At 37.4% G+C, this 144179-nt stretch overlaps 5 protein-coding genes and 1 non-coding gene across 6 annotated transcripts; 3 read left to right on the top strand and 3 right to left on the bottom strand.

Annotated features, from left to right (window-relative positions):
• The first annotated feature begins 37852 nt into the window (after positions 1-37852).
• LOC133815525 (uncharacterized) lies at positions 37853-38461 on the top strand. The gene has a single exon (XM_062248357.1). It carries the CDS (start codon positions 37853-37855, stop codon positions 38459-38461), a length of 609 nt encoding a protein of 202 aa, XP_062104341.1.
• Positions 38462-50783: 12322 nt separating this feature from the next.
• LOC133820694 (small nucleolar RNA R71) lies at positions 50784-50890 on the bottom strand. The gene has a single exon (XR_009887096.1). It is a non-coding gene; the product is annotated as a small nucleolar RNA R71 (small nucleolar RNA).
• A 15287-nt stretch (positions 50891-66177) lies between these two features.
• Positions 66178-70359, top strand: LOC133815524 (zinc finger BED domain-containing protein RICESLEEPER 2-like). The gene is made up of 2 exons (XM_062248356.1): positions 66178-68278; positions 70103-70359. Exons 1-2 carry the CDS (start codon positions 66178-66180, stop codon positions 70357-70359), a joined length of 2358 nt encoding a protein of 785 aa, XP_062104340.1.
• A 2488-nt stretch (positions 70360-72847) lies between these two features.
• Positions 72848-73604, top strand: LOC133819482 (late embryogenesis abundant protein Lea5-like). The gene is made up of 2 exons (XM_062252747.1): positions 72848-73092; positions 73192-73604. Exons 1-2 carry the CDS (start codon positions 73016-73018, stop codon positions 73433-73435), a joined length of 321 nt encoding a protein of 106 aa, XP_062108731.1. The 5' UTR covers positions 72848-73015; the 3' UTR covers positions 73436-73604.
• A 6432-nt stretch (positions 73605-80036) lies between these two features.
• Positions 80037-133594, bottom strand: LOC133815523 (uncharacterized). Its single transcript, XM_062248355.1, has 3 exons — positions 133443-133594; positions 80484-81786; positions 80037-80354 (listed from the first exon to the last, which is right to left on the bottom strand). The coding sequence occupies exons 1-3, from the start codon at positions 133592-133594 to the stop codon at positions 80037-80039; spliced, it is 1773 nt and encodes a 590-aa protein (XP_062104339.1).
• Positions 133595-134272: 678 nt separating this feature from the next.
• Positions 134273-136498, bottom strand: LOC133819481 (uncharacterized). Its single transcript, XM_062252746.1, has one exon. It carries the CDS (start codon positions 136105-136107, stop codon positions 134623-134625), a length of 1485 nt encoding a protein of 494 aa, XP_062108730.1. The 5' UTR covers positions 136108-136498; the 3' UTR covers positions 134273-134622.
• Between the last annotated feature and the right edge of the window lie 7681 nt (positions 136499-144179).

The raw sequence follows: 144179 nt of genomic DNA, 5'->3' as shown, positions 1-144179 counted from the left end.
AAAATCCACCATTTTTAACATCCCAACCTTGCTCAAAACCACCCCAAACCATCCTAATTCCAAAACCCATTGATCACAAAACTTCTAACATGATTCTAGCAACATAATCCAGCAAAAACCTAGCTTAGAAACTCATTAAAATCCCATTTCAATTTCTGAAACCCAGAAGCTTAAGAACATAAAAACCAGCCATGAAACACCAGAATTCAACCATTAGATCATAAATTTAAGCTTACCTCCACTGCAGAACCACTTCTCTAAGCAAATTCTGAGCTAACTCCCAAGCTTTCTGCCTTAATTCAACCTTGAAATTAAGAACCTAAGAACCCTTAGATTTCAGCACAAACTCCTCATAATCAATTGATCAAAATGAAATTCAGTGCTTACCTTAGTTTCTAGTTAATTCCCTAGCTTCCACTGAGTTAATCCTCCAATTCCTCAGCTCAAACCTCTGAATTCCCAGCCAAAACCCCTTAGTTTTCAGTGATTTCCTTGGGAGAGAAGAAGAGAGGAGGAGAGAGAAAGGAAAGGGTTGGTTCCTTGAGTTTGCACTGTTTTTCTAAGTTTTGTCTATCTATCCTCAAGCAATTAAACCAATCCCGAGGCTCGAGGTATCAGAAATGTCTTCGAGGGAAAAATGGTAAAATTCCCCAATATTCCCACCTAAACTTCCTAACCTCAAATATATCTCCAATTATTTATTTCCATGACCTGATAATCCAAATAATCATCTAGTACCCGAAATACCCCCCTGACTTGCCCCAAGTCAAATATTAGGCCCCGTTGTGACTTTCCTGCTAACTAGCTCCCTAGGATCGCCTCAAGTCGCATGCTGCAGATTTACCCACATAATAATGTGGTTCTCAAAACTATAACATATAATCATACAAGCATGCTTATCATAAAATCATGCATTAAACTAATAAATTCATGCACAAACCAATTATGCCCTCCCGACACACTAATCAAGGCCCTTAAGCCAAATGAGTGATTTTGGGTTGTTACAACTATCCCCTCCTACTGAGAATTTCATCCTCGAAATTTACCTGAATAGCTCCGGATATTGATCCCGCATCACTGTCTCTAGTTCCTAGGTCGCTTCCTCGACCTTGCTATTCCTCCACAACACTTTATCTAACAGAATCATCTTATTCCGTAGAACTTTATCCTTCTGATCTAAAATCTGAACCGGTCGCTCCTCATAGGAAAAATCTGCCTGCAATTCAGTACATGCGTTGTATCTGAAACATACTTCCGCAACATAGAAACATGAAATACATCATGAACTCCTGACAATGACGGTGGCAAGGCCAACCTATAAGCCACCTGTCCAATCCTTTCTAGAATCTCGAAAGGTCCAACAAACCGAGGGCTCAACTTGCCCTTTACTCCAAATATCCTTACCCCTCGCAGAGGTGAAAGTCGCAGAAACACGTGGTCCCCAACCTAGAATTCCACATCCCTACACTTGGGATCAGTGTAACTTTTCTGTCTACTCCGTGAAGCAAGCATTTTGGCTTGAATCTTTTCAATAACTTCACTTGTCTTCTGAACCATGTCTGGCCCCAAATATTTTCTCTCACCCATCTCATCCCAATGAATGGGCGACCTACACTTCCTTCCATATAGCATCTCATAAGGAGCCACTCCAATCGTGGACTGATAACTGTTGTTATACGAAAATTCGATCAACGGGAGATACTTACTCCAAGATCCCTCGAAATCAATCACACATGCCCTAAGCATATCCTCCAACACTTGAATCGTTCTCTCAGACTGTCCATCAGTCTGAGGATGAAAGGCTGTGCTAAACTTCAACTGAGTCCCCATAGCTCTCTGCAGAGCTCCCCAGAACTTGGAGGTAAAGATAGGGTCTTGATCAGATACAATAGACCTAGGAACCCCATGGAGATGAACTATCTCCCTCACATACAACTCTGCATACTGTTCCACTGTGTAAGTTGATTTCACTGGCAGAAAATGAGCTGACTTGGTGTATCTGTCCACTATTACCCACATCTAGTCACAAAGTCCCACAGTCTTGGGTAGACCTCCCACAAAATCCATCGTAATGTCTTCCCACTTCCACTCAGGAATACCCAAAGGCTGAAGCAACCCTGCTGGTCGCTGATGCTCAGCTTTCACCTGTTGACATGTCAAACATCTGGCCACATACTCTACCACATCCTTCTTCATCCCGGGGCACCAGTATAATGTCCGTAGATCCTGATACATCTTCGTGGTACCCGGATGAAGCGAGTATGGCGTAGTGTGAGACTCATCTAGTGTCTCTCATCTGATCTCTTCATCTGCCGGAACACAAATCCGCCCCTGATATCGAAGCATACTAGCCTCAGAAACAAAATAATCCTTAGCTACCCCCACTAAGACATTCTATCGTACTCCTGTAGCTGTGCGTTTACCAATTGACCCTCCTTGATTCTCTTTAACAAGGTCCACTGCAAGGTAATATTGGCTAACCAGCCTACCACCAACTCTATCCTCACCCTGGTCATCTTATCGGCTAACTCTCTGGAGATCTGAACAGAACTAAATAACTGGCCCGAGCCCCTCTGGCTCAATGCATCTGCCACAACATTGGCTTTCCCTGGGTGGTAAAGAATGTCACAATCATAATCCTTAACCAACTCCAACCAATGCCTTTGCCTCATGTTCAGATCCTTCTGGGTGAAGAAATACTTCAAACTCTTATGGTCAGTGTATATCTCGCACTTCTCCCCATACAGATAATGCCGCCAAACCTTCAGTGCAAATACCACTGTTGCCAGCTCCAAATCATGGGTAGGATACTGCTGTTCATACTCCTTCAGCTGTCGCGATGCATAAGCTATAACCTTCTCATTCTGCATCAACACACAGCCCAAACCCATCCTCGATGCATCATAGTATACTACAAACTTTCCTTCTTCCGAAGGAAGACTCAGAACAGGTGCAGTAACAAGTCGTTGCTTCAATTCCTAGAAACTGTGCTTGCACTTCTTTGACCAAACAAACTTCTGATTCTTTCGTGTCAAATCTGTCATCGGTGAAGCAATCTTCAAGAATCCTTCTACGAACCGCTTGTAATAACCTGCTAACCTGAGGAAACTCCGCACCTCTGAGGCATTCCCCTGTCTTCACTGCTGGGCAGTCCTTCTTGAGATGCCCCACAGTTCCACACACAAAGCAAGCCTTGGCCCGACATTCGCCATGATGGCGTCTTCTACACCTCGGGCACTCCGGATAGGTTCGCCACGCCTCGCTGCCACCCTGATGGCCACCCTGACCACCCTGACCCCTCCTATTAGGACCAGCAGCGGTCGAAGTGTCAGGGGTCTTTCTCTTAAAATCACTGGGGCCTCCGCCCCTACTTGATCTAGAATAAGGAGGCACCACTCTACGACCCTCGTGCCTCACTGCACTTTCCTTCTAAATCTTGTTCTCCGCTTCCTCCGCGGTAAGAGCTTTCTCAACGGCCTGAGCATAAGTTATTCCCCCGGGTACCATTGTGATTCTAACATCCCAGGCTATCATATCATTAAGCCCTCGAATAAACCTGTCTTGCCTAGCTTCATCTATAGGCACAAGGTCTAGTGCAAATTTCACGAGTCTGTCAAACTTCAGGGCATACTCAGTAACTGTCATGTTGCCCTACACCAAACCCACAAACTCATTAAATTTTGCTGCCCAGATGGCAACATTGTAGTATTTCTGGCTGAACAAGTCTTTAAATCCTTCCCAACTCAAAGCAGTGACGTCCCTGGTCTGTGAGGCCACTTCCCACTAGATGCGGGCGTCCTCTCTTAACATATATGTGGCACAGGCCACTCTGTCATGTCCCTCTATCCTCATAAAATCCAGAATAACAGTAATCATAGTCAACCATTGCTCGGCCTTCAGTGGATCAGGTCTCCCTTAAAGATTGGGGGCTGCTGCTTTCTGAACCGCTCATATAACGGCTCCCACCTGTTCCCAACCTCTCCTGGCTGTACAACTGGTACCACTGCAGGTGGTACAATAAGGGAAACACTCCTTGATGTAGCCTGCTGTAACACCCTGGTTACCCCAGAACAGTTACGGTGAACGGTGAACCATAAATTTAACTTGCTACCCAAGTTCTTTGGTTAAAAATGTGCTTCTAGGTATTATTAACAGACTAAGGTGGAAAACCAATAAAAAAGAAAGGATATATTTTATTTAATACATAAAACTGTTCATGGGCCCATAAAAAACATTTACAAGTTATTTACAACTCAAAATGGTCATTACTGTTTCAAATTTACAACCCGCCGACCTAAGCGGCAAAAATAGGGTAAACCCCCTAGTTCCTCTGAGAACTCCTTGGCCGTGGTGGTCAAGCGGCCGCATATGTACACAACACCACCTAAGCTCTCCACTCAAGGCTGGGTGAGCTTTTCTTTCCCTTTACCTGCACCACATAGCACCCATGAGCCAAAGCCCAGCAAGAAAACACAATACAGCAAAAATGTAATAGCAAATGATGATCATAATAATCATACAGAACTTATAGCTCTGAAAAGATGGGTGAATATCACTTGAGGTTCTGGTAAACCATACTGAGTGACTAACAAGCAAGTCACTTGCTCAAACAAATAAGAGACTGATGGTTAAGTCTCTAACTTAACAGATGAGTGACTGATGGGTAAGTCACTAGCTTAACAGATGAGAGACTGATGGGTAAGTCTCACGGGCTCAACACTCACAGCCATGTGACTAAATAGTCACTGTGGCTCTAAGTGACTAGCCTTTGGCTAGACAAGCGCTTATAGTATTCATCGAACTTGAGGTCGGTCCGGCATTAATGCTCTTTTGAGTCATTCAATGCAGATGTCGATTAGAACTAATCTTTATTGGCTTACGTTGAACACGCTAAGGCCGTTCCTGACTTATGAGTTAGCACTGTGTGACCAGTGCACAGTACCACTGTCGAACTTGACTAATGAGTCACAGCTTCACAGTTGATACCGACACCTTTGCCAATTCTGACTAATTAGTCAGTACCATGCACAAGTGAGCAAGATTTGCTAAGCATTCAATAATAAATCTATGTACACATTTACACATTCAACATGCCTCATGAACAACCATGCATGTCACATATGGGGTGCAGTTCTTTTACCTCTGGTTCGAGCGAAAAATAAAACAAGAACGACTCCTGTGAACGATCGACCTTTTGATTCCTTAGCAGTTACCTAATCACAACCAATTATAACCTCCATTAATGAAAATCAACAATGAAAGGGTCTTAACCTAAACCCCACTCTCGGGACCTCGAAACATGCCCACACGGTGAGTAGATTCGATCCCGGGTCTTAAGGATTGAAACCCCGAGCCAAAAACCCTTAAAAACACACAAAACAGGATTATGGAGGAACAAAGTAGTGCTACAACGCTTCTCAATAGTGCCCCAGCTCACTCAGAACCCCAAACCGCCCAACAAAACACTGGGTAGCTCTACAATGCCCTCTGGTGGGCGCTGTAGCGCTACACCCAACCAGGTTCTTCCTTGAAACCTCTTCCTTCGACTCCTTTAATTACAACTTGATTCCAATGCTTCCAAACCTCATTTTTGGTGCCAAATGAACCCAAAAACCATCCTCACATACCCTAAGCATCACAACCACAAGAACCCTAGCCAAAACTCCCAACAAAACCAATCATCCAACCTAGAAATCTCAACTGAAAACCAAAACTAAAACAGAGAAAAACAGGGATTTTAATGGCTAGAAACTTACCTCAAGCTTAGATTATGATGCTCTTCAATGGTGGAACACACTCCCAAGCTCTCAAGACTTACTTCCCAAGCTTGAATCCTCAAGTTAGGCTCAAAAATCTAAAGAAAACAGGTACGAGAGAAGCTCTTAAAGTTGCTCTGTTTTCTCTTCTTTCTACAGCCTTTAATGGCTTTAATCTATCCTAGGGGTGAAAAGACCAAAATACCCCTAGGCCAAATAAGGATTTCTAAAGGCTCCCAAGGGCAAAATTGACATTTTCCACCTATTCCGTTAATCATAATTAACACTCTCCAATTCCCGCTATTCTCAATATTCTCAAACACCAATAATTCATATCCCGTTACCCTTTAATTCGCGGCAGCGCTCTAATCATTAAAATCACCCCGAGACTCACCCTGAGCCCCGAACTTAAACCTGAGCCCCGAACTTAAACCTGTTATGACTAAACCGCTAATTAATATTCAAACATTGTCTCATGCCGAATACCTCGAAAAAATCCACATTATAATGTGGTCTCAACAATAGGTCACCGACATGCATACAAATATAAAATTACGCCCTCAATGGGCCAAATTTCCAAAACACCCTTGTAATGAAATGTGGACCCTCATGCATGCATTTAACATCATATTATAATATAATTCACATAAACATGCATATTATCAGTTAATGGCATAATTAAACAGTTATGGCCCTCCCAGCCTACTAATCCATCCATTAAACTGCATTAGGGATTTTGGGGCATTACACCTGCTGTCGCAGTAGACGAATCTGTTCATCTTGGCTCTGTAATCGCGCTTGCATATCTGCCATAAGTTGCTGCCATTTCTTAGGGACTGGCGGAGGAATCTGGCCCTGGTCATCACCTCCGGTCCCAGACCTAGTGCCGGCTAGTCGCGTAGATTTTCTTGGACGCATTGCTATCCAAGTCAATCTGTAATCAACGACTCGGTAATCAGACCATGATGACAGGGTAAAAGCTTCTCCAAAATCCACAAAAGGAACATAACCAATCACAAACAATCAAGATATAAGCATTTATTCACATGCACCAGAATTGCTAATAAGCATGCCCCAACATTTCCACACAACAACTAAGATATAAATACCCATCCATACAAAATATATAGTTAATCATTCAAATATTCATTTACATGCATGGCAATGCTAATAAGCATGCCTCCATATCTTCACACAGTAGTCAAGGGCCAGGCCCTATCAGTATCTCATGCTTCCTATTAATTCAATAAATAACAACATTCATAAGTCATTTCAAGCATGCAAGCATATAAACACAAATGCACATTACCAAACCCTGAATCGAGCTTGTCTCTAGCAACGAATGTACATGTCCAGCCGATCTTCAGGAACCCTTAAACCTAGGATGCTCTGATACCAAGTTATAATGCCCTGGATAGCCAAGACCGTTACACTGTGTATTTATAAAGGCCCAGGACTTGCTAATCAAGTCAACTAGTTAAAAACGTGTTTGCTAAAGTCATTAATGCGCTAGGGTTAAAAGGTTTTGGTCTCAAAAGATACTTTTCATATAATTAAACATTTTATACATGGGATCCCAAAAAAGACAGCATTTAAAAGTCTGTTTACAAAATTTCTAGTGTACAGACAACCACTAGCCATTCTAAAGGCAAAACAGATGTTTATGGTTCTCCTATCCCTGTCTCCCCTCAACCGTGGCGGCTGAGCAGCTGTTCATGTACATTCTGCTCCCAGAGCTCTCCAAATCAGTGCTGGTCAAGCTTGCCCTTGCCTTTACCTGCACCACGAAGCACCCGTGAGCCAAGGCCTAGCAAGAAAGTGCAATATCATAACACAAGTACTGATAATAATCATAAACTCTTTAAGCATGTTTAAGCACTTAATAATCCCTAATAAACATATAACTCATTGATATAAGCATGAATTCACAAACTAACACTTAGCCATTCAGCACATTGTATTCAACAATCAACCACAACAACCAGATTACACAATAAATAGGGTCGACACCCTTAGGTCGCACCCTCTGTTTACCCCACTGACTTCGACTCGCTTAAACCGAGCTCAGTGTATAATAAGCTGTCCTCAGCTACCAGTGGCCGAGCCGCGCCGCGCCCTGTGCGCCAATGTAAACTTTGGCACTCTTAGGCCATTTGTCTACTATTTACATGGCATAATACCATCCTCTATAAGGCATAAAAAAACAGGGAACCCTTAGTCCCATTATGAATTCACAGCCGGGTGCAGTTTTCTTACCTTTCATTTCCAAATGCTTCGATTACGAGAAATACCCCTTGAGCACGATCCGTCTCCCGAGCACTAGCTTTTACCTAGTCACAACCAAGATAAGGGATTCCATTAATATTCGAATAAAGGTTTCTGGGTGAAGTTCTAGCTTCCGGGACATTGAATTCCACCAAGCACGGTGGTGGAATTGATCCCAACCACCCTAGGTTAGGTTCCCGCGCTTAAAAACCTTCAAATAACAAAAAATACCCTTAAGGGCCGCGACCCTAAAATCCTGCACCGCGTCCCCCCCCTAAAACAGAGGCTAGGCCTCTCTGATCACAGACACGCACCACGGCCCTGCCCTGTGGCACCGCGGCGCTTCCCTACCACATATCCTCCTTGGCTCTTCCTTAATCCGCAGGGCCGCGGCACTCTAGAACAGAGCCGCGGCCCAGCCCCTCGTGCCCAGAAAATCTACCATTTTTAACATCCCAACCTTGCTCAAAACAACCCCAAACCATCCTAATTCCAAAACCCATTGATCACAAAATATCTAACATGATTCTAGCAACATAATCCAGCAAAAACCTAGCTTAGAAACTCATTAAAATCCCATTTTAATTTCTGAAACCCAGAAGCTTAAGAACATAAAAATCAGCCATGAAACACCATAATTCAACCATTAGATCATAAATTCAAGCTTACCTCCACTGCAGAACCACTTCTTTAAGCAAATTCTGAGCTAACTCCCAAGCTTTCTGCCTTAATTCAACCTTGAAATTAAGAACCTAAGAACCCTTAGATTTCAGCCCAAAAACCTCATAATCAACTGATCAAAATGAAATTCAGTGCTTACCTTAGTTTCTAGTTTGATTCCCTAGCTTCCACTGAGTTAATCCTCCAATTACTCAGCTCAAACCTCTGAATTCCCAGCCAAAACCCCTTAGTTTTCAGTGATTTCCTTGGGAGAGAAGAAGAGAGGAGGAGAGAGAAAGGAAATGGTTGGTTCCTTGAGTTTCCACTATTTTTCTAAGTTTTATCTATCTATCCTCAAGCAATTAAACCAATCCCGAGGCTCGGGGTACCGGAAATGAACAATCCGAATTTGCTAATAGGGCTTAGGGCCTTGATTAGCGTGCCTGGAGGGCATTAAATGATTTAATATGTTAATATGTGAATTTATGTGAATATGTGATAAAGATGCATGTTTAGCTGAATTAAATATGCATGTGGGCCCCGTTTGGACGTTAGGGGTATGTTTGAGATTTTAGCCCGTTGAGGGCGTAAATGTGATAAATACGATATGCATGTGATATATTTCTGTGTAGCACGACCCGAGACAGTCCTGGGGAGCGGTTAGCCAAAAAGTCACAACGGGGTTGAGAATCTGACTCAGGGCGAGTCGAGGGTTATCTTGGGTGTTAGATGTATTATGGGGTTATCGGGTTATGGAAATAAATATTTGGAGATATATTTGAGGATAGAATGTCTAGAAGGGAATATTGAGGAAATTTACCATTTTGCCCTCGGGGACGTTTCCGGTACCCCGAACTTTGAGGTAACCCTATAGATTTAAGTTAAATAAAACAAAATAAAGGAACTGTTGGGAAACTTGGAGAAACCAACCTTAGACTCTATCATACTCTCTCTTTACTCTCAAAGCTGCACTAAGGGGAAATCTCGAGGAAGGGAGATAGGAAATTCAGAGTTTCAAGTTGGGGCTTTGGAGAATTGTAGCTTGGAATCTAGAGGATTGGCTCAGAAGTATAATCTAGCAAAGGTAAGTTCCTAATATGTTGAAATATGTCAATTTATCAGCTAGTTTTAAGGTTTAATATCTGAGTTTGCATGTTAGCTAAGTTTGAAATTTGTTCTTGAATGCTTGGCTGAGTTTGGGGCTAGAATTTGTTGGGTTTTGATGATAATACTGTGCTAGAACCTTTGTGGTGATAATCTGGAATTGCTAGTTTAGTTTTGGGTGAATTAGTTTAAAGAAAATGCAGGAAAAGGATGGAGATTTATGGGTTTAGAGGTGAGGGCCGCGGCCCTTGTGCGTGCGCGGCCATGGGAGGCCATGGTGTTGGATGCGCGCCGCGACGCTTGGCCAAGTGCGCCACGGCCCGTGCGTGCTTTAGGGGGGTGCTAGCCTTTGTTTTGAGGCTTGCCGTGATGCTTGTGTGTAGTGCCGCGACTCTTAGTGCCGGTTTGTGTTTTTAAGTGTGTTTAGGCTTGGGAACTCAAAGGTTAAGGCTCGGGATGGATTTTATCACCCGGATTGATAGAATTCAAGGTTCCGGAGATTAGAGATATGGCTCAAAGTTATTTAGTGGATTAGAACTTGATGGATGAATATTGTTAATGTGTTGTGACTAGGGTTTCGACAAGGCTCAAGTTAGAGGACTGTGCTCGGGATATCGGTGCTCGGAAAACTCGGGACGCAGGTAAGAAAACCCCTGTTCTCATAGAGCTTGTATGCAAGGCTGAGCCCAATATGTCTGAATTGCAGGGCATATCCCTTTGGTTGAATTTGTTAGTGTTCAGTATTTGTTTGTTATGCTATGAATGCTATTGTGTAAATGTTCGGCAAGAGCTGGGAACGGCGTAGGCTGAGGTCGGCAGGGGTCAGGAACGGAAAAGGGTCGGGAATGACGTTGGGCAAGTTGAGTGCAAGGCTGAGTATGGCAAGGGGCTAGGATCAGCATTGAGCACGTGGGGTGAGAGTTTCCATGGCGAGACCCTAAAGGATACCTAGGATATCCTCACTGTGTGGACTGCGAACCCAGGGCCTGGTAAAGCGTCTGGGACGGCTTGGCCGTATGTGTTTAGCCTATTGATGGCCTGTTCATATGCTATGTGTTTGTTTTGCATATGTTATCTGTTTGTGGGTTTTCTTGCCGGGCTTCGACTCACGGGTGCTCTATGGTGCAGGTAAGGGCAAGGAGAAAGCCAACCAACCATGAGTGTAGCAAGCATGAAGTGATGTGTACATTTTTGGCCTGCCTGGCTGCAATAGCCAGTGGATCTTGGGAGATGATTGTAATAAAACCTAGATTTTGTCGTTTAGCCGACTTGGTTGTACTTACGTGCTGTAAATATTTCTAAATAGTATTTTGGGATCCCAAGTGTTAAACTTTTATGATTTTCAATGAAATAGAGTTATATTTAAGGTTTCTACTTTGCTTATGATTTAATTACACTTTTGCTTTAAAAGCCTCGATTAGCAAGTGATTGCACGATTTTAAACTCACTTAATAACGACTCTAAGGTAGTAGGGCGTTACAGGAAACGTCCCCGAGGGCAAAATGGTAAAATTCCCCAATATTCCCGCCTAAACTTCCTAACCTCAAATATATCTCCAATTATTTATTTCCATGACCTGATAACCCAAATAATCATCTAGTACCCGAAATACCCCATTGACTTTCCCCAAGTCAAATATTAGGCCCCGTTGTGACTTTCCTGCTAACTAACTCCCTAGGATCGCCTCAAGTCGCATGCTGCAGATTTACCCACATAATAATGTGGTTGTCACAAATATAACATATAATCATACAAGCATGCTTATCATAAAATCATGCATTAAACTAATAAATTCACGCACAAACCAATTATGCCCTCCCGGCACCCTAATCAAGGCCCTTAAGCCAAATTAGTGATTTTGGGCCGTTATAGTCACACTCTCGGGCTCCGCACCCTAATCAGATGGGTGACTAATGAGTCACACTCTTGGTAGATGACTAATAAGTCTATCTCTGGATAGATGACTAATAAGTTTATCTCTAGGGATCTTCTCCCTGAATAGATGACTATTAAGTCTATCTCTGGGGCTCTGCACCCTAAGCCATGTGATGTTTCAGTCACCTGAGCTTTTTTTGTCCATGGCTCTACGTAACTAGCCTTTAGACTAAACAAGCGCTTTTAGTTTTCTTCGACCTTGGGGTCGGTCAAGCATTTCATGCTCATATTGATTAGTTCTAATCATTTCGGCCTGTGTTAAACACATTAATGTCGTTCTTAACTCTTAAGCCAATACCATACGACCAACGCTCAGTATCACCGCTGAACTTGACTGATAAGTCACAACTTCACGATCAATACTAAACACCATTGTCGTTCCCTGACTAATAAGTCAGTGCCATACACAGATAAGCAAAACTGCTATGCATTTACTATGCAATCAATGTCCATATATAGAGCACTCAACATGCCTCATCAATAACTATGCATATGACATACTGGGTGCAGTTTTCTTACCTCTAGTTCAAGCGTGAAATAATAAAAGAACGACCTTTAAGAACGATCGGTCCTTAAGTTCCTTAGCGGTCACCTAGTCATAACCAAATATGAAATCCCATCAATAAAAATAAATAATAAATGGTTCATGGTCTAAACCCCGCTCCTGGGGCCTCGAATCATACTAAAATGGTTAGTAGATTCAATCCTGAGCCTTAGGAAATGAAAACCCGTGCTTAAAACCCTTAAAAACCCCTCCTGGCACAAAAGAAAGGGGCGGGCCGCGACTTGACCTAGTGGGTCGTGGCGTGCCCCCAAGATAGAGAGCCTCTGTCTGGGGTACCAGGGGCGGGCCGCGACTTGACCTAGTGGGCCGCGGCGCACCTGCTAGAGAGAGCCCAGGGGAGGCTCTGGCTTGGGTCTAGGTCGAGTCTTGCATGAACTCAGTTACGACTTGACCTAGCGAACCCAGCTCCCCTGCCCATTTCTCAATTCAAAACAACTCAAACCTTCATCAATTAAATCCCAAAATCACACCCCAAGCATCAACACAATATATACACTAATTTAACAAAAAATCCTAAGCTTTAAACCACCCAAAACAACAACACATATCCAAATCCATGACCAAAACCTCAAACTAAAGAACTAACCTTAAAACATACCAAAACCAGAAACTATGGCTGGAATCTTACCTTAAACACAGGTTTGAATCCCCTTCAATGGCTGATCACTAGCCTAAACCCTCAAGCTTTAATTCCCTAGCTTGAATCCTCAATCTTGCTTCAAAATTCCAACCAAGAGGAAGAAGAAGAAATGATCGTGGAAGAGGAAGAGAGCTACTCTATTTTGGCTGCCTAAACCTTCTACAACTAGCCATCTAAGTCTATCCCCTGGTCAAAAGACCAAAACGCCCCTAGGGTCAATTAATTATTTTCAAGGCTAGCAAGGGTAAAACTGTCATTTCCCACTAATCCCGTTAATTATAATTAACGTCCTTCAATTCCCGTTATTCCCAATATTCTCAAATAATAATTAAATCAGAAGATATTATTGGTTAATTTCTGTATATTATTCTAATACAGAAAACATGTATATATTGAGTACAAATATCCCTATAAAAGAGGGAAAAAATAATTACAATAAATAAGAGAATAAACCTATTAACTACTCTCCTAATATTACAGAATAATATACCATATAATAAATAAAATATCAACTATACAGCTTCACAAGAATTATTCCCAAATATAGAAAATATTTTCCTACACTCCCCCTCAAGCTGGTTGAAAAATGTTCTCCATGGCCAGCTTGCTAGTTAGAAAATCAAACTGTCTTTTACACAATCCTTTTGTAAAGATATCTACCACTTGTTCTTCAGTAGGGATATAGGACATGCTCACTTGGCACTTCTCAATCTTTTCCTTGATAAAGTGCTTGTCAACTTCAACATGCTTAGTACGATCGTGAAGCACTGGATTATGAGCAATGGCAATTGCTGACTTATTGTCACAGTACAACTTCATAGGAGATGCCTGTGATGATTTTAATTCTTCAAGTAATCTTTTTATCCATATAACTTCACACATGCCATGAGCAACAACCCTATATTCAACTTCTGCACTACTTCTAGCCACCACATTCTGTTTCTTACTACGCCAAGTAACTAAATTACCACCAACGAAAGAACAATAGAGGCAGATCTCCTATCTACTATACTGCTAGCCCAATCAGCATCTGTATAGACTTCAATTTCCAAATGCCCTCGAGATTTGAACAAGAGGCCTTTTCCAGGTGTTCCCTTTAGATACCTTAGAATTCTGTAAACTGCATCAAAGTTCTTAGAACCTGGTGAATGCATGAACTGACTTACCATACTTACAAAAAAGGCTATGTCTGGCCGTGTATGTGATAGATAAATCAGCCTACCAACTAGTCTTTGATAAAGCTCACGATCCTTCATATTCTTCAAGTCTACATGCTGTAATTTAACATTAGGTTCACTTGGTGTTTCAGTAGGCTTACAACCCATCATTCTTGTCTCATTGAGTAGATCAAGCACATACTTACGTTGACTTACAAATATACCTTCTTTGGATCTTGCAAATTCCATTCCAAGAAAGTATTTCAAAGTGCCCAAATCTTTGATTTCGAATTCTTCACCAAGTCTTCCTTTCATATTTTTCAGTTAAATAGAATCATCCCTAGTTAGCACAATCTCATCCACATACACAATTAGAATCGCTGCTTTACCCTCTTCTGAATGTTTGTAGAACATTGTGTGATCTGCTTGACTTTGAGTGTACCCATAACGCTTTAACACCGTACCAAATTGCTCAAACCAGGCTCTAGGGGACTGTTTGAGTCTGTATAAAGACTTTTTTAACTTGCAAACTTTTTCTGCTCCAAAGTGGCCTTCGAAACCTGGAGGAAGATTCATAAACACTTCTTCTTCTAGATCTCCATTAAGAAAATAATTTTTTTTATGTCTAATTGGTGTAAGGGCCAATTAGAATTAACTGCTAGAGACAACAACACACGAATAGAGTTAATTTTAGCAACATGAGCAAAAGTTTCTTGGTAATCTATTCCATAGGTTTGAGTGTATCCCTTAGCCACAAGTCGAGCTTTGTACCTCTCAACACTTCCATCAGCTTTGTTTTTTATTGTGAATACCCATTTACATCCTAGGGTTTTTTTTCCTTAGGTAACTCCACAATTTCCCAAGTACCATTATTTTTTAGAGCATTCATTTCCTCAAACACTGCTAGCCTCCAATTCGGTTCATCCAGAGCTTCCTGAACATTCCTAGGCACAACCAGTTTTGAAAGTTTAATGGTAAAGACTTTATAGGGTTCAGATAAGTGATTATAGGATATATATTTAGCCATGGTGTAACGCCCTGGTTACCCCAAGACCGTTACGGTGAACATTGAACCATGAATTTAACTCGCTACCTGAGTTCTTTGGTTAAAAACGTGCTTCTAGGTGTTATTAACAGATTAAGGTGAAAAACCAATCAAAAGGGAATGATATATTTTATTTAAAACATAAAACTGTTCATGGGCCCATAAAAATGTTTACAAGTTGTTTACAATGCAAAATGGTCACTACTGTGTAAAATTTACAACCCGCTGATCTAAGCGGCGAAAATAGGGTAAACCCTCTAGTACCCCTGAGAACTCCTTGGCCGTGGTGGTCAAGCGGCCGCATATGTACACAACACCACCTAAGCTCTCCACTCAAGGTTGGGTGAGCTTTTCTTTCCCTTTACCTCCACCACATAGCACCCATGAGCCAAAGCCCAGCAAGAAAACACAATAATGCAAGCATATAATATCAAATGATGATCATGATAATCATACAGAGCTTATAGCTCTGAACAGATGAGTGAATATAACTTTGTGGTTACATTAACCATGAAAGAGCTTATAGCTCTTAATCAGATGAGTGATTTAACACTTGAGGTTCTGGTAAACCATAATGAGTGACTGACAAGCAAGCCATTACCTTAAACAAATGAGTGACTGATGGGTAAGTTACTAGCTTTAACAGATGAGTGACTGATGGGTAAGTCACTAGCTTTAACAGATGAGTGACTGATGGGTAAGTCACTACGGGGCTCGACACCCACAGCCATGTGACTAAATAGTCACTGTGGCTCTAAGTAACTAGCCTTTGGCTAGACAAGCACTTAAAGTATTCATCGAACTTGAGGTCGGTCCGACATTAACACTCTTCTGAGTCATTTAATGCAGATGTCGATTAGATCTAATCTTTGTTGGCTTGCGTTGAACATGCTAAGGTCGTTCCTGACTTATGAGTCAGCACTGTGTGACCAGTGCCCAATACCACTGTCGAACTTGACTAATGAGTCACAGCTTCACAGTTGATACTGACACCTTTGCCAATTCTGACTATTCAGTCAGTGCCATACATAAGTGAGCAAGATTTGCTAAGCATTCAATATTCAATCTATGTCCACATTTAAACATTCAACATGCCTCATTAATAACCATGCATGTTACATATGGGGTGCAATTTTCTTACCTCTGATTCAAGCGAGAATTAGTATAAGAACGACCCTTGAGAACGATCAACCTTTAAGTTCCTTAGCGGTCACCTAGTCAAAACCAAATATGGGATTCCATCAATAAAATGAATAATAAAGGTTCTCGAACCAAGACTTAGCCTCCAGGACATTGAATCCCACTAATCCGGGTAGTAGGAACGATCCCGAGGCCTAAGATTGAGTTCCCATGATCAAAACACCCATTTGGCCTCAAAAACCCTCATGAGCTGCGGCCCCAAAATCTTGAGCCGCGGCCCCCAGCCAAACCAGGAGCTAGCGCCGCGACACCCCTTACCTAGTGCCACGGCCCCCATCACGCACAACCTCCACCTCCTTTAGCATCGAGCTTGGGTCGCGGCGCCCAAGAACAGGGCCGCGGCCCCCACCTGGGAACCAACCATAACTCAGTTTTTCCACATTCTAAACCTTCCAAAAACATACCTAAACATCTCCAAATCCAAAAATCAAAGTTCCCAAACATCCCAATGATCCAAAATCATAAATCCCAAGGCTCAAACGAATCAAAAACTCATCGATACACAAAATCCAAATCAAAGCTTAGAAACTCTAAAACTCAAAACTTAAAGCTTGAATTACCTTTAATTGGGTGGTTTCTCGTTAAATCCTTCGGTCAAGAAGCTTCTAATTTTTCCTAGGATCTCTATGCCTCCTCGCTTGATTCCGACTCCTAGAACTCAAGATTTCTTCGAAATTTCCACGAATGGTCACAAAGGTTAACGGGAGAGAGAGAAAAAGTGTTTTTAACGTACGGTTCTTTCTGTCAGACTACTTCAGGCATAAGTAACCTCAAATAAAACCTAATGCTCAGGGTCCCAAAAACACCCCTGGGGACAAAACAGTCAAATCTCCCACAATTTCCTCTTGATCTCAATAAGTCCCAATATATCATCAAATAAACATTCTCATTATCCAATATCCCAATAATTGACCCCGTTATGACAAAACCGCTAATTTGCAACATAAGACCATCTCATGCCGAATAGCTCGAATATATCCCCATAATAACGGGATCTCATCCATAAATCACAATATGCACCAAAATACACAAATATGCCATCAACGGGCCAAATTACCAAAATGCCCTCATAATCAAATGTGGAACGAAATGCATGCATTTAACATCATATTATAATATAATTCACATAAACATGCATATAATCATTTAATGGCATAATTAAAAAATTATGGCCCTCCTGGCCTACTAATCCAGCCATTAAACCGCATTAGGGATTTTAGGGCATTACAACTATCCCTTCCTTACAGAAATTTCATCCTCGAAATTTACCTGAACAGCTCGGGATACTAACTCTGCATATCTGGCTCCCAGGTCACTTCCTCGACCTTGCTGTTCCTCCACAATAACTTAACCAAATGTATCGTCTTATTCCTGACGACCTTGTCCATTGTGTCAAGTATCTGGACTGGCTGCTCCTCAAAGGAGAGATCTGCCTCAAGCTCCAGATCTTCATAGCTCAAAATATGAGTCACATCATATACATATCTCCGAAGAGCTAAAACGTGAAACACGTTATGCATGGCTGACAATGCCGGTGGCAAGGCCAACCTGTAAGCCACCTGACCAATCCTTTCTAGGATCTCAAATGGACCTACGAACCTAGGGCTCAACTTACCTTTCTTCCCAAACCTTCTCACCCCTTTCCATGGCGAGACTCTAAGGAAGACATAGTCTCCCACTTAGAACTCTACGTTCCTGCGCTTGACATCTGCATAAGTTTTTTGCCTACTTTGAGAAGCGAGCATCCGAGCTCTAATCTTCTCAATGGCCTCACTGGTCCTCTGAACTGCCTCAGGACCCAAGTATCTCCTTTCACCTGTCTCATCCCAATGAATGGGAGATCTGCACTTCCTACCATACAACATCTCATAAGGTGCAACTCCAATGGTAGACTGATAACTGTTGTTGTAGAAAAACTCTATCAAAGGTAGATACTTACTCCAAGATCTACCAAAGTCCAGCACACATGCCCGCAGCATGTCTTCTAATATCTGGATCGTCCTCTCAGATTTTCCATTTGTATGAGGATGATAAGCAGTACTGAACTTCAACTGTGTTCCCATGGCCTTCTGTAAACTTCCCCAGAACTTGGAAGTAAAAGTAGGGTCACGATCTGACACGATCGACCTCGACGCTCCATGAAGGCGCACGATCTCTCTCACATAGAGATCTGCATACTGATCAACTGTATATGTAGTCCTTACTGGCAAGAAGTGAGCTGACTTGGTATAGCGATCCACTATAACCCAAATAGAATCATGTTGACCAACAGTCCTGGGTAACCCCACCACGAAATCCATCGTGATGTCCTCCCATTTCCACTCAGGGATATCCAAAGGTTGCAATAACCCTGTCGGCCTCTGATGCTCAGCCTTGACCTGTTGACATGTCAAGCACTTAGCCACATATTCCACTACATCCCTCTTCATCCCCGGCCACCAATACAAAGATCTCACATCCTGATACATCTTCGTGGTGCTTGAATGCAAAGAGTAAGGTGTAGTATGAGATTCATCCAAAATCTCTCACCTCAAAGCAGTGCCTAACGGAACACATATCCGCCCCTTGTACTGCAGTAAGCCTAATTCAGACACTGTATAATCTCTGGATGCTCTAGCAAAGACATCCTCTCTGATCTTGATTAGCTGTGGATCACTCAATTGACCCTCCTTGATCCTTTCCAATAGTGTAGACTATAGTGTAATATTGGCCAACTGGCCCACAAGCAACTCTATACCAACTCTGGTCATATCATCAGCTAACTCTCTGGCTATCAGCCTCACACCATAAATCTGCCTCGGACCTTTCCAACTTAAAGCATCAGCTAACACGTTGGCCTTTCTTGGATGATACAAAATCTCACAATCATAATCTTTTACTAACTCCAGCCAACACCTTTGTCTCATATTCAAATATTTTTGCGTGAAGAAGTATTTTAGGCTCTTGTGGTCTGTATAGATCTCACACTTCTCCCCATAAAGATAATGCCTCCATATCTTTAAAGAAAGACCACAACCGCCAACTCCAAATCATGAGTGGGATATCTCTTTTCATACTCCTTCAACTGACGTGAAGCATAAGCAATTACCTTCTCTGACTTCATCATAACACAGCCCAAACCTTGATGAGAAGCATCGCAATAAATCACAAACTTCTCTTGGTCTGTTGGAAGACTCAGAATTGGACCTATAATCAATATCTGCTTCAGTTCTTGGAAGCTGTTCTAACACTTGTCTGACCACACAAATTTATGATTCTTGCATGTCAGCTCAATTAATGCAGTAGCAATCTTTGAGAACCCTTCCATGAGATGCCTATAATAACCTGCCAATCCAAGGAAACTTCTAACCACAGAGGCATTCTTTGGCCTTGGCCAATCTCTGACTGCTTCAATCTTCGCTGGATCTACCTTAATCCCCTCCTTACTGACAATGTGCCCAAGAAAGGATACCTGAGATAACCAGAACTCACTTTTCTTGAACTTTGCAAACAATCCGTGTTCTATCAGTCGCTGTAGAACCAACCTCAGATGTTGCTCATGCTTTGACTTAGTATGGGAATATACCAGGATATCATCGATGAAGACGATCACAAACTGATCCAGATAATCCTTGAACACTCTGTTCATCAGATCCATAAAAGCAGCAGGGGAATTAGTCAACCCAAAAGACATAACTAAGAACTCATAATGCCCATACGTGGTACGAAAAGCAGTCTTTGGTATATCTCCCTCCTTGACCCTCAACTGATGATAACCAGAATGAAGGTCAATCTTCGAGAATACCGTCTTACCTTGCAACTGATCAAACATATCATCTATCCTTGGCAAAGGATACTTATTCTTGATTGTTAGCTTATTCAGTTCTCTATAATACAAAAGGATCCTCACCTTTAGGCTCAAAGGTGACCATATTTCTTCTGCAATCAATGGTTGCCCCATAGTTTACCAACCAATCCATACCCAATATCATGTCGAAGTCAGCATAACCAACTCTATCAAATCCACTGACAATTCTCTGCCCTCCACTGTCACTAGCAAAGATCTGACCTATCTCCTGGATACCACTAATTCCCTAGTGGGTAACAAGGTTCCAAACCCCACAGCATAAAAATCACAGGGTCTACACAGTTTATCAATAATACTACTAGCAACAACAGAATGTGTAGCAGCAGAATCAATCAAAACATTATAAGGGGTTCCAAGACTAAGAATCTGACCTGTAACAACTAAGGGAGAAGCCTTAGCTTCTGCTTGTGTCAATGCGAACACTCGAGCTGGGGCCGAGTTGTCCGTTTTCCTGGGTTCTTCCTTTCTTGCCTTAGGGAAATCCTTCTTAAAATGACCTACTGCTCCAAAAAAATAGCAGGCCTTTGCCCTACACTCTCCCAAATGACGCCTCTTACATCTAGGGCATTCAGGACGAGTCTTCCAGACTTCACTACCACCTTGATGACCCATTGAAATACCACGGGGCCGCTTATGAGGACCTGGAATTGGGAAGGTGTCAGAACCCTTCCTCTTCTGATCACTGGGGCCTCTACCCCTACTTGAATCCACAAAAGGAGAAGTTGTTCTCCTAAATTCCTTTCTGGCTGCACTATCTCGCCAGATCTTGTTTTCTGCACTCTCAGTTGTGAGTGCCTTCTCAACCACATGTGCATAGGTAGTAACCCCTACCACAATGGTAATGCGAACATCACGGGCTAATCTAGGCTGTAGCCCCTGGAGAAATCTCTCCCTCCTGGTCCCATCAGTGGGCACCAGCTCCATGGCAAACTTTGCCTAACGATCAAACTTTAGGGCGTACTCAATCTCTGACAAACCTTCCTGATGTAACCTAATAAATTCCTCAGCTTTTGCTGCCCTTATGGCATCATTGTAATATTTCTCGTTAAATAGAGTCTGAAACTCTTCCCAACTCAGGGCATTGATGTTTCTGGTCTGGGATATAACTTCCCACCAAATTAGGGCATCCTTCCGAAGCATATAAGTGGTACAGCCACCCTTTCATTACCATTCACCCTCATGAAGTCCAGGATGGTGGTAATCATGCTCATCCACTGCTCAGCTTTGGCAGAATCTGCACTGCCTTAAAAACTTGGAGGTTGCTGCTTCCTGAACCTTTCATAAAGAGGCTCCCATTTATTACCAACCTCAGACAACTGCTCAGCTCCTGGCACCAATGCAGGAGGTGCCTCAGATACACTGACCACTACAGGAGCGTGCTTTTGTCTCATGAGGCAGAGTTCTTCTCCTTGCCTCAACACTGTAGCCTACAGATTGTTAAATAACTGCTGCCAGTTTGCATGAGCTGGTTGTGGAATCTGTCCCTAGTCATTCTCTTAACCCTGATTATTATTATTCTAGCCTTGATCACTCTGGCTAGGTGATGTATCTGTCTGTCCTGGATTCATTCTTATCAACTTATACCTTGCTGAAACAATAGTCAATGCAACCAATCAGGTAGTGATAACTAAACCTCTTACCGCTTTACGGTCCAAGAACAAGCAGATAATTATCATATTCCACAGTCATACAAATATACAAGTAGATACATGATTATATCATTTATCACTTAGCATGTATCACATAATAATTCACAATCAACAATACTAATAAGTATGTTCCAGCTATTTCAGTACTATTTAGCACACGGTTTCTGAAGAAGCAATATTTAGGGCACAGGTATAACATGGTGTCTCATGTAAACAGGTAAAGCATTTATACTATTTTTAAGCAGTTATACATATAACTACATAAATAGTTACCAAAACATGAGTCGAGCTTGTCTTCAGTGGTGAGTGTACATGCCCATCCAGTCTACAGGAACCCTAACCTTGGCACGCTCTGATACCAAGTTGTAACGCCCTGGTTACCCCAAGATCGTTACGGTGAACGTTGAACCATGAATTTAACTCGATACCCGAGTTCTTTGGTTAAAAACGTGCTTCTAGGTGTTATTAACAGGTTAAGGTGAAAAACCAATCAAAAGGGAAGGATATATTTTATAAAAAACCTAAAACTGTTCATGGGCCCATAAAAACGTTTACAAGTTGTTTACAATGCAAAATGGTCACTACTGTGTAAAATTTACAACCCGCTGATCTAAGCGGCAAAAATAGGGTAAACCCCCTAGTTCCCCTGAGAACTCCTTGGCCGTGGTGGTCAAGCGGCCGCATATGTACACAACACCATCTAAGATCTCCACTCAAGGCTGGGTGAGCTTTTCTTTCCCTTTACTTGCACCAAATAGCACCCATGAGCCAAAGCCCAGCAAGAAAACACAATAATAAAAGCATATAATATCAAATGATGATCACGATAATCATACAAAGCTAATAGCTTTGAAAATATGTGTGAATATCACTTTGTGGTTACATTAACCATGAAGGAGCTTATAGCTCTTAATTTGATGAGTGATTTAACACTTGAGGTTTTGGTAAACCATAATGAGTGACTAACAGGCAGGCCACTACCTTAAACAAATGAGTGACTGATGGGTAAGTCACTAGCTTAAACAGATAAGTGACTGATGGGTAAGTCACTACCCTTAACAGATGAGTGACTGATGGGTAAGTCACTACTTTAACAGATAAGTGATTGATGGGTAAGTCACTAGCTTTAACTAGGGGTGTTCGTGGTACGGTTGGTGCAGTTTTTCTTTAATTTTTTGGACCAAACCGCATATGCGGTTTGAACAATTTTCCAAATCGCAACCCGCACTACATAGACCTCAAACCGCACCGCAAAAATGCGGTGCGGTGCGATGCGGTGCGGTGCGGTTTTGGCGATTTATACCTATCGCCAAATAATTTAACAATTAAATATTATAATTAAGAAAGATTTATAATAAATCTCATAACCATAAAGTGTTTAACAAAAGAATTAAATGTACAACAAGCTAATAAACTTTAAGCAAGACAATAAAAATATAACAAACTAATAACAAATAAAAAATGTAATATAAAAGTAAATATTATTTTAATTAAGGAGGAATATCTTTAGATTGAAGTAGAATATGTGTTAGCATCCTATGAAATATTATATTTCTTTCTAGATATTGTGTATATTATATTATACTATATAAATATTTATGCATTAACTTTAAATATAGTAAAATTGAAAAAAAATAATATAAAAAAGTTAATATATATAATGATGTGGTGCGGTGTGGTTTGAACCGCATTTATAAAATTTAAAACCGCAAACCGCACCGTACCGCGCGGTTTGGCAAAAATACAAACCGCAACCGCACTGCGAAGGGTTCTAAACCGCAAATTGCGGTGCAGTGTGGTGCGGTGTGGGCCACTTTATGAACACCCCTAGCTTTAATAGATGAGTGATTGATGGGTAAGTCACTACGGGGCTCGACACCCACAACCATGTGACTAAATAGTCACTGTGGCTCTAAGTAACTAGACATTGGCTAGACAAGCACTTAAAGTATTCATCGAACTTGAGGTCGGTCCGGCATTAACGCTCTTTTGAGTCATTTAATGCAGATGTCGATTAGATCTAATCTTTGTTGGCTTGCGTTAAACATGCTAAGGCCGTTCTTGACTTATGAGTCAGCACTGTGTTACCAGTGCCCAGTACCACTGCCGAACTTGACTAACGAGTCACAGCTTCACAGTTGATATTGGCACCTTTGCCAATTCTGACTATTCAGTCAGTGCCATACATAAGTGAGCAAGATTTTCTAAGCATTCAATATTTAATCTATGTCCACATTTAAACATTCAACATGCCTCATGAATAACCATGCATGTCACATATGGGGTGCAGTTTTCTTACCTCTGATTCAAGCGAGAATTAGTATAAGAACGATCCTTGAGAACGATCAACCTTTAAGTTCCTTAGCTGTCACTTATTCATAACCAAATACGGGATTCCATCAATAAAATGAATAACAAAGGTTCGTAAACCAGGACTTAGCCTCCGGGACATTGAATCCCACTAATCCGGGTAGTAGGAACGATCCCAAGGCCTAAGATTGAGTTCCCATGATCAAAACACCCATTTGGCCTCAAAAAACCTCATGAGTCGCGGCCCCCAGCCAAACCAGGTGCAAGCGCCACAGCGCCCCTTACCTAGTGCCGCGACGCCCAGCACGCACACCCTCCACCCCCTTCAGCATTGAGCTTGGGCTGCGGCGCCCAAGAACAAGGCCGCGACCCCCACCTAGGAACCAGTCATAACTCCATTTTTCCACATTCTAAACCTTCCAAAAACATACCTAAACATCTCCAAATCCAAAAATCAAAGTTCCCAAACATCCCAATGTTCCAAAATCATCAAATCCCGAGGCTTAAACGAATAAAAAACTCATCGATACACAAAATCCAAATCAAAGCTTAGAAACTCTAAAACTTAAAACATAAATCTTGAATTACCTTTGATTGGGTTGTTTCTCGTTAAATCCTTCGATCAAGAAGCTTCTAATCTTTCCTAGGATCGTTATGCCTCGATCCTCGCTTGATTCCGACTCCTAGAACTCAAGATTTCTTCAAAATTTCCACGAATGGTCACAAAGGTTAATGGGAGAGAGAAAAAGTGTTTTTAACGTACGGTTCTTTCTGTCAGACTACTTCAGACTTAAGTAACCTCAAATAAAACCTAATGCTCGGGGTCCAAAATACACCACTGGGGACAAAACAGTCAAAACTACCCAAATTTCCTCCTGATCTCAATAACTCCCAATATATCATCAAATAAACATTCTCATTATCCAATATCCCAATAATTGACCCCGTTATGACAAAACCGTTAATTTGCAACATAAGACCGTCTTATGCCGAATAGCTCGAATATATCCCCATAATAATGGGATCTCATCCATAAATCACAATATGCACCAAAATGCACAAATATGCCCTCAACGGGCCAAATTACCAAACTGTCCTAATAATCAAATGTTGACCCACATGCATGCATTTAACATCATATTATAATATAATTCACACAAACATGCATATAATTATTTAATGGCATAATTAAACAATTATGGCCCTCCCGGCCTACTAATCCAACCATTAAACCGCATTAGGGATTTTGGGGCATTACACATGGGGTGTTTGGTACAAGTATGGGTTCCTTTCCTAAGAGTAATGGTAAGGTTGTCTAATTCAAGATTTTCTAGGGCTGATTCTGGGGTAGGTTTAGGAGCAAATTTTGGGTTTAAATCATGTTGAGATGGCTGAATAATGTGTGGAGATGAGTCAAAAATAGGAATAGAAGAAGAATTATCTGGAATACTTGAAGAACCATCATCCAGGGTGTAACGCCCTACTCCCTTAGAGCCGTTACTAAGTGTGTTTAAAATCGTGCCTCAACTCGCTAATCGAGGTTTGAAATAAAAAACGTGTAACTAAGCCATAATTAAAAAGAAAACATTAGAGAAAATAGATTTCATTGCTAATCATAAAAGTTTACACTTGGGATCCCAAAACAAAGTTTAGAAAATATTTACAACACAAAACTGATCAGAGTCGAATAGACGACAAAACCTAGGTTCCTTTACAAACATCTCCCAAAATCCCCTAGCTATGGCAGCCAGGCTGGTCGGACATGTACACGCCGCCTCACGCCAGCTGTGCTCATGGTTGGTTGATCTTCTCTTTACCCTTACCTGCACCACAGAGCATCTGTGAGCCGAAGCCCAGCAAGAAAACCCAAAACAGATAACATATGCAAAATACAAGTCAAACATATAAACAGGCCACTAATGGCTAAACACATACGGCCTAGCCGCCCAGGCGTTTACCAAGCCCTAGGTTCGCGGACCATGCCAGGAGGATATCCCAGGTATCCTTTTAGGGACTCGCCCTGGAAACTCGCACCCCTCGCGCTCAACGCTGCTCCCGGCCCTTTGCCGTTCTTGGCCTTGCACTCAACGTGCCTGATGCCGTTCCCGGCCCCACACCGTTCCCGGTCTACACCGTTCCCGACTCTTGCCGATCACACATATAATATCAACACAGTATAGCAATAAGCACAGAATTCAAGCATAAACAAATAAAGAGCCATGCTCTACAACTCTAGTATATAGGGCTCGGCCCTGCATGTCATTTCCATTCAATAGATTGGGCTCAGCCCTGCACATAAGCTCTATGGAAACAGGGGTTTTCTTACCTGAGTTCCGAGCTACCTGAGCACCGATGCCCCGAGCACAGTCCGCTAACGTGAGCCTTGCCGAAACCCTAATCACAACACACAACAATATCCGACCATCAAATCCCAACCCAACAAATAACCTCGAACCGTAACCCTAACCTCCGGGATCTTAAATTCTATCACTCCGAGTGATAAAATCCATCCCGAGCCTTCCCCTTAAAGTTCCCAAGTCAAAAATATCATTAAATTCCTCACTGACACTAAGGGCCGCGGCCCCACCCCCTAGAGCCGCGGCTAGCCTCAAAACAGAGGCTAGCTCTCCACTGACCAACACGTGGGCCGCGGCGCGCCCGAATTCCTTCAGCCTCCCACGGCTGTGCGCGCATGCAGGCCGCGGCACACCCCTCCTAGGGCCGCGGCACTAACAACAAACCCAGAATTTCCATCAACTTTTCATCCCTTCTTCAAGCCAATTACCACCAAAACCAAACTAAGATTCCTAGATATTCAACACAATTACTCCAGCACAGAAACAACATCAAAACCTCATCAAAGCATGCTCCAAAACTTAGCTAAAACACCCAAAAGATCAAGCAAACTTAAGTACATGCAAACCTCTAAACCAGCAGAAAATTAAAGACTAGACCTTAGTGTTTAAAGCTTACCTTGCAGAGCTTAATCCTAGGATTATGATCCTCAATCCCAAAGCTTCAAGCCCCCTAGAGTTTCCCAGCCGAACCCCTTCAATTTCCTGAGCAATTCCTTTAAGTTTCTTCAAGTTTTGCCTTAGAGAGAGAGAAAGAGAGAGACAAAAGCTATTTCTCAACTCAAGGAAGATATGAGTCGGTTTCCCTCAGTTTCTGTACAGTTATATTTTATTTATTTGTTTTATATGACTTAAGTCTAAAGGTTACCTCAAGGCTCGGGGTACCAAAACGTCCCCGAGGGAAAAAATGGTAAATTTCCCAAATATTCCCGCCTAAACATTCTATCCTCAAATATATCTCCAAATATTTATTTCTATGTCCCGATAATCCCATAACTCAGCTAATACCAGAATTACCCCTCGACTCGCCCCGAGTCCGAATCTCAACCCCGTTGTGACTCCCTGGCTAACTGCTCCCCAGGACTGTCTCGGATCGTGCTGTACAGACATATCACACATATACAACATGTATTTCATTTATCACATTTAACTCAATTAACTTGCATCATAATCATATATACACATAGATTCACTTATAAGCTTATCTAAACCACTTATTGCCCTCCAGGCACACTAATCAAGGCCCTAAGCCTGATTAGAAAATTCAGGTCGTTACAACTATCCCCTCCTTACAGAAATTCCGTCCTCGAAATTACCTGAACAATTCGAGGTACCGTTCCCTCATCTCTGACTCAAGTTCCCACGCCGCCTCCTCAACTTTGCTGTTCCTCCACAGCACTTTCACTAAGGCGATGGTCTTGTTCCTCAAAACCTTATCTTTTCGGTCAAGAATCTGAACCGGCTTCTCTTTGTAGGATAAATCCTGATCAAGCTCCAAATTCTCAAAACTCAAGACATGCGTTGAATCTGACATATACTTCCGGAGCATAGATATGTGAAATACATCATGAACCCCCGATAAAGCTGGAGGCATCACTAATCTGTAAGCTACCTCACCAACTCGTTCCAGTATCTCGAAGGGGCCAACAAACTTGGGGCTCAACTTACCCCGAACACCAAATTGTTTCACACCCCTCATGGGTGAAACCCTAAGGAACACATGATCACCCACCTGAAACTCCACGCTCCTGCGTCTCAGGTCTGAATAACTTTTCTGTCGACTTTGGGAGGCGAGCATACGTGCTCTAATCTTCTCAACTGCCTCATTGGTCCTTTGAACCATCTCTGGACCCAAATACTTTCTCTCACCTGTCTCATCCCAATGAATAGGTGATCGACACTTTCTTCCATAAAGCATCTCGTACGGAGCCACACCAATAGTCGCTTGATAACTATTGTTGTACGAGAATTCGATTAAGGGAAGATACCTACTCCACGATCCCCCAAAGTCAAGCACACAGGCCCGCAACAGATCCTCCAATATCTGGATCGTCCTCTCAGACTGCCCATCCGTCTGAGGATGATAAGCGGTACTAAACCGTAATCGTGTGCCCATGGCCTTTTGCAAACTCTCCCAGAACTTGGAAGTGAATGTGGGGTCTCTGTTCAATACTATTGACCTCGGAGCCCCATGAAGTAGAACAACTTCCTTTACATACAACTCAGCGTACTGCTCCACAGTATAAGTTGTCCTAACAGGCAAGAAGTGGGTGGATTTAGTATACCTATCCACAATCACCCACACAGAGTCATGCTGTCCCACAGTTCTCGGTAAACCAACCACAAAATCCATAGTAATATCTTCCCACTTCCACCCTGGGATCCCCAAAGGCTGCAACAATCCCGCTGGCCTCTGGTGCTCAGCCTTGACCTGCTGACAAGTTAAACACTTAGCCACATAATCTACCACATCCCTTTTCATACCTGACCACCAATATAAAACTTTCAATTCCTGGTACATCTTCGTCGTACCCGGGTGCAAAGAATAGGGAGTGGTATGCGATTCATCCAAGATCTCTCGCCGGAGATCAGAATCCATCGGAACACAGATCCGACCCTTATACTTCAGTAATCCCGTCTCTGAAATGGAGAAGTCCTTTGTCGCTCCGACTAAAGCACTCTCTCTATTACCACGCAACAGAGAATCCTTCTCCTGCGCCTCCTTGATTCTCTCAAGGAGTGTAGACTGAAGAGTGATGTTGGCTAACTGACCAACCACCAACTCTATACCCGCTCTGGTCATCTCCTCAGCTAACTTACCGGATATCTGCCTCGAGCTAAACAACTGTCCTGGGCCTCTCCGACTCAATGCATCTGCCACAACATTAGCCTTCCCAGGATGATAAAGGATATCACAGTCATAATCCTTAACCAACTCCAGCCACCGCCTCTGGCGTATATTCAAGTCCTTCTGGGTAAAGAAATACTTTAGGCTCTTATGGTCAGTGTAAATCTCACACTTCTCACCATAAAGGTAGTGCCTCCAAATCTTAAGTGCAAACACCACTGCTGCTAATTCTAGGTCATGTGTAGGATACCTCTGCTCATACTCCTTTAACTGCCTTGATGCATAGGCTATCACCTTACGAGCCTGCATCAACACACACCCCAAACCCTGCCTAGACGCATCACAATAAACAACAAACTTTTCTTTCTCTGTCGGCAAGCTAAGTACTGGCGCAGTGATCAATCGCCGCTTAAGTTCCTTAAAACTGTTCTCACATCTGTCCGTCCAAACATACCTGGTCTTATTCTTTGTCAACTCTGTCAATGGCGTAGCTATTCTGGAGAACCCCTCAACAAATCGCCGATAATACCCTGCCAAACCCAGAAAGCTTCTCACCTCAGGAACATTACTCGGTCTAGGCCAATCTCTGACCGCTTCAATCTTACTTGGGTCAACCAGAATCCCCTCCTTACTAACGATATGGCCCAAAAATGTAACTTGTGGCAACCAAAACTCACACTTACTAAACTTAGCATACAACTTATGCTCCCTCAACCGCTGTAGTACCAATCGCAAATGCTGCTCGTGCTCCATCTCTGTCTGAGAGTACACCAAGATATCGTCAATGAACACAATCACAAACTTGTCCAGATAGTCCTTGAAAACCCTATTCATCATGTCCATAAAAGCTGCTGGGGCATTGGTTAATCCAAAGGACATAACCAGGAATTCATAGTGTCCATACCTCGTTCGGAAAGCGGTCTTTGGTATGTCCTCCTCTTTAATCCTTAGCTGATGATAACATGATCGGAGATCTATCTTGGAGAACACTGTTCTACCCTGTAGCTGATCAAACAAATCGTCAATCCTAGGCAATGGATACTTATTCTTGATGGTTAACTTATTCAGTTCTCTGTAATCAATACACATCCTGAGGGACCCATCCTTCTTCTTAACGAACAACACTGGAGCACCCCACGGCGAGAAACTCGGTCTAATGAACCCCAAATCAAGTAACTCCTGTAGCTGAATCTTTAACTCCTTTAACTCCGCTGGAGCCATTCTATAAGGTGTCCTAGATACTGGCTCCGCTCCGGGTATCAATTCTATAACGAAGTCAATCTCCCTTTGAGGTGGCAACCCTGGCAGATCCGTCGGAAACAACTCCGGAAACTCACACACCACCCTTGTCTCACCTGGTCCAACCGGCACCACCCTAGAAGTATCCACAACGCTTGCCAGGAATCCTATGCAACTTTCCCACATCAGGTCCCTAGCCCGTAAGGCTGAAATCATCGGTACACGCGGTCCACTAACTGTCCCCACAAACACAAAGGGTACCTCCCCTTCCGGTTCAAAAGTCATCATCCTGCGCCTGCAGTCTATCATTGCCCCATACTTGGATAGCCAATCCATTCCCAAGATTATGTCAAAATCATCCATCTCCAACTCAATCAAATCAACAAACAATTCCCTACCATCTACCTCCACAGGTAATGCCCTAATCCACTTCCTAGAGACAACCAACTCCCCTGTTGGCAACAAAGTCTGGAATCCTCTAGCATACACACCACTAGGTCTACAAAGCTGATCTATCACCCTAGCAGATACAAACGAATGGGTAGCCCCAGAATCAAACAATGTAGAATACAAAGAACCAGCACTAGAGATCCTCAGTCTGTGTCAAAGTGAACACCCTGGCAGGAGCTAGACTATCACTCTGCTTCTGCTCCTCCTTCTTTACTTGAGGGCAATCCGTCTTCAAATGACTGGCACTTCCACAAACAAAACAGGCCCTGATCCTGCACTCACCCTGGTGTCGACGCCTGCACCGTGGACACATAGGAAAACTCCTCCAACTATCACTGCCACCCTGACGACCGGTGGTAGCACCCCGCACTCTCCTATCAGAACCAGGAGAAGTAAATGAATCTGGAACTCTCCTTTTCTGCTCACTGGGGCCACTGCCCCGACTGGTCCCAACAAAAGGAGGCACTGTCCTCCTGGCATCGCGCCTAACAACGCTGTCCTTCCATATTTGATCCTCAGCCCTTTCAGCAGTAAGGGCCTTATCCACTGCTTGCCCATAAGTGGTAGTCGCTGGATCCAAGGTAATGTTCACATTGCGGGCAATCATAACATTCAACCCCCGCACAAACCTATCCCTCCTAGCCGCATCTGTCGGCACTAGATCTGGCGCAAACTTCGCCAATCTATCAAACTTGATTGCATACTCTGTTACTGTCAATCGATTCTGAGTTAGGTTGACAAACTCATCAACCTTCGCAGCTCGCACTGCCACACTGTAATATTTCTCATTAAAAACACTTTTAAACTCCTCCCATGTCATAACTGCAACATCCCTCTGCTGGCTCACCACATCCCACCAGATGCGAGCATCAGCCCTGAGCATATAGCTTGCACAGTCCACCCTGTCATGTCCTTCGACCCTCATAAAATCCAACACCACAGAGATCAAATTCATCCACTGCTCTGCCAGCAATGGGTCCGAACCACCCTCAAAAGTAGGAGGTTGCTGCTTCCTGAACCTTTCATACAATGGTTCCAACCTATTCTCTAGAGTAGACTGAACAGGCACTGGCACTGCAGCCTGCTGCATTAGCAGCCCAGTAACCTGAGGCGGGGCCTGCTGCCTCATCTGTCGCAGCTCTTCCTCTGTTCTCTGCAGTCTGGCCTCCATTTCGGCCATAATCTGTTGCCAATTCTGTGGGGTAGGCGGAGGGTCCTGACCCTGGTTGTTATCCTCGGCCCTACTGCCGCGGAGTCTAGCTGATTGACGAGGCATCTCAACAAATATGCCTGCAACCATCGATGCCGCTCATTAGGCAAGACAACAACATACAAAACCACCTCCCAGGCACATCAGAAATCCACACAAAGCAGCTCATATAGCATATAACACACAACGGGCCATGCCCTAACATCATGCATATGTTAACTAATTCATCATGCTCTATACAAAACATACATGCATACATGCATTTAAACACGTATTCAAGCATACCAACCAATCTTACCAACCAACCCTGAGTTAAGCCTGTCACTGACTGCGTGTGTACATGTTTGGTCAATCTCCAGAACCAATAACCTTGGCTCGCTCTGATACCAAGTTGTAACGCCCTACTCCCGCCGTTACTAAGTGTGTTTAAAATCTACTCCCTCAGTGGTGACAGGTCAGATCTCTAGTGCTGGTTCTTTGTATTCTGCATTGTTTGATTCTGGGGCTACCCATTCGTTTGTATCTGCTAGGGTGATAGATCAGCTTTGTAGACCTAGTGGTGTGTATGCTAGAGGATTCCAGACTTTGTTGCCAACAGGGGAGTTGGTAGTCTCTAGGAAGTGGATTAGGGCATTACCTGTGGAGGTAGATGGTAGGGAATTGTTTGTTGATTTGATTGAGTTGGAGATGGATGATTTTGACATAATCTTGGGAATGGATTGGCTATCCAAGTATGGGGCAACGATAGACTGCAGGCGCAGGATGGTGACTTTTGAACCGGAAGGGGAGGTACCCTTTGTGTTTGTGGGGACAGTTAGTGGACCGCGTGTACCGATGATTTCAGCCTTACGGGCTAGGGACCTGATGCGGGAAAGTTGCATAGGATTCCTGGCACACTAATCATATATACACATAGATTCACTTATAAGCATATCTAAACCACTTATTGCCCTCCAGGCACACTAATCAAGGCCCTAAGCTTGATTAGCAAATTCAGGTCGTTACACAGGGCTTCCAATTGACCATGCGCATGGATGATTAAAGGACCCCTACTTCTTTCATTGATATTTTTCCTTGAATAAACCACAGGCTCAAGGTTATTACGATTTTTTATTAATCGTAGCATTTCTTTATCTAATAAACCAATTTCAGATTCGTATGAGGGATTAGTTTCCTGAATAGAAATATCAATAATAGTTATAGGTAAAGGTTCTACAGTTTCCCAAAAATATTGTTCCACTAAATTCCCCCCCTGAATTAAATTTTTGGAGAAATAAGGGACATTTTCTAAAAAGGAAACATCCATAGTCATATAAATATGCTTAGTTATAGGATTAAAACATTTATATCCCTTTTTATTAGGAGGATAACCCAAAAAACACATTTCTCAGTTGTAGGATCTAGCTTGGATTGAGACCGTTTAAGAATGTGAACATAAGCAGTACAACAATTTTTTTTTAAAGGTAAATCATAATTAATTCTAGAATCGGGAAAGAAATTTTTGAGACATTCTAATGGGGTAAGATACTGTAAGATTTTTGTGGGCATCCTATTTATTAAATAAGATGCAGTAAGAATAGCATCACCCCATAAATATTTAGGAATTTGCATATAAAATATCATAGCACTAGCGGTTTCTAATAAATGTCTATTTTTTCTTTCAGCCACACCATTTTTTTCAGGTGTATCTGGACAAGTAGATTGATGCAAAATACCTTATTCTTTTAAAAAATTCCCAAGGATTTTATTAAAATATTATGTTCCATTATCAGACCTTAAAATACTGATTTTTGTGTGAAATTGAGTTTCAATCATTTTATAAAAATCTGATAAAAGCTGCTCAACCTCAGATTTTTCACTCATTAAATATACCCAACAAAGACGAGTATGATCGTCTATAAAAGTAACAAACCATTTTTTCCCAGAATTAGTGGTGACCTTAGAAGGTCCCCGAACATCACTATGAAAAAGATAAAAAGATTTGGAAGATTTATAGGATGTTTTAACATAAGACTTACGTTGGCTTTTGGCCAATAAACAACTGTCACACTGAAAAAATAAAGGATTTAACCCTTTAAACAAAGCTGGAAATAAATGTTTTAAATAAGAGAAACTAGGATGACCCAATCTATAATGCCAAACCATTATTTGATCATGAACAGAAAAAGAACTAATGCTACTAAACCCTTGAGCAATTTTATTCTTAGAAATATTATCTTCAAAATACTAGAGACCATTAATCATCCTAGCACTGCCAATCGTCTTCCCCGAACTCCAGTCCTGAAAAAGACAACAAGATTCATGGAATATCATAGAACAATTAGAATCTTTTGATAATTTACTCACAGATAAAAGATTGCAGGTGAGATTAAGAACATGAAGAATAGATTTAAGATCTATCCCCTTAGATAATTTTACTAGACCTTTTCCTGCAATAGGTGAGAAATTACCATCTGCAATCCTAACTTTTTTATCTCCTAAACAAGGTATATAGGAATTAAAGAATTTAGAAGAATTTTTCATATGGTTAGAAGCCCCAGAATCAATTATCCACGGAGCATAAGATGGAAAGAGGCAATGTAAGGCATGTATTTCATTACCTGATTGTGCAATAGAAGCAGTAGGAATAATACCAGATGAGTTCGAATTGGATTTCAGCAATGCATGAAGATGATGGAGTTGCTCCTTAGTGAAAGGATTGGTGTCAGCTTCATTGGCAGCAGGTGTACGACCTGATCTCTCAGCTTTGCTCTTCCAATTTATAGGTTTTCCATGAATCCTCCAACAAGTTTCACGAGTATGGCGAGGCTTGTTACAGAAATGTTTCTGCTGTAACTTCCTCCAACAACCAGTGTCGAGCCTTCAATAGTAGTTTTGGTTGGAACAGAGGTGGAATTGGTGGGATTGACATTGGTGGAGTTTGCTTGGGTGTTGACAGATTCACTGGAGTTTTCAGACATGGTGGGATTGGCTTGGGATGCGATTAGCAGCTAGGGTTTATGCGATTGTGAAGAGATGAGGAAGATAAAGTCGTGTGATTAGGGTTAGGGAAAAGTGTGATTTTGGCTTTGATACCAAGAAGATATTATTGGGTAATTTCTGTATATTATTATAATATAGAAAACATGTATATATTGAGTACAAATATTCCTATAAAAGAGGGGAAAAATAATTACAATAAATAAGAGAATAAACCTATTAACTACTCTCTTAATATTACAGAATAATATACCATATAAAAAATAAAATATCAACTATACAACTTCACAAGAATTATTCCCAAATATAGAAAATATTTTCCTACAAAATCATATCTCATTACCCGTTCATTCCCGGTAATGTACTAAGCATCAAATTACCTCCAGGCTCACCCCGAGCCCGGTAAATTACCCCGTTATGACCAAACTGCCAATTTGCATTCTAAGATCGTCTCATGCTGAATAGCTTGAAAATATTCACATAACAATGTGGTCTCACCCATAAATCACCAACATGCATATAAATATACAGATATGCCCTCAACGGGCCAAATTATGAAAATGCCCTTCAAATAATAAGTGGACTCACATGCATGCAATTATCATCATATAATAATTTACTCTCACATAATCATGCATATAATCACATAATTGCATAATAAATCAATTATGGCCATCCTAGCCCCCTAATCCAGACAATTAACCACATTAGGGAATTTGGGACATTACACGCGTGGTGCGTGGTGGAGGTTGTGGCAGAGAAGAATTTTATTTTTTTGTTTTGGATTTAGGGCATTTCGGGATTGGAGGAAAATGGAATGGAAGAAGAGAGAGGGAAAATGGAGGGCAAGAATTTAGAAGGGTACGGTAAGGTGGTGGAGGCGACGGGTATGGTGGTGGATGGGGAATTTTTTTATTTTTTCGGATTTAGGGATTGGGTGGGCCGACGAGTGTGGTGGTGGAGGGGTACGGTAGGCCGAGGGCTTCGCTGATGTGGGGTCATAGGGTTGGGCCAAGGGCTTCGCCGATGTGGGGGTCGAAGGGTTTCTTGTGCAAAAAAGGCATACAGAAGAAGAAGAAGAAGAAGAAGCATCATTTTCTTATATATCGAGGGGACTTTTAGCGGTGACTCATGTCGCCACTAAACATCATCAGTAATAAGAAAACGACATTGTTTTCATCAAGAATTAAAAACTCGGATTACTACTAGCGGCGACGATCATCGTCACTAATAGTGGCATCGAAAATTTAACCACCCAAGTTCCCCCCAAAAATTTCGAGCCAACATTAGCGGAAACATGTCGCCGCTGATAATAAAAAATTATTTGCTTCAAGTATCAGCGACGACGTATCCTCAAGTAGTGACAGCATTAAAAAAAGTTGTAATCGTGACAATTATCAGTGGCGACAAAGTAAAATCGCCACTAATAAGGACATTTTTAGTGGCGAAAGTGTGTCATCGCTGATATTGTCGCCGCTGAAAGACATATTTCTTGTAGTGTCTGGCATTCATCTAAACGTCCTTATATGCCTTTTGGCTTCACTCTTAATTAGTACCTATATATATATCTATATCTTATAGACTTAAATAAGGTGATCATAAACGACAATATGTGTGTGTCGTTTCAATGTTCTTTTTATGTGTACTCTACTACTTTGCTAAGCGGAATGTATGATCTTCTAGCTAGCTGTAACAGAAAATAAAAAATGGCTGAGTTGTTATTTTAGTTAGTTGGTTAGGTTTGTTTGTTAGTTGGTTGGGTTTGTTTGTTAGTTGTTATTGGGTTGTTTTATTTTGGGCTCTTGTTTTGGACCCTATATTTATATTGCTTTTTCAGTGTAAAAATAAGACACACCTTTCATTTTTCTTTTTGGTAAATGAGATCAATTTTTTTTTATCTTAGGCCCAAGTGTTTTTTTTTATTTTTGGACCGAAAGATCTGTTATGGTATCAGAGTAATACCCCAATTTTTTTTCACATCTTCCTTCTTCAACCTTGTAACCCTAGCTGCCCATTGTAACCCTAACCCCCCTTCTGCCACCAGTCGACACCTACACTACCCAGCTATCCACTTCCACCAGTTACATTTCGGCTCAGAGGCAAGGACCATGATCTCCATTTCTGCAAGTTTTTTTCTTGACCCGTAGCTCTTGTCTTTATCACTGTTTCGACACCTTTCTTCACCTTTTCTGAAGATCCTTAGTCGACATTCCTCTCACCATGGCCAGAACTCCCTCTCAGCACCATACCCCTGAAACTGAAGGGAACTCTGTCAACCATGGAGCTCCAGCCCGTTTAGATGCGCCTCTCTCCGACCATGGCCGCTCTACTTCATCCACTCCACCTCCACGACCACAGCTCTGCCAAACACAGCTCCGCCAGCCACGGCTCCTCCTTTCATAGCTCCACCGATTTCGCCCATATATGAGAATCCCTATTCTCTTTCTCACGCTGACCAACCAGGAGCTGTTTTGGTGTCTAGTATACTCTAAGGCATCAACAATTATAACTCTTGGGTTCGATCTATCACTATTTCTCTTGTTGCCAAGAACAAGATGGGTTTCATTCTTGGTACGATATCCACACCTCCGGTTCATGATCCACACTACAATTCTTGGACCCGCTGAAACTCAATGGTTATGGGTTGGATCATTAACACAGTTTCACCTCCCATAGCTGCCATCATTTTGTATCGTGATTGTGCTTCTGCAATGTGGCAAGATCTTCATGATCAGTACTATCAAAGCAATGGCCCTCAGATTTATCAACTGAAGCAGTCCATTTCAAATACCAAACAAGGGGATCTTGACATTACCACATATTTTACCAAGTTGCAAACTCTCTGTGATGAGTTAACTATGTTTAGGCCACTCACTGATGGTGCCTCTTCAAATAACCAAGAACAAGATTATGTCTTGTATTTTCTAATGGGTTTAAATGAATCCTATGCCCAAATACGCTCCAATATTTTGATGATGGAGCCCCTTCCTCCCATTAACAAAGTGTTTTATCTCATCATCCAAGAGGAAAAACAAAGACCCTTGCCTAACCTTCAGTTACCTATTACTGCCCCTATTCACACAAACAAATCTTTTGGGAAGAAACCTTTACTGTGCACTCACTATGGCCTCCAAAATCACACACGCGATCGTTGCTACAAGCTCCACGGTTTTCCCCCTGGTTGGAAACCAAAACCTTGTGACTCAAATGCTTCATGGACTGCCAATAAACACTACAAGAAAAAATGATTTTAATAACACCGAAAATGTGTTATCAAAACATACCATAACACTTTTTGATGTGTTAAGACCGACTATGTTATCGTACGTCAGGGTACTTTACATAACACTTTATCATTGTTATACAGATGTGTTATTATACTATCAACGATAACACACTTTCTGTGTTATTTTAATATATAGATAAGTGTTTAGTTATGTTATTTATAGTCGATTATATAACACATTTCAATAATTATAAATTTGTGTTATACTACACTTTAGTCTAACACTTTTTTTTGTGTTATACTACACTTTAGTATAACACATTTTTTGTGTTATACTATACTTTAGTATAACACATTTTTTGTGTTATATTACACTTTAGTATAACACATTATTTGTGTTATATAATGAAGTTTGCATAACACAATTATTTGCATAAAAAGTGTTATTGTAATAGATATTATAACACAATTTTCGTATTATTTTAATATTTAGATAAGTTTAAATTCTCATTATATATTTCATTTATATAACACTAATTTATTCTATTATATTTTAATTTTTTTATATAATTAAAATTAGCTTTCTAATATATACTAGCATCACCAAATGAACTTGATTTTCAAATAACAAAAAGTAAAAACATTCAACATTGTATTAACAATCCACAAATTAGTTTAAAACATTCAACACTGCCATCAACAAAAAAATGTTATTTAAGTATTCAAGGAGTCTTAAATATTGAACATAGTGAAAAGTTACTACTTTCAACACAAAGAAATAAACAAAGTTACTACTTTCAAGGAGTCTTAAGTATCCTTTTCTACTTCGCTTGTCACATCTGCAAAATAAACAAAGACATATTTTATTGTTATTATCTAGCATAAAAAATTACTTCAAGAAAAATGCTATGGAAATTATATCCAAGAAAGGACACCACATACAAAAAAATGAATTCACAACTACACCAAAGAAACCAAACACTGACACAACTACAATTTTAGAGCATACGTCAATAATCAAGCACTGACACTTAAACTTATACCCAAAATAAACTATATAATTTTGGTTACTAACCTATTAAGATGGATCCAACTTTTATCCATCTCCAATGAATTTGAATTTGATGTTGTTCTCTTAATAAAATCTTGTTTTTTGTCTGAGTTTAACAACTGTTAGACAAGACAATAACATTATTTGTGGTTGTAATTTCAGGGTCATGACAAGGTCATTAACACACATGCTTTTAAAAGAAAACATGCCTTGGTTGAATTTCAGGTCATCTTAAAAGAGAATTTCAAGTCTCTCCATTCCATGCCTTGGTGGAATTTAATAAAACAAAGTGAATAGGTCATTGTTTCAACTGGGCATGTTTGATCTAGAGTTGGTTTTTACTTTTGACATTGTAAAACTCTATTATATTTACTGAATTTTATGGAATTTGCAGCTTATGCTTTGGATGCAATTTATTTTGCTTAGTACTTAGTGGGCATCACCCCACCGTAGTTTTAGGATTGGACAGATCTTTTGGTTATCTATATGCATATTATGCTTTTCAAGCTGAAACTTGATTTAGAAAAACTGTTATTATGAAAGAAAAATTGTTAGCATTGGTTTATGTTCTATTCACTTATCCCATACATTAAGCTATAGTGTGTATAATACTAGTTATGGAGTTGGGGTTTTTGTTTTTTCTTTCAAGTGAATCTCTACTGATCATGGGAGTGACTAAATGCTTGGGGTACTCTTAGGCACTGGTAGTGATCGAGATTGGTGAGAATTTTGGGAGACCATTATATATATTGTCTAGCCTTCCTTTTTATTTTTTAGTTGCAATTTTATGAACTTCTCTAAAAATTTATGTTGCCTAAAATGAAAGCATGATGGTCCTAGAAGTGTTTGCAAAAGCGAGTTTGAAATAAAGAAAGGAGATTGGAGCTGTCCCAAGTAAGTACCCGCTGCCCATAATGGTTCAGTGAAATTAGATACTTATGGATTATATTTCATAGGATTCGTCCCAGAACTTTTAACATTGAGAATATTATATTAAGTATAATTAAGTTGAAGGATATTACTCTTTCATTAAAATTTTAAAGTAAGTTTTATTTTTATTATTGCAAATTTTCCCTAAAAGTGCCCATTAGTATAGTTTTCTATCTACTCTTCTGACCACACCTATCTTTCTTTCTTGTTGCTTCTTTCCATGTGTCCTCTCCACTTCTTCTCACCATTTTCATAAAAAATAAAAATAATCTATAGATATCTATGAACTAACTCTTTTTTAGTTAGTTATGTTGAGTTAGGGTTGTAATGTTGCATGGTTTACTGAGAAAAGTCAATGATTGGGAGATTCTGGTAGTGAGCACTCTGAGCTTATACGAACATTTTTATGGGTTTGCATTGAAAATGGGAAATTTCAGCATAGTCAAATAACCGAGGGTTAAATCTTCTTTTGTAAATAGTGTACAGGGACTTATCTTTGTGTCTGCTTCCTATTAAATGATTGATAAAGAACTGAACCAAAGTAATAGTTGTTTATTTATTTATTACTTCTGTTTGTGTTCATGTGCTATTTTTGGGGGTTGGGAGTAATAAGGAAGGAAGGAATGTGTCATGATAGTATGTTAAGAAGATATGTGGTTCATTTGGTAGTCAATATGAGTGCATTTTTAGGATTATGCTCTCTTAGTCAATTATCTTATATAGTTTACATAATATTTGCAGATGTGGAGGGGTAATTGGATTCTATGGGCCAGGGTCAAATATTGGACTGCTTTTAAATACAAAAAATTTCAAAGATATATTGTTTTTGGATTTAGTTATGAACTAAAGTTATTGTTTATATATATGAAGAAGATCCATTGTCATCTTTTACTATGGTAATGTTTCTGTTATACTAATCATATCAGCCCCTGTTTCTTCTGGAAAATGAGAATTATACTAAAATGTGCTGCCATTTTTTCTTCTTCTTTCGTATTGTCTATGATAACGACATAGGTAAAATGAGCATGCATTTAAACATCATTTTTAACAAAACAAGTGTCATATATCTCACAATTCAGGGCCAATTTAAGAAGCATACATAGCCATATGTTTGTTAGTGTGACCATTTTCTATTAGTATACATTATAAATTCAATCTATTGTACTCACTTTGTTTGGACCTACTTATAGGCTATATATATCATCAGAATACACCAACTAGCGGATATCATTTGATATTGAACCACAAGGCCAGCATCTTGGTACAGGTGGTCAGGTAGCATCTCAACTTTCATATGGCTAAGTACTTTTAGATTTGGGTTATAATTAATTGAAGAAATTACACTTTTTAATTGTAATTTTATTCCACCATACCATCATATTCTTACCAGTTTTTTTTCCCTCTAGTCTTGGCAGTTTTCCCTCTACTAGCTAATTACTCTCTTGAATAAATAAAAGCATTTCATTTCTTGGTTTTCTTTTAAATTATGGCTTTCTATATTTTGTAATTTAATGATTTGCTTATTTGGCTCAATCTGAATTGTTCCTCAGGATTCCCATACAACTACCTGCAAATTGAAGTTGTAATAGAGAGCTTTCACCAGTTGAATAGAGGTATAATAACTGTGTTTTTTTTTTCTTCTGTTTTTGCCGGGTAAGCACTGACTTGATTTCCATTTCAGAATCTTTTATATTTTCCCTTTGATGAGCATGATATTTGGTCTGGTTAGATTTTCTATTGATTGTGATGCCTCCTGATACGGGTTTTGATGCACATGCATATTGTAATGATCACATATGGTAGTTCTAAAGGCAGTAGTTCTTTCATGTGGTCACTGTGTGTTTCATATTGAGTTTATTCGATTCTTCCTTTTTATTTGTTGATTTTTCTTAAGGAAGAGGGTGTGTATATATATGTGTATCAATTTCAGTATTGTTTAAGAATTAAGATACAGGAAATGAGAAATTGTATGTTTGTTTTTCATTTGTAACAATTTAGAAGCTTAAAAAGATCCTTTTCTTCAGTTAAATTTGATTGATTGATTTTTTAACTCAAAGTTGTGTGTGTATGGCTTAATATTTTTTGAACTGGTGTTTGGTTGTTTGGTTTCTGTTGAATAGAATAATCACGTGGAATGACTATTACTTTGTTCTAAGTGTTCATAGTGTAGTATACTCTTTGAACACTGAAACTAGAAACTAGAAACTAATGGTACAAGGAGTTGAGTGTGAAAATAGAAGATAATAAAAAATAGGAAATGATGGTTTACACAATGCTACTATGTTAGGGAGGAATAATATTTTCTTATGGTGTTTTATAATACCATTAATATTTTTTGAAAATTAGGCTTGTTTTCCTTTCTATTTTTAAAAAGATTTATAAAGCTTATGGTTATTAGATTTTTTTATTTTGGGATAAAGTGAAGTTTAGAGAAATGGGTCATTGGTACCAATAAGAGTCAAAAGGACCTTTAGTTTAAGTAAGGTGCTTAAACCTAACTTTTCACTCAATGTGGTTATATAGTTGTCATTTGTAGCCACGAAGAAGGCCCTCTAAGTTTTTTGCATTATATATTTGTGTCAATAAAGTTAAGATTATCACATTCCACCTCCAAAAGCTCTAATTATGGTCATAGATAAAAGCAGAATGTAAGTTTTGGCATTTTTATATACTTTAGTTTGATCTTGCTCTTAATTTATTTAAATGATTGGTTTGTTGTTGGATGAATAATATTTCATTCTAGTTCAGTTATAATTTAGCAAATTTGAAAAATGATCTCGCTATGTACTATGTTATGAAGAGTTGAACCAAGATCATTAAACAACACTAACCATGACTATCAAAGATAAACATTATTTAAGTAAGCACATTAATATTTTGGATGGCTTTTGTATTTCTTTAATACTATTCATGGTTCTCTGATATTGTTCCAATTGCATATCATGTAGAACTATTGCTAGAACTTGTTCTGTTTGCGTCTATAACATTAGGTACCCATTTTTTCGCATATAGTAGTTATGATTAATTAATTTTTCATACTTTAATGATTCCCTTATTTTTGAGTCTCCTATGCATATAAGCCTTTTTTAGCTTTAATTTATATATGTATAAGGAAAAGAAGAAACAAAAACATTATAAATATTTTCAAATGTGTGACTTGGTACTTTTCTTAGCTGTTTTTTTTTCTACTTAAGTGGTGCTTGTTCTTATTTCAATACTTTTTTGTTGTGTTGTTTGGTCTCCTTAGGCTCGTTAAAAAGAAGACTATAAACTCATTAAATTATGTACTAAGGAGTGTTGGGAGCAATGATTTGTAATTCTTGTTATTCTCTATATATGTGTTAATAGAATTTTGTTACTGTAAATAAAATTCTGTTCCACTTGATTAATTTATTCTATTTTCTAATAAATATTTTATTTGACAAATTCTACAATTGGAAATCAAGAGAAGGTTTGATTATGCTAGTCTAGTGCCTTCATTAATCACTTATTTTCACCAAATTTAATATTTTCCAATTATACATGCTTATGTTTCACCATATTTAACATGTTCTAATTAATAATTATACATGCTGGATTCTTAACATTTCCTTGGCCAAGTAGTCTCTTCGTCATTTCCTTTATGTATATCCTATCTTGATAGAAATATTTTCATATATAATCAACTAACATCATGAAACATTCATATTAGTTACTCTTCTGTTTTTGAAACATTCATATAATTACGTAGCAGCATTGTAGAGTCCAAGAACTTTACTTAGCTAGTTAGATAGTAGTAGCAATAGTAATAGTAGTAGTATTTTTATGACTGTGGATTTTGGTTCAAATCGGGATTTAATTGGACACTCATAGTAACACTTGTAGATTTTCTAAGTTTAACCTATAGTTTAAGAATATTAATTTTAACCTAAGGTTTGATTAATATGACTGATATTGATGGTGATATTTATTGTATTATAAGGTTTAGATAGACCAAATAAGATAGTAACACTTGTCTTGTGTATGTTTAATGATAATTAAGTATTTTTGAGGAATGAGTTTATTAAAATCAATATTTGAATATCCTAGGGTCTGTTAGCAGCTTTGAAATCTTTAGAGGACTTAGTCAAGGCTGTTTACTCAATTCAAATTATGCTGAAAATGTGCAATTTCGTGTTTAAATATTCAGCGTATGCCGATATATCGCAGCTATAGGGGGCGATATATCGCAATACGGGGATACGAAAAAACACGTAATTTCGCACGATCACCTCGACGAGCCTCGGGCATACTGGCCTAGGCGATATATCGCCTACTAGGGGCGATATATCGGCTCCTTTGATGGATTTTTGAATGTTTTTGAAAACGTTCTCATTTTAATCTTTAACCTCTTGATAAGTCCAGCATCTTTCTGACCGAGTCTTCAGCCTCTGCTGAACGATAATTCAAATATTTTTCACTTAAAAAGCCATTATTTTATTCAAGTTAAATGAAGATCTTTTCATTCTTGAACTCTATAAATAGGACCTAGTACACAGCCATTTATTCATTCATCAAGCTAAGTTCAGAGGCTGCAAGCTGCTAGGTTATTTTTGAGTGCTTAAACACATGGGTTGAGGATTATAAGCTTAATCATTATAAGCTTACCAAACACTTGGGAAGTAAGGTTTATAGCACTTTTTGGTTCAAGGTTTAGATCGGTCATAGAAGCATTCAAGGTATTTCAAACTCTAATTCATTTTGGTATTGTTTTCCTTAAGTTCTTATAGTTTTCTACTCAACATCCTAACTTTATTCTTTATTCTTGGTTAGGAAATCTAAGATCTTGAACATAAGGTTCTTGGTAAGTATCTTTCAATGGAATAGTTCTTTCATTATTTTCATCCCTTTTTCTTTAGTATACTCACCCTTTCATTGATGGTTTTTAGGAGTGTCCCAAGGTCCCAAACCTGTTCACATATCCCGGTATATTTGGTAAGGAAAATAGGATAGGATATTATATGTTATGCTATATGTTATCTTATGATTTATGTGTTATGTTAACTTATGATTTATGTGTTATGTTATGTATGTTGTAGACTTGGGCATATGACTTGTATAACTAACAAGCCCCAATAAATTTATGGGCATATGACTTGCTTAGCTAGCAAGCCCCACAAATCTAATGGGCATATGACTTGTTTAGTTTACGAGCCCCAAGTAATAATGGCCATTATAGTATATGTGACATATGTTTATGATATGTTTCAGTATATGTTGTTATGAATTTTATGTATATGATTTATGTGTTAGATTTTCCTTGCTGGGCATTAGGCTCATTTCTTTATGTTTATATGTGCAGGAAAATAGCTTTGGTGGTGGGAAAGGTTCTTGAAAGCTTTGGGGATGTGTATTGAGGCAGGATGGAATCGATGGACTGAGCGTTCGATTTGAGGATGAAGTCTCCTTAATTATGGTTTTCTATGTATTTTTCCGCAATTGGTTGTAATAAGTTTTAATTAAGTTTTCATTATGTCAAAGTTATGTTTTGTTTCAAACAATGGGATCCCAATGTCCTACTTATGAATTTTATATAGTTTTAAAACTTCACTTTATAGTTTTGAATAAAGATATGTTATTTCAAATGTATGTTTTCGTAAGGTTAGTATAGAGATTAGTAATGGTCCAAAGTCTAGATTAGTTGGGTCTTTACAAGCATTTTTTTAATAGGTTTATGTTGCAATATTAAAAATACTTTTCAAGTTTTGGCTGAATTTCATTGTTTTTTTATGATAGACTGCATGTGAGCAACAACCATATTTACATGCAAAATTATTATATCTTAGTTTTCCAGCCCTACAAGTAACTTGGCACTGGTCTATGTTGTGCCTTGACCACCATTTTTTGTTAATTCTGCTGGTTTATTTTCTATCCATTTAATAGTCTCTAGTTCAATAAAAATTTCTCTATTCAAGCCTTTTTAGTAATTATCTTAGTCTTTACCTCTCTCTCTTTCTCTATCTCTCTCTCTATATATATACACACACACTCACTCACACACACATAAACACATGTATATTAGGAATCGTTGGCATGGAAAAAGAGGATTGAGGTGAGATCTTTCCAACCCATATTTTTGTGTTTTTTTATTTATATTATCTTTGAAAAATAACTAACAACATTTGTGCTTGAAATGAATATCAAGAGATTATAGTGTTGTTTTTAATTTAAAAATCAGATTCTAAAATGGTAGCTACTAACTAATTGGGTTTGGATCAAAGACAAGATTTTAGCTTGGGTTATGACAATTTTGTTATGGAAATTAAATCTAATCTATACATATGGAAATAATGAAAACAATATGACTAAATGAAAAATCTAATATATACATATAATGAAAAATCTAATCTATACATATAAAAGCTTACCTAACCATCTATCAATACCAAGTCAAAAAATTCACACAACACACAATAAGTTTTCTTCCTTATATCACCGCAGCAAACAAACAAATTTTTCAGAACCTACTTCTCTAATACACACAAGTTTTCAACCTTCCGTTATCACCGCAACACACAATTTTAATCTCAGAACCTACTTCTCTATGGATGAATATTTAAGATATTCAAACTCCTCTAACATTTTTAAGATATTAATAATAAGAGTTAAAAGAACATAATTTCGTACCTCTTGCAAATTAACTTTGCAACGCTCCTTGCCAATTCAATCCACAACCTAAAGAATATAATCAATACCTAAAAGATTAATACAAAATTAAAATTAAATGATACAAAAGAACCATAAAATTCATGAAATTACTTCTTATCAGTTGAAGGCCAAAATAGTTTATTTGGTAGGGTTAAATCGTTAGAGCTGAACATAAAGATGTGTGTGAAGCCATTCTACATGGTAGTATCTTATCTTCAAAGTGGTTGGTAATTTCTTAAGATCAGATGAATGAAACTAACCATCAAATTCGATTAAGAAATATACATATATATATATACATATACACATGTAAACTAATTAAGTGGCTTTTAATTTCCTATGATCATGTGACAAATTCTATTAATGCTTACAGGTAAACCAAGGGATGTTAGACACATAACTTGAAGCAACACGTCTAAATTTATGTATGCAGAGGGAAAATCTTGTATGCATTTTCTTAAAGTTGACGAGGAAGCCAAGGGAAAATCTTGAAAGTAAGTTTGATTTATCTTTTGTTGTTGGTAATTAATATTTGCTTTACTGCCTGCTGCATATGCAACTTAATTAAAATTTGTCAGTAGATATTAAAACAGCCTTTGAAATCCAAAATTTATCTAATTCAATCTTAAAATTTGGGGATAAAATATATACACACATTTACTTTAAAGGAATTTTAAGTATGACTTAGTAAATTTTGACAAAATGGATAGGAGAGTGTACCTATTTCACACAATACAACAGTAAGTTTTAATCGTTTTCTGAATATATGGGATTAAATGGTACTTTTTCCATAATTGAATTTTTTCTTTCCGGGGATGATTGAGATGTTATTATCCAATAATTTTTTTTCTAGGGGACATTTATACTCTAATAGAAATTACAGAGTATATACTGAGTATACTCTGGCTGAAATTACAGAGAGAAATTGAAAGGATAAAGGCTGAACTGAAAAAAGAATTTGAGATAAAAGATTTGGGTGCTGCAAAACTAATTTTGGGTATAGATTTCTGGTTTATGGTGGAGCTGGAAACGAATATAGGACAGCTGCTATAGAAGGTTTTGTTGACTCATATTTTGCAGGCTGTCTAGAAAATAGAAAATCACTTACAGGTTATGTTTTTGCAGTTTTCGGTACAACTGTTAGCTGGAAAGCCAGTTTGCAAAAGATGGTTGCTTTATCTACTACATAAGCTGAACATATAGCTTTAACAGAAGTTGTCAAGGAAGCTATATGGCTGGAAGGCCTTGCTCTAGAATTGAAGATACAAGACAAAGTTATCACCGTTCACTGTGATAACCAAAGTGCCATTCACTTGTCAAAAAATCAAGTGTATTATGAAAGGACAAAGCATGTGGACATCAAACTACATTTTGTTAGAGAAATAATAGCTCAAGGATCAGTTAAAATTGAAAAGATTTCAACTGATCATAATTCCTCAGATATGATTACTAAGGTGATTCCAAGTAGTAAGTTTTTCCACTGCTTGGATCTGATTCAGCTGAAAGGAAACTAAGCCATTCGAGGCCTTAAGTGCAGCCACTTATCTAAGATTGTTACTGCTCCAAGGTGGAGAATTTGTTAGTTATTTTGGTCCGGTCAGCAATGATGAGTCTAGTTTTCATGATGTTTTGGTGATGTTTTTAGTAGTCTTTTATTTTGTTTTTCCTTGTTTTAGCGCGGGTTTACGCTTTGTTTGGTTGTTTTTGTGAATATCAGGAAGAATTGAGCATGTGGAAGGAAATGCCAAAGAAAGGGAAGAAATAATCGAGTTTTTCATCATATTTTGATCAAGAATGGTTCTCAACACAATTTGGAAGTGTTGGTGAAATTTTGGGATGAAAACTTGAAGAATTGAAGAATTCCTTAAGAGCCACGGCTTGATCAAAGTAGGGCCGCGGCTAGGGGGAGAAACAGAAGCATGGTTTTTGAGGACATCTTCGGGCCGCGGCATGGCTAGATAGAGCCGCGGCATGGATGGGCATTTTGCCCAGAAGACAATGATGCGGGCCGCGGCATGGTTTCAGAGAGCCGCGGCATTGAAAGGATAGTCTGCCCAGAAATTTTGACACGGGCCGCGGCATAGTGTATGTAGAGCCGCGGCCCGCCTCTCTAAAATCTAAAAATCCTAGGTTTTAAAGGACGAAAAAGAAGAGAGAAGGAGGTACGGACGAAGGGAGGAGTTCTGGTGTTGAAGGCTCAAGCTTAGAGTATTTTTACATGTTTTTCTTTTTGATGTTATCTTTAAATTCTGTTGTGATTAGCACTATGACTATGAACTAATTTTCTGTTTAGGATGTTCAATTGAATCACTTGAATTTCTATTATGACCTAATGCAATTTTAATTTCCTCTTCTTCAATCTTCTTCAATTCCTTATAACCTGTTCTTATAGATTGATTATTGATTGGCCATCTTTAGTCATATATATATATATATATATATATGTTTTTAAGTCAAAATCTGAGAAGTGAGATTTAATTATGCTGTGGTTATATTGGACATAATTCTAATTTAGAACGAAAGTATCTGAATTAATTGTGTAGCTGTTATTAAGTTGTGGAATTTAATGCTACCTTTGTGGTTCAATTTACCATAGAAATATAGGAAATTGTCACCTAGGTTGAGTTTATAATTCATAGTATGATTATAGACTGTTGTTTCAACTTGTTAATTGAATTAGGTAAAAATAAGAAGAATTCATACTTTGCGTTAGGGAATAATAGAAAGGATAGTTGATGAGATTGAATATCCTAATTGTTTCTCAGTGATTGAATTACGAGTTTTTACTATTAGTTATTATTCTATTTAATTGTCGATTATTATTTCTGCACTCTATCGATTCTTTTGCTGTATTTTACAAAAATCAAGAAATTTTAATTCATCAAATAGAACAAGAGATTAATTGACTGGTAATTGATAATTCAGTCCTTGAGGACGATACTTGGTTTTACCATTTTATTACAAGTTCGCGACTGTGTGCACTTGCATAGCAAAATTATCGCAACAAGTTTTTGGCGCCGTTGCCGGAGACTGAAAATTATCAATATCAGTTTAATTAATTTTTATTCTAATTTGATTTTAATTTATTTGCTTCTAATCTGTTTAGTTGCTAAATTTTTCTATCTCAGGTGAATTTTGGTATATGCGTGGCAGAAAAGGAAAAGCCACACTTGTTCCTCTGAATCCCGAGATCGAAAAGTCTTGCAATCAAATCAGAAAGACTAAGAGAGAGACCCAGAATTCTGTGAAGATGGCACAGAATGATGGGGATGGCAGGAATGGTTTAAATCCAGGAGTTGTCCAAGGGGTTCAGGCTCAGACCAACGCTGAGAGGAGTCTGAGAGATTATGTGCTACCCACTCTGACGGGAGTACAAAATAGTATACGCCCACCAGCTGTAGAGGCCAACAACTTCGAAATCAAGCCTGCTATTTTACAAATGGTGCAGTCCTCTGTGCAATTCAATGGGTTGCCCTCTGAAGATCCTCACACCCATTTGTCCAACTTCCTAGAATTGTGTGGAACCTTCAAATATAATGGGGTGAGTGATGACGCAATCAAGCTTAGGCTCTTCCCATTTTCTCTAAGGGACAGAGCTAAAAGTTGGCTGAATTCTCTGCAGCCAAACTCCATTGTCACTTGGCAAGATCTGGCTCAGAAATTTTTATCCAAATTTTTCCCTCCGTCAAAGGCTGCTAAATTGAGGGGAGAGATAAATAACTTTTGCCAGAATGACGGAGAGTCACTGTATGAAGCTTGGGAACGGTTTAAGGAACTCCTGAGAAGATGTCCTCATCATGGCATAGAGCAGTGGATGCTAGTACAGAATTTCTACAATGGTTTATGTCCGACAACCAGAACCATTATTGATGCTGCAGCGGGTGGCACTTTTATGAGCAAGAGCGCAGCTGGTGCTTATGAACTGCTGGAGGACATGGCTACAAACAACCATCAGTGGTCTGAGGAAAGATCATCAGGAGTCAGAAAGGTAGCTGGGGTGCATGAGCTAGATGCAATCACTGCCTTAACAGCGCAAGTAGCCTCTTTGACCAAGCAGTTGCAACAGAGTAGTGTGTCTGCTAATGCGGTTCAGATGGCAGTGAGATGTGAAATGTGTGGTGGTGCTCATTCTGTCGATCAGTGCCCTATCTGTATGAATAACACCCCCATGGATCATGCTCAAGTTCAGGCGGTGGGAAATTTTCAGAGGCCACTCAATAATCCATTCTCCAACAACTACAATCCTGGGTGGCGAAATCATCCCAATTTTTCGTGGAAGAATAATCAAGGCCAACAACCTCAGTTTCAGGGTCAATTTCAGAATAACATGCCTCAGCCACCTATGAATCAAGCTTCGTCATCAATGCAGCCTAGGCCTCAACAATCAATGCCTCAACCTGAGAGACCTAATGAACTGCAAGCTGCCCTGTTGACTCTTACTAACACTCAGACTCAATTTATGACTGAGACAAGATCCTCCATTCGAAACCTTGAGACACAGGTTGGGCAGTTGGCAAATATGCTCAATAACAGACCCCAGGGAAACTTGCCAAGTAATACTGAAGTCAACCCCAAGGAGCAAGTTCAAGCAATCACTTTGCGGAGTGGGAAGCAAACAGAGCAGCCTAGACCTCCACAGGCAGTGGTTCAGAAAAAAGAGATGGGTGCACAGTCTGATTCAGAAAGGGTTACTGAAGACCATCAGAAGTCAGAACAGAGTCCCCCAGTTGTCATTGAGCAGCCAGTTAGAGTTCCATACCCTCAGAGGCTTAGAAAGACTACCCTTGATAAACAGTTTTCTAAGTTTCTTGAGGTGTTTAAAAAGCTGCACATAAACATTCCTTTTGCAGAGGCCTTGGAGCAGATGCCCAGTTATGTTAAGTTCATGAAGGAGATTCTGTCAAAGAAAAGGAGAATGGAGGACTATGAGACTGTAGCACTCACTGAAGAGTGCAGCGCTATTTTACAAAGGAAGTTACCCCAAAAGCTGAGAGATCCGGGGAGTTTCACCATACCTTGCACCATTGGCAAGTTTGAATGCAAGCACGCCTTATGTGATCTGGGGGCAAGTATCAATTTGATGCCCTTATCTGTGTTTAAAAGACTTGGTTTGGGGGAGGCAAAACCAACAACTGTCACTTTACAGCTCGCAGACCGATCGTTAACACATCCACGAGGTATTATTGAGGATGTTCTTGTGAAAGTGGATAAGTTCATATTTCCCGCTGACTTTATTGTTCTGGACATGGAGGAGGACACAGATGTTCCTATTATTCTTGGTAGACCATTTTTATCCATAGGCCAAGCTCTTATTGATGTTCAAAAAGGAGAGCTTAAGCTGAGAGTTCAAGGAGATGAGGTGGTCTTTAATGTCTTCAAGTCTATGAAGTATCCGGTGGCTAGTGACAGTTGCTTTAGTGTGGATATGATAGAAAAGGCAGTCTCCAAGAGAAGGATGAGCAGTGATGCCTTAGAGGCAGTATTATTGGTTGATGAGGGCGATGATGATGAGGATGCTGAGATCAGAGAATGTGTAAACTGGATCAACTCTTTCTTACCATATTGGAAAAAGTTCCAAGAATTAGCGGATGCGACTGATAAACCGCTAACCTCCATTCAGCAGCCACCACCGTTGGAATTAAAGGTCCTCCCAGATCACTTGCAATATGCTTATTTGGGAGAGAATGAAACTTTACCGGTCATTGTGTCAGCTGACTTGTCAAAGGTAGAATTGGAGAAACTGTTGAGGGTTCTAAGGGAGCATAAATTGGCCATTGGGTGGACATTGGCAGATATTAGAGGAATAAGCCCAGCGACAGTGATGCATAAAATTTTATTGGAGGAGAATAGCAAGCCATCCATAGAGGCCCAGAGAAGACTCAATCCAGCCATGAAGGATGTAGTATTGGATCAGATTCTTAAATGGTTGGATTTTGGGGTGATCTACCCAATTTCTGATAGTGCATGGGTGAGCCCTGTGCAAGTGGTACCTAAGAAGGGTGGAATGACTGTGGTGAAAAATGAGAACAATGAACTCATTCCAACAAGGACTGTAACGGGGTGGCGGATTTGTATAGACTACCGCAAGCTCAATAAGGCAACAAGGAAGGATCATTTTCCTTTGCCTTTTCTTGATCAGATGCTTGATAGATTGGCAGGCCACAGCTACTACTGTTTCTTGGATGGGTATTCTGGGTATCATCAGATCGCTATTGCACCAGAGGATCAAGAGAAAACAACCTTCACATGTCCTTATGGCACATTTGCTTTCAGGAGAATGCCATTTGGACTATGCAATGCCCCTGCAACATTTCAACGGTGCATGATGGCCATATTTTCAGACATGGTAGACCGGTGTATTGAGATTTTCATGGATGACTTCTCTGTTTTTGGCTCATCATTCGACCTCTGTTTGGGTAATTTAAAGAACGTGCTGCGTCGTTGTGAGATGGCTAATCTGGTGTTGAATTGGGAGAAATGCCATTTTATGGTGAAAGAGGGGATTGTCCTTGGCCATAAAATTTCAAGTGAGGGAATTGAGGTAGATAGAGCGAAAATTTCTACCATTGAAAGGCTGCCTCCACCAGTTTCAGTCAAAGGAGTTAGAAGTTTTCTTGGTCACGCTGGGTTCTATCGAAGATTCATCAAAGATTTCTCAAAGGTGTCTAAGCCTCTCTCGAATCTGCTTATGAATGGAGTTGTCTTTGATTTTAATGACGAATGTTTGAGGGCGTTCAATTTCTTGAAAGAAAAGCTTATTTCTGCTCCAATTGTGATAGCTCCGAGATGGGAATTGCCTTTTGAGTTGATGTGTGATGCCAGTGATTACGCAGTGGGGGCAGTTCTGGGACAGCGGATTGATAAGGTATTCAGGTCTATTTACTATGCTAGTCGGACTCTAAATGATGCTCAGCTTAATTATGCCACTACAGAAAAAGAGTTGCTAGCTATTGTGTTTGCTTGCGATAAATTCAGACCATATCTGATTGGTAACAAGGTGATTGTCTACACTGATCACTCTGCCATTAAATACCTGATGTCAAAGAAAGATGCCAAGCCCCGCTTGATTAGATGGATTCTGTTGCTTCAAGAATTTGACATGGAGATTCGTGACAAGAAGGGCAGCGAGAATGTGGTAGCTGATCATCTCTCTAGACTTGAGGTGGAGGAGACTGAAAATAAGAAAGCAGTGCAAATCAATGATCATTTTCCTGATGAGCAGTTGTTTGGGGTAAGTGAGACTTTAGCTGTCCCTTGGTTTGCAGACATAGTGAACTTTTTGGTTGCAAAAATTGTGCCTTCTGAAATGTCAAAGCAGCAATTAAAGAAATTCTTTTCTGAGGTGAAACACTACTATTGGGAGGAACCTATTCTCTATAGGCACTGTGTTGATCAGATTATCAGAAGGTGCGTTCCTGAAGAAGAGATGCAGTCCATTCTTAATCACTGTCATACTCAACAATGCGGAGGGCATTTTGGAGCATCAAGAACGGCGGCTAAGGTATTACAAAGCGGTTTCTATTGGCCTTCATTATTCAAGGATGCCAATGTGTTTGTCAAGGCCTGTGATAGATGTCAGAGAACTGGCAATATCTCGAGGAGAAACGAAATGCCTCTACAAGGGATTCTTGAGGTGGAAATGTTTGACGTATGGGGCATCGATTTCATGGGGCCTTTTCCACCGTCTTACAACAATGAATATATTCTATTGGCAGTGGATTATGTATCCAAATGGGTGGAGGCTGCAGCAACTAGAGCCAATGATGGTAAAACTGTGCTTAATTTTCTGCATAAACATATTTTTACTAGATTTGGCACTCCCCGAGCTCTGATTAGCGATGAAGGGAAACACTTTGTGAATAAGCAATTGGATGCACTGCTGGCTCGTTATGGAGTTTATCACCGAAAAGCTTTGCCTTATCATCCTCAATCAAATGGGCAAGCTGAAGTTTCGAACAGAGAAATCAAGAGCATCCTTGAGAAGACCGTTGACAGTTCGAGGAAGAATTGGTCGAAAAAGTTAGATGATGCGATTTGGGCGTACAGAACTGCATTCAAAACACCAATAGGCATGTCTCCTTATAGGTTGGTGTTTGGTAAAGCGTGTCATCTACCAGTCGAATTGGAGCATAGGGCATTTTGGGCTATGAAAAAGTTAAATTATGATTGGAGTGCCGCTAGTGAAAGAAGACTGTTGCAACTGAATGAACTTGACGAGTTCATAAATGAGGCTTATGAGAATGCTAAGATTTATAAAGAAAGAACAAAGGCATGGCATGACAAGAACTTAATCAGAAGGGAGTTCCAACCAGGGCAGCAGGTACTTCTGTTCAATTCAAGACTTCGACTGTTTCCTGGCAAATTGAAGTCAAGATGGTCCGGACCATTCACTGTAGTTCAAGTTTTTCCTTATGGTTCTGTAGAAGTTCGGGGCAACTCAGGTGATTCATTTAAAGTCAATGGTCAGAGATTGAAACCCTACTTGGGTGGTAGTTTTGATCAAGCGAAGTCTATCCTCCTTCTGAAGCCTCTCTGAAGAGGGTTCCGCGTCCGGCTAAATGACGTTAACGACAGCGCTTGTAGGAGGCACCCTATATTTTACTTGTTATTTTTTTTACTTTTGTATTTGTAAACGATGGATATTTGGTTTATTTTTGGACTTTTAGAATCGTGAAAAACGTGAAAAATGAAAAAAAATTTAAAAAATCAAAAAAATCAAAAAATTAAAAATTCCTTAAGGGCCGCGGCATAGCCCTATGATGCCGCGGCATTGGGGGGTTCCAGAGGCTCACGGATTTGGCAGAAAAGGGGCGGGCCGCGGCATAGATGAGGAGGGTCGCGGCATTGATCCCAAGTTTTCCCAGAATCACAAGGCGGGCCGCGGCATATGTCTGAGAGGGCCGCGGCATTCCAATGTGGAAATTTGATGCGGGCCGCGGCATAGTCAAGGTAATGCCGCGGCCCTAGTCCGAAAATTGGGATAAAAAGCCCTAAATCAGCCATTATCCCATTCATTCATTCTCACAATCTTACTCACACTCAAAACTTCTTTTCTCTCTAATTTTGTTTGAGACTTCCATCAGTCAAGGAGACCACAAGAAGGATTTTTGTGCCATTCAAGTAAGTGTATCTTCTCTAATCTAATACTTTTGATTAGAGATTAGATTGCATTGTGGTGTTGTGGATTGTTCTTTGTTGTTCTTGTGAGAAGATTAAGGGTTTTGTCAATTTTTTATTGTGGGAATTATTGTTAAAGGCTATTGATTGTGGGCATTATTGTTTGAGGCTATTGATTGTGGGAATTAGTGTTTGGGGTGTTGATTGTGGTAATTAGTAAGTTTGGGGGGGAGTGACACCAAAAAGGAAAGTATACTCAAGTTCTTGAGAGCATATTTGGGGGTTTAGTTGGTTCTTTTTGAAAGATATTATGGGTCCTAAGCGAAATCCCCCTAGAGGTACCTCCTCCAAGAAAGCATCCTCATCACGCACTCAACCACCACCAACACCACCTGCCCCAGCTGAGTATGACACGAATATTTTTGTGAGTAAGGATGCTGCCGAGTTGTTTAAAAAGATTTATAAACGATCGGTGGTAAGGGAAAGGGGGTTTGACTTTGATGAGGCCCCTGCTGTACAGCACCCTGGTTATGAACTTATAAAAGCTGAAATAGTGCGTCGAAGATGGAATTTGTTTTGTGACTCGAACCATGTGGATTCAGCCAACTGCTCTATTATATATGAATTTTTCGCCAATTTCTCCTATCAAGATGCAGAGCAGAATAATTTTGTTAGAGGCAAATTGGTGCCTACATCAGCCTATGCATTCAACCAATTACTGGGTCTTCCCTCTTTTTCTGCACAAGAGGATGAATACTGGCAGTTGGCCCATTTCGAGGAGCCAGACTATGATGCGGTGGCTGAGGTCTTAAGTATGGAAGGGGCACGTTTCAGTTATCATAATGGGAGGCCCAAAGAGTTGTTCAGGTGGCAGCTAAACCCAGTGGCGAAGGAGTGGTTTTATTTTGTGTGTGCACGTTTACTGCCGACGTCTCACCTGTCTTCTGTTGATCGAGAGCGTTGTTTGTTAGTGTACGCTATCATGACTCAAAAGAAGGTCGATGTGGGCCGCATTCTTCGATATAGCATACGCAACATCAGTCGATTCAACACTACCGCTGGTGTCGCCCATGGTACCTTCCTTTCGACTTTATGTAGCACTTATGAGGTACCAACCTTTTCCAGCGATCTAGTCCGGAGGCCAATGGGGGCCATCAATCAGACCTTGTTTACGGCCTTCCCTCCAGCCTGTCTTACGCAGCCTGACTCTACTCAGCCAAATAAGCGCAGCCGGGCTGATGAAACAGGGGGCACTGATCGCGCTGAGGAGGAGGAAGTAGAAGAAGCGGGTCCCAGCAACCCACATGAAAATTTGGCAATTGGAGGACCGATTGACGAGCACACGCAGAGTACGCATGCTCGATTGGATTACATTATTCAACAAAATCAATATTTAATCCAATCGCAACAGGCGCAAAATCAGCACTATAATGACTTTATGGTGCAACAAAATGAATATGGGCGGTCTCACATTGAGGAGTTGAATACTTTGGTCACGAGGTGGACTATGAGTTCAGCCGATGAGAATTATTTCACTCCACCGCCACAGTACACTCCATATCAGTGGCCACCTCCACCACCTCCACCGCCATACTGATGTGGCGTCAGGTAAGTTCTCTTCCCTTGTTCTTTTTCTTTATCACATTGGGGACAATGTGCGTCTTAAGTTTGGGGGGGAGCTTATTTTGTTTTATTTTTGTTTTCTGCGTTGTTTAGTTTAGTTTAGTTTTCTGTAGTGTAAAAGTTAAACCATCATTCTTGTCTGTACTTGCTTTGTCTTTGCTCGTGAAAAGGAAATTGAATTCAACTGTGTGCTTGGTTCAATTGTTTTAGAGTTGAATTTAAAAAGTTCTGTGGGAAATTTTTAATATGTTTTGAAAAGATAACATTTTGGATTGTATTATATGTGTTTGACTAGGGTTGGTGGAATGACAATTTGAATCTAATAGAACTTGCATTATTTGGCTTTTGAGGCGAAATTCTTGATGACATGTGTTTAGAAAAGTGATTTAGGCAATTTTTTTTGGATCGATTGTGCCTTTCAAGCCGACCTTGAGTTAATTATCCTTAGTTACCCTTTTGAGCCTTGAATTTGGTTTTTGTTCTTGATCATACTATTTGAGCCTAAATTTCTTAACTTCTTTATTTTTGTTTTCCTTTCCTTTTGTTATCATAAGCATATAATCTGTGGGAAAGAAGAAGGAAAAATAGTAAGAGGTTGTTATGATTGGAATACAGTATGATTGTACAAAAAGAAGAGAGAGAGAAGTCTTTGAGAAAAAAGAAAAAAAAAAAAAGAATAATATCACTTTGTCACACTCCTTGATCATATTTATATATAGGAAATAATAAGTTTGGAGGAGTGTGATTTGAAAAAAAAAAAAAAGAAAAAGTGATAAGTCTAGAAAAAGAAAAGAAGAAAATAATGAAAAGTGTTGTCATCTCTCTCTCTAATTGTATAAAAGGGTGATTTTTGGTGTGGTAAAGAAAAATTTGGTTGGTTTTAAGGTTTTATGCTTATGGTAACGATTGAGCTTAAATGAGAATTTCATCTACCCTTACCTAAGCCTAACACTATAACCTGTGAAAGTCCTGTTGATTTCAAAACATGTGTTGTTGACATTAGTGGAGAAGGTCGAGTAATGCAAGCATATTGTAGATTTGGTTTGTGAAATTATCTGGAATGAGTTGAGCATATATGATAGAATGCAAGTGTTGTAGTCATTTTCATGATATATTATCGATTTTCCTAATTGAACTGTATAAGTTGGACTTTGAGGCAATTGAGCTGAAATTCTGGTTATAAATATTGCAATTGAGATTTCATGAGTGTTGGCAAAGCAGTGTAGATGGTAATGATGGTTTAGCTTGTTCGTTTTTGTGTTTGTTTCTTTTTGTTAGTGTAACTTGGTCTTTACTCGAGGGCGAGTAAAGGTTAAGTTTGGGGGAGTTTGATGAGTCTAGTTTTCATGATGTTTTGGTGATGTTTTTAGTAGTCTTTTATTTTGTTTTTCCTTGTTTTAGCGCGGGTTTACGCTTTGTTTGGTTGTTTTTGTGAATATCAGGAAGAATTGAGCATGTGGAAGGAAATGCCAAAGAAAGGGAAGAAATAATCGAGTTTTTCATCATATTTTGATCAAGAATGGTTCTCAACACAATTTGGAAGTGTTGGTGAAATTTTGGGATGAAAACTTGAAGAATTGAAGAATTCCTTAAGAGCCACGGCTTGATCAAAGTAGGGCCGCGGCTAGGGGAGAAACAGAAGCATGGTTTTTGAGGACATCTTCGGGCCGCGGCATGGCTAGATAGAGCCGCGGCATGGATGGGCATTTTGCCCAGAAGACAATGATGCGGGCCGCGGCATGGTTTCAGAGAGCCGCGGCATTGAAAGGATAGTCTGCCCAGAAATTTTGACACGGGCCGCGGCATAGTGTATGTAGAGCCGCGGCCCGCCTCTCTAAAATCTAAAAATCCTAGGTTTTAAAGGACGAAAAAGAAGAGAGAAGGAGGTACGGACGAAGGGAGGAGTTCTGGTGTTGAAGGCTCAAGCTTAGAGTATTTTTACATGTTTTTCTTTTTGATGTTATCTTTAAATTCTGTTGTGATTAGCACTATGACTATGAACTAATTTTCTGTTTAGGATGTTCAATTGAATCACTTGAATTTCTATTATGACCTAATGCAATTTTAATTTCCTCTTCTTCAATCTTCTTCAATTCCTTATAACCTGTTCTTATAGATTGATTATTGATTGGCCATCTTTAGTCATATATATATATATGTTTTTAAGTCAAAATCTGAGAAGTGAGATTTAATTATGCTGTGGTTATATTGGACATAATTCTAATTTAGAACGAAAGTATCTGAATTAATTGTGTAGCTGTTATTAAGTTGTGGAATTTAATGCTACCTTTGTGGTTCAATTTACCATAGAAATATAGGAAATTGTCACCTAGGTTGAGTTTATAATTCATAGTATGATTATAGACTGTTGTTTCAACTTGTTAATTGAATTAGGTAAAAATAAGAAGAATTCATACTTTGCGTTAGGGAATAATAGAAAGGATAGTTGATGAGATTGAATATCCTAATTGTTTCTCAGTGATTGAATTACGAGTTTTTACTATTAGTTATTATTCTATTTAATTGTCGATTATTATTTCTGCACTCTATCGATTCTTTTGCTGTATTTTACAAAAATCAAGAAATTTTAATTCATCAAATAGAACAAGAGATTAATTGACTGGTAATTGATAATTCAGTTCTTGAGGACGATACTTGGTTTTACCATTTTATTACAAGTTCGCGACTGTGTGCACTTGCATAGCAAAATTATCGCAACAAGCAATCTTTTATGTTTACAACCATTCTTGTAAAGCAGTTAGTTATGTTTCGTTATGTTTACTACTGCTATATATATTGTTGAGTTGTATACTTTTACATATAGTTTTTTAGAAACTTTTCCTTGTAATTCAGTAAAAAAATCTGTAACTGAGAGAAGAGAGATTTGTACTGAAAGAAGAAGGAAGTTCTAATAAAAGTGGCTGCCCGTGGATGTAGCTTAGATTTCTAAGTTTTGACTTTAATTCGGACCACGTAATTCTTGGTGTTGTGTTTTAACTGGTTTGATTTCTTTTGTGTTTCTTCTAACTGGTTTGTTCTTGTGACTGTTTCTTTGGATCAAATTGTGTTTATGCAAGTTGTTGTGATCTCTGGTCTTGGCTCTACATGTTTTAATAAATTATTCTATGAACTATATATCAAAAAGATATTTGATCAATATCTTGATTGAGATTTGACTCATTCTTCTTGCATATTATTCCATGTACTGCTTCTTCAGGGTAGGCTATCTAATGGACAATATATAGCATTAAAAAGACTCTCCAAGACTGCAGGACAATTTTTTCATTACAGGAAGGAATTAAGAGAAAGTAGAAAGATAAGCAAAACAACAAGTGTGGTGGTCCTCATAGTCACAGCATGGGTTATATCAATAAGATTGTCCATAATTTTTCAATCTATATCAAATACATTTTATCATATAGATTATATACATTGGAACAAGCAACAAGCATCTTTCATTTTTATTCTTTTCCTTTCCAACTAGGGCTCCTAGCAATTCTTGGCTCAATTCAAAACATGCCAAAAAACAACATGGAAATAATTTTATTCCATTCTAATCCTAAGTAAGCTAAGTTGTCTAAACATGTTTTCTGTGGTGATAGGAGACCAAAATATCAGAGTATGCAAAACAAAAGACGATCAATGATTTTTTAGGTGACAATGGACCCCATAAAATCGACTAAAGATATGATCTTGAAAGCAATCTGAGGACAATTAGAGAATATTATATTGTAACTACTAAAGCCTCTCTGGTCTAATCCAACTTTCACAACATTTATACCAGTATTTTTCAGAGCCAAAAATCAATCAAAGTATCTTGTCTCAAGAACAGTTCAAAATAGCAATCAAAATATGATCTTTAAACATAAACTGGTAAATGCCCAAATAAAAACTCAAAATAAACTGGTAAAGTTGATAAAACATAAAACATAAAAAGTCTGAAAGATGAAAAACTCAAAATAAAAACTCGATAAAACATAAACATAAACTGGTGAAGTTGAAAAAACTCAAAAACTCAAAATGCCCAAACCGTACCTGGTGAAAGCTAATGTAGTTGAGGTAACCCAAGTCTTGAACTGGTCGGAGACTGAGTGAGGAAGGGAGGTGCGACTGAGCCGAGATCGAGGGAGTGAGGCCTCAGATTGAAAAATTGCCAACAATCTGCAAAACCCACAATTAATTTTGAAAATGCTGATAAATTTTGAGGTTAATGCTTCCAATAACACCTAAAACTAAATATACTTACCTGGCTTGCCAAGACCAAAGAGAAGGAGTGAAACACAGAAACCCAACGAATGGAAACCTATTGACAGAGAGATAGAGAAAGACGAGAGAGAGAGAGAGAGAGGAGATGTGAGGGATGGAGGAGACTTGAGCTGAGATTTGAGGGATGGAGGAGATTTGAGCTGAGACTTGAAGCAGGGATGGATGAAACCGAAGCTGGATAGAGTTCGGAGACTTACTGTTCTTAGCCGAAGAAGAAAATGGTGAGTCCGAAATTGGAAGGATTTTTTCTGAAAAAAATGTATAAGTGGCGGGCTCCCAAAAAATTGCCGCCCTTTTCATTTGCCACATATATAACATTTTCCATAATACTTTTTCATTAGTATTATATTCATGTGTTATGGAAATGGGTATTTGGTGTAGTCTAATCAGATTTTCCACCCAAGCTTCCACCAAAACAGGGAGTAGCCGCTAATGTTTGTAATGGTCCGCCATCTTCAAATTTCACCCCTGAACAATGCCAGCAACTCCTCACATATCTTGCTAATTAGATGCAATCTCAACATCCCGAGCCCACTGCCTTGGCTTCACAAGTTTCTGTTATACACTCTAACTCTTCTTCTTGGCTGCTTGATACAGGTGCTAGTCATCACATTTGCAAAGACAAATTTTTGTTTACTGATTTTGATGATACTGTTTTTCCTAACTTTGTTTCTATGCCTAATGCTATGACTGCCCCTGTCCTTAATATTGGCACTATCAAACTCTCAGCAACACTTATTTTGCATAATGTATTATTTGTCCCTACATTCACCATAAATCTCATATCTGTTAGTGCATTATGTCAAAAATCTACTTATAATGTCATATTTACATTACATGATTGCATTATTCAGGTCAAGGATTGCCATACTCTGATTGGGAGGGCTAAATGTATTGGGAATTTATATGTCACGGACGTGTCTAGGATTGCTTCTATCTCTACTTACATATGGCACTCAAGACTGGGACACCCTTCTTTACATGTTTCTACTAATACATATTTTTTACTTTCATTTTCACCTTTAAATAAACAAGATATCCCTTGTAATGTTTGTCACTTAGCAAAGCAAATAAAATTTTCTTTTCCCTCAAATAGCCATATCTCCAATTCTATTTTCGATTTAATACATATTGATATATGTGGACCTTTTATGCATGAGACTAGAGAAGAATATTGATATTTTTTTACTATTGTAGACGACCACGCTCGCTATACTTGGCCTTTTTTATTAAAAATGAAATCTGATGTTTCCACTATTATACCACATTTTTTCACAATGATTCACACACTGTTAGACACTAAAATAAAAGGGGTTCGATCTGATAATGCCAAAGAATTAGCTTTCGATCATTTTTTAAAATCACAAGGTACTATTCATTACTTCTCTTGTGTTGATTGTCCTGAGCAAAATTCAGTGGTTGAACGAAAACACCAACATTTACTCAATGTTGCAAGAGCTTTAATGTTTCAATCGAGCGTTTCTTTAGTATATTGGGGTGATGCTGTTCTTACAGCCACTCACTTGATCAATCGGCTTCCCTCCAAGCCTCTCAAAAAAATTACGCCATATGAGGTATTACACTCTAAAACTCCTACTTATGATCATTTAAAATGCTTTGGCTGCTTGTGTTTTGCTTCCACTTTGCCAAGCTCAAGAAACAAGTTCTCTCCAAGAGCTCTTCCTTGTTTCTTCCTAGGGTATCCCTAAGGTATGAAAGCCTACAAAGTCATGGACCTAACCAATAATAAAATATTCAAATATAGAGATGTTGCATTTTATGAGAAAGTTTTCCCTTTTCTCAATAATAGATCTATTGATAATCTCAATTCTTTATTTTCTAATATTACTTCTCCATTGTCCTTGCATGTACCAAATGGAGCTGCTGCCCATGCTCCTTCTTCACTAGAAATGGACATTTCATAACAGCAACAAAACCATTTCGGCATTGACAATAACACCAATGAAGTCATCACTAGAACAGTGAGATCTTCTAAACCTCCCTCCATTTTATAGCAATATCACTGTTATAATAGCTTAGCATATACCAAATCCTGTACTCAATATCCTTTATCTAACCGCCTTGATTATTCTAAATTGCATCCTTCCTTTCATACAATTATTTGCAATGCTAGCTCCATAAGTGAACCCACATCTTACAAGACAGCTAGTCTTTCCTTAGAATGGACCAATGCCATGAATGAAGAACTAAATGCCTTAGACAATAACAACATTTAAACAATAGTTGACCTTCCCACTACACATAAACCGATAGGGTGTAAATGGATTTATAAACTTAAGAGAAATTCTAAGGGTATTGTCGAAAGATATAAAGCTCGGTTAGTAGGGCTGTGCAGAAATTTTTACAACCCGCCCAACCCGAATAATCCGCCCAAACCAACCCGAAAAACCGCCAAAAAACGCAACCCGAATAAACCGACCAAAATTTAAACCGCCCAATTGTTTCATTGGGCGGGTTGAAATTATAACCCAACCCGCCCAATATAACCCAACCCGCCCAATTAAGCATTATATATATATTTAATTAAATTTATATTTAAAAAAAATAAAACCCTACTGAACCATATTATTAACTTTGTCTCTCTGCCTCATTTCTTTTTTTCCCGTTTCTTTTCTTTCCTTTGGTGCCGTCGCAGAGCTCATCTCTTTCTCTCCTCTCTCTCTCGACTTTCTCTCAAACATTGCAGAGCCTCCCTCCGGCGTCCCTTCTCTTCTTCAGTTCAAGCCTCCGGCGTCCCTTCTCTTCTTCAGCTCAAGCCTCCGGCGTGACGGCGTGACAACGTTCCTGCTCTTCAGTTCAAGTCAAGCCTCGCTCGCTCCACGCAACAACATCAAACATGTATTAAGAGTGAGGTTATCTTAAACTTCCGTTGTATTCCACCTTTGATCTCAATTTGGAAACTCAGTTTTGGTTTTGTTATATTATATTATTTGACCTGTTTAGAATTTACATAACTAGCTTTGTGGTGTTTATATATATATACACACAAATTTCTTGAATCAGCTTTTTCGGATTCACTCAAATATCACAATTAATCTTGCTGTGTTGTTTTTATTATATAACTACACTTCTTTCTAAGCCCAAACACAATACTAAACAGGAAGGAGTGTTAAACAGGAAGGAGTGTTAATAGAAACAAAGAGAAACAGGTCAAATATTCTGGGTTTCTTCTTGTTCTGGTTTTTTAGTTTTCAAAATAATATATATTGGTCAAGAGCATTAAAATTTAAAAGAAGAGAGCCCAACAAAAAAGATCCACCATATGATTCGTTAGCACATTTATTTATTTATTTTGACAATGTTAGCATAGTCAATATTTAAAGTCAAAATAATTGGTGAAAACTATGTCTGTTTAGTGTAAGTGATTGTCTGTCTTGTGAATGAGTTAATGTTGATTAATTAAGAGGCTGGGTTCATACATATAATTGTAAAAAGACTTGAGACTTTAGATCGTCAACTATGAAAACTTGTTAAATAAAAATATAATTCCAACACTACTAGCCAAGCAATTATAAATATGAATTCTGGTGTGTTAAGAGATAAAAACAGTCTCATTTTTCTCTCTAAGAGAGTTTGTTAGTAGTTGTTATTATTGTTTTGGTAAAATTTAACAAAAGAAGAATTAAGAGATAAACAACTGAAACTAATCTCTTCCTAATCATCTGCTCTGCCTCTGAGATTTAATCCCACATTAGTAGAAGCCAGTTAATATTTGCCTAATTATAAATTATAATAATAATTATTATTATGTTTTTTTTAATTTAATTTTCTCTTCTTTTTGATCCATAATTAGATAATTATATGATTTCAAACTCAATACCTTTACTGTGTAGAAGTAGAACCACACTTCACACACACACACATGAATGTTGTTCATTCTTTTTCCTTTGTTGTTTTTGTCTTTTTGGCAGTACTTATTTGAGCATTACTCAATATCTGATTTTTTTTATGGTTTGCATTTTTATTTAGTTTTCTCTTTTCATCTCACCTTGTGTTTGTGTTATGTTTATCATATACATTTAGATTAGAATGTGTATGATATATTTTTTTGCAGATAATTACATATGGAAATTGAAGATGAAAATGTGGATGATTTGGTGAAAGAATGGATTAAATATGTAGAGACTGAAGAAGGGGCTGCTGAAATCGAACGACCGCAAAAAAGGAAGAGGAAAGGGAAAAAAACATCAACTATTTGGGAACATTTTACTATGGTTAAGAAAAAAGTAAAAGGTAAAAATAATAAAGAGGAAAAAGAAGAGGATAGAGCAGAGTGCAACTATTGTGGAGCTGATTATGCAGCTGATAGTAAGTATTGTGGGACTAGTACATTGTGGAGTCATGTTGAGAAAAAGTGCAGGAAGTGTCCATTTAGTGAGTGGGTAGAGCAGAATAAGAAACAAACGATGATAACTCAATTTACAAAGAAGACTCTTGATTCTGAAGTTAACTCAAGTGGGACTACCACAATGAAGTTTTGTCAGAATAAAGTGAGAGAATTGATTAGCAAGTACTTCATTATTGATGAGCTTCCCTTTAGGCATATTGAAGGGAAAGGGTTTCGCTTGCTTGTTACTCATTTTTTTCCAAAATTTGACTTTCCTTCAAGATTTACAATTGCTCGTGATATCTACCAGTTGTTTTTGGAGGAAAAGAAAAAATTGAGAAATGAATTTGTCAATCGTAGGTTGTCTTTAACTACTGATTGTTGGACTTCCATACAAAATATTAGTTACATGTGCCTAACTGCTCATTGGATTGATGACAATTGGAAGATGCAAAAAAGGATTATTAGTTTCATTCAGGTTCCTAGCCATAAAGGTGACATGGTTGCAAAAGAACTGATCAGTTGCCTCAATCATTGGGGGATTACTCAACTTTTCTCTATCACTGTTGACAATGCCTCTTCAAATGATGTAGCTTTGAGAAAAGTCAAGGAATATTTGTCTGAAAAACCAAATGCTTTAGTTTTGGGTGGAGAGATGTTTCATATGCGGTGTTGTGCACATATTCTGAACTTGGTTGTTAGTGATGGTTTAAAAGAAATGAGTTATGCCATTTCTAGCATAAGGAATGCAGTTAGGTATGTGAGATCTTCACCAGCTAGGTTGAAGAGGTTCAAAGAAGCATGTAAAGATGTAAATGTTGAATCGAAAGCTTTATTATGTTTAGATGTGGTGACAAGGTGGAACTCCACCTACATGATGCTAGAGGCTGCATTGAAGTTTAAGAAAGCTTTTAGGTATTTGGAAGGGGATGCAAATTACACAAAGTATTTTGAAGAAGAAAGAGTAAATGGAGAAAAAGTTGATGGGCCACCAGACAATACTGATTGGACTAATGCAGAAGTATTTGTTAAGTTTCTCAAGGCATTTTATGAACTTACATTAAAGTTCAGTGGGTCATTGTATGTCACATCAAACCTTTTCTTCCAAGAGATTCTTGAAGTTCAAGTTGAGCTGAATGATATGAAGAGTAGTACAGATGAAAGATTCAAATTGAAGTTTGACAAGTATTGGGGCAATGTTGAGAAGATTAATTTGTTGCAATATATTGCCTCTATTTTGGATCAAAGATTCAAATTGGATGTTGTTCATAACGGTTTCAGGTATCTCTATGATCCCATTCTAGCTGAAAAAATGATAAAGAAAGTTGAGAATATGATGACTACCTTGTATGCATTTTATAAGGGCACTGTTATGACACCTAGTTCCTCTAATGATCAACAAGCAAGTCAAAGTGTCACTTCCAATGCAAGTGGAAGTTCTAGTAGCTCGTCATTTCTTATTAAGCGAAGGTTTATTTCGAGTGAAGTAACCAGCAATGATTTGGATGATTATTATGCAGATCGAAAGGAAAAGTTAGTTGAGGATACTAATTTTGACATTCTAGATTGGTGGCAAAGGAATGGAAACAAGTATCCTATTGTCTCTCATATTGCAAGAGATGTTCTGGCTGTTCAAATGTCTACTGTTGCCTCTGAATCAGCTTTTTCAACTGGAGGACGGATTCTCGATCCATTTAGAAGCTCTTTGTCTCCAAAGATGGTCGAGGCTTTAATTTGCTCAAAGAATTGGTTGACTTGTGAATATGATGCTCCTATTGTGTTGAGACAATACATGGACGAAATCGAAGGTTTGGTGACATCCGAGCAAGTTGAGTCAGGTATGTTAATGTTATATTTATCGTTTTGCTTAGTTCTTATTCTTAACTAAATTTAATAAATATTAGTTTCTAATATGTTTTAATTTTATTTTTATATTAGAGGAATCGTGTATTACAAACACAGGAACTGAGACTACTACCGCTACTCCTAGTACTTTATGAGCCCTTTGATGGAGGAATCATGAGATGATTATTGGATACTTGGATTGGTATTATCTTTTTATATTTGTATTTGAACTTTGAAGTTTTAACGTGGTTGTATGATTTGTGATGTTTCATGGTTGGACTATTTTTTTTTTTGAATTTTGGACTAAGTGTGTAATGTTTTACGGTGGTTGATTTAATTGTATTTGGACTTTGGTTTGCAATTGGACTTTGGACTATATTAAGTTTCTTTTTCATTTTAATGATATATGTTTGTTACTTTGTTTAATGCTTTTAATGTTGATGCAATTATTAATATATTGCCAATTAATATATAAGAATTTTTTTCAAATAAATATATAAATTAATTAAGTTTTGTTTTATTTTTTTACTATAAATTTAAAATATTGTTTTAAGTTTAAAAAGATAAACTTCACACTATTAGTATTAGTATTTAAAAGAAAAAAATTACAAAAATTAAAAAAAAAAAAAAACTTGTTTGGGCGGGTTGACCTGCCCAACCCGACCAACCCGACCCTCGCCCAACCCGCCCAAAAAAATCCCATTTCGGTTTGGGTGGGTTAACCCGACCAACCCGCCCAAATTATTGGACGGGTTAAAATTTTTTTTTTTTTAATTGGGCAAGTTACGGGTCATTTTTGCTAACCCGATTATAACATTGGACGGGTAAAAATGCCTTGTAACCCGACCAACCCGCCCAATGCTCACCCCTATCGGTTAGTTGCTAAAGGCTATACCCAACAAGAAGGCATGGATTATTTTGACACCTTTGCCCTTGTTGCCAAAATGGTCACTGTTAAACTTTTATTGGCCATTGCTGCCCATTATGGTTGGTATTTACACCAATTAGATGTAAATAATGCTTGAATGGTGATCTTGATGAAGAGATTTACATGTCTCTACCTCAAGGATACACACTTAAGGGGGAGCAAACTAATTTTCAAAAACTAGTTTGTAAACTTAACAAGAGTCTATATGGCCTTAAGCAAACTTCTAGACAATGGAACACTAAACTCACTACTTCCTTACTTGCCTATGGTTTTCAGCACTCATATACATATTATTCTTTGTTCATTAAGCATGACAATACAAATTTCTTGGCTCTCTTAATTTATGTTGATGATGTTATGATTGTTAGCAATTCTACACATGCAATAAACACTCTTATTCTATACTTATCATCTTGTTTTCAATTAAAAGATCTTGGTGAACTAAAATTCTTCCTTGGTCTTGAAATTGCTAGGAATAAAAAAGGCCTTTTCCTATGTCAGCGAGGATATGCTCTCCAAATCCTTGAAGACAGTGGCACACTTGGATGCAAGACAACATCTTCACCAATGGATGTCAACCTCAAGTTATCCGCTGAAGATGGCGAGCTACTTAAGGACCCAAAATCCTATAGAAGACTCATTGGCCGCCTCATCTACTTGACCATCACACGACCAGATCTATCATATGCCATCAATAGATTGAGCCAATTTGTTTGTTCGCCACGACAGTCCCATTATCAAGCCGCCCTCAAAGTGCTACACTACATCAAAACCACTCCTGGACGTGGTCTCTATTATCCAACCAGGAAGGATCCTATCACTACCACTCATTGGCCCTTAGATCATCCCATCAAAGTTTTCTGTGCTGCTGATTGGGCCATTTGACCAGACACTCGGCGTTCCATTTCAGGTTTTTGTGTGTTTTTCAACAACTCTTTGGTCTCTTGGAAATCAAAGAAACAACACACCATCTCTCGCTCTTCTGCTGAAGCTGAGTATAGATCCATGGCTAATGCCACCACTGAAGTTATTTGGCTACTCTCCTTACTCAAAGAACTTATTTTTCCTCAAACAAAACCAGTTCTTCTCTACTGTGACAGCAAATCAGCTCTTCATATCTCTTCCAATCTTGTCTTCCATGAATGAACAAAGCACATAGAGATAGATTGTCACTTAGTTCGCGACAAAATCAATCAAGGAATCATCAAAACTTTACAGGTCTCCACCAACCACCAACTTGCTGACATCCTCACCAAAGCTTTTGCCATCAACTCAATTTCAATGTCTTGTCTCCAAGATGGGTCTTCTCAACATCTTTGCCCCATCATGAGGGGGAGTAACAAAAAATACAAAATGGCTGAGTTGTTATTTTAGTTAGTTGGTTGGTTGGGTTTGTTTGTTAGTTATTATTGGGTTTTTTTTATTTTGGGCTCTTGTTTTAGATCCTATATTTATATTGCTTTTTAAGTGTAAAAATAAGACACAACTTGCATTTTTCTTTTTGGTAAATGAGATCAGTTTTTTCTCTTAGGCCCAAGTGTTTTCTTTTATTTTTGGACCGAGAGATTTGTTAAGCTGCAAAGAAATAAAGAAATAAAATCCCTTTATTATTACATGTTTTAATTTGCAATTAATCTTTTGCTTTACAGTAGAGGTGAGAGGCAATCATTGCCAACAAAAAAATTATGCAATAACTGTTAAGTAGTTATAGCATTATTTGTATCTTTCATTTATTTATGATAATTTAATTTTATGGATAATGATGGTATATATATCTGGAAGATGTTGGTACCTGAATCGATTTTTAGGTCTTGTATTACTATATTATTTTATTTGTAGATAAGATAGTGATCAAGAATATGTATATATAAACTTTGATAGGTGACATGGATAACACAGACATATACATGCATATATATATATAAATATATATATTCTACATAAATAGACATACACAAAAGATGAAGCGTGCATATTGTTGGGGTTTTGGTGGTGTGAGGGGGCCATTAAATCATATGATTACATGAAGAAAATGAACCCTGAACAGCACTCACCTTTGATACATCATAATCCATGGATTTTCCACTTTATTATATATATATATATACAAATATTTATCAATGATAAAGATTGATCGACTAATTAATTAATGTGTGCAAACAGAAAGAAATTGCTCAAGGAGAGGGTGCCAACATGGGGGTTGGCAATGTTCGACTGTCCATCCAAACAAAAAAGATATAAATAAGTACTGTTCTTTTAATAATAATAATATTATTATTATTATTAAAAAAGAGGGTGCCAACATGGGGGTTGGCAATGTTCGACTGTCCATCCAAACAAAAAAGATATAAATAAGTACTGTTCTTTTAATAATAATAATATTATTATTATTATTAAAAAACTAAATTTTATATATTTTTGGTGGCAAGTATACAATAACACAAGTGAATTTTACCGTACTAAATAATATTTATTATATTGAACTCACACTAATACAAGGCAACACTTTATCAAAATAAGACCAAATATTTTTTTTATTGCCTAGTACACATTGATACGTATAAATATTTAAAGATATTAATATTAAAACATTATCATGAACATTTGAGTAAAGAATGTACATATTTTAAATTTGACACTACTTTTTTAAAATAATTTTTTGCAAGATATATTGTGTTTTGAGTTTGAATTTAATATATAAATATATTCCCGAAAAGTACTTTTTCTTAGTAGTACATGGTGAATTGTTCATCTTTTTTAATTTAGTTTTTTTTTTTGTTAAACTCTTTAGTAAATATAAATCATTTTAATATTTATTACTTTTTCTATTAAATGTTTTTTAAATTATATTAAAATGCTACAAAAAATTATTTGGCTAGCGATCAATAAAGTAAATAAAAGTCAGAGTAAAAATATGATTAAATAATAAATTATTTTAGTTTTTTTAAATAAAAAAAAAAAGATAAAACATATCTAGCTAGTTCTCAGAGTTGTTATTGGAGGAATCCATAATATGCGAGGGAAATTAATACAAGTGAAGGGTTTTAATGTGTTACTTCTTATTATTAAACAGCATGGAATTAATTTTGGGATCTCAATTAATAATACAATATTTTGGTTTAATAATTATTGTATTACGCCAACTATTAAAAGGTTTTCTACACTAAATTTGATTTACACGTCTATATATAAAATATCTACTGTGTACAACACTATTTGATTAGTGCAATTTAGTATTAGATTTTATATATTATATTTTAAAATATAATTGGTAGGATCTCATACTAAACTGTACCAATTATTATAAAACACATATGTAATATTACGCATCAATAACAGACTGATGTGTTAGACACCACTCGATCATCTCTTTTTGCAATTAACTTTTAATAATGGTTAAACTTTCAAGCGTGCTTGTACAAAGCAAGAGCCAAGAGCACGGCTCTAAAATCTATAGTTCCACGTGTCTTAACGTCATAGGACCACTTTAACACGTTCACACGTACCTAATGGGAAACTACACCAATTCGTATTTGTTTTGCTTATTGAAATGAAAACTCAATTCATTGTACAGTGGCAGTACTACTATTCATCTCCAACTTTAACCAGTCTATTTATAACACCCCAAACAAACCCTACTTCTCTCTACTACCAATACCAGAGAGAGACTTTTAGGGGGAGAGAAAGAGAGAGAAAAGGGTCTCTTCTTTCTTTCTCTTCTCTTTCACTAATAATAGCGTTGATCTCAGTAGTCGTGGGATCAGATCAGATCAGATCATATCTTACAGTTAGTTGTGATCAAATGGCTATGGCTGGCTCTCTCTCAAAGTCTAAGCTCCTAATTAACCAGGCTCTTCCCCTCTCCAATAGTATTACTCGGTGAGTTAGTTCATTAATTACGAGTACTGTTTTTATTTCTTGCTCATTATTATTATTATTATTTGATTGAGTTTGTAACAAATGATCTTGACCGAACAGGAGGGGTTACGCGGCGTCATCTCAAGGGTCCATAGGGGTACGATTAGGTAAGGGAGGGTGTATGGTAGGGAATAACGAAGTGGAAGGGAGGCCTAACAAGTACTCAGAAGACAAAGAAGCAGCAGCCTCTGCATGGATCCCAGATCCATTAACTGGCTATTACAGGCCTGCTAATCGTGCGGTTGAGATCGACCCAGTTGAGCTTCGTCAAATGCTGTCGAACAATAAAGTCAGACCCCTTTAGATTATAATTACATTTTAACATAGTATTATTACAACATTTACCATGAACTAAGTTTAATTACGTTGCAAATAGAGCTCTAAGAATTTGATTAAAGTCGTATCTCTATATATAGATCATCATGTCTTTTCCAATAAACTCTAATAATATATATCTAAGAAGTTTATTATTACCTTATTTGTTTTCTAATATATTTATGAAAACTTGGTTTTGAGACATTTTTAACATTTGATAATATCCATTAATGTTACAACTTGTCTCTACATTATTAATGTGTTCATTGACTTCAACTCCTAGCGATATAAGAAAATATACTAAATAATTAGACTAAATACCTTAATAATTAGTACTTAAAGTTGCTTTGACTTAATTTTAGGCCTAGACAAAACAGATTTTAATTTTTACAATAGTTGAAAAAAGAAAGAGAAATGCATTACTTATAAAAAGTCTACATTGTTATGTGTAGTCTAGTAGTAACTTTTTTAATATTTTAAATTTTATTTGGGATATTATTTAGTATTTTAAATCATAAATATTGTGCAATAGTATAATTTACATATGATTTACAATTTTTATTTAAAAATTTATTTTTTAAATAAATGGGTTCCCCGTGGATATTCTCCACCCTGCCCCCGACGAGGAATAAGCAGGGATGGGGCGGGGACGGGGGGAGCACTCACTGCCAATTCCCCGCCCTGTGTGCATCACTAATTATTATAAAGTAACTATAAGAAAAATGTTTTTAGGAGCGACACTTTTAGGGGCGACGCTATTATCAGTGGCGACATTACATAGTCATCGCTAATACAACATTGAATTTATAAATAATCAACAAAATTTATTTGGGGCGTTTTTTTCAACATATTTGCGGTGACATTGTTGCCGCTAATATGTGGAAAATTTTATGAAAAAAAAACGTGGGAACTTTCTCCCCAAAATTTAAACAGGTCTATTAGCGTTGACACGTGTCGTCGCTAATAGTCATACGGTCAATTACAAAACGCAGCCAAAACGTCATGTTTCGTCATTAGCGGCAACACATGTTGCCGCTAATAGTCCTGTATATTTCAACCTCCCCACAACATGTCGTCCTCATTTGCCCATTTCGAAAAAACCCCTACATCCTGTCGCCTACTGCATTTCCCTGTCGGAAAATCGCCATTCACAACCCCCAAGCTTGAAATCGAAGCCATAATTCCCATTACCCGACCCTCCAAACCATAACCCCCATTACACGACCTCTCTCTCTCTCTCCTCGTCGGGACCCGCAACCACCACAGTATCGTCGCCTCCATGATGAAAATGGTGCCACCACGGTACTGCCTCCTCCACCACCACCTCTTTATTATATATAGGTATATGAGTGCACTCTTAATGTTTACTACATATAGATGATTGCTTTAATACTAACCATTGGATTAAGATCAATGGTCTATATTTATAGTTGTTAATTAATATTTCTAAAAATAAATTTTGATTTTTTCAAATTTTTGGAAGGGTTACCTGATGGAAAACATGTATTTATTATGAAAATATAATATTGTAAACTTTTCATTTTTCAAATGCATGTCAATTTCTAAATATAGCTAGTGTCTCTCATTGGTTGGAAACAACATTAATTATGAAAAAAAATAACTAAATTCGAAATTAATGTAGAAAAAAAATATTTACATGTTGGTGACTTGCTATACCAAATCACTATGTTGCCACATCATCATAGTTAGTATCTATCTATGAGTAGTAATCATTGAGAAGTCTTCCATATATATATATTGTTTTCTATTTTGATTTTTTTTATTTTTCAGTTTATATTTTTGAATTCTTATTTGATTTATCTTTCTGTTTTTATTTAATCTTTTTATTTATTTATATATATGTGGGCCCGTGTATATATATATATCTTTATATATTATAAATATGAGTTTAATGAAAATTGTTGGTTTCCGTTAGATTTAACACATTTTTTATCGTTTTCTAACACTGTTAGTTTTAAAGTCATCTAAATAAGGTAAATAAATTAAAAAAAAAAAAAATGAGCCATAATAATTTCTCATCACATATTTTAAAATTTCATATCAAAGTATTTAAATTACTCTATAATTATGTTTTAAAAATTATAACCAAAAAGTACTTATGTGTTTAAATTTATTATTTTCTTTCTTTTATTAATTATTTATTTTGTCACTTAATATACTTTGTTTATCCAAACATATATGTAATTGTGACATAAGACATAAATATACATATATGTTATTTCTTTCATTTAGTTTTTTTAATGAGAAATTACTTATTTTAATTGCTCTAGCCATTAATTAAGTAATATATATATATATATAAATTTTGTTCACTTTAAAAAAAATAATTAAATAATTAAAATTTGATCAAATAAATTTTTTTAATTCATACTTTTAAGATTGATTCACTATTTTTTATATTTTATTTATGTATTTTTAAATAAAAATAGCATTTAGGGACCTAAATGATACGATTTAAAAAGGTTGGAGACCTAATTGATACAAAATCAACTTTCGAGACATAACTGCTACAAAATGTAAAGAATAAAGATTACAGCTAAAGAAAAAAAACCCAATAATTATAACAAAAACATAATAACTTTGTCTGTTGTATGAAATTTTCAAATGTAAAACTTTGATATAAATTTAAGAAAAATAAAAATCTATGATGAAATATATATTTATATAGATAATTTTTTTTTAAAAAAAAAAAGATAAATTATATCCGGGGAAGTTGCCTTTTGGCACCTATCATCCACTAGTATGACTATCTATTTTAACAATCACAGTCATATAAAATTGCTATATACCACTCACTTAACAATATAATTATTCAATTGCTACATCAAAAAAAATATATAATCATTTAACATTTTATATAAATAATTTATTTGAAAAAAAAGTATATAATACTATTTTTCATGATATTGTTGATCTTGGAATGCATGAGTTGGCGATTAGACCATTAAGTCTGAAATGACACATAAGAAAATGAGGTAAAATACCTGTCACTTAAGGGCGAGAGCAGGTGTGATCGACAAAGATCACAGTACTTTTGACTAATTTCTTTTACAAAGAACACTCTTGATTAGGAATGTTATTGATCTCGGAATGCATGGGTCAGCGATTGATACATCCTAAATGACACATAATTAGGAAATGAGATAAAATCCTACCACCTAAGGGTAGACCAGGTGCGATCGACAAAGATCACACTACATTGACTGTAATTCTATTTTGTATGATTACCAACTTAATTATTCAAATTAAATAATTAATTGCTAAACAGTTACAGAAATGTTTAAACGGACACAGAGACTGTTTGAACAGAAACCAGATATGTTTAAACAATTTATCACCAGAAGATAAAAACGAACATAAGGTAAAGAACACACGAAATTATACGGGGTATCAGCAATCTTTGCAGATTGCTACTAGTCCACGGGGCCACGCCCAGAGAATGAAATTTATTAGAAGAATATCTAAACGATTACAAAACCAAATTGACTTATACAAATAAAGACTCCCTCTTGAGTTTATCGCAACTGTTGTAATCTAAACTCCTAATCAAATTTCTGAAGTGCTAAGATCTTGAACTCCCTTCAAATCACAACACTTGCACTTTTCCTCCCGAAAAGTGACTCACGAACAAGACTTCTCCCAAAGCTTGATGAACAATGTACAAGTGTGTTCAACCTACACAATTAACACAAAGAAAACAATACAGAAGTACACTGTAATAAACCACTAAGAACTTGCTGGACTCAAGTTCTTCACATAATAAAAAGTCTCTCTAAAACTTGAAAAATATTTGGAAAATAATACACCAAGAGAGATGATCAAAAACCAATGACCTAAGGATGATTATATACTTTTTAGAATCACTTTAGGTCATGGAAAACAAATCAAAATCCAATAAGCCAATAAATAGAAAATATTCCCAAACAGTAAAGTCAGAATATGTTCAAACAGACTCGCAATCCGTTCAAACAAATTCATTGAACCTGGACAGTTTTTTAAACCCAGTTTCCTTAAATAAATAAGGAAACAAAATATACATTATCTCTGCGAGCTGTACACGGTTTTTAGACAAACAAATCAGATCAAGAAATAAAAATAAATACCAATAATGTCTATTTTAAGAAAAGATATTCTTTTATAGGAAATTATATATATTTATTTTATTAACATATATATAATAATCTAATTATAGAAATCATATCACAACCAAAACAAGAAACTACCCTTTTCGAAAAATCTTCTTTAATTAATTTTGTCAATATTGTCAAATATGCCAATAAAAGATTTTACAATCTCCCCCTTTGGCAATTTGTGTTAGGAACGAGTTTCCTAATACGCAGCGGAAAGGTGGTGTGGTTGGCCCAGTGTACAATAAAAATTTTGTAACATATTTAAACTACCTTTAAATATGCGGATCCATTAATATACATACATTAATCATAAGCAAGATACTAATAGAAATCATACCTCTTGAAGCCTATCAAGTGTCATTGCTATCTTTTCGTATTTAGAACGATCTTCCTATCCAAGCGGCTCCCACGTACTCACACCAAGATCTTCCAAAGCGTTCTCTACACCTCAAGAAATGTGTGGACACTTAGAGAATGAAGGATAGTTTATTTGTGATTCTTCTTGATGTACTCAACTCATAAGATCAAGAGAATAGGCCTGAGAATTGGTTCTTTATTTTCAGGGAGAGAGAAAACTATCGTTCTATTTTTCACAGAGCATAGGGATATTTGTTTTTCAAATTTTATTTTATTATTTATTCAAATTTCTTTGTCAGATAAGATCTAACAACCTGATAACTAATTCAAATTTGAATTTAAATTAATTATCTTTTTAATTAATTATCAAATATAATTAATTATTTGAATAAATATTAATCTTTTAAATTCAAATCCAATTTGAACTTATCAGATTATTTTCTCCCACTCAAATAATGATATTTAATTAATTCTACTAATTAATTAAACCCAAATTTTCGAAAATAAATATTTAATTAATCATAATTTCAAAAATTACAATTGAATAATTATTTAATTAAATTTCGAAATTTAATTTAATTTAATTATTTAGTATAATTTCGAAAATTATACAATAATTAAATATTAATTAATTTTTTTAACTACAACTAATTTGTAATTAATTAATTAATCACTATTATCATATAATTGCATATTTGGCCTGAAGAACAAGTTCTTCTTAAATATGTCTTTAAACTATTTTCCCTTCATATCAACTCTTACCTTGAACAGTGTTGATAGAGCCACTATGGGACCTATGGGCCTATAATTGCAAGCTCCAATAAATTTGAGATTATTAATTAAACTCTTTAATTAAATAATCTTAATTTATTAATCTCATGATTATTCCACTATAAATATGAGATTGAACTCTTGTAATTATAGACATTTCATTTACTGAGTACTTTATAATCATAAAGCGTCCATTGATTTAATCATTGCATACAACTTGACCCTCTAATAATGGTTCATAATTAATCGGGAATAAAATTACCGTTTTACCCTTTTAATTATGTCTTGTTTCCTTAAGTACCATTGACTCTACTAGTGAAGGTTTATTCATAACTAAATTATGAATTTGAGCTCAATAACCTTTCAGTCCCAAAATTCAACCCTTAAGAGAACCATCATTCAATCTCTTGCGAGAAGGTATAGATTCCATATCTGTATACTATGTCCCCAGCCATCTATATTAATGAGTTCCCAAAACAAAAGTTTTTAGCCTGATCATTCTGATAGACCCTAACAAGTGAATTAAATAACTTATATAACATAAACAGGAGTTCATAGTAACCTCAGGATTAAGATCTATTTGTATATGATCATCAGTTGATATATTTAATTAATACTTCGAAACGGTATTTAACCAAGTATTAATAAACATATCTGGTCCAGTTCTATATATTCTCTAAAATATAAAGCACCTCCACTAAAGTTTCCTATCACACTAGTGATCCGGATCTAGATCACATGTGTTCATAATACTAGTGGATCGCACTTGCAATAATTAATCTAAAGATTCCATAACTTTATTTTACCGCGAACTATTCAAGTTCATTTATCTCAAACACAATCATCTCGTACTAATACGTGTTTGAGATTACATTCATAAACTTAGGAATTTTCCTTATATTTACATAATATTATCATAGAATAATATAGTCCATAAAATATATGCATAACAAATTCAATTTATTTATTTATTTCATAAAAACAATGTCCACTACATATGCTTTCAGGGCACATTTCCAACAATTTGATAGACAAAATTAATTCAAAAAACATACAACACAAATGTTAGTGACAAGTAAAGAGAAAAAACTCCCCCTGCAAATATGCATTAACTTATGACAAACATTTAAAGAAACTAGACTTAACTCCCCCTCAAAATAAGAAGGCCCACAGTTAAACAAAAACAACAAACAAGGCAGGTTTTTGGAAGTATCTACTCTCCCCCTTTGTGTCTTTCAAAGAACCATAAAACAAAAAACAAAAGAGAGTGGATCAATGTGCTTGGGACAATAGACAAAAAAATAAATAAAACTAAACGACTGGATCTTTGGACAGAGTTTGAACAGCATCCAACACAGAACGTTGCAGTCCTTCAATCGACATCACTCGAGCAGCCAAAGAATCAACAGAGGCTCGAACAGCAGCTATTTCTGTAGCAATAAGTCCTGAATCTGTGGGAACAGAGGAGGATGCATGAGGAATGTCATCCGAGGCAAACTTCAGAGATTGGGGCTTGACTTTCTTGGTTGATGGAGCATCAGCGGCTTCAGCAGGAGGAGCAGAGGCCTTGTAGGAAGCAAGAGTTGTGGGAGCCACCAAGTCTTCTTGATCACGTTGGAGATCTTTTTTCTACATACTCAACACTTTATAAATAACTTGAGGAAAAGGAAGATTCAAGTTTTTCCTATTACCTTTTCGAAATCCAATGATTTGATCATGGATGACCATAGCCAAGTTTATACCAATACCGGTCCCCACCTTGTACAAAAACGAGGCCATGTCAAATGAGATAGTTGTGGTGTGAGAAGTTGGTTTCCAATTCATTGTGGCAAACTTATGGAGGACAACATAAGTGTAGGTGAGATTAGAGATCGAGATGACTGTATTAGATGGCCATACCATTTTTTGCCCTACTAATTCAGTGATAATCGTATCCTTGTCAAGAGTGGCAAGATCATCATCATCCTTGACATCAAGAGGAAGATGCAAAGCATGGGCAATATCTTGAGGAGAGAAAGAGAACCAATGGCCCCTAACAAACACTTTACAATACAGAGGAGATTTAGGTTCAATAATTTCATTAGTAAGATTGGCATAGAATTCCTTGACTATTCTATCCACAAAACCAATAAATTTAACCAAAGAACCTGTCCATTTTCGATCTTGAAGCATTGTTAGCACACCATAAGGTCGATGATCACTCAAGACATAATTTCTCTCAATCATAAATTTCTTTTGAGCATAGAGAACCATATCATGAGCATTATCATTATAACAAAAAGTTGAAGAATAAGGTTTGAAATTTACACCTGAATGTTTTCCAGAAGGTGTAGAATCAGAAATAGGTCTCTTCCCTTTAGCCTTGGATGACAAAGGAGATGCAACTGGCTCTGAGTCAGATTCGGCTTCTTGTTCAGAGGGGACAATGTCTTCTTGTTCTGGCTCATCAGACTCAGCCTCTGATTCTGCATTGTCAGGAACAGTTTCATCAGATAAGGTGGTATCACGGGTTGCTTCAGATTCAAACTTTCCTTCCTCAGGGTCAGATTCGGAGGAAGACAGAGAAGGGGGATGAGCCTTCAATCTTTTCTTGGCAGCAGTCAAGGGGGAAAAAGACGTGTCCAACCCCAATTTTCTTTTGGGAGCCACATAATTTTTCTTGGACTGGCTCGGCTTCAAGGGCAGTTTGAGTAACCCAGCAGCAGCAACTTTGGAAGAAGATGAAACAGATTTTGATTTTGCCCTAACCGTCGGAGATGAATCAATCGAAAGAGGAGATGGCTTCTTGGCTCGAGAGGGCACCACCACTTTAGATGGTGGTGCAATATCAACAATATCAGTTGTGATATCAAGAAACACCATGGGGTGTTCATTAGAGAGGGAGAACACCTTCTTGCGCGCCTTGGATTTGCAAGTCTTCCCAACAGATGTGGCAGGTGCTGGAACAGATGGAGGCGTCGTTGACACAAATGGGGGAGGTGATGGAGAGGACACCTTTCTGGATTGAGAAGCAGGGGTCTTCTTAGAGGAAGCTCCACACGTTTTCACCATTGTTCCTTCTCTGAAAAACAGCTTACACTTACAAAAAATGAGAGAAAAAAAGAAGAAGAAGTGGCTTAGAGGGATCGTGGGTGAGAAGAAAAAGGGTAGTGTCAAGCTTTTTAAGGACAAAACTTACCCAATTTGGACACCCACGGCAAAAAGAGGTTTCCTTTTTTTTTTTTTTGTAAAAAAAATTGTTTTAATTAAAAAAATAAAAGGAAACAAACCTTAAGACACACGATCTACAAAAAAAAACATACCTCTTTTTTTATTTTATTTTATTTTATTTTATAAAAGGAAGTAGAATAGATATAAAATGCCAATACAAAAAAGGTAACCAGAAAAGTAACCCCACACGATCTTCCTATTGACCTTTTCCCCATTTTTAAAAAAAATTCTAAACAAGGTACAAGACAATAAAGATACAAATAATGGTATTCCAAATTGAGAAAGAAGACAAAATAAAATCTTTGGAAATAAAGAATATATTAAATCACACAAAATAAATGCATAATTTCACATAATTACCACAAAGATTCGGTCCACCATGAATTTCCTTGTCAATCAAATTTTGATTTATTTATTTATTTATTTTTATTTTATATATATAAAAATGTACAAAAATAAACTCAACCAAAAATTTCTACTTTGATCAATGTGAGTCATCCTGATAAGAATAAAATCAAGCAACTGAAAATAAGTGTTAGTGTATACCATGGATAAAAGCACTTGTGAAAATGAAAAATTAGAAAGAATATTCGAGAGAAATAAAGCACAATTCAGTCACAAGCACATATTCTTAAGTGAATCAATCAACATGTATGAGTCTTACACACATTTTTTTCTTTATTATTATAAACTGTGTACAATTTTTCTTGCATAGTTTCAAGCATAAGTGTGTGAAAGTGTATGCAAGGGAACATTGCCTAGTGACAAATAATTCTTTTTCAAAATTTTAAATAATTGTAACCCATGAAGACGCTGTCACACTACACCAGTGGTAGCCTTTTTCTATGGTAGCGTATCCTCTTTATAACTCTGAATTACAAAGTTCCAACTTACTCAAAAGATGGCTTTCACACACTGATGTAGGTAGCTCTATTCTTGCACAGGAGCTTGAAACAATGCTACACAAAATGAAGCTCAAACATTTAACCATTGATTGATTGACCCGAATATGCCTAGGAGGAATTGATTATTTCTCTCTCAAGAATATACAACTAAAAGCTCATAAACACAAGTTAGATTATCCAGCTTGACACACAACAAAATTCTTAAATTAATTGACAATTTTTTTAAACTTAAATAACACACATTTGATCAAGAGGACAACACAATAACAAGGAAATTTAAAGAGAACAAACCCTCAAATATTTTCGGAGGAAATCAAAGCGAACCGAATCAAGAGCTTTAGTGAAAATATCAGCAATTTGTTTATGTGTTTCAATATATTCCAAGACAAGAACTTTATTTTCAACTAATTCTCTTATGAAATGATGACGAATATCAATATGTTTAGTACGAGAATGTTGCACATGATTTTTTGAAATATTAATTGCACTTGTATTATCACAAAAAAATAGTTAAAATGTCAAGATCAAACCCATAATCCATCATCATTTGCTTCATCCACAAAAGTTGTGCATAACAACTTCCTGCTGCAATGTATTCGGCCTCAGTTGTTGAGAGAGAAATAGAATTCTGTTTCTTGCTGTGCCAAGAGACTAGGTTATTTCCCAAGAATAAACATCCTCCACTAGTGCTTTTTCTGTCATCAGTATTACCTACCCAATCAACATCACTAAAACACACTAGATTAGGGTTAGTATCTTTTGAATACCAAATACCATAATCAGCAGTCCCATGAACATATCGAATGATTCTTTTGACAGCTGTAACATGAGACTCCATGGGAATTCCTTGGTACCTGGCACACACACCAACACTATAACTCAAATCAGGTCGACTAGCAATGAGATAAAGAAGACTACCAATCATGCTCCTATACAGTGTAGGATCAACTTTGACACCATTTTCATCTTTGGATTGCTTCACAGTCGTTCCCATTGGTGTTTTGGCAATCTTTGAACTTTCAAGTCCAAACTTTTTGACCAAGTTCTTAGCATATTTGTTTTGAGAAACAAATGTGCCTTCATCTAAATGCTTGACTTGCAAACCTAAGAAATAAGTCAATTCTCCCACCATGCTCATTTCAAATTCCTCTTTCATTTGTTTCACAAATACCTGCATCTCATTGTCAGAAGTAGAACCAAACACAATATCATCAACATAAATCTGAGCAATAATTATGTTCGATTTAATATTTTTGATAAATAAAGTTTTATCTACTCCACCCATTTTGTATCCATGAGAAACAAGAAATTGAGTGAGTCTCTCATACCAAGCCCGAGGGGCTTGCTTCAAACCATAAAGAGCTTTCTCCAATTTGTAAACATGATCAGGTGCATGGGGATATTCAAACCCTTTGGGTTGTTCAACATATACTTCTTCATTCAAGATCCCATTGAGAAATGCGGATTTGACATCCATTTGGAACAACCTGAAACCAATCAAGCAAGCAATAGACAATAATAATCTAATTGATTTAAGTCTTGCTACAGGTGCAAATGTTTCATCAAAGTCTATTCCTTCCACTTGTGTGTACCCTTGTGCCACTAATCTTGCTTTATTTTGCACAATTGTACCAAATTCATCAGATTTATTCTTGAAAATCCATTTTTCACCAATAATATTGGTATGCAATGGTCTTGGCACAAGGATCCACACTTTGTTTCTAAAAAATTGTTCCAATTCCTCCTGCATAGCTTTAATCCAATTTTCATCAGTTAAAGCTTCTTTCACATTTTTAGGCTCAATTAAAGATAAGAAACAAACAAATTGAACAACATTACTAAACCTTCTTCTTGTTACCATACTGTCTTTTGGATTTCCAAGTATTAAATCTGCTGGATGATTTAATTTAACTCTGGTTGATGGCTCCTTTTGGACTTCATCCAAAATAATATCTAGAAATTTCTTTTCTGTCTGTCCAGAATCAATTTCATCGGATTCGCGATCTGTTGGAACAGATGGACCAGACGTTGCAACAATAGTATCACTGACACAAGCTTCTTCATGTTTTTCAGTAGGTTCATCAATAAACCTATCAATTTCTTCCTCATTAGAAAACTCAGAAAAATTTCTGGCATCATCAATAACAACGTTAGCCGACTCCATTACAGTTTGGGTTCTCATGTTATACACACGATAAGCCCTACTGTTAGTGGAGTATCCAATAAAAACACCTTCATCACTCTTAGCATCAAATTTACCAAGATTTTCTCTATCTCTCAAAATGTAACAAACACATCCAAAAACATGAAAGTAAGCCACACTTGGTTTCTTACCTTTCCAAATTTCATAAGATGTTTTAGATGTACCTGGACAGAGAAAAACACGATTTATGATATAGCAAGCAATGTTAATTGCTTCTGCCCATAACCGTTTGGTCAATTTTTTGCTATTTAGTATCACTCTAGCCATTTCTTGAAGAGTGCGGTTTTTCCTTTCTACAACTCCATTATGTTGAGGAGTTTTGGGAGCTGAAAACTCATGAGAGATACCTGCAGACTTACAAAAATCATCATAGACAGAATTCTCAAATTCTTTACCATGATCACTTCTTATACGAATAATTTTTCCAATGTTGCAATCTTTTTCAACTTTTAATTTAAAGCAAAGAGTTTTAAAGGCATCAAAAGTGTCAAATTTTTCTTTCAAGAAATCCACCCAAGTATATCTAGAAAAATCATCCACACAAAAAAAAAAATATACATTTTCCCATTAAACTCTCAATTTGAATTGGACCCATAAGATCCATGTGAAGCAATTCTAAAACTTTCGAAGTGTTTATGTCAGAAACACTTTTGTGTGTAATTTTTAATTGCTTACCAAGTTGACAACTCTTTCACTTACCATCAGATTCTTTACCTAGTTTAGGTAAACCACGAACACTCCCTGCATGTGACAATTTTTTCAAAGTTTTGAAATTTATGTGACCAAGTTTAGCATGCCACACATCAGTGTTATTACTCACAGCAGATTGACACATAATAGATGGCAGAAGAGTGTAGCAATTGTTATTAGATCTAAAACCTTCAAGAACATTCTCACCATTCTTGTTTAAAACAAAACAATTCTCTTTATCAAAGTTAACAGTATAACCTTGATCACAAATTTGACTTATGCTTAGAAGATTAGCTTTAAGTCCTTCCACAAGTAACACTCTTTTGATTCTAGGCAACCCTTCAAAGTTAAGAGTACCCATTCCAAGAACATTACCCTCAATTCCATTGTCAAAAGTAACAGATCCACAATGCATAGGTTTTATGTCTGTAAGAATAGACTTGTCACCTGTCATATGTCTTGAACAACCACTGTCAAAATACCAAAACTATGAAGAAGCAGATCTATCATATTCACTAGTAAAACTAGCAAAACAATTATTTTTTTTTATCCATATTTTCTTTGATTGAACATTTTCTTTTTTTACTCTTTTGAAATTATCAAAATAATTGAATTTTTCAAAATATTCATTTTTGGAAAAATTCATAAGAGTAAAACACTTAGGACGAATATCACCATTCTTACCACAAAAATGACAGATTGGAATGAATTTTTCCAATATTCCATTGGATTTTCCTGCTGACTGTGTCCCTTCTGTTGGAACAATCCGAGAGCTGGATGCAACAAATTTTAGTGAAGATGACACAGGAACACTAGACGATAGCATCCCAACTGAGATAAAGACAGTTTTCTTTGATTTTTGAGAACTTGAAGCACCAAGTCCCATATGACTTCTTTGACCTGCATTTTGCATTTTCTCAAAAATAGTCGAACCGGGGTTAAGCATTCTAACATTTTTCTCAAGAGTATCCAAATCTTTAGACAACTAATTAATTTCAACATTTTTTGAAATTATTTCTTTTTCAAAATTTTCATTTAAGTAAGTAAGTTGTTTAATTTCAAAGGATAAATCTTTATTTTTGCTTACCAATGACCGATTCTCAGAACACACTTTCACCCATGAACCATACATCTTTTTGTAAGATTCACTCAAAGACTCATCATTTAATTCAGATTCATCACTGTCAGTATTTTATTCATCTTTTGAAACATTATTCAGGCAAACAATTTTCTCATTTTCATATTTAGAAACAGGCAAAATAGAAGTGAGAGCGACATTACATTCCTCATCTTCACTACTTTCAGAGCCATTATCACTCCAAGTAGCAATCATACATTTTTTGTTCTTTTTCAAGGTGTTTGCACATTCAGACTGGACGTGACCAAATCCCTCACATTCCCTGCACTAAATACCTTTTTTATTATTTTGAAAAGGTTTAAGAGAAGAAGGATTACCTTTTGACATCTTGCCATTGAATTTCTTATTTCCTATCTTATTCATATATTTTCGAAAATTATTTGCAAGCATTGCCATTTCATTATCACCATCTTCATCATTTGACACTTCTTTTTCAGTGCTCTTGAAAGGTATGGTTTTCTCTTTCTCTTTGGAAGTACTTGGCTTGTCTTTTTGACGAATCTTTTGATTTAACTCAAAGGTTCGAAGTGGCCCCATCAATTCTTCTACCTTCATAGTACTGAAGTTTTTTGCCTCTTCCATAGCAGTGAGCTTAACATTGAACCTGTCAGGAAGAACTCGAACGATTTTTATAACAAGAACAGAATCATCAAGTTTCTCACCAAGTGCAAAATACTCATTAGAAATATCAGATAATCTCTCATAAAATTCAGATAGTGTTTCAGAATCAGACATCCTAAGGTCATCAAACCTAGTTTGTAACATAATAAATCTAGACCTTTTAACATCTACAGTTCCTTCAAACTGAGTTTGAAGAATTGTCCAAGCATCTTTAGCTGAGACACATGTGGAAACAAGTTTTATAAAAATTTCTCCAACACCATTAAATATGGCGTGAAGAGCTTTATTATTATAACTGGATAATTTTTCTTCTTCTGTATCCCAAATAAGTTCATATTTTACAATTGTGCTTCCATCTTCACCTTTTTCAGTAGGAGGTGACCATCCTGACAAAATTTCTCTCCATGCTTTCTCATCTTGAGCTTTTATGAAAGCTCTCATCCTAACTTTCCAATATGGATAGTGTGAGTCATTAAGTAATGGAGGTCGAGACACCGAACTACCTTCTGCAAAGAAAGACATTTCACACAAAACAAATCAAACGAAAAATAACCACAAGATCTCACTAAGAGTTTAGTGAACCGCTCTGATACCAATTGTAATTCCATTTTTTATGATTACCAACTTAATTATTCAAATTAAATAATTAATTCCTAAACTGTTACAGAAATGTTTAAACGGACACAGAGACTGTTTGAACAGAAACCAGATATGTTTAAACAGTTTATCACCAGAAGATAAAAACGAACATAAGGTAAAGAACACACGAAATTATATGTGGTATCAGCAATCTTTGCAGATTGCTACTAGTCCACGGGGCCACGCCCAGAGAATGAAATTTATTAGAAGAATATCTAAATGATTACCAAACTAAATTGACTTATACAAATAAAGACTCCCTCTTGAGTTTGTCGCAACTGTTGTAATCTAAACTCCTAATCAAATTTCTGAAGTGCTAAGATCTTAAACTCCCTTCAAATCACAACACTTGCACTTTTCCTCCCGAAAAGTGACTCACGAACAAGACTTCTCTCGAAGCTTGACGAACAATGTACAAGTGTGTTCAACCTGCATAATTAACACAAAGAAAACAATACAGAAGTACGTTGTAATAAACCACTGAGAACTTGCTGGACTCAAGTTCTTCACATAATAAAAAGTCTCTCTAAAACTTGAAAAATATTTGGAAAATAATACACCAAGAGAGATGATAAAAAACCAACGACCTAAGGATGATTATATACTTTTTAGAATCCCTTTAGGTCATGGAAAATAAATCAGAATCCAATCAGCCAATAAATGGAAAATCTTCCCAAACAGGAAAGTCAGAATCTGTTCAAACAGACTGGCAATCCGTTCAAACAAATCCATTGAACCTGAATAGTTTTTTAAACCCAGTTTCCTTAAATAAATAAGGAAACAAAACATACATTATCTCTGCAAGCTGTACACGGTTTTTAGACAAACAAATCAGATCAAGAAATAAAAATAAATACCAATAATTTCCATTTTAAGAAAAGATATTCTTTTATAGGAAATTATATATATTTATTTTATTAACATATATATAATAATCTAATTATAGAAATCATATCACAACCAAAACAAGAAACTACCTTTTTCAAAAAATCGTCTTTAATTAATTTTGTCAATATTGTCAAATATGCCAATAAATGATTTTACATTGACCACTTTCTTTCATAAAAAACACTCTTGATTAGGAATGATGGACCCAAAATGGGTACGTTTTAAATATTTATAACTCACAAGCGCACAAATTATATATAGAGTATAGTGTTCGTGTAAGCACGAGGTTGAATCCAAAGAAATTGACTAAAATAAAAAAGAAACTATTTTAAACCAAAATTAAATAAATTCTAACCTAGCTCAAAGATTGATAAGATTTAATGTCAAGAAAATAAAATAAAAGATTGGAAATAAAGTTCTTTAAGAGAATAAAAAATAACCAATTATGATTTGTAAATAAGTTGTATAGAAAGATTATTAAAATACTAGAATCCACAAAATGTAAGTTTAATAATATTTATTAGTATATTGATTCTCAAGTTTTAGTGATAGTTAAAATAAATCAAACTATCATTCTCCAAATACATTTATAATTGGAGCACAAATTATTTCTAAAATGATAGGATCTTTCTTCACTTTTCAAAAAAATATAATTTCAAAATATTTAATGTGAATCAACCTAATGAAAAAAAAAAACATTATTTATAAGGCAAAACATAATATTTTATTCTAAGCATTGGATGTGTACAATTTAATGACACATATTACACAAAGAATATTATGTTTTGAAAAATGAAGAACAAAGTGTAATATTATCTAACAATCCAAAATATAAGATATCAAAGATGAAAGACATATATAAAGAAGAAAAATCCATAAACTTTGTTGCATTACAAGGGAAATCAACATACAACAATAAATACTATCTAGTTACAAGTTGTTTCATCATGAACTTAATAATATTATGAAAAAATTAGACGCACATAACTAGAATCCAAAATATATTACAAAATAAATACATACTTGGTACAAAATGGTCTTCCAAAAGGAAGAGAGAAAGTGTAGAAAAGATGATAGTAACAAAAAATTAAGCACCCTAAAATGGTCTTGAAATTCCCTATTTATAGCCACAATGAGAGTATTAAAATAATCAATTTAAATTAATTAAATTGATTAAATTAACTAAATAAATTAAATATGGCATGTAGAGGTAAACTTTAGGGTGTAATGATGATTTTGTGGTAAAATATGTAGAAAAGATGGGTAAAAAATGGCACTTGGGTATTATGGGACAAAGGGACAAGGGACATTGTTGGGCTCAAGATAGAAAGAAGGTACGCTGGGGTGGGGTGGCTGCAGGGAGAAGGTGGGCTGGCATGCGTGGTGGGCTGGGGTGGCTACAGAGGGCAGGCGGGCCCAGGCCATGGGAGGTTGAGTTGAGGGGTGTTATATTATTTTATAATATAATGTAATATTATATTATTTTATAATATAATGTAATATTATATTTTTTTATAATATAATGTTTTAGATTAAATAAATGTGACATGGAGTGTCACATATTGTAACATATAATAGAGAGTTACATTATTTGGATATATGTGAAATATCCAAACATGTAACATATTTGGTGTTACAAATTCATCACAAATTTGTAACTCGTAAATATCACCCATTATTGTGTAGATTTGTTGTTACACAATATTGAGATGAATTTCTTAAAGCCATATGAGAAATGGCTGATAGAGATGTGATTTTAACTCTCATATTGTAGAGTCCAAGAACTTTACTTAGCTAATTGTTTAGTAGTATTATAGTATGTTTAGTGTTATCATTGTTACTTTGGATTTTTGGTTCAGACCGGGAGTTATTTGGACACTCATAGTAGTACTTATAGATTTTCTAAGTTTAACCTATAGTTTAAGAATATTAAGTATAACCTAAGGTTTGATTAATGTGTCTGATATTAAGGATTATATTATTATATTATAAGGTTTAGACAACAACCAATAGGATTTTTAAGCACATGTTTTGAATGGTAATTAAGGATTAAGTATTTTTTAGGATTAAATTAAATAAGGGTAAAAGTTTGAATGTATAGGGTCAGTCAGCAGCTTTGAGCACGTTGAGGGCTTAGTCAAGGCTGTTTACTCCATTCAAACTCAGCTAAAAATGTGTAAATTCGTGTTTAAATATTCAGCGTATGCCGATATATCGCAGCTATAGGGGGCGATATGTCGCAGCACGTAGGTACGGAAAACACGAATCGATGCACGGTCGCCTCGGGAACAAAGGTCCAGGCGATATATCGCCTATAGGGGGCGATATATCGCCTCCACCAGCATGAATTCAAATACATTTGAATTCTTTTCCCTTCAGCCATTCAAACTCCTTCAATAGTCCAGCATCTTCTGAACGAGTCTTCAGCCTCTGCTGAACGATTATTCAAATGATTTTCACCTAAAAAGCCATTATTTTTATTCAAGTAAAATCAAGATATTTTCATTCCCAAACTCTATAAATAGGACCTAGTACCCAGCCATTATTCACCATTTGCTCTAAGTTCAGAGGCTGCTAGTGTTAAGTGAGTGAGAGAGTGTAAACACTTGGTTTGGGGAAAAACTATAAGCTTAAACATCATAAGCTTATCAAACACTTGGGAAGTAAGTGAGTGCTATAGTATTTCGGTGGATGTTAGATTGATCTTGCAATCTTTGAGGTAAACCCAAAACTCTAGTTCTTTTCTGTATTTTTATGTTATTTCCTTTCTCAAAACCTTCTACTCAGTCCCCTAACCTTATTCTTATTTTGGTTAGGGAATCCAAGCTTTTAAGCATATAAGTTGGTAAGTATGTTTTCTATGGTTTAGTCTTTCCATCTCTTTCATTTCATCTCCTTTCTTTAGACTTACTCTTTCTTATGGTTTTAGGAGTGTTCCAACAATCCCAACTCAGTCCATAATCTCGGTAACTTTGGTAAGGAAAATAGGCTAGAATCTACATGTTTATGATTATGCTATTTTATGTGTTATGTTTTCATATGTTATATGTTATTGATGTGTATGTTGTAGGCTTGGGCATATGCCTATTTGACTAACAAGACCCCAAAAGGATTGTGGGCATAAGCCTATTTAGCTGGTAGGACCCCACTAATCTCATGGGCATAAGCTTGTTTAGTCTATGGGACCCCAAGTAATAATGGCCATTATAATAAGTGAATTATGTGTTATGATATGTCTTTATATTTTATTATGAAATTATGTATATGACTATGTGTTAGGTTTTCCTTGCTGGGCATTAGGCTCACTCCTTTCTGTTTATGTGCAGGAAAATAAGTTTAGAGGCGGTAAGATTCGTGACGCTTGGAGGATGTGTATCGATGATGAATGGAGTCAAGGGGCCGAGCGTTATTCGATTCGAGGATATAGTCTCCTTTTATGTTTTTTATGGTTTTTATGTGTATTTTCCGCATTATTATGTAATGTCTTTTATTTTAAATCTTATTTTGTTTTAAAGACAATGGGATCCCAAAATCCTTCTTAGTATTCTGTTTCTTTGTAAATAACTCTTATTTTCAAGTTACTCAATAAATTATGGTATTTTCGTAAAATGTAAGTTTTTATGTATAGTTTCGATAATGGTCCAATTAGTCTAGATTAGTGGGTCATTACACATATTGTGTATGGAAGTTACAAAATCAAGTGGGAATAAATTGGAACGTTTTGGAAAAAACTGAAAAAATGTGTTGCTGAAATTGACTAAGGGCCGCGGCGCCTGGAACTAGCGCCGCGACCCTAATGGCTGACAGCTTCTATAATTTCGGTTTTTTATCCAACTTTGAACGATTCCAACAGCTAAGTAACTCCCAAATCTCTATTTTAATTCCATAAAACACCCAATTAATCATTGGTAACAGCCATGGGGGTTGGTGGAATTTGAAATTCAAAGGGTGTCTCTAAACTCTATAAATAGGAGCCTAATGCTCACTTGTAAGACACACCATTTCTATCCACTAAAGCACTTGGCTAGAAACACCTTGAGGCTTGATAATTCCATAAAGCATTTCCAAAATCTGAGAGAGATCCCTTAGTGCTTGAGTTAGGGGGAAATAAGCTTTTGGACAAAGGTTTTAAACCTTCTTCAAGTTGGTGATCCCCAATCCTCTTCACTTAGGTTGTGTAAGTGAGAGTTTGTTTGTGGTTTATGTTCTTCCTTTTGTTCTATTGTTCTTCTTCTTATTCTCTTGTTTTATTTACTTGTATATTTTGTTTAAGAGTTGTAATCTCTTCATTTGGTCCAAACACTTTAATTTATTTGTAACTTTTGTTTTGAGTTGTATTTTACTATTCACTTCTTCTTCATCATCTTCTTCATTTCCTTTGTTTTATTTGTATTTTCAGTTATAGAGTTGTAACACTTTATTTAATCAATCTTGTCCATTGTAATATTTTTCATAGAGTTGTAACATAATCTTACCATTTCCATTGAGGCAATATTATTTTTCCTAACAAGGGGTGCAGCTAGAGGCGGGCCGGACTGGTGATGTAACACCTTGGCTACCCCAAAACAGTTACGGTGAACCGGAAATTTGACTCGATACCCAAGTCCTTTGGTTAAAAACATCCTTTCTGTCAAGTATCTGAACTGGCTGCTCCTCAAAGGAGAGATCTGGCTCAAGCTCCAGATTTTCATAACTCAAAATATGGCTTACATCAGATACATACCTCTGAAGAGCTGAGACATGAAATACATTATGCACGGTCGACAACGCCGGAGGCAAAGCCAATCTGTAAGCCACCTGACCAATCCTCTCCAGGATCTCAAATGGACCTAAAAATCTAGGACTCAGCTTGCCTTTCTTCCCAAACCTTCTCACCCCTTTCCATGGCGAGACTCTAAGGAAAACATAGTCTCCTACTTGGAACTCCACGTTCCTGCGCTTGGGATCTGCATAGCTTTTCTGTCTACTCTGAGAAGCAAGCATCCGAGCTCTAATCTTCTTAATGGCCTCATTGGTCCTCTGAACTGCCTCAGGACCTAAGTATCTCCTTTCACCTGTCACATCCCAGTGAATGGGAGATCTTCACTTCCTACCATACATCATCTCATAAGGTGCAACTCCAATGGTAGACAGATAACTGTTGTTGTAGGAGAACTCTATTAAAGGCAGATACTTACTCCAAGATCCACCAAAGTCCAGTACACATGCTCTCAGCATGTCTTCCAGAATCTGGATCGTCCTCTCAGTTGCCCATCTGTCTGAGGATGATAAGCTGTACTGAACTTCAGCTTTGTCCCCATGGCCTTCTGCAAACTCCCCCAGAACTTGGAAGTAAAAGTGGGGTCCCGATCTGACATGATCGACCTAGGTGCTCCATGGAGACGCACGATCTCTCTCACATAGAGGTCTGCATACTAGTCAAATGTATAAGTAGTCCTCACTGGCAAGAAGTGAGCTGACTTGGTGTAGCGATCCACTATCACCCAAATAGAATCATGCTGACCAACAGTCCTAGGTAAGCCCACCACAAAATCCATTGTGATGTCTTCCCATTTCCACTTTGGGATATCCAGAGGCTGCAATAACCCTGCCGGCCTCTGATGCTCAACCTTGACCTGTTGACATGTCAAGCACTTAGCCTCATATTCCACTACATCCCTCTTCATCCATGGCCACCAATACAATGATCACACATCCTGATACATCTTCGTGGTGCCTGGATGCAAAGAGTAAGGTGTAGTATGAGATTCATCCAGAATCTCTCGCCTCAAAGCAGTGTCCAGTGGAACACATATCCGCCCTTTGTGTCTCAGCAAGCCTATCTCAGACACTATATAATCTCTGGATGCTCCAGCCAGAACATCCTCTCTGATCTTAATCAGCTATGGATCACTCAATTGACCAACAGCGTAGACTGTAGCGTAATGTTAGCCAATTGGCCCACTAGCAACTCTATACCAGCCCTGGTCATATCATCTGCTAACTCCCCAGTTATCAGCCTCATACCATGAATCTGTCCTGGACCCTTCCGACTTAAAGCATCAGCTACCACGTTGGCTTTTCCTGGATGATAATCATAATCTTTTACTAACTCCAGCCAACGCCTTTGCCTCATATTCATGTCTTTCTGGGTGAAGAAGTATTTCAGGCTCTTGTGGTGCTTATAGATCTCACACTTCTCTCCATAGAGATAGTGCCTCCATATCTTTAAAGCATAAACCACAGCCGCCAACTCTAAATCATGAGTAGGATATCTCTTTTCATACTCCTTCAATTGACGAGAAGCATAAGCAATTACCTTCTCTGATTGCATCAGAACACAGCCCAAACCCTGATGAGAAGCATCACAGTAAATCACAAACTTTTCCTGATCTGTCGGAAGACTCAGAATCGGAGCTGTAATCAATCTCTGCTTCAGTTCCTGGACGCTGTTCTCACATTTATCTGGCCACACAAATCTCTGACTCTTGCGTGTCAGCTCAGTCAAAGCACTAGCTATCTTTGAGAACCCTTCCACGAAACGCCTATAACAAGCTGCCAATCCAAGGAAACTTCTAACCTCATAAGCATTCTTTGGCCTTGGCCAATCTCTGACCGCTTCAATCTTTGCTGAATCTACCTTAGTCCCCTCCTTACTGACAATATGTCCAAGAAAGGATACCTGAGACAACCAGAACTCACACTTCTTGAATTTAGCAAACAATCTTTGTTCCCTCAGTCTCTGTAGAACCAACCTCAGATGTTGCTCATGCTCTAACTCAGTATGAGAATATACCAAAATATCATCAATGAAGACGATCACAAACTGGTCCAGATAATCCTTGAACACTCTGTTCATTAGATCCATAAAAGCAGCAGGGGCATTAGTCAATCCGAATGACATGACTAAAAACTCATAATGCCCATACCTAGTACGAAAAGCAGTCTTCGGTATATCTCCTTCCATGACCCTCAACTGATGATAACCAGAACGAAGGTCGATCTAAGAGAATACCTTCTTACCTTGCAATTGATCAAACAGATCATCTATCCTTGGCAAAGGATACTTGTTCTTAATTGTCAGCTTATTCAGTTCTCTGTAATCAATACACATTCTCAGAGAACCATCCTTCTTCTTCACAAACAGAACTGGCGCACCCCAAGGTGAGAAACTAGGTCTAATAAAACCCAAATCTAACAGTTCTTGCAACTGCAATTTTAATTCTTTCAACTCAGCTGGGGCCATTCTGTAAGGCGCTCTAGACACTGGCTCCGTCCCTGGTGTCAGTTCTATCACGAACTCAATTTCTCTGTGTGGTGGCAACTATTAGAGAATATATATTATTGCTCATTGGAATTATGGAAAAACCAAATACAACTCTATGCAAAAATACAATGGACAAGATAATATTGATTAAATAAGTATTACAACTCAATTGCTCAAAATACAAGTAAATAAAAAGATGTAGAAGAAGAAGATTGCAAACTCAATACTATAACAATACAAGTAAATAAGAAGAACAAAAGAATGAAAACACAAACTCTCACACAACCAAAGTGTAGAGTAGTGGGGATTACCAACTTGAACAAGGTTCAAGACCTTTGTCCAAAAGCTTATTTCCCCCTATTCTCTAAGCACTAAGGGATCTCCCTAGGAAATATCTCTCTGGAATTATCAAGCCTCAAGGTGTATTTTTTCAGCCAAGTGCTTTGTGGAAGAAAAATGGCGTGTCATACAAGTGAGCATTAGGCTCCTATTTATAGAGTTTAAGATACCCCTTTGAATTTCAAATTCCACCAACCCCCATGGCTGTTACCAATGTTTAATTGGATGTTTTATGGAATTAAAATAGAGATTTGGGAGTTACTTGGCTGTTGGAAACGTTCAAAATTGGATAAAAACCAAAATTCAAAGAAGTTGTCAGCCACTAGGGCCGCGGCACTCAGTCAAGTTCAGCAACAAATTTTTTTCAGTTTTTTCCAAAACGTTCCAATTTATTCCCACTTGATTTTGTAACTTCCATACACAATATGGGAGTTAAAATCACATCTCTATCAGCCATTTCTCATATGGCTTTATGAAATCCAATCTTAATTGTGTAACATATAATATACACATTATTGGGTAATATTTGGGAGTTACAAATTTGTAACTGATTTTGTAGCTCCAAAATATGTCACATTTGGACACACACATGTGTCCAATTTTGTGACTCTCAATAATATGTTATAAGGTGTGACATATCACATTTGTGTGTCAAATCACATTTTGTCACATTGTTTAATCTAATATTATATTATATGAAATAATATAACATTCCCCCACTAGATTAAATAATCACTTTTTGTAACACTTATTTAATCAATCAAACATTATATTAAAATATAATATTCCCACACTTGATTAAATAATCACTCTCTATAGAAACCTTTGCATTGGTGCATAAAGTAAAATGTCTTTCGACTTGAATTTTACCTTAGTGTAATTATCACAAAGTTTGTTGAAATTTTGGTTGCCGAAGCATTGAACCACTATCCCTTGATAACAAACCGATGATAACACACACACCTTTGCTATGTTCACTTAAGACCTCAATGTCTCGCTTTTGCACCGTTAATGGCCATGTGCACATTCCATTCATAGACTTTTCTTGAGAATGACTCCCAATTCTCATGAGGGGTGGCACCACCCCTAGGTCTATATAGGTAGAACTCTTACAGTATTTTGTTACCCTAAAATACTTGTCTTTTCAAGACTGAGTTTTATTAAAAAACCTTCCGGTTTTAACCCTCAATTTGGTAACACACTAGTACTCATATCTCAGATGGGACAAAATTGGAGTACTACTATCTATTCACTTGATTGACTTGTTATTACCTATAGAACCTAATACTAGTTTGGTTACTAGTATTAAGATAGGTTACCATCAACCGTGAATCTCTTTAGGGAGTCTAAGTCCCACCCCTTGAGATGTAGAAATGATTCCATTTGAATCTTTTCTTTTCTCATGTATGCATACTTAGACACTCTCATTATTTTATTCAAACTTTGTTGCTAGCCATAGTTTGATTAAAATAGTTACCCCTTTAAAATAGTGATTTTTACCATAGTCAACACCCCCACTATTTTATAGTTTTATATCCAAGATAAACATTTTCCTTGAATATTAATTCTAGAAACCTATTTTGTTCCTAGAATTCTAATTTATGTTTTAAATTGATTCCTTCTTGAATCAAAATATTACAAACAGTAACTTTAGACACCAAGCATGTGATTTAGAATGTGGAATTCCAAATCACCTATTTGATAGAATGAACAAATTAATCAATTAATTAACAACAAAATAAATTGATTAACTTTGGAGCATCACCCCAACATTTCTCATATAGTGACAATAAAATATCACTTTAAAATAGAAATCTCTTCATTTCTAATAAGTCATTTATCCTCCAAGATAAATCTAGACCTATGATTCTCAAAGTTCATCATGAGTCCTTAAGCTTCATGATAAACACTCAATAGATCAAGATAAAAAACCTCAATGTTTATCTTGATTCATTTACTTGCTAAAGCAAGGCACACTTATTTGAAAGTAACTTTCAAGTGGTTGCTTTCTTTTATATATTTCACAAAATAAAATGAAAACACAAGTGTAATGTGAGAATTTCTCAAACAAATAGTCACATTATGAAATAATAGGTGTACACACTTACCTATTATTTTAACAAGTTCATTTTCAAACTTTGTTAATGTCTCACACAAATGTCTCATAGCAAAATAAAGAATCATCATAGAATAATACTTTAATTTTATTGATAGCTTTCAAGAGTACAAGCTTTATTACAAAATAAAAAATTTCCCAACAAGGCACATAAACATGGTAATCATGCTAGGATCTCTTCTTCCTTTTCTATAGCATTTACCTCATTCTTATGTGGGTCCTTTCGGTACCTACATACTCTAGCATAGTGCCCGAGTTTTCCACAAACAAAACAATGACCTCTCACGTCTTTGAATTGTCCATGATCTTTCTTTGGACCTAAAGGGTTCCCACTACCCTTTTTGTTGTTGTTGTTGCCCTTGGAATGCTTGTGTAAGACCGCATTGGCCTTGGAAGTCTCATATTTAGACTCATTCACACCCTTGTCTCTTATTATCGATTCCTCTTCAATTCTAATGTGTTTTTGGATCTCTTCCAAAGTGTAATCCTCATTCTTATGGAGGATTCTTTTCCTATAGCTCCTCCAAGTTGGTGGTAATTTTGCTACTATTGCACCAACTTGGAAGGCCTCGGGAAGCTCAATCTTGAGAACTTTCAACTTGTTCACAATCACTTGTAACTCATGAATTTGAGGTAAAAGAGTTTTCCCATCAATGAAAGACAATTCGAAATATTGAGAAATTAAGAATTTTCTTGTACCTTCTTCCTCAGCCTTGTACTTACTCTCCAAGGCATCCCAAATCTCCTTCGCAAATTTGGTATTGGTATAGAGGTCATATAGCCTATCGGATAGGGCATTAAGGATATGACCCCTACAAAGAAGGTTGTCCTCTTCTCTCTTCCTTCTTTTCTCCACCTCCTCGGGAGTGTCTTTGTCGGATGGCTCGGCTAGAGGTGCCAAGGATGACTCAAGGATGTAGGCTATCTTGAGTGTTGTCAAAAGAAATTTTACCTTCTCTTGCCACCTAGTGAAATTGGATCCATCAAACCTATCCAACCTCACTAGGTCTTGGTTCATGATCTTGATGGTCTCCCCTTCCATTGAAACAAAGAGAATTAAGCTTTTGATTGTTAGAGAATATATATTATTGCTTAATGGAATTATGGAAAAACCAAATACAACTCTATGCAAAAATACAATGGACAAGATAATATTGATTAAATAAGTATTACAACTCAATTGCTCAAAATACAAGTAAATAAAAAGATGTAGAAGAAGAAGATTACAAAGTTAATACTATAACAATACAAGTAAATAAGAAGAATAAAAGAATGAAAACACAAACTCTCACACAACCAAAGTGTAGAGTAGTGGGGATCACCAACTTGAACAAGGTTCAAGACTTTTGTCCAAAAGCTTATTTCCCCCTATTCTCTAAGCACTAAGGGATCTCCCTAGGAAATAGCTCTCTGGAATTATCAAGCCTCAAGGTGTATTTTTTCAGCCAAGTGCTTTGTGGATGAAAAATTGTGTGTCATACAAGTGAGCATTAGGCTCCTATTTATAGAGTTTAAGATACCCCTTTGAATTTCAAATTCCACCAACCCCCATGGCTGTTACCAATGTTTAATTGGATGTTTTATGGAATTAAAATAGAGATTTGGGAGTTACTCGGCTGTTGGAAACGTTCAAAATTGGATAAAAACCAAAATTCAAAGAAGTTGTCAGCCACTAGGGCCGCGGCACTCAGTCAAGTTCAGCAACAAATTTTTTTCAGTTTTTTCCAAAACGTTCCAATTTATTCCCACTTGATTTTGTAACTTCCATACACAATATGGGAGTTAAAATCACATCTCTATCAGCCATTTCTCATATGGCTTTATGAAATCCAATCTTAATTGTGTAACATATAATATACACATTATTGGGTAATATTTGGGAGTTACAAATTTGTAACTGATTTTGTAGCTCCAAAATATGTCACATTTGGACACACACATGTGTCCAATTTTGTGACTCTCAATAATATGTTATAAGGTGTGACATATCACATTTGTGTGTCAAATCACATTTTGTCACATTGTTTAATCTAATATTATATTATATGAAATAATATAACAGCAACCCTGGAAAATCTTCTGGAAACACATCTAGAAATTCACAAACAAGTCTAGTATCTTCTGGTCTCACTGGCATGACCTGAGTGGTATCAACCACACTGGCTAAGAATCCAATGCAACCTCTTTGCAATAAATCCATAGCCCTCAACACAAAAATCATAGGGATACGGGGTCCATGCACAGCACCAACAAACACAAAAGGATCCTCACCTTCAGGCTGAAAGGTGACCATCTTCCTTCTGCAATCAATGGTTGCCCCATACTTTGCCAACCAATCCATACCCAATATCATGTCGAAATCAATCATAACCAACTCTATAAAGTCCACGGACAACTCTCTGCCCTCCACTGTCACTGGCAAAGATCTGACCCTTCTCTTGGATACCACTAACTCTCCAGTGGGTAACAGAGTACCAAACCCCACAGCATAAAAATCACAAGGTCTACACAGTCTATCAATAACACTACTAGCAACAAAAGAGTGTGTAGCACCAGAATCAATCAACACATTATAAGGGGTTCCAACACTAAGAAGCTGACCTGTAACAACTAAGGGAGAAGCCTCAGCTTCTGCTTATGTCAACGCGAACACTCGAGTTGGAGCCGAGCTATCCACTTTTCTCGGTTCTTCTTTTCTTACCTGAGGGCAATCTTTCTTAAAATGACCTACTGCTCCACACAAGTAGCAAGCCTTCTCCCTACACTCTCCCAAATGACGCCTCTTGCATCTAGGGCATTCAGGACGAGTCTTCCAGGCTTCACTACCCCCTGGACGACCCATTGAAATACCATGGGGCCGCCTATCAGGACCTGGAACTGGGAAGGTGTCAGGAACCTTCCTCTTCTGATCACTAGGGCCAACACCCCTACCAGAACCCACAAATGGAGGACCTGTCCTCCTGAAATCCTTTCTGGCTGCACTATCACGCCAGATCTTGTTCTCTGCACTCTCAGCTGTGAGTGCCTTCTCAACCACCTGTGCATAAGTGGTAACCCCAGCCACAGTGGTGATACGTACATCACGGGCTAATCTGGGATGTACCCCCTACAGAAACCTCTCTCTCTTGGTCCCATCAGTGGGCACCAGCTCCATGGAGAATTTTGCCAAATGATCAAACTCCAAGGCATACTCAGTGACTGACAAACTTCCCTAAATTAGCATGATGAACTTCTCAGCTTTAGCTGCCCTAATAGCATCATTGTAGTATTTCTCATTAAACAGAGTTTAAAACTCCTCCCAAATCAGGGCATTAACATTCTTGGTCTGGCTAATGACCTCCCACCAAATCTGGGCATCCTCCCGAAACATATAAGTGGCACAGGCCACCCTCTCATTACTAGTTACCCTCATGAAGTCAAGGATAGTGGTAATCATACTCATCCATTGTTCAGCCTTGGCAGGATCCGCACTGCCCTCAAATACTGGAAATTGTTGCTTCTTGAACCTTTCATAGAGAGGTTCCCATTTATTTCCTACCTCAGGCAGCTGCTCTGCTGCTGGCACCGACACAGGAGGTGCCTCTGATACACTAGCCACTGTAGGCACTTATTGCTGTCTCAGGAGACGAAGCTCTTCTCCCTGTTTCAACACTGTTGCCTGCAAGTCATTAAACAACTGCTGCCAGTTTGCAGAAGCTGGCTGTGGAATATGAGATTGGTCATTTTCCTGACCCTGACTGTTATTATTATTTTGTCCCTGATCACTCAGGCCAGCTGAAGTATCTGTCTGCCCTGGATTCATTCTTATCTGACACCTTGCTGAAATAATGATCAATACGGCCAGTCAGGTAGTAATAACTAAACCTCTTGCCGCCTTACGGTCCAAGAACAAGCAGACAATTACCATATTCCACAGTCATTCAATTATACAAGCAGATACATGTTTATAACATTCAGCACTTAGCATGTATCGCATAATAATTCATAAAAACCATACTAATGAGTATGTTCCAGCAATCTCAGTACTAATTAGCACACATTTGCTGAGGATATAATATTTCAGGGCACAGGTTTAACATAGTGTCTCATGCATACAGGTAAAGCATATATACTATATTTAAGCGGTTATACATATAACTACATAAATAGTTACCAAACCATGAGTCGAGCTTGACTTTAGTGATGTGTGTACATGCCCAGCCAGTCTACAGGAACCCTAACCTTGGCATGATCTGATACCAAGTTGTAACGCCCTGGCTACCCCAGAACAGTTACGGTGAACCAGAAATTTGACTCGATACCCGAGTCCTTTGGTTGAAAACGTGCTTTTAAATGTTATTAACAGGCTAAGGTGGAAAACCAATAAAAAGGAAATTATATATTTTATTAAGTATATAAACTGTTCATGAGCTCATCAAAACATTTACAAGTTGTTTATAACACAAAATGCTCACTATTGTTTCAAATTTACAAACCCGCCGACCTAAGCGGCAAAAATAGGGTAAACCCCTTAGTTCCTCTGAGAACTCCTTGGCCGTGGTGGTCAAGCGGCCACATATGTACACATCACCACCTAAGCTCTCCACTCAGGGCTATGTGATCTTTTCTTTCCCTTTACCTGCACCACATAGCACCCATGAGCCAAAGCCCAGCAAGAAAACACAGTATTGTATATAAACATTATCAAATGATTATCATTATAATCACACAGAGCTTATAGCTCTTAAACAGATGAGTGAATATCACTTGAGGTTCTAGTAAACCATATTGAGTGATCGGCAAGCAAATCACTAATTTAAACAGAAGAGTGACTGCTGGGTAAGCCACTAGCCTTAAACAAATGAGAGACTGATGGGTAAGTCTCTAACTTAACAGATGAGTGACTGATGGGAAGTCACACAAGCGCTTATAGTATTCATCGAACTTGAGGTCGGTCCGACATTAATGCTCTTTGAGTCATCCAATGCAGTTATCGATTAGATCTAATCTTTATTGGCTTGCGTTGAACACGCTAAGGCTGTCCTGACTTATGAGTCAACACTGTGTGACCAGTGCCCAATACCACTGCCGAACCTGACTAATGAGTCACAGCTTCACAGTTGATACTGACACCTTTGCCAATTCTGACTAATGAGCCAATACCATGCACAAGTGAGCAAGATTTTCTAAGCATCCAATAATCAATCCATGTCCACATTTACACAATTAACATGGCTCGTGAACAACTATGCATGTCACATTTGGGGTGCAATTTTCTTACCTTTGGTTCGAGCGAGAATTAATGTAAGAACGACCCTTGAGAACGACCCTTGAGAACGACCTGTCTTTTGTCCCCTTAGCAGTTACCTGGTCGTAACCAATTATGGGATTCAATCAATAAAATGAATAACAAAGGTTCCCAAACCAAAACCTAGCCTCCGAGACATCGAATACTACTAAACCGGGTAGTAGGATCGATCCCGAGGCCTAAGGTTAGAATCCTCAAGCCAAAAACCCATTTCCGGCCAAAATGCCACTAAGGGCCGCGACCCTCCTTGGCCATGCCGCGGCCCAACCCCCAGTTCAGCCTATTCTCTGGTTTTTCCTCCCTTGCGATTTTCCTTGGAACCAACCTTTCAAACCAAGCTCAAACACCACTCAAACATCCAATACAGCCCCTAAACTTGATCTATAACACTCCCTCATAAAAACCCAAGTTAAACCCCAACCAAAACTTCCATCAATTCCAACTACCTACAACAAAATCATAAGCTGAAACTAACAACCAAAACAGAGCAAACCAGGGAACTAGTGACTAGAAACTTACCTCAAACTTAGGTTGTGATGCTCTTCAATGGTAGACCACTCTCCCAAACTCCCAAGGCCTACTTCCCAAGCTTAAATCCTCAACAAGTGCTCAAAAATCACAAAGAAGATGAAGGAGAAAGAAGGTACGGGTAAGCTTCAAGACTTGCTCTGTTTCACAGCCAAAGGTAGTTTATATCTATCCTAGGGGTAAAAAGACCATTATACCTCTAGGTCAATTAAAGGTTTCTAAAAGCTCCCAAGGGCAAAATTGTCCTTTCCAACCTATCTCGTTAATCATAATTAACGCTCTCCAATTCCCGTTATTCTCGATAATCACAAACACCAATAATTTATATCCCGTTACCCTTTAATTCCCGGTAACGCTCTAATCATTAAAATCACCCCAAGACTCATCCCGAGCCCCAAACTTAAACTGTTATGACTAGACCGCTAATCAATAATCCAAGATCGTCTCATACCGAATAGCTCGAACAAACCCACATTATAATGTGGTCTCAACAGCATACCACCAACATGCATACAAATATACAATTATACCCTCAACGAGCCAAATTACCATCACACCCCTGTTATTAAAATGTGGACCCACATGCATGCATTTAACATCATATTATAATATATTCACATAAACATGCATATACTCATTTAATGGCATAATTTAACAATTATGGCCCTCCCGGCCTACTAACCCCGCCATTAAACCACATCGTAGAATTCGGGGCATTACAGGTGAGGGCAGGTGAGCCCAGGTGGAAGGCAAGTGTGGGCCTGGGCTATAAGCTTGGGCCTGTGAGGCTTTTCCTTTAGTCTTTTCAATATTGCCATTTTTTCATTCATTCTTCCTAATTATTTCTTTTCTTTTTCATAATTTTCAACCCAAAAGTACATCATAATTCCTACAAAACAAACATGCACTAAATTAAAACTAAATATTTCAAATAATAAGATATACAACATAAGTTCCAAGAAAATAATAATTAAAACTTAATTTACTTTGACATTTAAGCTCAATAAAATCATATTTCTAACTTTTAATCTATAACAACACTAATTTCAAATAATTAAACTACAACATATTTCAATAAAATATCTATAAAAACATATACAAATCTAAAAAATTACAAAAAGACTAATTGTTGTCCCCGTTTCATCCCGAGTGTCCGGGCCCACCCTCTAAGCCCATGGGCCGCCCGGTTTGGAGTTAAGGCCCAGATCAGGCCCATTTGGCGAGAGGAAAATGGAGGTTGGCAGCCCAAGTCTGGGCAAGGTCCAAAGAGCGTTGGGGAGTTCGGACCGGGACCCCCACCAGGGGCAGGAGGTATGGTCCCGGGACCGCTCCCCCCAACGCCTCAAGGTGCGGCAGAGAAGGACACGGCTCGGGAAACTAAGATAGAAGCCGAGATCGCTGTGGATTTTCCTGGGCCTTGGTAAATGGTCCGGGATCCTGGAAGATGGCCTGGGACCTTGGTGAACGGAGGGGGATGTGGGTAAACGAACCCAGGTCGGTTGTCCAAGGTTGGCAAGGTAAAGTGCCCAAGATACTGACATCATCCCATGAAGCGTGGGGGTTGTCCCCACGCTTAAACCTGCAGAAAAGGCTGCCTCGGGATTGCACGCTGTTGGTTCAGAACTGCGCCGCCACAACTCTGACCGATCTTGTCCCCCAAATCTTCCTCGTAGCCCAGAGAATCCAGACTGAAACTCCAGTTTGTCTCATGCCTTAGAATAAGATATTGTTTGGTTTGACCCAATGGGCTTAGCTTATTGTACGCTTCTTATTTTATTCCTTTGTATTGGGCTCCCATCTGAGAAGCCAATGATATTTACGCCCTTATTGGGCCCGGGTCAGCCCGGCCCAAGCCCAGTTTACTCTTGTGCCTATAAATACGGATAGCAGTGCACTGGGGAGGGGATCGAGATTTTGATCATAAGCAGTTACTCTGCGAAAACGTGTAGAAAAAACTCCATTGTCAAAGGTTCTCTAAGCTCTAATACAACTTGTTGACTGCATTTTTGGCCAACGACGTGAGAACACCAAAAACGATAAAGCCTTCAAGAGAAATTAAACGACACATACAATTTTGAACAGAAAGTAAATAACACACGCAATTTTTATAGTGGTTCAGCCCCAATATGTTGGTAATAGCCTAATCCACTTAGAGTTGTGATTATAGATCTGTACTCAAGATCAGATGAACTGAGCCAACTGAGTTTCTTCAGTACAGATTACAAGAATACAAGAATTCTTTCAGATACAAGCACTTTCTCTCTCTAGAAAATTCAGACCCAAAATTTCCAAAAAGTCTCCAAAAAAAACCCCTTTATGATCCCATAAGCCAATATTTATAGGCTTAGGATCATACATCTGCTATCCCCTAGAATCAGGATATTTTATTATATTTATTACATTTAAATTACAAAATATTCAAAATGTAACAGAACACAAAATTTGTGGGAAGAATGAGAGATTCCCGCGTATGCCAAGACCGATTCTTGTTGAAGTCGTTTCTGGGAACCTTGATGTAGTCTGTTCTATCTGGTTGACAAAATATCACCTTCTGGTTGGCCATACCTCTACTGGGCAGTCATGCACTTAGCTGGTAGGACATGCACTTGACTGGTAGGACATGCACTTAGCTGGTAGGACAAGCACTTGGCTGGTCGGACATGTGCATGACCGACCAGCCAAGTTCATTCCTGGGCAGCAAAGTCATTCCTGGTCGGTCATGCACTTCTCTGGTCTAACACGACACATATCTGGTCTAGCACGACACATCTCTGGTCTAGCATGACACTTCTCAAGCCAGATCACTTTATCACAACTCTGAGAAGCCAATATATTTATTGACTTATTAATGTGTCTTTTATGGACCATGTACTGCTACTTGTCACCTCTATTGCCACGTCATCGATCTCCAATTTTGGGGGATAACACAACTGTCTCGTGGACTAAGTCTTATTAACGCCCCAACCACGTAAAAACCTTGTCTTTATTCCTTAAATCCTTTCTTCTGCGCTCTCTAATCTTCTATTATTAAGATTTCTGAAAAACTCGGTAAACACTAATAAATTCAAAATTACTTAAATACTTAATAAATTACTTAAAAACGCAAAAGACTAAGCAACAATTAACATAAAAATTATGGTAAAATAACTCTATTTTGTAGAGTTATCAAGGAATGTTATTGATCTTGTAACGCATGGGTCGACGATCAGACCATTGGATACGTCTGAAATAGCACATAATTTAGAAAGAAGGTAGAATCCTACCAGCTAAGGGCGAGATCGAGTGTAATTGACAAAGATTGCACTACTTTGACCGCTTTCTTTCATAAAGAACACAATTGATTAGGAATTTTGTTGATCTTAAAATGCATGGGTCGTTGATCGAACCATTGCATACGACTAAAATGACACATAATCAAGAAAAAAGTTACGACTAAAATCCTACCACCTAAGGGCGAGATCGGGTGTGATCAACAAGATCGCAGTACTTTGACTAATTTCTTTTATAAAGAACACACTTGATTAAAATTGTTACTGATCTTGGAATGCATAGATTGACGATCATACCATTGGATATGCCCTAAATGGCACATAATTTGGAAATGAGATAAAATCCTACCACCTAAGGGTGAGACCAGGTGTGATCGACAAAGATCACACTACTTTGACCACTTTCTTTCATAAAGAGCACTCTTGATTAGGATTGTTGTTGATCTTGGAACGCATGGTTCGGCGATCAGACCATTGGATACATCCGAAACAACACATAATTATAAAAGAAGGTAGAATCGTACCACCTAAGGGCGAGATCATGTGTGATCTACAAAGATTGCACTACTTTGACCACTTTCTTTCATAAAGAACACACTTGATTAAGATTGTTGTTGATCTTGGAATGCATAGGTCATTGATCGAATTGTTGGATTCATCTGAAATGGCACATAATCGGGAAATGAGGTAAAATCCTACCACCTAAGGGCGACATCAGGTGTGATCGATAAAGATCGAACTACGTTGACTACTTTCTTTCATATATAGAACACTCTTGTTTAAGACTGTTGTTGATCTTGGAATGCATGGGTCGGTGATCGAACTATTGGATGCGTCCTAAATGGCACATAATTAGGTTATGAGATAAAATCCTACCACCGAAGGGGGGGATCTGGTGGGATCAACAAAGATCGCACCACTTTGACCACTTTCTTTCACAAAGAACACTATTGGTTAGGATTGTTGTTGAACTTGGAATGCATGGGTTGGCGATTGGACCATTGGATACATCTGAAATGGCACATAATGAAGCTATGAGATAAAATCCTACCACCTAAGGGTGTGATCGAAAAAGATTGCACTACTTTGACCACTTTCTTTCACAAAGAACACTCTTGATTAAGACTGTAGTTGATCTCGGAATGCATGGATGGCGATCTTACCATTGGATACGTTCAAAATGGCACATAAATACAAAATGAGGTAAAATCCTACTCTCTAAGGGCGAGTTCGGGTGTGATTGACAAAGATCGCACTATTTTGACCACTTTCTTTCATAAAGAACACTTTTGATTATGATTGTTGTTGATCTTTGAATGTATGGGTCGGCGATCAGACCATTGGATACATCCAAAATGGCACATAAATAGGAAATGTGTTAAAAGCATACCACCTAAGGGCGAGATCATGTATGATCGATAAAGATCGTACTACTTTGACCACTTTCTTTCATAAAATAAGTGTTAATTAATTTTTCATTAAATTATTATAATATAGTTTATTAATGGAAATATTCAATTATGATTTGATTCTTGTCTATTATGCAGGAATTAATTAAATTTTTGGAAATGTTTAAATGTAGAAAAAAGAGTATAAATAACACTGAAAGAAAGAATTTTAAAAATGATATTTTTTAAAGAAAATTCCAAGATAAAGCAGGTAGTTTTGCAACCCAAGCCCATCGTTTGCACGGCCTAGCCCAGAGCTCTAGTGTAGTTAAAAAAGCCTACTCCCTTAAGTGAAGTATCCTAGCATACTTCATATATGAAAATTTTATTTACTACTTAGAGGAATATGATGATTTTTATGGATATGACCACATTGTACAATTTATCTATATATTTATATAAAGGAGAGCATCAAGGAGATGATGTGACACTCTAAAATTGATGCAAAGCACTCTTTCATTTTTCTAAAATTTTCACATTTTTTAATTCTTGTTTTCAAATTTATGATTATTAGCTAATAATTAAAAAAAGAAAAAACTATAATATCCAATCTATATAAATATCTAAAATTAAAAACTCTTCCCACATTATTTTTTAAATGTAATTACACTAATAAATTAACATACACTTTATAATAATAAAATAAATGTATTTTTTTCTAAATTTTTCACATTTTTGTATTCTTCTTTTTCAAATATATTGGTATTATTATAATAATTTATTTTTGAAGAGATATATAATATTTCCAATCTATACCTATCTATATAAATATATATATATATATAAAAGAGAGCACCAAGGAGATGATGTGACACTCTAAAAACTCTTTAAATCACTCTATCTATGAATACATAATACTAAAATTTTAAGATTTTCCAATTCATGTTAATCTTTTTATTGTTTCATATTTCAAATTCAAAATATTTTAATTTATTTATAAATAACTAATTTTTTAATAATCATAATAATAAATAATCATATATAATTGACATTTATTTCAAAATTTTCTATCTGTATTTATGTTTTTATTGTTTCGATATTTCAAATTTAAAATAAAAATATTTTTATTTATATTTTAAAAAAATTAGGAATAACTAAATTTTTAATAATTATAATAATAAATGAATCGTATATAAATTGACATTTATCTTCAAGATTTATTGTTTTGATATTTAGACTTTAAAACCACAATATCTTAACAATTAAAAATATCAACATGCATACACGTGATATTAACTTGATGAAGAACATTATTAATTAAATTAAGAAAACTATTTATTTTAATAAAATGAATGATTGTGCAAAATTTCATGATTTATAAATTTTCTACACTAAAATTATAAAAATCTTAAAAAATTTATATAATAAGCAAAAAAACAACACAAAGCGTATAAAATAATACTACTATTAAATAAAAGCACTCTTACAGCAAGTAGTTTGAAGTTTATTTTTGGCATTTTAATTATTCAGAATTACTCGAAAACCTACAAAAGGCTCGCTATATAATGAACATTCTCAAGAAAAAAAAATTATGGTCAAGATGCCCTTACGTATCCATATAAGGACCATGTTGTGCGAGAAAGGTGAAAAGGAATCGCTTACACACAATCTGTTGGGAAAACTTATACATGATTTTATTTATTTTCATGTAAATCTTATATTAAACAAATTAATATGAGACAACCTAGAACATGTTTCTAAAATTGAATTAAAACAGAAATAATGATAAGAACACTTACATTATACACAACATAATTAATGAGTCATTTCTTTAGTTTCTCTAACCCTTGTATCATTTCTGTCGCAGGGTATCACCAAGAAGTTGAACCGATCTTCAATTTCCTTCACAGCCTTCCAAAGTATCCTTAGAATCACCTAGACTAGAGTGAGAAATTCTCAACACATGAGATAGATACAGAGAGAAGAAGAGAAAAGAATATTGAGGCTTAGAAAATGACTTATGTTGTAGAGAGAATCTAAAAACTAGAGCATCAAGAATTGAAGTTCTGATTTTCTATCAGATAATCTTTTTGTAATCTGTTTTCTACTCTCACTTAGCATTCCTTTTATAGACTCAATTAGGTCACTTATTTAATTAAAAAATCAATAAAATAATTGCCAATAATCATCCCTAGGTCGAAATTATCATGAGCTTTAGGCCCGTGAAATTTCTCATTTAATTATAAGCCCATTGGACTTAAAAACAAGGCCTGCATTATTTTCTATTGATTTAATTAATTAAATAATTCTTTAAATCCTTTATCAAATTAATTATTTATAATTTGAACCTTGATTTAAACTTATTTATTTAATTTATATACCAATTTATCTTAATTAATAAATCTGCCCTAATTTTTCTTTTCTTCCATAACTCTGTGAAACTATCCAAAATTGACGTGGTCAACTTTGATAATCTAATTGATAATTAAATCAATTAATTGAGACTATCTAGATGCTTTTATCCAATGTACAGTGGGGACCATGGGCCTATGAAATCAAGCTCCAATAAGTTATCATAAATTTACTAACTTATTAATTCCTCGTGACTCCACTAAAGACTCATAATTGCACTCTTGAATTCATAGAACGCTCTATAAGCAATATAGATACGTTATTAATTATCCATTTTTAAAACCATAATTGTCACTCAATCCTCTATAGACGGTCTACAATGAGATGAGACTAAAATATCGTTTAACCCCTCATTGTATTTTATCCTTAAAACACATAGTTCCTTGTAAAAGATATTTCAGTAAACTAATATTAATTACTGAAGTGAAATCTCTATCATTTAGCACCTTGAACCAAACTAAAAGGAAGCCATCGTTTCACTTCTTCATCAGAAGCTATAGATGTTCATATCTATGATTAACACTCCCCTCAATTATATTACCAAGTTCCCAAGATGTAAGTATGGGTTAGTCCGTAGGGTAAGCTGGTAACGAACAAGTCAAAGAACTCAAATAATATAATCAGTTAGAATACTAACCACTCAGAATTGAGATTGAATTGACCTATGATCAACTATATGATATGACTAGAATAGATAATAACGATATGTTTACTTATCCTATTTACTATCAATATTGGTCCAATCCGATGTAACAAATACATCCGATCTTATCTACTTTGCTAATGTTCTACATAACATTACAATGTGTAAGTCGATCATATCGTAGATTGGAAAGTTAGTGTAAATCCTGTGCACTGACTAATCTTATGACTAACTTATTTTGAACAGATAATCATATTTATATTCCACTGTGATTACGTCACTATAAATATGATTAGATATATTCTCGAGATTTAATATAAGTTTATATTAAACAAATAATCATGAAAATGAAACATGTGACAAAGTGATTGACCAAGTCAAAAAATGATTTCTGTTCTTTTATTGATAATAAATGAGATTACAAGAAATTGAGTTTAAATCAGGGCATAAAACTCCACAAAACTCCCACTTGCACTAATTGAAACTAATGCCTTAATTCTACTAACTCCATTTCTTTGATATGCTTATCAAATGTAGCTTCTGGTAGTGTCTTTGTAAAATGATCTGCAAGAATGTCTTCAGATGCAATCTTCATAACCTTCACATCTCTTGGCCACATATTCTCGAATAATGTGATACTTCCTTTCTATATGCTTACTCCTCTTGTGACTTCGAGGTTCTTTCGAGTTGGCTATCGCTTATGTGTTGTCACAAAACAACACAAGCAGTTTATCCATTTATGGAATAACACTGAGATCTGAATAGAACTTCTTTAGCCAGACTATTTCCTTAGCTGCTTTACCCCAAGATTAAACACCATTCCAGAAGTAGACTTCCTGTCATCAACATCAGTTTGAAAATCTGAATCATGTAGCCTACATGGTTCAGAACACCACCCTTGTAGACTAACATATAACCCCCAGTTCACCTTAAATACTTCAGGATATGCTTAACTGCGATTCAATGTTCCGGTCCTGGGTTTGACTGATACCTGCTCACTGCTCCCACTGTATAGCAGATATCTGGTCTAGTACACAACATAACATACATCAGACTTCCAACTGCAGATGCGTAAGGAACTTTTCTCATTGCATCTTCCTCTTCAGGAGTCTGGGGAGACTGCTTATTTGAAAGATGAATTCCATGGCGAGACGGTAGACGTCCTTTCTTGGAATATGTCATTGAAAAACATTCAAGCACTTTATCAATGTAAGCTACTTGAGATAGAGCTAAGAGTTTGTTCTTTTTATCCCTAACAATCTGGATACCTAGAACATAACTTGCTTCATCCAAATCCTTCATCTAGAATTGAGTGTTCAACCAATTCTTCACATCTGACAATTTCTTAACATTTTTTCCAATGAGTAAGATATCATCTACATAAAGAACCAGGAGTACCACTATTTGATTTGCCTTCAATTGGTAAACACAAGGCTCATCAGTATTTTTTTCAAAGCCATAGGTTTTGATTATTTCATCAAACCCAAGGTTCAAGGAACGAGAAACTTGCTTAAGTCCATAAATAGACCTATTCAACTTGCAAAGTTTTCTTTCTTGTTCAGCTACTTTATATCCTTCTGGCTGATTCATATAAATGACTTCATCAAGCTTTCCATTAAGAAAAGTTGTCTTGATGTCCATTTTCCAGATCTCATAGTCGAGAGCGGTTGATATGGATACGAGGATGCGTATGGACTTGAGCATGGCTACCGGACTAAAAGTTTCCTCATAGTCCACGCCTTCTCTTTGGGTATAACCCTTTGCCACTAATCGAGCTTTATAAGTCTTGATATTTCCATCAACACATCGTTTCTTCTTGTAGATCCACTTGCACCCAATGGCCCGAAAGTCACTAGTTGCTTCCACAAGATCCCAGACGGATATTGAGAACATGGACTTCATTTCCTGTTTCGTGGCTTTGAGCCATAGTTCCTTTTCAAGGCTAGTCATTGCCTGTTTGAAAGACAAGGGATCATCATCACTAATGTCACCAGCAACCATATTGGTTTCACCATACATACCATAGCGAACTGGGTTCGTAGAAACCCTCCCACTATGACGAGGCCCCGTGACTGTTTGCTCAGGAACATTGGTACTTTCTTCATTTAAATCGACTTGTGTCGGTTGGACTTGAAGAGTGGGAATTTCATCATCAACTCACGTTGACGACGATGGAACATTGGTTGGAGTCAATTCCTTAACCATCTCCTCTAAAACTACTTTGCTGCGTGGTTTGAAGTTTTGGACATAGTCATTTTCCAGAAAAGTAGCATTCGTAGAAGTAAACACTTTCTTTTCTGACTGGCTATAGAAAAGTCTGCCCCTAGTACCTTTATGATAGCAAACAAACATGAAAAAGTCAGTCATGGTTCTAGCTTTCCTTCCTTTTTCCTCTGGACGTGGGTGGGATACCCCCAAATTCTATAATGGCGTAAAATAGGTTCCCGTACATTCCAGCATTCTAAAGGTTTTTTGGGATTGATTTGGACAGCACGACATTGAGAATGTCGTTCGCGGTTTCAATTGCATGTCCCCAAAACGAAGTTGGTAGAGTTGAGTAACTAAGCACGCATCTAACCATTTCCTATAAAGTTATGTTCCAGAATTCCGCTACACCATTTTGTTGCGGAGTGCCTGGGGCAGTAAGTTGTGATAAAATCCCAAGTTCAATTAAATGATCTTGGAACTGCATATCCAAATATTCTCCACCCCTATCATTTCGCAAGATCTTTAACGTTTTACCTAATTGGTTCTGAGCCATAGCTAAGAATTCCTGAAACTTTGAAAATGTTTCTGAATTCCTATGCATAAGGTAAAGACATGAGTATCTAGAGTAATCTTCAATGAAAGTGACGAAATACTCAAAACCACCCATTGCTTGTACATTCAAAGGTCCACAAACATTTGAATGCTCAAGTCCAAGTGGTTATTTTTCCCTATCACCCTTTGCAGAGAATGGACGCTTGGTCAGTTTGCCTTCTAGACAAGATTCACAGATAGGTAATTCACCTAAGCTGAGCTCCCTCAAAGGCCTGTCCTTTGTAAGTCTTTGAATCCTATCATAGCCAATGTGACCTAGTCTCAAGTGCCATAAATACCTCATATTATCGTTATCGGTCTTTTGACATTTATTGGTCCTGGGTTTTGCTACTTTGAATAAATCATTGTTAAGAGCGAGGGGTTCATTAGGTCACAGAATATAAAGCCAGTTTTTCAAACATGCAATATACAATTGTGATCCATTGAAGGGAATATATATATTAGAACTTGTGAAAGTCATAACAAATTGTTCTAATTGCAACATGGAAACTGAAATTAAATTTCTACTAAAATTCGGAATAAAAAATACATCTTTCAAAATTAAGTACTTATTTCCAAACTTCAAACGAGCTCTTCCTCTAACTTGGACTGCAATGAACGCTCTATTCCCAACTCTAAGCTTTAATCCACCTTCGTCCACTTCCTCCAACGATTCAAGAAGTTGTAAAGAGTTTCAAACATGGTTAGTAGATCCAGAATCAATAATCCAAATGGATTTATCATTCTCTAAAACACATGTTTCTAAGATAAATGTACTATAATCATTACCTTTATTTTTCGCTGCTAGAAACTTAGGGCAATCTCATTTCCAATGCCCCTTCTCTTTGCCGTGAAAGAACTTATCTTTACCTTTCTTGTTTTTCTTATTCTTCCCCTTAGGCGTATGTGCATTTGGTTGTGCACTCGTCTTTGCAGCCTTTGCAGGCTTGGGGTTGTTGTTTTGTCCACCTTTCCTCTTGTTTCCAGCTTTCGAAGACGAAGCGTTGTTAGCTTCAGCCTTAGTTGGATTAGTAGCAACAACAGTAGTCTTATTTTCTCCTCCTTTTCTAGGTCCACCAATGATAGACTCGAAAGTCTAAAGCTCGTTCATGAGTTGCGCCAGACCATAGTTGAGTTGATCATGAACATGCGGACACAGTGCCATTCGAGCATTCACGGTGTCATCACGTATGTGCGAAGACAGTGCTATCCAAGCATTTATGGTGCCATCACGAGCATTGACGGTGCCATCACGAACATGCGGACGCGGTGCTCGTTCTAGGGATTCCTCAATCATGACAAACTCGGAGTTGTCACCAATCAACTCTATGTTTATATTCTACTTCCAATTAAGGAAGTTTTCTCCAGTGAGTTTCTCCATCGAAAGTTGAGAAAGGATGGGAGTAGACACAAACACTGCTTAACTTAAAACTACAAATTATCAATAAAATAGAAATCAATCACATTTTCTCAATAAAACTTCTATTCACTCAAATTTCAAGAAATAGCACAACATATACCAAAAATATGTAAGATATGAGAAAAAATACCATAATAATCATATCTTTATTTCTTTAGGTATTTAACTAATCTATGATATCCTTGTCCCGGTTGGCGAGAGTTAAATAATATCACTAATTAAATTAAGTTGTAAACTTATATAATAATGGACACAATTATTAACAACCTACTATTTGATCAATATAAGAAAACAAAATCTCTTATTTTATGAGCTAGACCCACAGTTTTGATAATCATAGATTTAGTCCTAGTAGTCATCGTAGAGGTGAGTCTAGTAGAATTTGACCTATAATTATCTATCTTTCGAAATCTAACCTTGTCAAAAAAACTAATGAACACCTTTTGTACGAGGACGAATCAAAGCGTCTTGAGGCCCCATTAAGCTATTGACTTTGTTAAACCAACAGTGGAGATCGAATATAATTTTTAAAATAAGCTCATTATATAATTAAAAATAGTATTTTTATTATTTATTTTAGAAAATTAATGACTATGGTTCTCCAAAAAGTTGAAAAGATTAAATTTTTTAAAACCAAAGTCCTATAATATCCTATTAATTCTAAAGTGTCACATTGAAACAAATTCACTTAATTTAGAATTAATTTGTTGCTAATCAATATTTAGATTTAGCTAATATAATGAACCTGTACAATTAAGTCCAACTCAGGTAAATGGGCATTAATAATTGGGCTTGTATGGAGGATGGTTGGGTCCAGTATGTCGTTCCCACTATAAAAGCCCCTATACTTCCATACATAGTCCAAAAGACAAGAATTTAAACATTCGTTTTATTAATTGTTATTAATTGATTAGACCCACTATAGTCATGCAAAGTAAATGAGCCTTCACAAGTGGAATTACCCACAAGAGAGAAATTTAAACTTTACATTTTCTAATGGGCCCAAATAAAACCTATTATTTTATGAATATTTTAATTGAAAAAATCCATATATCTAACAAACATATGGGCCACTATATGCATCTAAGCCCAATTTCAAAAATACCACATATAGTGTAAACATACAAGTTATAATTGGATGTGCCTAATCATGTTACTATATGAGCAAGTCTATGAATTTATGCAAAAATACAACAATTTATTTCATTTGCAAAAATACCACAATTAATTATCTAAAATTTATCAAAAAATTCAAATTAATTAATTTTTTACAAAAATAAGTCAATTTAAATGAAATTTATCAACAATTAACAAAAGTTAATTTAAATTTCATTTATCAACAATCAACTTGATTTAGGTTAATTTGAAAAAAAAATATCAATTTAATTTAAATAGGATTTATTAACAATTAACCAAAGTTAATTTAAATCTCATTTATTAAAAAAATATTTTATAAATAGGTTGAAAAAATATCTTAACTGTTTTTCAAAAAATATCATGTGTTGTTACAACAATAAGCTAATATTTTAACAATTTAAAAAAAAATATTAATAGTTATAACAACCCTAAAATATCTCAAAACAGTTAAACAAATTTAAATATCCATGAAAATATCTAACTAACAAATTTCAAATTTTAAATAATTTAAATATTAAAAACTATAGATTAAACAGATATTTATATTTTCAAATAAAAATTTAATAAAAATAACAAGTATTTAAAAGAAAATATCTTAAATATCTGATATCTTAATTATAATATTTTAATATATTAAAATATTTAGAATTAAGTTGTTAGACTATTTTTATATTTGAATTTCAATCTTTGTAAAAATATCTAATTATTTAAATCACAACCAACAAAAATATCTTATTTTAAAAAATGTTCTTAAATGCAAAAAAAAATCTTATATTTTTTGTTTTGATTATAAATAATCAATTTTCACATTTTTATTTTTATAAAAATTAAAAATTAAAAAATCGGATGAATAGTAACCGTGCGTGTTGATAACTGGGGTGCGCGCGCGCGAGGCCTTCTAGCTGCCGATGGCTGCGCCCGGGTGGCAGGGTGATGCACACGCGTGCGCGTGCTGTGGCTGGGTGACACACGCACAAGGGGTGGTGCGCGGGTGATGTGCGCATGTGCGTGCGTTGGTGTGCGTGGTGTTTGCGCGGGTGCGCCTCACAATGGTAGCCAGGCCAAAAAATTTCCATAAATTTTTTGTTCAATTTTTCATGCCAAAACAATTTTCTAATTAATTTTTAACATGTTTTACACAAAATAAAGCATATATAAAAATTAATAACATAGAAAACACAACAAAATAACCTAAAAATTGCTAATAATCACATAAAATCAATATGCTTCATAAAAACATGAAAATACATCCAATTATTCAAACACATCAAATAATTTAAATTTTCACATGTTCATGCATGAAAATAAAGATTACCAAAGGCTATGAGGCTAGTTATTATGAAACTTATACATGATCTTTATTTATTTTCTTATAGATCTAATATTAAACAACTTAATATGAGACAACCTAGAACATGTTTCTAAAATTTAATTCAAAGAGAAATAATGATAAGAATACTTACATTATACGCAGCGGAATGAATGAGTCTTTCATTCAGTTTCTCTAACCCTTGTATCCTTTCTGTCGCAGAGTATTACCAAGAAACTGAACCGATCTTCAATTTTCTTCACAACCTTCCAAAGTATCCTTGGAATCACCTAGATTAGAGTGTGCAATTCTAAACACATAAGATAGATATAGAGATAAGAAGAGAAAAGAACAATAAGGCTTAGAAAATGACTTATGTTTAGAGGGAATCTAAAACCTATCAGAAAACCAGTGTATGTCATTTGATTTGAACTCTCACTTAACATTCCTTTTATAGACTCATTTAGGCCATTTATTTAATTAAAAAATCAATAAAATAATAGCCAATTAATAGCCCTAGGTCGAAATTATCATGGGCTTTAGGCCCGTGAAATTTCCCATTTGATTATAATCTCATTTGGCTTAAAATCAAGGCCTGTATTATTTTCTATTGATTTAATTAATTAAATAATTATTCAAATCCTTTATCAAATTAATTATTTATAATTTGAAGCTTGATTTAAAATTATTTATTAATTTAGATACCAATTTATCTTAATTAATAAATCTGCCCTAATTTCTATTTTCTTCTCTGAATTGTATAACTCTGTGAAACAATCCAAAATTGACCTGGTTAACTTTGATAATTCTAATTGATAATTAAATCAATTAATTGAGACTATCTAGATGATTTTATCCAAGGCACAGTGGGGACCATGGGCCTATGAAATCAAGAACCAATAAGTTATCATAAATCTAAAAAATAAATTTACTAACTTATTAATTCCTCATGACTTCACTAAAGACTCAGAATTGCACTCTTGAATTCATAGAACGCTCTATAACAAATATATATACGCTATCGATTATCCATTGTTACAACCATAATTGTCACTCAATCCTCTATAGACGGTCTACAATGAGATGGGACTAAAATGTCATTTTACCCCTCATTGTATTTTATCCTTAAAACACTTAGTTCCTTGTAAATGATATTTCAGTAAACTAATATTAATTACTGAAATGATATCTCTATCATTTAACACCTTGAACCAAACTAAAAGAAAACCATCGTTTCACTTCTTCATCAAAAGCTATAGATGTTCATATCTATGATTAACACTCCCACTCAACTATACTACCGAGTTCCCAAGATGTAAGTATGGGCTAGTCTATAGGGTAAGCTGGTAACGAACAAGTCAAAGAACTCAAATATTACAATCAGTTAGAATATTAACCACCCATAATTGAGATTGAATTGACCTCTGGTCAACTATATGATATGACTAGAATAGATAATAACGGTATGTTTACTTATCCTATCAACTCTTAATATCGGTCCAGTCCAATGTAACAAATACATCTGATCTTATCTACTTTGCTAATGTTGTGGAAAGAATATAACACTACAATGTAGACTGGCAAGTTAGTGTAAATCCTATGCACTGAGTAATCTTAGGACTAACTTATTTTGAACATATAATCATATTTATATTCCACTATGATTACGTCACTGTAAATATGATTAGTTATATGCTCGGGATTCAATAGAAGTTTATATTAAACAAATAATCATGAAAATAAAACATGTGAGCAAAGTGATTGACCAAGTCAAAAAATGATTTCTATTCATTTATTGATAATAAATAAGATTACAAAGAAATTGGGTTTTAATTAGGTCCTAAAACCCCAACAAGGACACCTAAGAGGCTTTCACAAAGTGCTTGAAGTGGAAGTCGGGACAAGAGCCATTGAGCTCGACCCGAGCATAAGGGTGAACGCGAGGTCCCATTGGGGGCACATCAGTAATGTAGACAAGCTAGACAACCTCAGCCGTGTAGGAGTTTTATGTCGAAATCACGTGAAACCGGAATTAGGGTGCACGTGAATAATCCACCTCGCAATCAAGCCCCACAATAGCAGCAACAACCAGAAAGAACTGTCAGGTTTCTTGACAGAAGCCAGGATTACAGCAGGTCGGTGAGTGTCTATAACACTGAGCCTAGATATTACAAGAACTATCTGAATGATCATCTGGATCTTCGAGACCACCTGAGTGTGAATTGGGGGCAGTTCAATTATCCAAACTCAGACGTGAGGGCACACTTAAATGCCCAAAGAGAGCTTTTACAACTAGTATATGGAAATCAATATAACCCTATATTGCGACAAGGAGCTGGAGTTCCTATGAGCAATGACCAGCTCCAGTAGCGCAAGCTCCCCCTCTGGTAGACTCAGTTAAAGAAAGAATTAACCAACTTTAGGAAGCATTCATGCATCTTCAAGAAGAGAGAAACAAAGAAAAGGCGTATGACTCTAATGAGGAGCTCGAGCCTTTTGCTTCGCATATCTCGAACACATCATTCTCCAATGGGTTCAAGATTCCCCACATGGCGCCATATGATCGGATTACTGACCCAAGCAGCCACCTGAGTACATTCAATACTATGACGCGAGCTTGCAATGTCAGATACGAGTACAGGTGTATGCTCTTCCCGTCCACCTTGACAAATGTTAGACAACATCCAGGTGTGTAATAACCAAGGTTATTATTTTTTTATAAGCTCCTTAAATATGATCTTAGGTTATATTTAGTTATGATTTAAGTTGTGGAATAAAGATTGCTTTAAGCTTAAATCATTTAAGTTATGATTTTATGACTTAGAAATAATCATAGTTTCGGTAATTATAATTATTTTAGCATATGATTAAATTAGTGTATAGTTTTATTAAGTATTAAATGCACATGTTATTTGATGTATTAATAAGTGAACATGTGGCATTAAACTAAGTCCAAGTGTTAGAATTAAAATGAAAACCAAAATAGCTTAGTCTTAGGTTTGGCACAAAAATAGGAAGGATTTTACTCTTTTAAAATTTTAAAGATAGGCAAGATTAAATCTATTTGAATTAAGTGACTATGTGTCAAGAAGAGATAGATAAATGGGGATTTAAAAAATTTAATTTAAGTAGTCAAATAACTAAGTAGAGATAGTAGTGTGATGGTTGAACTAAGAGTTAGATAAGTAAATGAAGTTTTCGCAACTTTAGGGTGCTGTAACTTCGGACCTAGTTTTAACCCAATTATATTATGATTTTGAAAATTAGTGTTTTTACAAAGTTTTAGATGATTAATTAGCTATCCAACAGTATAAAAATGGCCTAAATCGGACTCCTACAGCTCTAGTTACGTTAATTTTACTACAGGAGGGTCAAGAGTTACGAGATATATGATAGTAGTTTGGACTTTGACTAAAGTTTGAACCAAATGGAGACTATATGGCATACTTGGAGAAGATATAGCAACAAGAAGGGAGTAGACTAGGCTAGCCAAAACCATATAGTGGAGGGAAGGTTTGATTTTTAAAATTTAAGTTGAATAGTGTGGAGAAAATCAAGGAAGGGAGTTGGGGTTTGAAGCCTATAAATGGAGACTTATCCTTCACCATTTTTCTCACACTCAAAAGCCTCTCATATTAAAATCCGTAGTCCCAAAAATTCTCTCCATTTTGCCATAAACACTCTACATAGTCATAGCCGAAACACTAGTCCTTATAGTGATCGGGATCTTTTTCTTCTATTTTATTTATTTTGCCTTAAACACTATTGCCTTTATAAACCCTCTTATATTCAAAATATTGAACCCCATCAAGCCAATATATAGCCAAAATCTACCCATGTATCCAAACTCTTGGTGTTTTTGTTTGAGATAGACATTAGAGAGAAGACTCGGGATTTCATCATTTTGGTTCTAGGTTGAAGGTATGACTTTATGAGGTTTAGAAAATTCTTGAAAGTATAATTTTATTATAATACTCTAATATAAATATCTTATGTTGTATTTAAGGTTGATTGGACGTTTTCTATAGCAAGCAATCTCTTCTCTTTCTTTTTCTCTCAACACTCAAGGTAAGGAAAATAATTTAGATTTATGTGATGTGTGCTTTGTGTATGTATGTTTGTTTTTATGTCTTTAATCGCTTGGGAAATATAGTTGCTTAGATAGCAAATCCCGAGATTTTCATCATTATCGTAGACTATAGTTGTGTCTAAACCTACCTCTAAATAGTAGCAAGAGGACTATAGCAGTTTCTATCACATACTATAGTTATGTCTAAACCTACCTCTAAATAGTAGCAAGAGGACTATAGTGGTTTATATCACATACCACGGTAATGAGTTAATGGTAATTAATATTGTAGTCCATTTTTATGTTTTATGTTTTATGTCTTAAGTTTTATGTTATGCTTTAGTAGTTTTTCTTTATTGGGCATTTGGCTCATTCTTTTTTATTTAGATTGTGCAGGTAAATGAATATGGGAGGCGGGACGAATCCATGGCGGCTTTGGAATGTGTATCAGGTGAGGACTAAAGGAATGGACTGATGGAATCAATCGAGGATGACGTTGACCTTTGAGTCTTTTATTATGTATTTATGATTTCCTCATTTAGTATTTGAACATTTAAAAATAAAGGTTTAGTTTTTCTTTATGATTTTATGTATAAATAATGGGATCCTGTATTTTGGATTTTCTTTAATAAAGTTGTATTATTTTATGTATATATATCCAAAAGATAGTAGTTATTGTCTTAGTAGTTTTAAAGGTCTGAGGTCTTTAAGTTAGTCGGGTCGTTGCAAGGTGAATCATTGAAGAGCTACCTGGCGAGGTTTAATATAGAGGTAGCCCAAGCCCACAATGTTGATGACAGTGGTCACCTTATGGCAGTACGATTTGGGGTGCTGCGAGGAAGTCCTCTTTGGGACGATATGCAAAGGAAGCCTGTGAGAACAATAACCGAGTTCACCTCCCAGGCTCAGAGGTTTGTCAATGTAGAGGAGGAGAGCTTAGCACTTAAACTGGCTCATCCACCCTCAATAACTACAACGACAAACGTTAACTAAGCCATGACCTCGGCTTCGCCTTCCATTGCACAACCTCAATGAGACTATTCTTCTAATAGAAAGAAGAATGAAGGTAACTGTAACGCCCCAAACTCCAGGGACCGTTACGGTGTGCCTTGTAAACAGTGCTAAACTCGCTAATCGAGTCATTTGGCCAAAATCGTGAAACTAAGTATGATTAGCGGTTTAGGGATTAAAAATTTGGTTAGGATGTAACGTTTCACTAAAACGTTTAATTTATACATTGGGATCCCGAAAATATAATTTCAGAGTTTATTACAGAAAATATTTACAACAGGCCGTTCTAAGCGGCAAAACAGGGTTCAACCCTAGTTCCACTTTAAACCTCGGCCGTGGCGGACGAGCAGCTGCATATGTACACGTCATCACCTAAGCTCTCCAACTCAAGGATGGTCCAGCTTCCTCTTGCCTTTACCTGCACCACGTAGCACCCGTGAGCCGAAGCCCAGCAAGAAAACACAATATAACATGATATAATATCAACTATAACCATAGTAACCATTTGGAACCAATGATCCATCCAGATAGGTGACAGTAGCCAAAAGTCACAATAATGAGCATCGCTCCCTCTAGTCACGTGACGATAGGGTCACCATGGCTCAACTGATAAGTGTTTCTTTCATAAGATTGGTTAGGATAGGTGCATGGTGATTAGTCACCAACATAACCTTCCTCACGACTCTAGAGTCGAAACTATGGACAACGTCCCTTAGCCATGTGACAAACGGTCACCGGGGTCATATACCTTGGCTATAGTCATCTGGTCGTAGACCAGGCAAGCGCTTATAGTTCTCAATGACCTTCCGGTCGGTCTAGCATTAATACCCCATATGAGTCATTCAATGCCGACCTCGATTAGATCCAATCTTTAATCGGCCCGGCGTTCACAACACACTGCCACTTCTGACCCTTGGGTCGGTAAAACGCGACCAGTGCACAGCCCGTGGTGAACTAAACTGATAAGTCACAGCTTCACAGACGGATCTGACACCATTGTCGATTCTGACTAATAAGTCAGCGCCATACACAGGTAAGCCATGCCACCAAACATATATCACATGTCCAATGTCCATAAACAAGGTATTTAGCATGCTTACTAACAGATACCAGTACAATTAGGACTATGCAATAACACAGAGGCTCAAGCTCTGAACAATATCATACCCAGTATACAAAGCATGTCCTAATCACCTGTTTCTCATGCATCATATACAATACATCCAGAAATCTAACATGCACCAATAACAGCCATGCATGTCACGTTTAATAACCCGCCAACATGCATCAAGAATAGCCATGCACGTCATACATAATAATCAACTGACATGCATCAATAATAACCACGCATGTCATACCCATTAGTCAACCAACATGCACCATAATAACCATGCATGGCATACATAATAATCAACCGGCATGCATCAATAATAACCACGCATGTCACATATACACAGGGTGCAGTTTTCTTACCTCAAAGTCGAGCTAGAATGATTAAAAGAACGACCCTTGAGAACGATCAACTTTTAGTCCTTTAGCGGTCACCTAGTCATAACCAAATTATAGAATTTATCAATAAAAATGATAACCGAGGGTTCCCAAACCAAAACCCAGCCCCCGATACCTCAAACACTACCCAACCGGGTACTAGGTTCAACCCCGAGGCCTATGGTTTGAATCCCCGAGCTAAAAACCACACTTTAGCAAAATTAGCCTTAAGGGCCGCGGCCCTCCCCTGCTGCGCCGCGGCGCGCCCTTCAGACAGAAGGGCTCCCTCCTGACAGACACCAAGGGCCGTGGCGCTCCCCTGCTGCGCCGCGGCGCTCAGCCCAGATCAGCTAAGTCGGCCACACGAACCAGTTTTTTTCCCCTGTGCTTTCTCCTCTCAAACCAGTCATTCTAACCATCATAAAACCTCTTCCTAACATATAATTAAACCCCTAGACAACACCCATAACCTCCCCTCATCAAAACCCAATATTATCATCCATCAAAACCCCTTTGAATCCAAACTTTTAGCAAGAAATCAAAGCAGAAAAACCAAAGAAGAAAACAGAGTATCACCTGAACTTAAAGACTAAAACTCACCTTTAACACAGCTTTGAATCCCCTTTGATGGTTGTTATAGATTCCCTAGCTGCCACCTTTAATCCCCTAGCTCAACACCTCCATTTGAGCTCTCAAAATTCAAAGAAAGGTGAGGGAGGAAGCTTGTACGGGATGGGAGGGAGAAGAGAGGATAGGCTCTGTTTTAACATCAATTCACAGCCTTCCTAAGTCATATATATCCTTAGGGTCAAAAGACCATAATGCCCCTAAGCCAAATAAACCCCTCTAAAAGTTTCCGAGGGTAAAACCGTCCTTTCCCGTTTATCTCGTTAATTATAATTAACGCTCTCTAATTCCCGCTATTCTCAATATCCTCAAATTCCAATAATTCATATCCCATTACCCTTTAATTCCCGGTAATGCTCTAATCATTAAATTCACCCCGAGACTTACCCCGAGCCCCGAACTTAAACTCGTTATGACTAGACCGAACACTTACATCTCATGATCGTCTCATGTCGATTAGCTCGAACCAATCCACCTTATAATGTGGCTATATTAATTAATCACAATCATGCACCCAAAATATACACTTACGCCCACAGTGGCCAAATTACCAAAATACCCTCACAATAATAAATTCTCCCATATGCATGCATCCACCATCATATAATAATATAATTCACGTAAACATGCATATAATCATTAAATACTATAATAAATCAATTATGGCCCTCCCGGCCTCCTAATCAAGGTCCTAAACCTTATTATGAAATTTGGGGCATTACAGTAACAACCCCGAGAATGACAGGGGTAAAAAGAAGAAAAGAGATAAACACTTCTCCATTTAGACAGTGTATACCAAGCTCATAGATACTTGGGAAAATATATTTATCGTGAATGAGGATCAGGTCCCCTTCAGGCTACCTGACGGAATGCGACATTAGCGAACCAAGAGGGATTCAAACAAGTTCTGCAGATTCCACAGAGACGTAGGTCATACAGCTGAGTAATGCAGACAGCTAAAATATGAGATCGAGGGGTTGATCTCGAGAGGTTGATCTCGAGAGGCTACCTCAGAAAATATGTCCAAAATCGAAACAAAGCCTAGACTCTGCCTAATCAAAGGCTACCTCCGACTCAACCTGCCCAAAAAGTCGTGGCACCACCTACGAGGGAGGATAATCGACCTCCCCCAATCGATGGAGAATACATAATAACCATCGTGGGGGGACCGCACATTGCACGGTCGGGCAGAACGCTCAGAAGAGATATGTCCAATAACTCAAAATGGGATATGTGCCTAAACCACGAGCTTCGAAACAACAAAGAGTTGAATCCCAACCTATCTCTTTCACTGAAGACGATACTTCACACATCCAATTTCCTCACAATGACCCCTGCTCATAACCTTCCAACTTGCCAAAAAGAGAGTGTGTCGAGTCCTGATCGATAACAGGAGCTCGATCAACATCTTTTATAAGGAGACCTTGGAGAAAATGGGTTTGTCTGTTCTAGACCTTAAACCCTGTGCTACAACATTATATGGATTCTTAGGAGAGAGAATCGCCAGCATGGGAACTATTGAGCTCCTAGTAACCTTGGGAGACTATCCAGTTTCAATAACCAAAATGCTGGAGTTCATCGTAGTGGACACCTCATCATCCTACAATGTCCTGCTCGAGAGACCAGCCATGATCAGGCTGGGGGCAGCTACATCTTTCAAGCATTTAGCTATTAAGTTCCCAACCCCTAGTGACATTGGGACACTAAAAGGAGATCAATTAGCAGCTCTAGAATAATATGGCATCTCGATGAGGGGGAAAGGCTAAGCTAGTGCGCAGGCATTAGTCATCATTGAGGAGATTGATGAAGTGATATACAAGGTGAAATAAGAAATCGAACCAAGAGTAGAAGAAGACAGGGTTGATCTCAGTCTGATTGAGGATCTCAAATATATTCAGCTCGATGAAAAGAACACCGCCAAGGTGGTGAAGATTGGGAAAAACCTCACAAAGGAAGTAAGATAGAAATTAATTCGCTTCCTAAGGGAAAATCAGGATGTATTTGTGTGGCACACTCAGATATGATTGGGATCAGTCCCAATGTTACAAGTCATGCACTAAACATCGACAAAAGCTTCCCTCAGAAACAAAAAAAGAGAAGACTCATCGATGACGAGAGGAAGAAAGCCTTGAAAGAGGAGGTCGACAGATTAAAAGCAAATCAGCTTATCCGAGATGCTTTCTACCAAGAAGGGATAGCCAACCCAGTACTGGTTCCGAAACCAAATGGAAAGTGGCGAACTTTCATCGAATATTTGGACCTCAACAAAGCATGCCCAAAAGATTGTTTCCCTCAGCCTTGAATCGATCAGGTCGTGGATGCAACCTCGGGTCACGAAATCATGTCATTCATGGATGCGTATTTTGGATATAACCAGAAAGTCATGCATGCACCCGACCGAGAGCACACGAGCTTCGTGACGGATAAAGGGCTATGTTGTTACAATTTGATGCCCTTCGGGCTCAAAAATGGTGGGGCTACATATCATAGACTGGTAAATAGGATGTTTGCTAAATAGATAGGAAATAACATGGAAGTGTATGTGGATGACATATTAGTCAAGTCCAAACATAATAATAACCATGTTGATGACCTCGCAGAATGCTTTGTTATACTTTGAAAGTATAACATGAGACTCAACCCACAAAAGTGCTCAATCGGAGTATCTTCGAGAAAGTTTCTCGGATTTATAGTAAATTCTCGAGGCATCGAGGCAAACCCGGATGAGATAAAATCCTTAATTGATATGCCTTCACCTCGAAAGCATAAAGATGTTCAAAGTATAACTGGACGTATGGCGGCAATATATACGCTCATCTCGAAATCTACAGACAAGTGCCTACCATTCTTTAATCTTCTAAGAGGGGAAAAAAGTTCTAGTTAAAGGGTGAGTGCAAGCTCGCTTTTCAGGCTCTCAAAAAGCATCTCACTGAGCCACCTATCTTATCCAAATCAATAACGGGGGAAATATTATCGCTACAACCGAGCATAAAATCAGTGCAACACTTGTTCGGGAGGATAAAAAAATTACAAAGACCCATCTATTATATTAGCAAAAGAATATTGGGCGCAGAATCGAGATATCCACTAATGGAAAAAATGGCATAATGCTTAATACATGCATCTCAAAAACTTCGACCCTATTTTCAAGCACACCATATACATGTGCTGACGGATCAGCTGTTGAGACAAATATTATCGAAATCTGAAGCATCCAGAAGACTATTGAAATGGGAAGTTGAATTCGGGCAGTTCGAGATCACATAACACCCGAGAACGACAATAATGGGACAGGTCTTAGCTGAATTTATAGTCGAATGTACAAGAATAACCAATGAAGAAGTCTTGACCCCAACTCGCGAGCTATGAAGACTATACGTCGATGGATCCTCTAACGAGAACGGATCGGGGGCAAGCATCGTCTTAATAACCCCATCAGAAACAGATTTCACTCAGCCTTAAGGTTTGGCTTCGAGGCCTCCAATAACGAGGTTACGAGGCACTATTAGCTGGACTCTAAATAGCTTTCAAGCTAAAAGATGTTTTTATATTTACATATATTGATTTTTTTGGGTGTTCATCAATTTCAGTGAAAGGGGATACTTAGATCTAGGGTGTCTCTCTTGGCTCGGTATGTGTATTCATTTTAATTAAAAAAAAATTATATGTGTATTTGACATTTGAAATCGGATATATATGTATTTAATATGTGAACTTGAATCTTGTCAGTGGTGTTAGGGGACTAAATTAAATAATAAACAAAACTAATTAATAATAACTCACTATCAAATTAGAAATTAGATAAGTTATTAGGGGCAACTTTAGTTGTCGCAAGTAATAATGAATATTAGCGTCGACTCGTTAGGGACGACTTGTTAGGGACGACATGTTGTCCCTGATGTCATTAGGGGTGACTTTTGGCATTATTATGTCGCCCCTAAAAGAACTTTTTGTTGTAGTGAGTACCCTAGAGTGTCCAACACCCTATAACAAGATATATAGCTATTGGTGCCACTTACTATCGAGTATCGCATATTTTAATTAAAATTTAATTTAGTTAAAAAATATGAGACACAATATAGATTTGAAACAATATTACTATGCCATATTCTAAAGTGTTGGGGAGCCTAAGGTGTTGTTTAGCATTTGTCTTAAAAATAAGGCAAGGTGGCTTTCTTTTATCATTCATGAGAAAGACAAAAATAATTTCCATTTGCTTTTAGATAAATAATAATGAATGCTTGTTGATATTGAAAACTAAAATTCTCTTTTTAGTAACTACCAAATTAATTAAAATAAGTAGTTTAATCAAGATGCATAATGGTAATTGAATGTTAAAACATATTTCATTTTTGTCGTGACAGAATGAGAATTGGTCGTAACATACACTAAACACAATAAAAAGACAGTGCAAAAACAATAAAGAACACAACGAATTTTTACAAGGTTCAGAAATCCTTTCGGATAACCTACTCCTTGGGGCCACGCCAAGAGAATAAAACCAATTAATAAAGAATCACAAGTACACAAATATTGACTTAAACAAAACAAGACTTCCTCTTGATATTTGCCGCAACTTTGTTGTACTTCTCTTCACTAATTTGATTTGATTGAAACGCCTAACCACTTGAACTCCCTTCAATGGTCAGCGAGTGCTTGCATCCTCCCGAAGCAAGGCTTGTAAAAATCTCCTCCCGAATACTTCAATAATTGTGTTCAAATTACAACCTGTATTCACTCATAAACGTGGTATAGACTCACCACAAAACTAAACACTCATTTTATTACAAGAACACGTGAATTCTGTGATCTTGAATACAAACTATGAACCCTCACAAATATTACAATTCACTCACAAAATAATACACCAAAGAGTTCACTTTTTTCTCAACACCCTAGAATTCTATTTATAGAGACCATTTCGAGCTAGAAGGCTGAGAAAAATATCCACAATAAAAGCAAGAATATTTGATAATATTCTTGATTGATAGAGATTTGTCAATTTGTTGATATTGTTCTGACAGTCACGCAATTTGCGGAGATATCTTATACTTGAGTCAACATAAAATTTCCTAAAAAATAAAATGAGCAATAACTACCCAAGTATTTTATTTCCTGCAATAAATCATCATTGGAGGGTACGAAAATTATCACACGAAAATCCATAAATGATTTCAATTAATCACAAAATATTTCCCTTATAAAAATAAGGTATAATTTCTTTTTTTTTAAATATATTGTGAATATAAATATGAATAAGGAATATTTGCAAATCCAACCAAATATTCTAAGATATTAAAACTGAATATCATAATATAAAAAAATTTAAATCAGTTTTTAAATAAAATAAGATATTTCCAAAAAATTTACCAAATTAACATTTTACAAAAACAAACTAAACCACTTCTGCCTGTCGTTTCTAATCAATATAGCATCGAAACCCCTTTGCATCAATGTCGATAATTTTTCCAACCAAAGTTTTTTAATTTCAGATGACAAGCGCTGTCGTGGCTGTTGTTTACTTCATGAAACGACAACAAGAATAATTTTATGCCATTTCCTGTAAAGATTGCTTGGATTTCGTTAGTGATTGATCTTTTATAAATTTTCTCCTCGCGTCTAACGACAATTTGGATTCTGTCGTTTGTGGAGATGATACAAAGTCGTTGGCTTCTTTCAGTGATCAGCAACAGCAGATTGGCCTTGGTCATATTAAATTTAAATCCTCAAACTATGAATATATGACGTATAACGATCTATATCATTCACACATGAAGTTGGTCGTGGACGGATGCACTTGAAGGGGAAGGAGGGCCTTGGCCCCTCCTCCCAAAATGATTTTCTTTTATCATTTATGATCCTTAGTGAATTGGACAATTGTGTGTTGGCCCCTCAAATTTTTATTTTATTCCTGGCCCCCCTAAATTTTAGTTCTATGTCCGAGACCTCTTGACTTTTATAGTCTGTTTGAACTTATTGTAGCAGTTTTCTTCTTTTGTTTAAAAGAAAAAGAGAAATAAAAAAATAAAAAAATAAAAGAGCATTTTTTATTAATTTTCTTAATTTATGAGTTTTAATCAAATTCTAAATATAAACCACATTTTAAAAAATTATCCAACATTCTTATACAACTCAACTACCTTTATACTAGCTTTTCGAAAAAGATCTTCTAACAAAAAAACGAAGGAAATTTGTTCAAAAGTAAAATGAAACTATTCTATTATCTAATAGTATAATTCATTTTGTTTTGTGTTGTGTATTTAAGATATATGGACGTCTAAAATATATTAAGTATAATCTTATTTTGAGTAATGGTAATTAAAGCTGTTTTCTTTCTGAAATTTAGAGCCAGAAACAAAACGTAAAGGTTAACACTAATCAAGTCTTGACTTGAAAACAGAATCTATTAAAAGCGTGCAATGTAGTACAACCACTAGTCTACAACTGGCTTTGAAGTGGGAGACTGTGCTCAAAATTAAAAGCCGTTAAGTTTAATTAACCCCTCTAATTATTTTAGGCTAAACCCTAGAGTTCATCACAAATTCCCAAAAAAGGGAATAATTTTAATAAATAATTAAAAAAAAAAAAAAACTCTCACGGGTATGGGGTATCAGAATCAGTATCGCTATCACAAACCCCATGCAGAGTGCAGACGAGAGAGATTTGAAAAGATCTTCATAAAGCTACTTTTGAAATTAAAGCTTTTTCCATACTATTCATCAAAATTTGCATGAATATGGCATTACAAAACTTCTTCTAAAGAATCAAAACTTGTATATTATTTTTTATATATATATGTGTGGGGGGAACTATATGGATAGCGTGGGGTCGTAAATGATGGACCAATTTATGAGTTCGGACCCTTCAAACATTTATTTGATTGCTGCATGGACCAAGTGGCAAGTGATTGAGCTCCTCCGTCAAACTTTAACTCATGCACCAAAATTAATAATTCATCAAAAACTTTCACAATATTTACTATAATATAATGCATGCTTTTATAGCTAAATTTAACCACTGATCATTCTGTGTATTCTAGCTGCCTTTAAACAGTTAAATGTACTAGTACTATAACATATATATATATAAATCATTCCAACAAACAGTATATGTGTATTATATGCACGAGTGACTAATAATCCTATCATATTTGAGACATAAAAAACTATAGCAAAACCCACATATCTGACCAATTTTTAAACCACCCTTCTCCCTCTTGGGGTCACTGTAAATATACTTTTATGTAATTTTGTTGATATTATACGTAAAGCAAAAGAAAAAAGGTGAGAAAAATCCAAGGCAAAGGGCTAGGAGAAAAGGGTCCACGCATTTAACCTCTTCTGATTCTGAATCGTGGAGCACAGTAGTAGTAACAGTATCCCATCCCATGCAATGCTATGCAATGCAACAGCTTTTCCTCTGTCTTTACCTGTTTGTACTTCACCCAAAGCCAGCTTCTGCGTTGTGTCCCCATCATCATAGCCCATTTTCGTTTCATTTTTTTCATTACTAACATCTTCTCCATTTCCCCCCACCCACATCTCTTTTTTTAGCTACCATTCCCAACCAGTACAATTATACACAACAGGCCAATCTCTATCCCTCTCTCTCTAATAATCTCCTGAATTTTGCAGTGATTTCTCTATACCATATTTTCAAAGAAGTGGCAGTGTATACCAAAACGTTACAAGAGCAAACAAATTATTACAAATCAAGAAAACTTCACCAAGACCTGTCTGGCTCTGGCTCTGGCTCTGGCTATTGCTGGCTACACTGACTTCTCATGATGATTCACTTGCTCATATAATCACATGATCAACATCTTTAACTAAATCAATTGGATTATCCTATAAATATATATTATATGTATATAATATGTAGTGGAAGCATCAAACAGTGAAGGTAGGGGTTTCTCTAAGAAGACCAACAGTGATTTGCACAAGTGTATAATAGATGACCCAGTTTTGTCTAGTACCCACCAAACATGTGTGTGCATGTGCCCAATGAAGTTAACAGATCAGTTCAGAAACACCACCAAAATAATCAATAAATTAATCAAAATTGTATAGGCCAGGCATATTAATTAATAATTACTTTGCAATATAATATCATCCAAGTAGAAAATTACAAAAATAAATTAGTTAATAATACAAAACTCCAACTCAGAAAACAAAACCCAAGTAAAAAATTATTTTTGCTTCTTCACTCTGAGTTGAACAGAGCTAGAGTTACAGCTAACTTCGTTTTATGATTCAAACAAACTATAACTTAGAGAATTTTTTTCCAAAAGTACAATTTTTAAAATGAAAATGTTGTTACACCACTAATATATAATGGACTAGAGGTTTCAAACCCATTGATACACAGAAGACTAAATTTAAATAAACAAGAGATAGGTAGTAGTAGTAGTAGCAGTAGTAGTAGTAATACACAGATGAACAATAATATAAAAACTTTGAATTAAAATGGTGTATTATAGTAATGATAACAGTAAAAATAATAATTATTATAATTATTAGCTTCTCACTGTGAGCAAAGAAGGAATAGCTGCCAAGTTGGGAGTAGATGTTGAAGTAGTAGTGTTCTTTTCTGAACCTTGTCTAGTTATATGATGATGATGATCCCTCTTGCCGTTTGAGCTAGTGGGCTTGCTGAAAGCTCTCATTGGGCTCGCGAAGGCCCAACCCCAGCTCCTACTCCGGCCATTCACAAGTGGGCCCGGCCCACCACCAGCTGAAGCCACTGACTTTCCGTTCATTTCTTCAGCCGAAGACGAAACCCAATACGACGAGGACGACGAGGAGGAAGACGAAGAAGTCAATATGAATCCGCCGAAAATACCACCGCACCTCACGCGTTCCTTCATGCATTGGTGGTCTCCGGTGCCGGAATCGCCACTGTGGGCGGCGGCTGAGACTTTGGATTTGCCTTCTCTTTGGGACTCAACTCGCCGGAGAGTGCAGTCGCCGAACCCAGTGGAAATTCTCTCGAAGAAATCGCCGGAAAAGCTCCGGCTTCCGCAGCCAACAGATCTGGATCTCGAGACCTTTCGCTCAAACGACGAAGCCGAAGCTGTCGTTTGACTGTTGGGGCTACTGTCGTTTTCTTCCTCAACGACAGAATTCACAGACGACCCCAAACACCTCTCCTTCTGCTTATTAGTACTACTATTAACACTAATATTATTATTGTTATTACTGCTATTACCAACCAAACCAGCTGACGTGGCGGAAGAAAACGACGCCGTCTTAGAACCACCGGCGGTGCCGTTATCCATTTTCCGGGCAGAAGAAGATGAAGAGAGGTAGAGAAATGACCAAAAACCCCCTCTCTGCTTTCTGGGGCTATTATGAATGAAATCATGATCGTCCAAAAACTTATTACTGTTACTATTACTACAATGGCGGCCTCGACGTGGTGTAGTAGTGGACTTGCTTCGCTTGAAAACGACATTATTATCTCCGGGAGGAGCATGAGCAGCAGAGCGATGATTTTCCATGAACGCAGTTCCAACAGTGTTGGTCACTTTCTTCTTCTTCTTCTTGGCCAACAGGAAAGGCAATCTGCTCCGTCTGTGGTTACTATAGTACTCCTGGACCTGGTCCTCGCGATGAACAAAACGACATTCATTACCACTACTACTACTATTGTTACCTTTGTTCAACGACAAAGACGACGAAGACCCAGGTCGGGCAGAGAGCGAGAGAGCCACCGCGGCAGCCGTGGAGGAAGTGGAAGAAGACGGACCGACTCCGATGTCAGATCTGAAAGAAGGCGAAGAAGAAGAAGAGGCCGAGCCCCGAATGGGAAGAGGGAAAGAAGAAGAGACGAGCTTGCCGAGCTTCTCTTGGAGACAGAAAGCACAGATCCCACCTGAGTTGTTCCGGTAAGGATGATCAGTGCACTGCATACCGTCGGCCATGTCTTCATCAAGATGACCCACCCCCACCACTCTTCCGCCATTATTAACACCTTTGATTCCTTCCACCATCATCATCATCGCTTCTATCTTTCTCTAGGGGGGGACTGAAAATGGGAGAGCACAGCAGTAGCAGAGGGAAGTATAGCTAGATATATTTTGGCTGCATATCCCTGTACAGCGCTAAAAATGGTTTATGGTATTGGTATTGGTATTGGTATTGGTATTGGTATTGGTTTTTGGGTACGTGAGGCTTTTAGAGAGGGAAAGAGAGAGAGAGAGAGAAAGGGTTTGTGGTTTTGATGAGAAGCAAACAAAGAAGGTGAAGCAGAGAGAGTCAGAGGCAGAGGGGTGGTGTAATTGAGTAGAGGAAATTAAAAAAAAATGAAATTTAAAATAAATAAAAGAAAAATGGTGGCATTGATGGAAGGAAGGAAGGAAGGAGAAGGAAGAGGAAGAGGGCGTGGGGGAAGAGAGAAAGGGGGCCTAGAGTGGGGAAGAGTGGAGAGTCCCCAGGAGCACGTGGAAGACTGACTTTCTTTCTTATATATATATATATATATTAATATTATATAATGTTTGTGTTCGATAAAGACAAACCCTAAACATTAGGACCTGTTTGGCTTCTCAACATATATATGCCTAAACGCATATATTTTTATCTTTGGTCAATACATCATAATCATATTCTCTCTACTCCCACTTCCACTTCCATTTACCCCTTTTTCCCCTCTTTCTTTTTAACCATCCAATTATTATTCTTTTTAACAATTATCTTGAATATTACATCTCAAATTAAACTAAAATTGTTATTTTTTTCAAAATATAATTTTATTAAAATCTATTAAAAATTCATGAATTACGATCAATGTTGAAAGAAGTATCAATTTGTAATGCCCCAAATTTCCTAATAAGGTTTAGGACCTTGATTAGGAGGCTGGGAGGGCCATAATTGCTTTATCATGCTATTTAATGATATTATGCATGTTTAGGTGTATTAAATATGCATGTGAACCCATTTGTGATTAATTGGGTGATTTTCATATTTTGGCCATTTCAGGCATTTTTGGCATATATGTGAAATGGGCGTGGTGCTTTGTTATTATCTGGTTATGCCAGGGTTACGCAGCACAAGACGATCCTAGGAGGTAAGCTAGTGGGAAAGTCACAATGGGATTTAAGCTTGACTTGGAGTAAGTCAAGGGGTATTTAGAGCATTACCGGGTTATTGGGTAATGAGAAGTAACATTTGGTGATAAATTGGGAGTTAGTAAGACCAGGGGGAAATTCTGGAAGTTTTGACTATAATGTCCCCGGGGGTGTTTTCGAGACCCCGAGCATTAGGTTTTATTGGAAGCTACTTAAGCTTGAAGTAACCTTTTAAGAAAATAAAAGAACGTTATGTACGTTCTCTCTCCCAAAAGTTCCCTTTTCGTTCCCGATCGCATTTTCGAAGGTAACTTGAGTTCTAGGACTCGGAATCAAGCAAGGATCGAGGCATAGCAATCCTAAGGAGAATTAGAAGCTTATTAGCCGGAGGATTTATTTGGAAACAACTCAATCGGAGGTAATTCAAGTTTAAGTTTTAAGTTTTTAAAAGTTTTTAAGCTTGAATTGGACTTTGTGAATCGTTGAGTTTTTAGTTTGTTTGAACCTTGGATTTTGGTGGTTTTGGACCATTGGGGAGTTTGGGAACTTTGATTTAATGATTTGGGAATGTTTAGACATGTTTTTGGGAGGTTTTAAAAGGTTAAAACGAAGGAAAAATGGCTGCCCCGAAGTTGGGCCGCGGCCCTGTTCTTGGGCGCCGCGGCCCTTGCTCGAAGAAGCAGGTGCCAGGATTTGGCCTTGCTGGGCGCCGCGGCCCTTGATGGAGGGCGCCGCGGCCCTAGCCTCAGAGAACCCTAGGGGCCGCGGCCCAAGGTGCTAGGGCCGCAGCCCTTGCCCTGTTTTGACCCCGTTTGCTCGTTTTGACCCCGGAAACATGGTTTTGGGCCTCGGGATCATTCCTACTACCCGGATTAGTGAGGATTGATGTCTTGGAGGCTAAGTTTTAGTTCAAGGGTTGGTTTTAGAACTTGAACTCATTGGATCATCATTTGTGGTTGTGACTAGGTTAACACTAGAGGCTTGGATCAGGATCGTGCTTGTGGCTCATTTGTTGGTAATCTGTGCTTGGACCATATGTGACATGCATATGTGACATGCATGGTTATGTTTGATGCATGTTGGATGTTTAAATGTAAACATTGATAGCATAATGAACGCTTGGCAATCTTGCCCATTTGCATATGATTATTATTGAGGCATGCTGGTTGGTTAAATGTGGTGCATGTGATGCATGAGAAACATGTGATTAGGGCATGCCATGAATGATGAATATGAGATTGGTCAGAGCTTGAGTCTCTGTGTTTGTGCATGATTATAATTATGCTAGCAACTGTTTAGTAAGCATGCTGAGTGCCCTATTCTTGGATAATTGGCATATGATACATATTGATAGCATTGCTTACTTGTGCATGGCACTGACTTATTAGTCAGGTTTGGCAAAGGTGCTAGTATCAACTGTGAAGCTGTGACTTATTAGTCAGGTTCGGCAGTGGTACTGGGCACTGGCCACATTGTGCTGTCTCACTAGACATGACAACCCTAGTGAGTAGTGCAAGCTATGTCGATTGGACCTAATCGACCCTCTGCATTGAATGACTCCAAAAGCATTAATGCAGGACCGACCTCAAGTTCGATGAATATAAACAAGCATTTATCTAGCCAAGGGCTAGTCATGTAGAGCCATTGCAGGAAATGGGCACTGGGCCCCTAGTGACTTGGTTGTCAGTCACTCAGTATGGTTTATCAGGACCTCAAAGTGATATTCACTCATCTGATCAGAGCTACGGGCTCTGCATGATCATTTTGATCATCATATGCATGGCTTGGGCACTGGGGCCCCAGTGACTTGCTTGTTGGTCACTCAGTATGGTTTACCAGGACCTGTTGAAGGTTAGAGGCTTATCCAACAGCCAGCCTTCCATTTGAATTAGTGACGTGCTTGTCAGTCACTCAGTATGGTTTACCAGAACCTATTGAAGGTTAGAGGCTTACCCAACAGCCACCCTTCCACTTGAGTTAGTGATTCGCTTGTCGGTCACTCAGCATGGTTTATCAGAATCCTTTAGTGTTACGACACTCATCTGATTGGGATTGACTTGATAGTCCTCCAATCAGAAGGCCAGGTTTTCTTTTCCTGGATACCCCAGCATATGTTTGAATTCATTTGCATGCTGAGTAGAACTATGAATGCTAGGCATGCCAGATATGATTTGATATCATGATATGACTGTTTTTGAGCATATGAGTTTTCTTGCTGGGCTTCGGCTCACGGGTGCTTTGTGGTGCAGGTAAAGGAAAAAGAAAGCTGGACCATCCTTGAGTTGGAGAGCTTAGGTGATGACGTGTACATATGCAGCTGCTCGACCAATACTTGGGCGAGGTTTGAAAGTGGAACCAGGGTTGAACCCTGTTTTGCCGCTTAGAACGGCCTGATGTAAATATTCTTTTGTAATAGACTTTAAAATTATATTTTCGGGATCCCAATGTATACATTAAACGTTCTAGTGAAACGTTACATCTTAACCAAAGTTTTTAACCCCTAAACCGCTAATCATACTTAGTTACACGTTTATGGCCAAACGACTCGAATAGCGAGTTTAGCACTGTTGCAATGTGCACTGTAGCGGTCCCTGGAGTTGGGGCGTTACAATTTTGGTATCAGAGCATGCCATGGTTTATGTGTTCCTGAAGACAAGCTGGGCATGTACACTCATCACTGAAGATAGCTTCACTCAAGGAATGGTAAATATTTCTGTAGCTATGTGTATAGCTGTTTGAATAAAATGTGAATGCTTTACCTGTACTTTGTATTAGGGAGCATGAGATTCTGATAGAGCTTGGCTCTTGACTATTTGATGATATGCTCCGTGGATATATTTATGAATATGATCATTTGATTACCTGCTCCATGATTACATAATTGTGATATTTGCATGCTTGAGTTGAGGCATGGTGTGGATGTTGGAAGAGCAGGGATTTGATTGTTGTAAGAATGCCATGGGAATGTTTATAGCACTGCAAGCTATTTGTGAATGTGGTGTGGAAAGATTGATCCCGTGGGAGAAAACTCATGATATGCTCATTGTGACTAATGGGTCAAGTTATTGACTGCAGAGCAGGTATATAGCCAAGGCAGATATGAGGCCTGGTGGTGGTTATTTAGAGGCTGGGAGTTTCAGCCAGGGGTTGAGTTCTTCATCTACCTCTCAGAGTTTTCAACAGATAGTCACAGATTTGCAATCAAGATTGCAAAGGCATGAGGAAGAGATTAGGTGTCTGAGGCAACAGCAGAATCTGTTGGGGAGCACCTCTTCCTGTGTTGTGCCAGGAAGGGCACCAGATTTGGCTCAGCCTAGGGTTGAGAGCAAATGGGAATTTCTCTGTGGAAGATTCCAGGAGTATTACCCTCCAGTTTTTGAGGGAGGCCTAGATCCATTTAGAGCTGAGCAATGGATGGGCGTGATCAGTTCCATTCTTGACAGTATGGGGCTGGTAGGTCACGATAGGGTGATCTGTCCTACTCTTGTACTGCGGGATGATGCCCAGACGTGGTGGGAAGTGATATCCCAGACACGAGACACAGCTGTGATGGATTGGAAAGAGTTTAGGCAGCTGTTTAATGAAAAATATTATTGTGATGTGGCCAAGGCTGCCAAGATGAATGAGTTTTTGAATCTTGTTCAGGGAAAGGCATCAGTAACTGAGTATGTTAATAAATTTAATGGGTTGACCAAGTTTGCTTTAGACATGGTACCCACAGATGTGGCTCGGAAGGAAAGGTTTGTTCAAGGATTGAATCCTGGTATAGCTCAGGGCATTAGAGTTGCCCCAGTGCATGAAGTCTCTACCTATGCACAGGTGGTAGAGAAGGCTCTTGCTGTTGAGAGCATCAGAGATGAGGAAAAGAGTGCCATGGAACATGGAACTCAGATATTGGTACCTCCACTTGGTGGAGCAAGCAAAAAGAAAAGCTGGAAGCCTTACCCAGTGTGCGCTCGGTGCAAGAGGCATCATCTGGGAGAATGCCGAGCAAAAGCATGTTTTGCTTGTGGCATGGTTGGGCATTTCAAGAAGGATTGCCCAAGGCTAAGATAGTTTGAGCAAAAGGGGATAGACAGCTCGACTCCAGCTCGAGTGTTTATTCCAGAGCAGACAGAGTCTGGGACTGAGACTAGCTCCTCAGGAGTGGCAGGTCAGTTTTCTAGTTCTGAGTTTTGAGTTATGCTGTTTGGCCTTGGTGCCATGCTGTGTCTTTGTTTGTTGCATATAAAGAGGCATAGAGTTGTTATGTTGATCTCATGGTCATGATGTGATGGAAAGGTGGTAATGTATTGGTGGCTTAAGAATAGTACTTTTTGGGCTCGAGAGTGGAAAGCCTTGTGGTAGTTGGCACTGTGCACAGACTTGGTATGCTGATGACGTCTGTATTGAGAGCTAGAGTTTTATGGCAGAGGGATGCATAGAACTCTTAGCTAGCGTGGTGGATACCACTTAGATTGGGTTAGTGGGATCAGGACAGGTTGGGCTGGTTTATGAGTTCCTGAATGTGTTTTCAGGGGATTAGCTGGGATTTCTGTGATATGAAGAGATAAAATGGTGGTTTGATTAGTGCCAAGGATAGAGTTGAATTGAGGGCATTGTATCGAATGGCTTAGTAGAGTTGTAAGAACTCGAGGCTTAGATACTGAGTGAGAAGGAATTCTCAAGAGTTGATCTTTGATCTGGTTAGTACCAGTTAGGGATCAAGGGAAAAGAATATGCAAAAGGCTGTGTATATAGTAGATAAAGAGCACTAGGAGGTGCTGGATTGTATTTTGAGAATTTGTTTAACGCTAAGTGTTTATGGATCAGATGAACAGAGCGTTCAGGGGATTTTTTTTGAATGGAACTTGTGATCGTCTGGGACGATGATGTTGTGATGTATTCTTTGTGGAACTTGCTAAGGTCAAGAGACACCTTAGAGGGCAGGAGTGTCCTTGGATGGGCATGGCATTATATGTGTTTTGTGAAAAGAGTTCTGAGTCTTTGTTTACAAATCAGAATCAATTGGCAGGTTGTTATGACACCTCAGTGATACAGAGAAAAGATTGCTTAAGTAACACATTGGTGTAAGAATCTGACCAGAGCTAGTGTAGAGTTTCTGGTGGGCCAGGTGGCAAGTTTTGTGTTTGAATTTCTATCTCAGAGAAGATCAGCATGAATAAATGACTAAGTGAATCTCAGATAAGAAAGTTGAATGGAAGTCTTAGCTAGGTTTGCTAAGAGTGTTACAGTGTCAGATATGAGTTTATTGTAATATAAGGATCAGACTTGGGGTCTGATGGACGCTGGGATTTTATGGGAGATTCTGGATGAATCTCATGACACTTTCTGACTCTCTTCGTTCAGGCATCATGGCAGTGTATCAGAGTATGATAGTTTTATGATGATGGCCTGAGATGAAGAGGGGCATAATGGAACGTGTGGTTGAGTCCTTAACCTATTAGCAGGTTCAGACAGGGTATCAGGGATCAGTAAGGTTATTGTGGCCTTTGAGTATTGTATAATAGAAATAAGAAAGCATCGCGATGGGGCTACCCAGGAAGGTGGGTCAGCATGATTGACTTGGGACATTTTGGACCAGTGTTGTGAGTAAGATTCTTTTTGGTTATAAGAATAAGTAACACAGTGGATTAGTGTTCAGATCTCTTTGTGAGAGAGATAGTGTACCTTCTCGAGAATTAAAAGCTTATCTTATTAGATGAAGACTTTATTGTTACTTCCAGGGTATGGAAGAGTGAGGGAAGGCGAGGAGTATATAGATGGAACTCAGTACGGTTCATTGTTCTCAGACTGATGATAATCAGAGGGAGAATTGTCCAGAGTTGAAAAGTACCTTATGAGGTAAGGTATGGTGGAATATGTTCGTCACCCTTTCACTGGAGTGAGATGGGTGAGATATTATGTCTGGATCATATGATGGTTCAGGGGACCATTGAGATTATTAGAGGTTGGAGCTTGGATGCTCACTTCTCAGACTGAATGGAAAAGTGTTACTAAAATGAAAAGCAGGAACATGAAGTTCCAGATAGGAATTTGTGTTTTCCTAAAGAATCACCATGGCAAGGGGTGATGAGTAAAGGCAAGTTGAGCCTAGATTAGTATGACAGTTTGAGTCCTGGACAGGACTGGTCAGATTATCTTTTGCTGGACCATAGTTTTGGTTCTGATGGTTGTACATTGTGTTACGCATTTCCATGCAGTGGACATGGGTTGAAAGAATTTATAAGTTGAGTTATGAGGTTCTGGGGAACAAAGTGTACCTTGATTTAAGGTATGTTGCAGAAACAATGAGGTCAAGAGAATGACCTGGGAAACTGGAATCAGTTATGCGGAATTCATAGTCCGGGCTATTCAGATAAATTTCGAGGATGAAATTTCGGTAAGGAGGGGATAGTTGTAATGCCCCAAATTTCCTAATAAGGTTTATGACCTTGATTAGGAGGCCGGGAGGGCCATAATTGCTTTATCATGCTATTTAATGATATTATGCATGTTTAGGTGTATTAAATATGCATGTGAACCCATTTGTGATTAATTGGGTGATTTTCATATTTTGGCCATTTCAGGCATTTTTGGCATATATGTGAAATGGGCGTGGTGCTTTGTTATTATCTGGTTATGCCAGGGTTACGCAGCACAAGACGATCCTAGGAGGTAAGCTAGTGGGAAAGTCACAACGGGATTTAAGCTTGACTTGGAGTAAGTCAAGGGGTATTTAGAGCATTACCGGGTTATTGGGTAATGAGAAGTAACATTTGGTGATAAATTGGGAGTTAGTAAGACCAGGGGGAAATTCTGGAAGTTTTGACTATAATGTCCCCGGGGGTGTTTTCGGGACCCCGAGCATTAGGTTTTATTGGAAGCTACTTAAGCTTGAAGTAACATTTTAAGAAAATAAAAGAACGTTATGTACGTTCTCTCTCCCAAAAGTTCCCTTTTCGTTCCCGATCGCATTTTCGAAGGTAACTTGAGTTCTAGGACTCGGAATCAAGCAAGGATCG

This window comes from Humulus lupulus, chromosome 2 (assembly GCF_963169125.1).
Source record: "Humulus lupulus chromosome 2, drHumLupu1.1, whole genome shotgun sequence".
Taxonomy (NCBI): domain Eukaryota; kingdom Viridiplantae; phylum Streptophyta; class Magnoliopsida; order Rosales; family Cannabaceae; genus Humulus; species Humulus lupulus.
This window is presented reverse-complemented; position numbering and strand designations above follow the sequence as displayed.

Bases quoted from the DNA above. Each gene is read 5' to 3' on its own strand.
- LOC133815525 (XM_062248357.1), top strand. From the start codon at position 37,853: ATGGGTTGGATCATTAACACAGTTTCACCTCCCATAGCTGCCATCATT.
- LOC133815524 (XM_062248356.1), top strand. From the start codon at position 66,178: ATGGAAATTGAAGATGAAAATGTGGATGATTTGGTGAAAGAATGGATT. The intron at 68,279-70,102 runs GTATGTTAATGT...CCATTTGACCAG, and splicing joins ATCCGAGCAAGTTGAGTCAG to ACACTCGGCGTTCCATTTCA.
- LOC133819482 (XM_062252747.1), top strand. From the start codon at position 73,016: ATGGCTATGGCTGGCTCTCTCTCAAAGTCTAAGCTCCTAATTAACCAG. The intron at 73,093-73,191 runs GTGAGTTAGTTC...TTGACCGAACAG, and splicing joins CTCTCCAATAGTATTACTCG to GAGGGGTTACGCGGCGTCAT.
- LOC133815523 (XM_062248355.1), bottom strand. From the start codon at position 133,594: ATGGGCTATGATGATGGGGACACAACGCAGAAGCTGGCTTTGGGTGAA. The intron at 81,787-133,442 runs GTTAAATGCGTG...GCTGTTTTTCAG, and splicing joins ACGATTCAGAATCAGAAGAG to AGAAGGAACAATGGTGAAAA. The intron at 80,355-80,483 runs GTGGGGACCGGT...TTGAGTATGTAG, and splicing joins TGGCCTCGTTTTTGTACAAG to AAAAAAGATCTCCAACGTGA.
- LOC133819481 (XM_062252746.1), bottom strand. From the start codon at position 136,107: ATGATGATGATGGTGGAAGGAATCAAAGGTGTTAATAATGGCGGAAGA.